This window comes from Buteo buteo, chromosome 7 (genome assembly GCF_964188355.1).
Source record: "Buteo buteo chromosome 7, bButBut1.hap1.1, whole genome shotgun sequence".
In the NCBI taxonomy this organism is placed as follows: Eukaryota; Metazoa; Chordata; class Aves; order Accipitriformes; family Accipitridae; genus Buteo; species Buteo buteo.
In genome coordinates, this window is record NC_134177.1 from 12,055,433 (window position 1) to 12,183,441 (window position 128,009).

General features: G+C 45.1%; 3 protein-coding genes and 3 non-coding genes across 7 annotated transcripts; 4 read left to right on the forward strand and 2 right to left on the reverse strand.

Moving 5' to 3' along the window:
- Nucleotides 1-11,252: 11,252 nt before the first annotated feature.
- Nucleotides 11,253-19,242, forward strand: NCL (nucleolin). Its single transcript, XM_075031564.1, has 15 exons — nt 11,253-11,486; nt 12,211-12,318; nt 12,929-13,229; nt 13,565-13,714; nt 14,162-14,347; nt 14,571-14,654; nt 14,910-15,045; nt 15,422-15,558; nt 16,028-16,154; nt 16,378-16,511; nt 16,871-17,006; nt 17,111-17,262; nt 17,774-17,900; nt 18,343-18,560; nt 18,764-19,242. The coding sequence occupies exons 1-15, from the start codon at nt 11,469-11,471 to the stop codon at nt 18,841-18,843; spliced, it is 2,094 nt and encodes a 697-aa protein (XP_074887665.1). The 5' UTR covers nt 11,253-11,468; the 3' UTR covers nt 18,844-19,242.
- Nucleotides 14,763-14,832, forward strand: LOC142033439 (small nucleolar RNA SNORD82). The gene has a single exon (XR_012651156.1). It is a non-coding gene; the product is annotated as a small nucleolar RNA SNORD82 (small nucleolar RNA).
- Nucleotides 17,400-17,476, forward strand: LOC142033440 (small nucleolar RNA SNORD20). Its single transcript, XR_012651157.1, has one exon. It is a non-coding gene; the product is annotated as a small nucleolar RNA SNORD20 (small nucleolar RNA).
- LOC142033436 (small nucleolar RNA SNORA75) lies at nt 18,078-18,216 on the forward strand. The gene has a single exon (XR_012651153.1). It is a non-coding gene; the product is annotated as a small nucleolar RNA SNORA75 (small nucleolar RNA).
- A 2,415-nt stretch (nt 19,243-21,657) lies between the features above and the next one.
- Nucleotides 21,658-29,730, reverse strand: B3GNT7 (UDP-GlcNAc:betaGal beta-1,3-N-acetylglucosaminyltransferase 7). The gene is made up of 2 exons (XM_075033224.1): nt 29,633-29,730; nt 21,658-25,217 (listed from the first exon to the last, which is right to left on the reverse strand). The coding sequence occupies exons 1-2, from the start codon at nt 29,641-29,643 to the stop codon at nt 24,014-24,016; spliced, it is 1,215 nt and encodes a 404-aa protein (XP_074889325.1). The 5' UTR covers nt 29,644-29,730; the 3' UTR covers nt 21,658-24,013.
- A 17,328-nt stretch (nt 29,731-47,058) lies between these two features.
- Nucleotides 47,059-121,039, reverse strand: ARMC9 (armadillo repeat containing 9). Of its 2 annotated transcripts, none has more exons than XM_075031565.1 (26): nt 120,932-121,039; nt 120,428-120,523; nt 118,599-118,724; nt 117,770-117,940; nt 116,623-116,778; nt 113,865-113,957; nt 112,427-112,451; nt 106,482-106,639; nt 104,523-104,621; nt 96,789-96,824; nt 89,357-89,391; nt 88,061-88,172; nt 87,051-87,143; nt 85,677-85,767; nt 84,656-84,779; nt 82,584-82,723; nt 81,704-81,780; nt 79,517-79,591; nt 78,332-78,422; nt 76,947-77,005; nt 70,040-70,144; nt 69,191-69,306; nt 64,868-64,992; nt 61,260-61,392; nt 56,453-56,625; nt 47,059-53,050 (listed from the first exon to the last, which is right to left on the reverse strand). In XM_075031565.1, the coding sequence occupies exons 2-26, from the start codon at nt 120,476-120,478 to the stop codon at nt 53,028-53,030; spliced, it is 2,487 nt and encodes an 828-aa protein (XP_074887666.1). In that variant the 5' UTR covers nt 120,479-120,523; nt 120,932-121,039; the 3' UTR covers nt 47,059-53,027. The 2 variants fall into 2 exon arrangements, with proteins under 2 accessions (XP_074887666.1, XP_074887667.1); XM_075031566.1 differs by lacking the exon at nt 120,932-121,039 and adding an exon at nt 120,671-120,787.
- Between the last annotated feature and the right edge of the window lie 6,970 nt (nt 121,040-128,009).

A 128,009-nucleotide genomic window follows, 5' to 3' on the forward strand; every position in this document is an offset into this window, starting at 1 on the left:
AGCTGGGACCAATTCGCTGCTGCTGTCACTAGAAAGAAATCAAGTTAATGACAAGAAAGTCATTATAATTTAGGAGACCCATCAAGCCTTACTGCTGTATTAATGAGGAACAGGGGAGGGTAGTACTGCTGTCTGCCCTGCTCTTCTCTCCCACATCTACAGCTCCTAGCTGTCCCAGGGGCCTGTTAGCAATCCCAAACTCAAGATGCCTTTTTCCAGGTACTGCCTGATATTTGCAACATAGTCTGGGCCCCTCTGTTTAAGAGCTCTTTGCTCTTCCTGGTGTCTTCGAGTGATTTCTGCTACAGTTAAAGTAAGATCCACATCTCTCTCCAGCTCTTCACTTGTCCAAACTAATCCTGGCCCCAACTCCAAACCTCTCTGCTGGGGCTGATTTAAACAACCGCCTTGCACAGATGGAAAAGCAAATGGTTTGAGCTGGGTTTCATTTCTATTTTTCTGCGGCAATCCCAGCTCACAGGTGGTGAGTCCATCTGGCAGGAGCCCGAAACACAACAGCAGCAAGTGCCATGCAAAAGCATCATCTGCGTAAGCTGGGAGCCCCGCAAGATGAAGGCTGGGTGAGGATTTCTTCAGCCCCCTGCCATGGAGGAAGGGAGATAGATGAGAATGATTTCTACTGATTGTGTGGTGGGTAGTTGAATTAAATATATGACAGCAAAAAGCTAAAAGAAAGAAAACACAGTGAATGGTGATAATGGGACTGAAAAGCACCTGTTTGCACCCAGTCAGGATGGGTGAGTGTGGCAATTGAAGCGTTTAAAGGTTTTTCCTCCTGGAAAGAGGATTTGTGTGTCTCTGCTGATCGTCCCTGTGCAGATGTAACTGGGAGATGTAACAGAGTTTAACCCTGCTCCAGAAGCCATGGGTTGCAGTAGGAAACCACCCGTCCTTGGAGCTGAGATTGGTCTGATGGGTCATATCTGCAAGCATCTCCTCCCTTGCTGGGAGCACCAGCCTTCCAGAGGTCTCTGCGTCTGCCTGCTGTTCCTCTCAGCTCCTGGCCTGCTTCCTTGCCCCAAAAGTTTACCATCCCTCTGGCACAACAGCTCGAGGGCTCCCTTGGGCCTTTGGTCGACACTTGTGCAATTTTATTCTGCACGTGTGGGTTGGGAGAGGCTCGGGTCAGCAGTGAGACACCCTGTGATTCCTTCATGATTTTCCCCCAAAACCTACTAGAAACAGGTGTGGGGATCTGTAGCTCCATTCAGGAGGTTCCAATGCCCGGCTTTTCTGTGCTAGTGATAATTCTGGTCACAGAGTGTGACTGCGCTCGAGCCAGAAATTGGGAGAACAATTTAAAACGATAGGAAAGACCAGGCCAAGCAATGTGGTACCCTTTCAATTTAGCACCCGAAGGGAGCTGGAGCATCTCCAAGCACAAGCTGCAGGGAGACCTGGTCACACCGCAACCCTGCTCTGCCCAGGGTCTTGCTTCGGTCACGTCCCCTCCTTGCCACTGAGGATGGGTCCTCTCCTGTGCTGTGGCACCAGTGGGTGCAAATTCACAGGTCACCCCAGGGTAACTGTTTTTAGCAGCTGGGACGCTCATGGGTGTGATGTGGCCGACGGGCACTTGCCGGCACCTTCAGGATCTTCTGGTTTAATTTTCCCTCATCCAAGAGGTTGCTCTGTGCCTGGTGCCATTCCTGCAAAAACAGGCTCATCCCCCAAGAGAGGGATTTAATGTTTTTTGCAGAAAAGAGCTGGGCGCTTTGCCACGAGCCACCACGTTGCTGCTGTCCCCTCTGAACCCCCCCCAGTTCGCTGCCTTCACTCCAGCCTCAGCGGTAGCAGGAGGAGGATCTCCTTTCTGCAGGTGAGAGAAAGGCAGAAACAGAGGTAGAAAAACAGATTCTGATTTTGTGCAAATACCCCCTTGGGTCTGAGGCACTGGGGGAAAAGAGAGAGGACTGAATATGAGTGAGCAAAGTGGGACTCTCCCTGCTTGGTGCATTTTTGCACCCTCTGGTCCTTTCAGTGCTAAATGCACCTTTTAATACCTATAGGGTGAAGGTTTATGCTACTCAGCACTGCACAAATCCTGCACTAATGACAGTGTAAGTACACTCGGTGCTCTTTTAGACCCATTAAGGTTTGCCTTTAGCTAGTTTTCCAGCAAAGCCAGTGTCCAGGGCAGGGACCTGGGATGCGCTCGTGTCCCCTGCCTTTAACTGGGGTGGGAGCAGCTCTCAGTGCCCCATGCTTGGCCTACGATCTGCAGGATCATTTCATTAGCCCCAGGGAGGTTTTTGGCCAAGGCTTTGGCAGAAGCTGAATGGTGAGACCAGGCTCCGTGTTAACCCTTGCGCTGCCACTGCCCTGGTGTGCAGGAGGGCTCTGGCCAGTCCCATATGGAAACTGTCTGTCCCCTCTCTGTGCACAGGCAGCTTTCACCTGCAACGTGATGGAGCTGCTTGAAAACTGAAGGCCAAGGAAAACCCATTTAAATAAAGAAACCTAGCACTGCTGTGGCTGGAGACATTTGGGCTTTCCTTGAAATTCCTCCTTTCCCTTCTGGACCTTTCTCCCAGCACAATCTCCTTTCACAGCCAGGTTAGCCCCCTCCCAGGCTGTGGCTCCCCTGCCAGGGGTGTTTTATCACCTTCAAGGTCTGGGCGATGTTGGCCCCGCGGTGGGAAGTGCCTTGTGCGGAGGAGCTCATTTTCCCCAGGACTGATGCCCCGAGCCAGGGTGAGGATGCGGGCGCAGGGTGAGCCCCAGCAAGGCGGCAGGACTGGTTTGGGTGCTCCTCAGCCGAAAGGCGCAGGATGATGCTACCCACCTTGCAAGAGCCCCAACCAATTTCAGCAAGTTTAGGCACGAGGCTTTGAGGCTCACAGCCCAGAGGGTGCTGGGTTTGGCACCCATAGCAGTGATGATTCATTCTGCTCCGGAAAAAGTGTGCAGAGTGAGCACTGCTCCATGGCACAGACCCTGACCTCTGCCCATTGCTGCACAGGCACGTCCTGAAGCCTCAGAGCAAAGGGGTGCCGAGACCAAGCACAGCAACGTGCTTCCCTTACTGGCCCAGCCTCCTCAAGAAACACGTCTTGCTCCTGATATCCCCAAAACCTCTTAGCAAGGCTTTTATACACGCATACGTACCAACATTGGTATGTATTTAGCCTAACCTCAGTCTCAGAAAGACTTTTCTAGAGGAAATGCGGCAGCTCACCGAGTCAGGGCTGCCTTACCTGGTGAGGTGGCAGACTGGGAGCATCAGGTGTTCCTCCTCCCCTGACTCAGTGTCCCCCTTTGGCCATTCCCAAAGAGCTGGAGGCACCTTCTTCCTCCTCCTGGGACACTGTAGGAAAGCATCTTTCCTTCTCTTTCTTTCCAGCCTTTTTCTTTTTTTATTTTCTTTTTTTTTTTTTCAAGACTCTTTAAAGGAATACACTTAAAGAGGCTGGATTTCAAGCCATGAATCAAATCTTTGGAAGAAATGTAACTTTACGAAGCTAAATCAGGCAATAAACAGTGCTTGGAGGTTACTTATCCTGCTCAGAATAACTGTAAAAAAACCCCCTTTTTCCAAGCAACAGCGTACCTAAGGAGTCCATTCTTCCAGGCAAGGCAGAAAGTGCCAGCTACTTGTAAATTATATTAATGGACCTTTTATTGGACAGCTGCTACATTATTGGACTATGGCATGGGGCAGAGAAAGCAATGAAGGCAAATGGTGCAGAGCCACCAGAGAAACAAATAAAATAAGGGTTTGACAGCATGATCTGCACTTGTATTTGCTCAGAGAAAATTGCAAGTGCTTTTTGTCTTCATGCTGGAGGTCAGGAAGTGCTGTGCCGTCTCTCCTTATCCTTGGGCAAGGAGATGCTGACATGGATTTGAGAGCTTGGATGGAAATTGTGCCTCTGGTGGCTTTTGGGGCCATGTCTGCTCTGTCCCTCGAAGGGGTTGCAGGTGAGGTGCTGGGTTAATCCAGCATGTTGTGGCCAGAGGGGTGATGCTTCACTCATGGGGATGTGGGAAAAAACTCAGCAGAGGACGGTGTTGAGAAGGGTCCCCTCTTCATGCTGCTGTGGGTCTTTCCTTTCTTCCTCCACCTTCTGTAAATGGGGCTTATCCAGCCTGCCTGGCCATGGGACATGAGAGTCTTTCCACGTGCTGGGCTCTGAAAGTCCCTGCAGGTGGGATGCTGTGAAGCCACCACAGCAACCTCTATCCTTTGCTGGGTGAGACCCTTTGGGAGTGCACGGTACCTACCAGTACGTCATGCTCCAAGGGTCAACACCACCTTTCCCAGCGAGAAAATCACCCTCTCTGGCTTGGAGCAGTGCCCGCTCGGCCACGTTTTGATGTAGTTAATCCCAGGCAGTGTGCAGGCTCTGCCCTGTGCTCCACATAGTCTGCGTAATAAATATGCTAAAGCAACCAACTAATTATTGGAAATACAGAGCCTGGCAGGAGGTGGGCAGACCCTTCTCATGTTTGCGCCATGGCTTTTTATAAAAGGGTCGTGCTGCTCAGATTTATCTTCCTGATCCCATGGCTGACAACATCTCAGAGCTGTGCCAGGGGCAGCACTGGTGCTTGGAGCCCAGACCCCCATCCCCACTGCCCATCCATCACAGGGCTGGGGGGCCTTCCCTGGGGTAGGGGCTGCCTGCCCCCTCCATGGTCCTTCTAGCCCTTCCTTGGCCCCAAGCTCCCCAGGAGAAACTCTTGCTCCTGCAGGTCATCACAGCACTAATTCAGGTCCTAAGGATTTTCACTGCGAGCTCCCATTCTGCCTAACTACCATGTGCCTGGGGAGCAGCTCGTGCCCCTTCCTCACCATGATATAAGTGATTATTAATGCATTAGTGTTCGGCTGCTGAACTATAATGTCTTTATAGTCAATAGCATTAAGTATTTAATTACCCAGCGGGATGAATCGATGGGCTTCTTTCTTTGCTCTACAATTAAAACCAAGCAGGAGAGATGCAGTGTAATTTTCAGTCTGCTTTAAGCTTCCTCTGCTGTTTTGTGCACAGGGAGATGAGCTGACGGCTAGTAAGGAATGGGAAGGAGAGGACTTTTCCCCAAGAAACCATGTTCTTGCCTCCCTCCCAGGATGCAGACGTCATGATCGCACGCTCATCCAGCTTAATGAGACACCACTGGGTTGTTCAGGACCAGGTTTTGGGTCTAACACCACCAACAGTGGGAAAATTATTGTTCTGAGTCTTATTTTTAACTACAGCCATTGCAAGTTTGAAAGCAGTGGTTTTAACTCACACCCTGCCAGTGGGAATTTCCACTGCAAGAGCTGGTAAGTGAAACAGCCCGACGTGCTGCTGGGATGAGGCACAAACAGCTTGAGAGCGGTCCGGGCTGGGGAAGTACTTCCAGCCCTTATTTTTAACCTCCTTTTGATGGAGCTTGTTGCAGAGACCATGGCAGGCGGAGGGTGAAAGCTGGGTGGCCTCAGCATCCCTTGTGCTGGGTTGGTGAATCCCAAGCTCTGACCTTCCCCGGGCTTTTGGGGTGGTCTGCACAGCTCAATGCCAGCCTGGGTCGCTTGAGGTCTGCACGTTCAGTCAAGTGCAAAGCGATCTTTTGCAAAAAGCTCAGCTCGTGGCTGGACCTCCCGATGCAACCAGGAAAGCCCTTGGGGTGGCCGGTCCCTCATGCTGGCAAGTTGGGGCAGGAGCTTTGCAAACCTCATGGATGGGGCTCAGCAGGCAACTTTTGCTGGGACAACACAGCACGGCAGCTCCAGGGGAAACATCAGACCATTTCCCACTAAGATAAAGAGGCCACTGGAGCCAATTCCTGTTTCCAAGGGCAGTTTTGACTTGGCTCTGATAGCAGGGACCTGCCAGCTCCCCTAGCAGAGGCTGGGACACGTTATGTTGGGGACACGTGTGTGTGTGTCCCTGGGGGCTGCAAGGGGGGGCCTGAGATCAGCGGCATACTGTGGGTCTGTTCTCCCCAGTTGCATTTAGCTATGTCCTGGTTTTAGAGGTAAGGCCACAGGGAAGCCCTGGGTCTGCTGTGCCACGCTGCTCACTGTCTTTGCTGAGCGGTGGGTGCACGCAGCTCCCAAGGCAGGGCTGAGCTCACCCCCTTGCTCGGATACAAACACAAAAATAGGGGGAGTGGAGGCAGACTCCTGCTTTTCCAGTTTGGACTCAACAAAGATTCAGTTTTTTGTTTGAGAAGGTAAAACAAAAAATTTAAAAAAATCCCCTGGTTTGGGTTTGTTCCAGGCAGAGCGTCTGCCTTCTGCTGGCCCCATGCCCAGGAGCTGCTGTGAAATGGAAATAGCCCAACACAAGGCTGTGAGCAGAGGGAGCTTCCAGCAGGTAAAATGTGAGTGAGCGGAGGCAAATCCCCGGGTCACTGCACCGTGGGCTTGTGCCAAGGGGCAGATGTGCTGAGCCACAAGCAGTTTGCAGATGTTTTACTTGAATCTCTCAACAGTCATCCCCAGGGACGTGGCGCTTGTCCGGATCCTGTTCACTATTGCTCCGTCTCTGGGAGATGAATAGGATGCACAGAAACGCCTTGTGCAAAGAGGAGCTTCCTACTCTGGGCTGTCTCCACAGATGTCCTGCAAAACCTTCCCAAGTGCTGCAGAGCAGCGTGGGGAGATGTGCAATTGTGTGGGGTAGTGACGTGCACTGGCTGCTGGCCTGGAATCGCTGAACTGGGATCACCTGTAACTTCTCCCCAAGTTGGCCTCCCCGTGGGTTATAAAGGCATTTGCATGTATTGCTTCGAAATGCCTCCCTGTTCCTATCTCACCAACTTTCTCTGTCCTGATGGAGGAGAAGAGGGTGCTCCCAAGCTCCCCTCTCACCACCCAAATTGCTCCACATATCCCTAGCCTGCTTTCTCTTCTTTATCTCACACCTAATGCAAGTCCTCTTTGTTTCGGTCCCACTTCTCTCCCTCTTGCATCATTTTTTCCGGGGCTGCATTTGTTCCTCCTGCTAAGCAGAGCTGGAGGGGAGTCCTGCCTGGCCCAGAGGCTCTGGGCGGCTGCATGGTCTTTCTGGGGGCTCACAGGCAGGCTGCAAGGTCCTGCTGCCCACTCCAGTCAAGGGGTGTTAGGGAGAGGAATGGGGCTGGCAGAAGGGACATCTCAGGGGAATCAGCTTCTTCTGGAAATAGAAAAGCCCTTTTTCTCTGCAGGGTACCAGGAATGATCGCTTTGAGGGATCCTCAGAGGTCACAGAGACACTAAATGCTGCATATATGAAACTCCCCATGTGAGTCACCAGGACATTTCCTTGTCACAAACCTCAGCAAATGGCACAGCCTCATCCTGGAGGGATGCGCTGGGTTATCACCCACCATCAGCTGGAGGGGCAGAAGGCGTGTCTGGCTCCAGGGGCCCATGCCAAGCCCTGTAGCATCCCACCTCCAGAAAGGGTGCTCCCCAGAGAAGAAATCCCATACTCTGCCAGGCACCATTGACTTTCATCCTTGCAGCCCACCCACCAGGTCCCGAGCTGCCCATTTCAAGCCGCAGGACATGGGCTGGCATGCGGCTGCTCAGATTAAATGCCATTTCTCATGGCAAACCTTGTGCCTACTTCACACTCATCATCCTTGAGGGCTCTCCCATTGGCACAGCCAGGTGGGTAATGAAGAAAAGGCTTAATTAGTGTACAACACAGACCTCTCTCATTTGATGCCCTGCATTAATCAGAGCAAGGGGAGAGTTTTCTCTACCCACCAGGTATTTAGGTGAGGTGTGTGGTTGGGAAGTGAGATGATGGGTCTTGTGTGCCTGGTCCTGCTGTGTTACCATCCATCAGCTGCTCTGTAGGACCTACTGGGGCGGCTCTGGCTGGCAGCAGGTGATGGGCAGGGGAGCAGCGTGATGGGTTGAGGCAGGCACTAGTGGCAGGTGAAGGGGCTTTGCCGGTGGGACATTGGGATGCTCAAGAGTTTTTAAGCAGTGCCTAGACCCGAGATGAGTAAATTTGCCTTTTTTTTTTTTTTTTTTTTTGCTGTCACTGTTGCCATTCCATGCCCATGCCAGGCCACTGCTCAGACCACATAGCAGCTGAGCCATGACGCCAGGGAAACTAGGCTGGGGCTGGGCAACTCAGGGCCACATTTGATGGCTTTTCTAGCCTGTTTCCCCCCTCTCTGGGCACCTGCAGGGTGTTTGGTTGGAGGTCCCTGATGGTTTTCTGGCACCAGATGCCTGCACAAGCCACAGGTAAAATTTTTCCTCTCCCAGCTGTGCTCGGCTGCTGCTTTTATCTGATGGGTACCAAATGCAAGGCTTGTCTCAGACCCTCCTCCGCGTTCCGACACCTCCTGGGAGACATGCAGCAGGCAGGGCAGGATGTCCTGCTCAGCTGCACCCACGGAGGGGTGTTTCGGGGAGCCAGGGTAACCCCGCGGGCTCCCACTCGGGACAGGCACTGCGGCCTTTTGTCACCATCTAGTGGAAACGCGCAGCTGCGACCGGGCACAGGCTGAACAGGACGTCTGGGGACACTCACTCCCCTCACCTAGGGTCCCTATGGGGCTGTCACTCCCTCCCCGGGCTGGTCACCCGTCTTGCCTGGTTTTGGGGAGCTGCCTTTGCCTCGCAGCCCAGCTCCCTCCCAGCCCTGGGCAGCACCAGCCGGGCAAGGCGTCCCCAGCGCTGCTAGGCTTGGGGGGAAGCACGGGGGATGAGTCTCTGCTGTGCGAGAAACTGTGAATCCTTGGCATATCCCTCCTGGGGTCTCCATTAAACCAGCTAAATTCCCTTTAATTGTGGAATTAGATCAACCCTCCCAAGCTGCAGACATGCTACAACAAGAGACAGCCATAAAAGTACCTAAAATACATTTATTCTACAAATGGAACTGTTAAACCCGCTCTTTTGGCCAAATTACTCCTCACTGATGCTGCTCTGCAGGCCTCCCTTGGCCCTGAAATTTCTGGTGGTGCCTGCAGAGGAGCAGGGCTGTGCCGTGCTGCTGGGACAGCCTTGCAATGTGGTGTGTCCACAGAAAAAGGCTGGTCTTGCTGCTGCTTCAGCAGCCTCCTGCCCGCTGCTAGGGCTGCCAGGAGGTCCTGACCGCAGGTGGGATACAGGGAACAGCCTAGCCTAAATGCCGGCATCTGCCATGCCCGAGCTACCTTCCTCCCTGTGGCATCCCTGGCCCTTGACAGCCACAGCAGCGGCTGGTAGGGTCAGGCCATATCTGGACCTGTTCAACGGTGTATGGATTAACACAGTGCGTGGATTAATGCAGTGCCGCAGGCAGCGTTGGTTCTCACTCCTCTGCACATGGGTGCTGCGCTCCTCCGCCCAAACGCTGGGTCCTGCTGCAGCCTTAGACGTGCCAGCGCCAAGGACAACCTGCCAGCTGAGCACGCTGCTGGGAGAAGAGATGGAGCACAGGCCACACCAAGATGTCCTCTGCCAGGGTACCGAGGCTGGCCAGCTGCCAGCCCAGCCCTTTGCTGATCCTACCACTGGGACCATGTTATTAGACACATGCAGTGTCCTGGCTGCCAAAACTGCCCCTGGCTGAAGCAACAGTTGTCCCTTTCCCATGGCAAACCAGTCCTCCCGCTGCATGGAGAGGAACCAAGGCCAGCCCCAGCACTGGCAGCACAGCTGTATGAGCAATGATAATGCAGGATTTTGTTGCACCATGTGCAGGCACGGTAAGGAGCGTACAATCAGCTCTTGCTTCAGACAGTTAAAAATTCCTGCCAGGCCTCTACTTCCTCCATCTCCATCACCCTGCATCCCCATGGGCCACCCTGAGTCTGTGTCGCTGCGTCACCTGGGGATGGCTCCTGCAGCACACAGTGGGACATGAGCCAGATGCTGCAGTTTCAAATGCAGAGTCCAGCTGCCCTGTACAAGGGGTTTCTCCATCTGCCTGTGTGTGTGGCCAGGGCTGGGACATGGGCAGTGTCCCCCTCTGATCCCATCACCTCTCTGCGAGCGGGTGCCCTCAGCTGTGGCTCTGCCTGCTTAGAAGGTGCCTCTCCTCACCCAGCAGAGGAGAAAGAGGCACCAGGACACTCAGGTATGTTGCCTCACTCACTGTGTGTCCCTTGCTTTCAGGTGGCACTGAGCAACCCAGGGGTGTCCCCTCAAGGCCATCAGGGCTCTGCAGGACTACATTCACTGAAAGTCTGGGGATTTGTTTTTTTTTCTTTAGGGCTCCCTAGGATCATGTTCCCCAAGTTAAGGGCTTCTCTCAAGCAAACTGCTACAGTCACACATGTGTGAGTCAGGAGCCCGAGGAGCTGGCTGGACACCCAGTTTGAAGTGGGAGGGGATGTAGGGCAGTGGGGAAGCCCCATCAACAGACATCACCCAGGTCCTTGAGGAACAGCGTGTCAGGCAGGGGCGAGACAGCCCCCAGCCCTGCCAGCAGACTGGCACGTTAAACAGGGGTGCTGTACACTGCCCTGGGGTCGTTCCTACCCCGACTTTACAGCCACTGGGGTAAAACTCCGCAGGGAGAAAGCTGGTGTCTTCTTTCAACGAATGAAGTCAAAAGCATTCACCAGGCAAGCACAGGTTTATTTTTTCCCCCAGCGTCGGGCCTTTTCTCCCCACCGGGAGCTAGAGGAGCGTGGCAGCTGCAAGGCACTCCGGTGCCAAATGCAACCCCAGCAGCTGCACGCCGACCAGCTCCTGGGGATGCTGCTTCAAGCTGTCCGAGGGGGCTTAGTGCCTCCGGAGGGTCGGGAGGGGATGCCGGGGGGCGGTGCGGAGGGGAGTGGCAGAAGCAGCGCTGGGGGGGGGTCCCAGCGCCGGTCCCTTTGCCAAGGCCAAAGGAAAAGGCAGAAGCGTGCTCAGGCCGAGCTCCATCCCCGGAGCCCAGCTGCTGCAGGGCAGGCCTGGGAATCCGGCCCCGGCACCTCGCTCCCGACCCCGGGACCGCCGGGACCCCCGGACCCCCCTCCCGGCCCCGGCCCGGCTCCACCACGTGGCCCGCCGATCGCCACGTGCTCTCCCGCCGTCCCGGCCACGCCCACCCTCCGTTAAGCCCCGCCGCCCAATCAGGGCGCAGGCGCCGAGCTGCCGCCCTCTCATTGGCTAACGCCGATTCCTCCGGGACGGGCAGCGCGTCCCCCCGGCTCTCGCCCCCCCACCTCACAGACTCTCTCTCGCCGGCGGCTGTAACGCGCTTTCCCGTTGGCTGATCGCAAGGCGCCGGAGATTGGCGGAAGGGCTCGAGGGGCGGGGGCGGCCATTGGCCGGGCGGCGCGGCGCGCGCGGCGATTGGCTGAAGCGGGGGCGGAGGGGGCGTGGCGCGGCGGAGGGCTAGGCAAGCGAGCGGAAGGGGCCCGCGCTCGCTCTTTCGTTTCAGTCCCCGGTCCGGGTCGCCAGCGCCTCGCCGCCGCTCCCGCCGACCGCCCGGGGCCCGCTCCGCTCCTCGCCTCCGCCCCGCCGGACGTGCCCACCCCTCTCCCGAGACAGCTCGGCCGCCGCCCCTGCGCCGCCAGGCACCGCCGCCATCATGGTGAAGATCGCCAAGGTGAGGGCGCCGGGCGGGGCTGCGCTCAGCCGCCAGGCGGGAAGCGAGCGGCCGCCGCCATGGCGGGGCGGACGGATGGCGATGGCGGGGGGTGGGGGGCTGGGCAGCGGGGGCGGAGAGCCGGGCCGCCTTCCCGCTGCCGTCTCCGCAGGCCGTGCGATCGTTTCCAGGCCTCCGCTCTCTCACCGTGAAGATGGCGGCGAGGGGAGGGGCCGCGCGGTCGGTGGGAGCGGTTTCGGGGCCTCGTCCCGTCCCGTTCTCCTCCGTGTTGCCGTTCGCGGGGGCCCGGCCGCGGGAGTGGGAGCGGGGCGGGGGCGGGAGGTGTGAAATGGGGAGGGGGGGGGGGGAGGGAAGGGGGCGCACCTCGGCGCGCGCCGCGTGGGAGCGCGCGCAGCCCGGGGAGGGGCGGGGCTACGCCGCCGGCGCGGCCACGTGGTGCGCCGGGGAGAGCGAGCACGTGGGAGCGCGGGGAGCCCCCCGCCCGTCCCGGGAACGTCCCGCCGAGGCGGGGGGAGGGGGGGGGAGAAGTACCCCCGGGTCCGTCCGTCCGTCCGTGCCCCCTACCGCAGCAGGGCTGCCCCGGCCCGGCGGGAGCCGCCACGTGGTGGGGCCGATTGTCCGCCGGTGCGAGCGGTCGCAGGTGTGCGGGGTGTCTCGGTTAAGCGGGCTGCTCGCTGCCCAGCAGGGAAAGGAAGGTCGTCTCACAGGTCGCTGTCTCTTTCAGACTCCCAAGAATCAGATCAAACAGAAAAAAATGGCTCCTCCCCCCAAAAAGGTCGAGGAAAGCGAGGAAGAAGAGTCCTCTGACCTAGAGGAAAGCAGCGGAGAAGAGGTGATCGGTCTAAAAATGAAGTCAAAAGCATGCACGTGTTTACTGAAGTGTCATGAGGGTTGGGGGGTAACATAATACGTGACAGAGAATCAGCATTAATAAAACAATGGGTGTCTGTCAGTTAACTGTGGCTGAAGAATAAACTGGATTTCCTAAGAGAAAAGCAGCGTGGGGAAAACTAGCTTAGCTGCTGAGTCTGTACTTCCAGGCTTTGGAAGGACTGCTGGGATCTTAAGGCTGTCCTAGTACCGATGAGCAAGTGGGTGATTAATTACTCTAGTAGGGCATCAGCAATAAGTGATTTGTCACGCAAAAATACTATGCAAGACTGAAAATTTCAAGCTGCTGAATGCTACTAGAGAGATCACTTGCTTCAGGACAGGGGAGCTTGGAGATGCTTCAATGTTCCATAAGTAGTCTGTTAAAAGTATGAAAAAAACTGGCTCTGAGCTTCATTAATTCAACAGAATAGGCAATTAATGTCATTCAACATAAACTAAGCCTGTCAGAAGGATGCGCTGTAGATTGCAGTTGCTATATATTTGTCTGACATTGGAGTAATAGTAGTTAAAAGTCCATGATAAAAGTCTTACACTAATGTGTATTTCAGATGATCCCTCAGAAGAAACAACAAAAAGCAGCAGTGACACCAGCCAAGAAGGCAGCTACTCCTGCAAAGAAGGCCGCTCTTCCTGCAAAAAAGGCAGTTACACCTGCTAAGAAGACTGTGGCTACTCCAGCTAAAAAGGCTGTTGCTCCATCACCTAAAAAGGCTGCTGTCCTAACCAAAGGAGCGAAAAATGGAAAGAATGCCAAGAAGGAAGAGAGTGAGGAGGAGGATGAAGATGACGAGGAAGATGAGGAGGAGGAAGATGAGGATGAGGAGGAGGAAGAAGAGGAAGAAGATTCTGGTAAGTTAATTTTGAAATACGTGTTCATCCTTGTATAAGTTGACTAAAGCTGTTCCAATCAAGTCACTGAATTTGAGTACCTTTGGAATTGAAAGTTTAGTATGATTTAATACTTGCGAGAGGGGGGTTCATTGATTAAAAGGTGGTGGGGAATTGGTGAAGTTTGGAGGAGAACTTGGGCTGCAGCTGCATTACATGCAGCATGTGAAGCATCTGCTAGTTTCGTGAACGTTCTTTCTTGAACTTTGCCAAAATCTTGTGAAACAAAAGTACTTTACTAGTAAAGTTTGAAGGCTGAGTGGTGTGGGTAAACACTTGCTGTACTGTTGGTGCAGATGAGGAAGAGGAACCAGCAATGCCTGTAAAGCCTGCAGCCAAAAAACCTGCAGCAGTACCAGCCAAAAAGCCTGCAGTTGTGCCAGCAAAGCAAGAATCTGAAGAGGAGGATGATGATGATGAGGAGGATGATGAGGAAGAAGATGATGGTATGTGGGATTTAGGAAAACTTTGTCTGATGCTTCTTTTTTTTTTAATTAGATGTTAAACCAATAAACACAGGGAGCTAGAGGCGGGGTGACTTAATGGATTAGTCAAGTGATGCAGAGTGTGTGTCTGTCTCCATTTAGTGCCCACCTGATTTAAGCTGGCTACTATTGTCCATCAGATGTGGCTGACTGGGTGATTATTTCCCTATTGCTAGTAAAACTTCTTACTCTTGGGGAACAGGTATTGTTTTTTAATGCAGTAAAACTTGAGGGAGAGCCAGCTTTTATAAACACTATAAATACATATATTAAATGCCTTTCCTAAGAACATAAAAACTTAAGGAGGCATGAAAAACACTATTTTTCTTCATAAGATTTTCTTTTCTTAAGTCTCAAAAGGGGCTTAATCTTGAACATGTCTGAAATCTTGTGCTCAACTTGTTTCAGAATCTGAAGATGAAGCCATGGACACGACCCCTGTTCAGGTGAAGAAACCTACTCCAGCAAAGGCCGCACCAGTGAAAGCCAAGGCAGACTCTGAAGATGAGGAAGATGAGGAGGATGATGATGAGGAGGATGACGATGAAGAGGAGGAGGATGAAGAGGATGCCGAAGAGGAAAGTGAGGATGAAAGTGAGTTTAAATGTTTTTGAGACCATAACTCTATAATCAGGAAAGATGCCTGAGTGAAATTTTTGTCCTGTCATGGTCTTTTGGGCTGAGGAACAGTTGCTGTAGTGACAAGAGAAGGTCTTGCGTATGACTGGTGTAAAGATTAATGCTCCTGTATTGATCCAGTATAGAAAAAGTTGTTTTGTACTTGTATTTCAATCTTGTTGCTTTTTCTTTATCACAGAACCTGTCAAGGAAGCACCTGGAAAGAGGAAGAAAGAAATGGCAAACAAAAGTGCACCAGAGGCCAAAAAAAAGAAAACTGACGGTAGGTGGTGTGGGATCATCAGACAATGCTTGTTTGATGGACTGTTACTGGACTGTTGCACAAGGCATATAACTGTGAAGGGACGGGGTGCCGAGTGGGGTTTTTTCCAGCACAAATGATGATTATGAGGGACTTAATACTGAAGTATGATGTCACTTTTGAGCAGAAACTGATGTGCTAAATAAAGCTGTCTGGAGTCTGGCTTCCAGTTCTTTTAACTGCCTTTAAAAAACTTTATTACCTTTTAATTTAAAGGGCCCACTTCAGCATTCTCCCTCTTTGTGGGAAATTTGGTCCCCACCAAGGAGTATGAAGAACTGAAGACTGGCATCAAAGAATTCTTTGGGAAGAAGAATATTGAAGTTTTAGATGTCAGAATTGGTGCTTCCAAGTGAGTTCATCAGTAGAATTTTGCTGCTTATTTCTTTGAATTGGTAGTAACTTGTTTGGATAGGTATAACTGTGCTGATGCTGGTTCCCATCAGGATGCTGGGATGGTTGCTTGATAGCGTATGGAAACTGGAAGAGGCATGGTATTGATACGGGTATAACACTTGCCTGGCTTGCAGCTTTTTCAGACAGTATCTCCCTAAAGGGAGAGTTGGCACTTCAGTACAGAGCTGTTGTTCTCTACTGTTGTTTTGGTTATGTGGACCAGTTAGCATTCTAACTTGACCAGTGGGGACCTCTCTGGTTCTGGGTTTCTCTTTGTATTCTCTGCTACTAGAGATAGATCAGCTTAAATAGTAAGGTTACTCTTCTTTCAGGCGATTCGGCTATGTAGACTTTTCATCTGCTGAAGATCTGGATAAAGCTCTCCAACTGAATGGAAAGAAGCTAATGGGTTTGGAAATCAAACTGGAAAAAGCAAAGAGCAAGGAAACGATGAAAGAAAATAAGAAAGGTACGGCCCATAACTCTGAATACCTGTGCATGTCAAAGAAGTTGTCATAATTGGGCCATGGAGCAGGCTTGCAGTGTTACTGATGGCTGCTATTCTGCTCTTTTAAGGCAGATCTTCCTGGTTTGGGCTCTGTATCATAAACAGTTTCTCAAATGCTAATGGATATGCAATCCAGACTGGAATATCTGGAGATGTGATCCCAAGAAATAGTGCGTGCTGGGGTGGCTGAGGAGGAAGTGGCTCTTCTGAAGCTTTAGGACCTGTTTTTTGAACTTGGTGCCCTTAAAAGAAGTACAGTGGCAGCCTAATTAACTTTCATAATATTTGCTTTTTTCAGCTTCTGAAAATGTGAATGCTTATTGTCGTTTATTTTCTGCTGGATCAACTCACTGATTCTCACTGAACTGGCAGTGTAGATGAGAAGGGATTTTTAGCTGGCAATGTGAAAGTAACTGTTCTCTCTTTGCAGAGAGAGATGCTAGAACACTGTTTGTGAAGAATCTGCCCTACCGCTTAACTGAAGATGAAATGAGAGAGGTGTTTGAAAATGCACTAGAAATCCGAATAGTAATGAACAAGGAGGGGAACAGCAAAGGGTATGTAGCTGAGAGGACTGTTCGATGTTTGCTGTTCCTCAAACTCTTGGCATATTTTGATAAGCTCGTGTGTCCTTTAGCTACCTCAATGAACCTGCTGCATTAGGTGTACTGAAAATGCTAATTTTTAAAGCATTTTCCTTCCACTTCCTTTCCCCCACCATTCATGAACTTAGTCGTTTCTGGAAGGAGGCATTTACTTATGTGCTTTTCTGTGCTGTAGGATGGCCTACATTGAATTTAAAACAGAAGCTGAGGCAAACAAAGCTCTGGAGGAGAAGCAGGGCACAGAGATTGATGGTCGTGCCATGGTCATTGACTTCACTGGTGAGAAGAGCCATCAAGAACATCAGAAAGGTACTTTTCTAGATAATAACATCCATACAATTGACATTTAGGATTTAATTCCACTTGTTTCAGAAGGTTGCTAGGGTTAGAGCAACTTGAAGCACTGCAGGAAAACTAAGTTAGCAGGAAGGGACCTATTGCCTAACTTGTCCTCTGCATCCTGTGCATTTCATGTCTCTACTGCATGTTTTGGATGAGGGGGAACAACTAGTCTAGGTGGCCAAAACAGTGTCACACTTAGCTTTGTGCCTCACCTTGAGGTGGGGAGGGGGCAACAACTACTCTCACCCTAAAGAAGGTCCTGTGACTAGAGGAAGAGAGCTTTCCTTCTCCAAACTTGCACTTACAGCACTGAGTTTTCTCCATAGGAGGTGGAGAGAGGGAGTCAAAGACCCTAATTGTCAACAACCTCTCATACGCTGCTTCAGAAGAGACTCTCCAAGAACTGTTCAAGAAAGCTTCTTCCATCAAGATGCCACAGACCAACCAGGGCAGGCCTAAAGGGTATGTTAGGCCTTTCTTCCGACTCCTGAGTTGGCATTGCAAATGACTTACCTCCACAGATCGCTTGTGCTCCCAGGCTGACCGAAGTCTTCCTCTCCAAATAGGTATGCGTTTGTAGAATTTCCCACAACTGAGGATGCCAAAGAGGCATTGAATTCCTGTAACAACACAGAGATTGAAGGCAGAGCAATCAGATTGGAATTCAGTTCACCGGCATGGCAGAAAGGGAACATGAATGCAAGAGGAGGATTTAATCGTAAGTGTTCCATATTTGACCACTTGATCTTGAGACAGCTGTGGCAAGAGTGTACCATTCATGCAAACTTAGGGCTACTTCTTAAAAAAAAAAAACATGCTTGTGGAGTGAAAGACTCGCATCATAAGCGAGCATGCTGGATATGATGACTGATTATCTGAAATGCTGATGAAACTATTGCCGAAGTCCTCTAGATAGTCAAGTGCTGATCCAGCAGTGTCTGTCCAGTTAGCATCCCTATTGATAAGATGCAAGCATCTATTTAAAAAAAAATTACTTTGACAGTGTACCAGGTTGGCTGATGGAGATACTTTGATGTCAGGTTGTAACTGCAGTCTGGAAAAAGTTTTCAAGGACTTCTTCAGGTGCCTGAGCTGTTACTTCAAAACAAACCCCTTAGCCCTCTGAGCTGTTCTAGAAGCCAGTAGTGCAAGCTGGGTGTGATGTTAAGAAACTGACAGTTGCCTTGCTCTCAGACACGGTGATCTCTGAATGTATTCTCTTCCCATAGAACAAAGCAAAACGTTGTTTGTCAGAGGCCTTTCTGAGGACACCACAGAGGAGACGCTAAGAGAATCATTTGAAGGCTCCATAAGTGCTAGAATAGTCACAGACAGAGACACTGGATCATCTAAAGGGTATGTTAAACTTCAACTGGGATTAGTTCAGTTGCTACAAAAAGTCTCGCTTTAACTGATTTATGCAGTGCAGGGTGTTTCTAATGCTCATGCGGGTGATTCTTTGAAGCTAGTAAACTGCACAGAATCGGAACAAGCTTACAGCTTTGGGTCTGTTTGTAGAGGGCAGCGCATGCTCACTTCTCAATGAGCTCCTTCCTGCCGACAAATCCGTGGCAGCCTATGGATTCGCACGAGAAGAATATTAACTGTTCAGTACTGGCAAACTCACAATGGGGCTCCATCGATTGTGATTAGCCACTGCTGTTCTACAAGTAGCATGGTCCTGATCCCTGTGTGGTTGCAGAAGTGCAGGTGTTTGTTTCTGAAGGGACTGGGATCGAGTACCTGTAGGTGGTGCTACAGCTTGTGGAGTTTGACTGTCTTTTAACCCATTTCCTAGGTTTGGGTTTGTGGACTTCAGCTCCCCAGAAGATGCCAAAGCAGCTAAAGAAGCCATGGAGGATGGAGAGATAGATGGAAACAAAGTGATCCTTGATTTTGCCAAGCCAAAGGGTGAATTTCAACGTGGCGGTGGATTTGGTGGTCGTGGCGGCAGAGGAGGAGGCCGAGGAGGAAGAGGTGGATTTGGTGGCAGAGGTGGTGGCAGAGGATTTGGAGGTAAGAGGAGGCAAACGCTGGTGTTCTAAGGGGGCATGCTCAATAATTAACCCAAAGCTGTTCTTGGGATTATTGTGTGGTGCCACCACAGAGTACTTGATGTGAATTTATTTTCTGTCCTGTGGCAGGATGGGTTTGGAAGGGCAGTGGTATCTGTGCAGGGATACCTGTAACTCTGCTTTTTGTAATAATTTTCTTTCTAGGTAGAGGAGGTGGCTTCCGAGGAGGCAGAGGAGGAGGTGGAGATCACAAGCCACAAGGGAAGAAGATAAAGTTTGAATAAACTTCCCCTTTCCTTTCCCTTCTCCTGCTCTCTGAGACTATCTGAAAGGACTCCGGGGGTTTTTATTCTCCTTTGATCTTGGCGGAGCCTTCGGAGGACATTCCAAGATGCAAAGCAGTACTGTGAGCCACTTGGAAGATACAATTTTCATTTCAAGGAAGAGAGAGCAAGCCATTTTGACTGCTTGCCTATTCAAATGAACTTTTTAAAAAACGAGCGATAGATGTGGGAATTTACCCCTTGTCTGTGAGTTGTCTTGAATTTATAATGTTTTACCCATGTACAAAAATATTTTTTTTTCCTATAAACTTCTGTAGCATTTTTGCTGTAAAAATGCAGAATGTTTTATCATTTGTGCTTCAGCACCCTGTCTTGGACAGATTAAAGGACCTAAACTGGTTCGTGTTACTTCTGTGCTGCTAAGTGAAGCAGGGCTGTGAGAAATTGTCTTGAGTCTTCTCTTAAGGTCATTAACGTCAGGCAGCAGCTAGCATCCTCCTTTGCTTGAGCCTACAATGTACGTGTGCTATGCTTAGAGTGTTTGCTTGTAGGAAGGAGTAGGGGAGAGGAATACCATGGCTGAGGTAACATGCTTTTAACTGAAGATGTATGTAATGTTATATAGTAGCCAAATGCTTTTTTTACTTTCATTTGTTTAAAAAGAGTAAGTTGGATCTTGCACCAAGGCCCTGCAGCTTGATAACGCTCTTGTACAGCTATTGCCTCTTGTGCTTCATTCCAAATTTTCTCCTCTTGAGTCGTCCTGAACTGTGAAGCAAATATATTGAAACATGGGGTTAGGGAAAGTAACTGCTTACTGCCTTGACCAAACACAGGCTTGGCAAGGGTGATTGCCTCTACCAGAGTGGGGATGAAGGCGCTTGGTCCTGGCCCAGTCCCATAGCAGTAGTTACTGGTCTCTTTTTCCAGCCATGCACTTGGCTGGTGGCCTGCAGTGGCAGCTATTAGGGGACAAGGCTCCTTTTGAGTGACTGCAGCATGTGGGTACAGAAAGCGGGGGAGTAGCTGCTGTTTTGGTTTAACTCGGGCAGTATTGGCTGCAGGGCTGCGTAGCTGTCAGTTCAAGCCTCCCCTGGGCACAGGTACCCGCAGGCTCAAATGTCAAGTGCCTGTGTCCTCCTGGATGGTGCCTCTGCCAGCCAGGGGCTTATCTTCCTAGCTAGTGGGCAATGACCTCCAGCCTCAGCGCTGGCTGTGGTTGCAGACAGCTCCACCTTTCTTGTATGTTGTAGCAATGCTGGGACTCTTCTTTTCTTTCTTTTTTTTTTTTTTTTTTTTTAAATCCTTGTGGCCACTTGTGTGCTGATGCAGTTATCTCTTTACAACATACAGCCCCTGGAGGGGGAAAAAGGGGTTTCTATGCAGCTAAAATATTTTATATTAAACCCGTGGGGGAGCGGTTGCTTTTGGCTTGAGGGTCCTGCTTCTGCTGGAGACCTGAGGACGGGTCTGCGGGTCATTTCCCCTCGTCCCTTGAGCAAGGGTTCCTCCTCTCCAGCCCTTTGGGCATCAGCCATTTTGGAGCCGCCACCCGAGCCCCGCCGGCAAATGGTCGGGAGGGCGGCGGCGGCGGCGGCCGCCAGGGGGCAGTACAGGCCCGCGCTCGGGCGGCGAGGCCGGCTCCGGCGGGCTAAGGGGTCCGCTCCCGCCGCCAGCCCCGCGGGGCGAGGAGCCGAGGCGGGCCCGGCGGGACGGTCACCCCCCTGGGGAGGGGGCGGGGGATTTCCCGCGAAGAGCTCGGAGACCCCGGCCGCTTACGTGTGAAACAGGATGAACAAAGGGGTTTGGGGACTGCGGCGTCCGTAACTCGCCTCCTCATCCTGCGGTCGACCTCAGACCTGCCCCGTGGGACCCAGACCCACTTTCACATCGGAACGAGGGACACTGGATCCCTGGCTGGAGCATTTGCTCGCACCCTGGTACCCTGCGGAGGAGTCCCACGGACGGAGGAGACAGCCCTGGGTCACACGGGGGAGAAAGAGCAAGCACATCCACGAGTGCATCTGCTTGGCATTTGCCTTTTGTCCTCACCTGTGAAATTTTTGAAATTTTTGGCCCAGCCTGCCAAGTCCAGCATATCCTGGTCCCCTTTGCTGGCCTCTCTGCTCCCCAGCGGTATGTCAAGCAGCCAAGCTGGGTGCCAGCCCCGGAAACCCCCAGTACCCAAACGCCTGGCTTTCCTCTTCTTCACTCCAGCCATGTTCAAACCTGATGCAGGTGTGTCCCTGCAGACACGGCTCACTCTGCTCTGGGGTTGCTGCTGGCCCTGTGGCCTGTGTATCCCATTGCGGTATGGCCAGGGGATGTGTCACCCTGGGGTGGTGCTTTGGTTGGGGGGAAAAAAGGCAGTGGGCAGGGTCCTGCCATGGAGAGGGTGACAGGGACAGCGAGGTGGTGACCTCCTTCAGCACGAGGAGAGGGTGTTCGACAAAACAGGTGAGTTTGCAAACCTGCCAAAGCGTCTCTTCCCACAGAGGGCGAGGCGAAGAGCTCCTTGCTGCAGGGTGCCAGAACAATCTGAAGTTTAGCTGGGTTTGAAATGCAGCTGGAGGAGTGCATGGAAGAGAGAAAATATCCACCGGCCCTTGTTAAACATCATGCCAGGCTCTGCGAGGAAGCCATGCCAAGCCAGAGCAGGGCAGCCACAGCCCCCAAATACCAACTCCAAGCAGCAGTTTTGCCACTGTAGCCCATTACCAGATTTCATTCCCAAACAGCCAGACTGTCTTGGCCAGCAGAAATCCTCTAGCAATGACACAAAGTGAGGGTTTGGGTTTTTTTTTAATTCTCCTTCTTCTTTTAACCTTTATTTAGAAACTAGAATATTCACCAAATCTACAAGGTTTCTCTGTACAGGTCCCACCAGGTGAAGAGCAACACTGAGAGATTTCTGCACGCAGCCCTGGCTCGCCATGTGCATTGCTATGGAGAGCGAGAGCTGTCCCTGCATATAGGATAAATATACAGCCTAATGTACTGTACCTGACATAAATTACAGAGGTGTCAATTTGGAAAGTATTTCTGAACTCGCTCCCGTTGGAAGGAGGGAGGGGACGGGAAAATGAAGGAGTGTTCTGTACTGCCTAAGCCCAGCAGGCACCAAAAATGCCTGTGGGGCTCTGCCCTGTGCTGCCAGCACTTGCCCCAGGGACACAGTGCCGCTGGGTGCTTCATAAATCAAAGTTCACAGTGTCGCTGCCAGCCCTGGTACCAAGAGCTGAGCCCTAGGCAGCAATGGGCTTTCTCTTCCTCCTCTTCAAATCTGCGTCTTGTCTGAGCAGACAAGGGACATTTGCCGAGAAGCGGCATGGCTTGGCACGAGGGTGCCTATTTTGGCTGGTTTATGCCCTTTTTTGTTTGTTTTCTAACCTGGGGAACATACAGACTTGGAGTACATGAAATGGGCCCGTTTCCAAAACACATTAAGAAAAAGAAAGAAAAAAAAAGGCACTGCACAGGGGGACCTTTGAGGTAGTCGAAATTTTTTCCTTTCAACGTCTGGCACCAGAGAGGGAGAGAGAGTGAGAGCGTATGTGCCTGTGTTTCACTGTGCGTGGTCAGGGCCATGGATGTGGCTGCGTGCGTCCACCCGCACGCAGGGACAACTGGCCATGCAAGCCCTGCGCACGGGGACATCTGCGCGTGCAGAGCCTGTGCCCGCGAGCTGGCACGCCAGTGCCCGTGCACGCGTGTGGCTTTGTACATGCCTTTGGCTTTCCTCACGCCTGCAGTCGGTGGCTGGAGAGCAGCCGTGGCCCCTGCGTGGCCGCATGTCTCTGTGTTGGGGGGGGGGGTTCCATTATGGCAGCTGGCTCGAGGCTCCCCTCGACAGCTCCAGTAGCCCTTTCAGCCCAAAGAAAAAGGGCCATGTCTCGTGATACCGCTCCCTGTCATGCTCCTGGGCTTCACCCTGTAGAATAAACACTGCAACAACCCCGAGAGGAGCAGACGTGGTGTGAAACACCAGCCCTCCTTCACCTTGTCCCCTCGTCCCCTGCTCTGCGTGCCAGGGGGGGACCGATGCTCTCCAACCTGCCCTGGAGCATTGCGCTCGCTGCAAAACTGGGGCTGAGCCTGAAGTGGCCATACATGGGGTCTTTGGAGTCTGTCGTTCCCCTCTGAGGCAACCCCAACCAGGGCAGCCCTGCTGCAAGGAGAGGGTCTCCCTGCAGCAAGCCCCTGGGATGCCTGCACCCAAGCTGGGGTCCCAGATGTGATAAGCCCCTGGGCGGCTCCAGCTGGGGCCAACCATGTTTCTCTGCTGCTTCCTTGGCCGTGGGCAAGGGCAGCCCGCCTCCTCCCTTCCCTTTTCTGCCAGGAGGAACAAATCCCTGAGGAATTTCGCCTGGGTGCATTCCTCTCAGTGCACGCACAGCGAGACTGGCAGAGGGGCTGGGGAGCCAAGCACAGCCCGGGCTGGTGCTGGGAGCCACCATCGTCTGGGACCCTCTAGCAGGGACAAAGACTCCAATCCCCCAACTGCCTCGCTGAAACCCTAATGGGGGCTTGGGGCTGGCGAGGTCCAGCCTCGGAGGAGACCTCCTTTCCCCAGCTGCCTAGTGGGGACACAGAGAGGACTTTGGCAGGGAGTTGAACCAAACGCACAGGGGGTCAATGTCACTAAAACCTTGCATGGAGGAGAAATTCAAAATGACAAGTAAAATCCCCTTGACTTTTGAGTCATGGGGGGCTCACGCACTTGTAAACCGCTCAACTCCCTTGAAGCAGCTTCCCTGGATAGCCAGCCCCTGAACATCTTCCAAAAATGCCTGTGCCACAGCCCTCCCTGCCTCCCCCCACCCTGCCATTCATCATGCTCCGGTGGAGGTGGTACCTAAAGCAGAGCACAAACCCCTCTGCCTTCTCTCTCTCCCTCTCCCTTTTGTGCTAGATTTGTTGTGGTTTGTTTTTTTTTTTCTCTCTTCTTTTTCAGCAACCCCCAACCCAGCTGGAGATAAGCGAACCACATTACAGTACAAGAACAAACATTATCGCAAACCCTGCCCGCGAGCGTAGTGTCTCTGCCCTCCTTGCCCCGGAGGGAGATGCCCCCAAAGGACTTGTGTGCCACCAGCAGAAGCTCACCCCATCCCGGAGCAGGAATCAGTTGTCCTGGCCCCTCCAGTCCCAGCTCTCCAGAGAGACTGAGCTAAAGGATGTTGAGTTTTCTCGAGCACGTCAAGTTACTATGGACCAAGTCCCACATTTGGAGCAGCTCTGGAGGCAGCAGTTTATGAACCACCAACATACTCCGGAAAAAACATGGCTCCTTGTTCATCTTGCTGTTCTTGTTCTTCACAATGCCAAAAGTTTTGAAGCCCTCGTGCCCAACAGGTGATACTTTAAGGACCTCCAAGCACATCCCTAGGAAGACATCGTCGATGGGGTACAGCTCCAGTGTCTCTGAGGTCTTGTGCAGCCTCTTGGCCAGGGGTCCATCCATGATGAAGCCCCCACCCCCTGCATAGGGTGGGTAGTTGCTTTTGTTGTAGAGGGCGCTGGGGATGTAGTACTTGTTCTCCTTCTTCCGGATCGGCTTGGCCTTGTAGAGGACATCCCCCACAAAGAGGTCCTCTCCCTCCTTCTTGTCCTCCAGGAACTCCAGGATGTTGTTGGGACTCACAAACACGTCATCGTCACCTTTGAAAATGAAGCGGACATTGTCGCAGTAGATGTTCAGCCACTTCAGGAAATGGACCTCTTTGAGGGTGAGGTTGAAGAAGCTGTCCAGGAAATCCCACTGCAAGATGTCCCCATAGATGTGGTTCTCGTAATCCAGCAGTTTCTGGTAGTTGGCTCTTTCCTCCTCCTTGGAGGCGGTGCCCAGCAAGAACAGGGTCTTGATCCTCTTACCCTCCACCTCCTTCTCCTGGCCCCAGGTCCTCCGGATGGCCTCGCGGCGGTCGTGCTGCGTGATGATAGACTTGACCACAATGAGCAGGTAGACGTCCCCGCTGCATTTCTCGGGGTGGTTGATCAGCATGGGGAAGTAGCGGCAGTGTCGGTAGAGCAGGAACTGCTGGAAATTGGGCTCCAGCCCTTTGAACCAGTCCACCTTGCTGAAGTTCTGGTTGGCTGAGCAGTTGGTAGTGGTGACATCCCAGGATTTTGCTTGCTTTGCCATCATGCTCTCCTCCTCCTTCACAGGAGCTTTCTCCTTCTTGCTCTTCCAGAAAGTGCTGGTGATGGAGAAGGCGTTGTCTCTCTTCTGTGTTTTCAGAGGCTCCGGAAGGGGCAGCTCTTTCTGCTGCTGGCCCTGCATGAACTGGCTGGGGGCCATTCCCCGTTGCAGCACCGTCACCGTGATCACCAGCAAGAAGGAGAGGCAAACCGTTTTGTAGATGGTCTTCTTCCTAAAGGGACAAGACAGGGCGGTTAAGGAGAGGAAACAGCAGGCTGCAAGACACTTGTCTGTAAAACCATCTGCTGGAGAGGTCATGGGAAGCTCATAATCTGTGTCCCATCACCTTTTGACGGGCAGCAGCCTTGTGGGAAGATCTGTGGGACAACTCCACCCACACTCTACCCACCTGCATCCCGTTTGTGGGGCGGATCTGGGGCCACACTTAGTGGCAGGGACAGGCACAAGGCACGTGGCAGGTGGCTGTGGTGTCACCTGGTAACCCCATATCTGCACAAAGAGCTGGAAAGGGTTCATGGGAGAGAAGAAAATGGGTCGAGCGAGAGAGATGAAGTCAGGATGAGAGCTTCAGCATAGCAGCTGTTTTGGAGGAAAGTCCCACGGGAAACCCCTGTTTCAGCCATCTGAAAATTGCAGTTTAGGACAAGAGCAGAAGGAAGTTATCTTTTCCATGGAAGTGTTAGCTCTAAAACACAGACGTACTGCTCACGGCCCTAGATTGGCATCACAGGTTACACAACACTGAGAAGCTGGAGCCAGGAAGACCACGGGAGTCGACGTGAAACAGGCATTGCCTTTTCATTTTGAAATGGCAGAGCAGGACAAAAAAATTGCAATTTGAGACGAACTTCAAGGTTCAGTGGGGAAAAGAGACTCCTAACCCTGCAACGACCTCTGGAAACAGCATTTCTGGGAGCACTGCTGGGCGTTTTGGCCAGCTCTTGGGACCCATCAGTTCTCGAGACCCATCGCTTCGCTTTGTGGTGACAAGGATAAGGACAGTGGATGCACCACTGGGGATTTGCACCACTGCAAAGCTTAGGTTTGGGAGCAGATTTTCCCAGCCTCCAGCAAATCCGATATTGGCATGTCCAGGGTGCACAGGGGACTGGGGGTGGTAGATCAAATGCAGCCTCTTGCGGGGCCATCCTGCTGCTCTCCCCCTCTGCAGACCCATCACCTGGGCTCCACGTGCCCACCAAGGTCCTGACAGCTTCCCCAGGGCAGCCCCGACTCCGGCTGCTCCCACGCAGGAGGGGACACGTGAGATGCTCGGTGGCCCCTGGAGCCCCTTTCCCTGCCGGCGGCCGAAAGGGACCTCCTCTGGGAAGCCGAAGGAGACGGATGTGGCATGGGATTCAGGGCTCCCCTGTGCCCGTCCTCTTGGTGACAGAAAGCACGTCCCAGCCTGGGTGCCACCCATCGGGGACAGCCTTCAGCCTCCCGCTCTCCATTAGATCCAAGATCATCTCTACCAGGCAGATGGCACCTTCACTTTGGGATAGTCCAGAGAAGGAGCTTGGGGCTGAAATCTGAAACATTTAACCCAAGTAATTTCCAGATGATAGCCAAAAACCAAAAAGAAGCCTTGAAACTCTCCTGGCCCTGGGGGCCAGATTGTGATCAGCACTGCCGGGAAGCTACTGGGGTTTAGGGGCACAGGCTGCACCACAGCACCTGCTTGGTGGGACACCCCAATGCCCCTCGGGCTCCCCAGAGCAGGGGGCAGCATTGCTTGAGGAGACTCCGGCCACCCTGAAACGCAGGAGCCCCAAATGGGAACTGGAGGAACCAGGAGATTTCAGGAGCTCCTTTCTCTGGCTTTGCCCTCAAGCACAAAGAACTTTTCAGCCCGACATTTACGTGGGAAAACTCTGATCGCTAGCGTGGACTGTGAGAGCGAGCGTGGAAATAAGTAATTACGGGTAAATGGGTAGATATTCCCCATCCGGTTTTATATGTGGCCACTCATCTGAGACTGATGAGGGAGCAGTTCTGATTAGATCTCACCATTCCCTTAACCCTCTCCAGCCCCAGCCACACAGCTCTGAGCTTATTCTTAGAAACCCTTCATCCCAATACAACTTTAACCCCTGCACAGCCAAGCAATGGGTTTAAAATCTCTCATTTCTGGCACTATAGCAGAAATAACCCCAGTCACCCCTGTATAGTAACCCCAGTTGCACCAATCCCATCCTGACACCCCAGCCTTGCTCCCACCCCATCCCACCCTTGCAATCCCCACCACCCCAAGGGCAACACGTGACAAAATACCCAGCCTGAAGCATGGCCAGAACTTCCCCAGAAGCCATGGGCAGGGAATTACTGATATAATTTTAAAAAAAATTGCATAGATAGGACTGTCACTAACTAGCACGGATGAGTCCCACCCTTGGCGGGCTCTGCCCACCATAGATGGGAGCCACACGCAGCTGCTCACCCCTGTTACCCTCCTTGGGTCACTGCTTTTTATTTCAGCGCAGGCAGAAGACACAGCCATGGGGCTGAGGGCAGAGCTCTGTCTTTTAGTAAGAGGCGGACGGTTGGGTAGCCCAGCTACATCTAGGTGTATCAGCGAGGTGTTGCACAAGAGCACAGAAACTTATTCGTCCTTCCTTCAGCAGATAGCATTTCCCAACTCTCACTGGCAACGTGCTATTTTTGCTTTATTACAAAAATCTCTTTGAGATTTTTCCTATAGGTCTGACTTTTTGCAAATCATGGATGGGGGCACCACCTGGTCCAGCAGGAGCCAAGAGACCCACGGCTGGCTTCTGCCCCACAGAAATCCTGTCCCTGCACTGGCAGGAAAGCAATGGGGACTGGGGGGACCCTGACCCTCATCCGCAGGAGATTCCCACATCAAACCAAGGATTTTGGGGGCAAAAGCGTGGCAATCATGCACTTTTCTGATCTTGAGTCTTTCTGCTCTGTGGTCTCCTCAGCAGGGAAGTACTTTAGGGGGGAGAAACCAGGTCCTGCTCTCTGGAGACCCCAAGAACCTCCTGCTTTGCAGGAGGCAAGGGTGAGGGAGGTGCTTCGGGTTCACTGCCATCACAGAGAAATCACCCTGCTGAGCCCCAGCACCCTGCTCTGGGGCACAACCCTCAGCCTGTCCCTGGCAGCATCCCCAAGAGCCTGGGGCACCCGGTGCTACAGGGCCCAAGAACGGCAGCAACCCGTGCCCATCCCGGCTGGGCTCCCACTGGCGCCAGCCAGGACCGGCTGCCCCAACCACCGGTGTCGGTGCCACCGAGAGAGCTTTGAAAGGGTCCCAACCTGCTCCTCCTCTTCCCTTTTCTCCAGCAGGAAAAGCTGAAAAGCCTCCCTGTGAGACGGCCACACCATCACCGGCTCTGCCCCAGGTAGATAAATATAAATCCCCAAATTAGAGGTGGGCAGTTTTCCTTTCAGGTGGTGATGCTGTAGGGCAGGCGAGGCCCCAGGAGACTGGGGCTCTCCATCCCTGGTCCCCGGAGAGGCACACAGCCACTTTTGATCCGCATGAAAACCTCTTTGATCGGCCGGGGCTATCTATTTATTTGGATTTTTCTGGCCTCTCAATTAGACCCAGTCACTGAGCCGGCGGAGGCACCACCAGTATAGAGCCCTTTCTGTTGGCGGTGCCAAGGGCTTGGGAGAGGGGATCTTATCTAGGAGCAGATGCTGGGCAAAAAGCACCCAAATGTCTCCAAAAGCAGCCTGCGCTGGCTGGCTGCAAGCGCCAAGCGGGGCCCCAGCTCGCGACGGTCGTCCCCACTGCCGGGGTGTCCGGGGACACGTCCCCTTCTTATAAAAGACATCTGGTTTAAATACAAGGCGGTAAAACCACAGGGCTGGGGAAGAGGCAAGAGCCCAAACCCTGGATGGTTCCTCCCCACCACCCCACTCCCCCCGCCGTGGGCATCTGCCCCCGGGCTGGCACTGCCGTGGGACAGGGACCCCACGGGCAGGTCTGGCTGCCCTCCTGGCCGCGCTCTCCGCCACCCAGAGCAGCCCTTTTCCAGGGAAGGGCTGGGAAAGGCATCCCCAGGGAAGAGCGGAGGGGGGGACACGGACGACACTGACTGCCAGCCCCTGCCCGCTGCTCCTGTCCCGGCTCCCGCCGGGCCGGAGCTCCGGTGTCCCGGGATGGGGCGAGGTTTGCGCTGGGAGCGGACACCCCGGAGAACCTTCCCCGGGGTACCCCGGCCCGGGGGTGGTGGGAGAAGACCCCTCCTGGGAGCCCTCAGCAGAGCCGGGGAGTGGGGTGAGGGAGAGTCGCTCCTGGCCTGGGGACAGACGGACAGGGGACAGACGGACAGGGGACACGGCGTCTTCCTTTGTCCCTTCCCCACGCGCACCCTCCCCACCACAGCTGCCCCTTCCCCAGCCAGCCGCCCCCCGGGGCACCCCCTCGGGAGGGAGCCGGTGGGGACGGGACCGGGGAGCCCCCCAGGAGGGAGCCGGTGGGGAGGGAACCTCGCAGCCCCCCCCCCCCGCCCCAGGCCCCGGGTAGGGTTGCAGCGCCGGGACACGGCGGTGCCGAGCGGCGGGAGCGGAGGGCAGGGGGCAGGGGGAGTGGGACGGTGCTGGAGAGGGGCAGGAGCGGGGGTCGGGCTCCCCCGCTCCCCGGCGGTCACTCACCACTGGAACATGCTGGGAGAGGGACGGGGCGGCCGCTCCGCTGCTGGCCGGGGCTGCCCGCGGTCCGGGCGCTTCTCTCTGCCCTCCTCCTCTTCCTCCTCCTCTTCTTTTTTTTTTTTTTTTTTTTTTTCCCTACTTTTTCCCTTTTCCCTCCCCTCGATCTCCGAGGTGGAGCCAAGAGGGATGGCAGAGCAGGTAGGTTAACTCTTGCCCTGCCCCTCCGTCCCCCCCGGCCGCACCGGTAGACTGAGGCATCCCCAGTGCTGCCAGGGGAAGGGGTTTAAGGTTGACACCCCACGCTCCCCCCCTGGGGACCCTCCCTGCTGCTCATGGGACACCCACCAGGAGCTGGGAGCTCGGGGGCTTCCCACCCGGGGGGGGGTCCCACCCCACGGGGTCTTCTACACCCCAGGCACAGTTCCCTCTCTGGGGTGTGTCGGCCCTGCCCCATAGCTGTTAACTGTAAAGGATCCCAGTTATGGAAATGGGATTCCAGTGCTCACCAGGAGAGGTGCTTTTGGCAGCTAGGATTTGATCTCTGGTAAAGGAATGTGGGTCTTTTCTGCCGTCCTAACACAAGCAGGTCGCTTTGGGATGAATCCCAAAAGGGAGCTGGGGCCCAACACCAGTTTCTTATGGGGACACTGAGATCCCAGCTTCGCCTCTGTGCACAGCATGGTTTGGGATCCCTGGAGCAATGGAGCCACACCTCCCCTAGGACCCAGATCTTACCTAGGACCCCCACCTCTCTTTGGCTCCCCCCCCTCTCCTGGGACCCACACTTCTCCCAGGACCCACATCTCACTCAGGATCCACACCTTGTCGGGAACCAACACTCTGCCTGGGACTTCCACCTCACCAGGCACCCATGCTCTGTCCAGGACCCACACATCTCCTGGGACCCACACCTCACCTGGGGGTGCAGGGAGTTGAGAGGAAGGGTTGCTGCAGCAGGAAGGTGCCTGTTCAACATGCCAGGACCCGTCTTATGAGTCAAATTTCTACCAGCACCACAGGCAGTGAAGTATCCTTCCAAATTCTTCCTTCAGCCTTGGTTTGGAGCAGTGTTTCACCAGCATCCCTGCTGCAGCCATATCAGCATGGGACATCCCATTGCCCATTGAGAAGCAGATTTAAGACCTTCCTTTCCTCTTAACCATAGCATTTCAGTTGAGGGTCTTTTTCAGCAACAAAAATCAGTCCCCATCATTTCTGATGTCTCCCTTTTTGTCATCCTCCCATCCCCACCAGCCACTCGTGTCAACCACGAAGCCAGACTGGGAAGCCTGCAGGAAATCCTTTGGGATATTTCCTTTCCTGCCCAGCAGAGATATCCCAGTCCCTTTCCCGCAGCCCCTCTGCATTTTGCACGAGTTCTGAGAGTCAGCATCTCCCACAGCCCCCCCAGACACACTGCGCTTGTCATGGAAGAGGCTCTTCTGTTCCGAAGCTGGACACATGGTGGGACCCACACAAACTCTGCTACTCAAATAGCATTTGGTCCTGCTCCAAGAAAACCCAAAGTCCAGCTCAGTTTGGGGGGGAGGGAAGTTGCATTGCTTTCTCCAGACCCGCTCCTCTCTCTCCTTATCTCAGTTTATCGCTTTCCCAGATGCCCTGCAGCTCCATGTCCTGGGGGCTGTGAAAGCTCCCCAGGAAAGACTGCCCAAACAGGCTGCACCAGCTCTGCAGCACCCCACAACCTTATCGCCACCAAAGGTCCCCATGCACCTTCCCTGATTCCTTTTTAGTTTGTTCCCACTTCCCATAGGAAAGTCTATATCTGCTGAATTCATGGCCCCAAGAAAACCATGGTCGTGAGATACACAGAGAAGGGGTGTCAGAGGTACAATGAAGAGCCGCACTGAGTATCAGCTTGACCAGAGCGGGATGCGAGAAGGACTCACCTCATCCCTGTGGCACAGGAATGGTAGGTGCATGCCACACCATAGCTGGGAATTCACCCCACTCTGCAAAGAGGGGCTCACGGTGGAGGGGGACCCCACTGGAGAACCTCCCCTTCACAAAGAGGCACAAAGGGGTCTGAACAGCAAAGCCGCAAAAGCACGGCCACCATCTCCTCCTTCCAATGTGCCCTGGGACCATGATGGAGACAGGAACTGCAGCATCCCTGCTATGGGGAGCTGGAGTAAAACCCAAAACACAGCCCTGGAGCAGCTGCTGCAGCCACAGGGGATGCCCAGATGCCGTGGGTGTGCGACAGGCTCCTGGGGCACTCGATCCCCCGGTATCAGCACGTCCGCCCGGCAAAGCCCCTGGCTGGCTGCGGTGCAGCGTGCCTGAGGGCTGTGCTGCTCTAGCATGGAAGTGGCACTGCTGTGGGACGAGAAGGGCTCCTGGCAGCCTGCCGCAGGGAGCTCTGCCAGCCATGCGCCCAGGCTCCCACTTCTCCGACGGCCGCTTCTGTGCAGGAAAGCGGCAGGGCTGCGAGCACGCTGACTTGCCGGATGCTCCCGTGCTGCTGCGCAGGGTTTCAGCTCAAATAAGCCCCTCTGTGCAGGCAGACCCCACTCCCACCTCCCCCTGCGTGGGAGAGATGCATGTCCAGCTGCGTGAGAGCATTGCAGACCTGGGGCGTGATGGCTGTGCAGAGCTTTACTTCTGATATTCATTAAAGACTCAAACAGTGTCAGGTCCGGGACTACTAATGACAGAGATAAACACTGTCCTAGGCACTCCTGGCACTGCCAGCTCCTGTTTCAAAGCTGAATCTTAAGATGAAGCAGCATTTTTTTACATTTGTTTCATCATTACGTAGAAATATTTAGAACAAACCCAAGTTTTCACACTCTCCGGATTCACCCTGGAAAAGCAGAAAGGTGGCAGGAAGGCTAAAACCAAAATGAGAGCATTTTTTTTATAAAGAAGTTCTCCTCCACACACCTCCTCCTAGCCTCTTTCCAGTGCCTGGCAAAAACAGGTTTTACCCGAGCAGCCACAACCCCTCTGCTGAGAGCGAAACCTGAAAAAGAGAAATCTGAATTTTTTTGTTCGCCCGAAACCAGAGCTGGGGGCAGCATCACTTTGCCACGAGCAGACCCAGCCACCAGCAGATCCCTGCTATTCCTGCCCGGCCCTGCCTTCAGCAAAGCAGCTGGATCCATCGCCCTGCTCCTCCTTCGCTGCAGCACCCAGTACCCTTATTTCTTAGGTCATTAGACTGAAATTTGGAGGCACCAGGTGCCTTTTTGGCACCATTGACAGAGCTGCAGGTGTCTGGAGAAAGGCTCTTGCATGGCAGCTGCTGCTCAGGCATGGAAAAGCCAAGCTCTTTTGCCTTGCGCAATATCGGTGATATTTCGAGGTGCACCGAGCCACTGCAGTCCCATGAGAGCTGGCAGGGGACCTGCAAGAAATAACACTCAGGCACGTTATCATTGCATTGTATGGAGAATGCAGAAGGGGAGGTAATACACGGACCTTCCCAGGTGACATCCAAGTCACAGCTGGGGTGACATCAGCTCCTGGCAGCAGCAGCCACCTCTGCAGCCACTGGCTCCCAGGACCCATGTGGAGATGGCCGCTTCCAGTGTGTCGTGGTTTAACCCCAGCCAACAACTAAGCACCACGCAGCCGCTCACTCCCTCCCTCCCCCCAAGTGGGATGGGGGAGAAAAATCGGGAAAAGAAGTAAAACTCGTGGGTTGAGATAAGAATGGTTTAATAGAACAGATAAGAAGAAACTACTAATGATAATGATAACACTAATAAAATGACAACAGTAATGATAAAAGGATTGGAATGTACAAATGGTGCGCAGTGCAATTGCTCACCACCCGCCGATCGACACCCAGCTAGTCCCTGAGCGGCGATCCCCCCGCCCCCAGTCCCCCAGTTCCTATACTAGACATGACGTCCCGCGGTATGGAATACCCCGTTGGCCACTTTGGGTCAGCTGTCCTGGCTGTGTCCTGTGCCAACTTCTTGTGCCCCTCCAGCTTTCTCGCTGGCTGGGCATGAGAAGCTGAAAAATCCTTGACTTTAGACTAAACATTACTTAGCAACAACTGAAAACATCAGCGTTATCAACATTCTTCACATACTGAACTCAAAACACAGCACCGTACCAGCTACTAGGAAGACAATTAATTCTATCCCAGCTGAAACCAGGACACAGTGCGACACACTCGCCTCCCACCCAAGCACCCCTCCTGGAGACGGGGGCAAGTGACCTGTGTGGACACGAGGCTTTGGAGCTGGCATCTAACGGGGCTGCGGGGCATCGTTTGGGCAAAGGGAAAGGGCGAGGACTGGCGCAATGCCGAAGGGGCTCATTTAGATGTTCTCAAAGCAAACCACAATGCTTTTTTTGTTTCAAGAAGCCTCTTTTCATTTTGAAGTGGACCTGAATTAAAATGTTTTATAAAAAAATAAGTACAAAGAAAGAAGTGAGCTTTTTTTTATGAAGTTTATGCAATCCCAGAAGACTGGCTTGTGGCAGGTTGACCCAGCCAATGTTTTCCCACTGATGGTTTGGGTTTTGTTTCACTGGGAAAAGCTGCCCTGGTTTCTTTGATACAGGTTTTTTTGGGGTTGTTTTCTGATTTCTTTCTATTCCAGCAAATTACACATACACAAAAAAAAGTCTCATCTCTCCTCCCGGCGACTCTCATACCTCCCAGCCACTCGTGCCAGCGCCGCTGTCCCCGGGCTGCGTTTCCCACCCAAGCCAAGGTCCCATTGCCCCGCGACCTGCGGGGACACCCAAACCATCCCTCTCCTCCCCAAACCTCTGAGCGCCTGGAATGGGACCAAGGGCTCAGCTTGACCGGAGACCAGCCTGGGGTGGTCACACATTTAGATTTTTCGTCATTAAACCACTCACCTGTGACGTACCCTGGGGTGGGGAGGGAGGCCAACGCTGCTATTTGTTTAGCTGAGCCAGACTCACACTACGTCAGGACTTTGCACGCACTCGCAGGCAAACATCCTGAATGCGATAGGACAAGGAATGTCCCTTTCTCCTCGCAAATTTATTTTCTAAGCACCTTTTGTGATGCTGCTTGGGCTGTGCCAGCAGGTAGAGTAACCCTGGGAGGTTCACCGCTGCTCCCACGTGGGATGCTGGGGGCTATGGCCGGGGACTGGCACTGCCTCCCTCCCAGCCCTTGCTCAGAGAAAGCCCCCCGGGTAGTTAGGATTAATTATTATCCTGGTTTATTGCTAAGCGAACACCACCAGCTTGGAAGCTGGGGCAGATGTCATGTAACCACCGGGTCTGACGTGGGATGACAGGAAAGACAGCCACCCCCCCAGAAAGCTCCCTCCGCTTGCCCATCATTATCACAGCCATAAACCAGACCCCCAGTGTGGGGGTGGGTTATTTTACGCATTAACACCAGGGCCCCACGGCCATTTCCGTCCCAGTGCCTCTGCCAGGGCTGGTTGTGCTGGCTCCTGGGCAGAGGCAGGAGGAGGTTTTCTGCCTTTCAAAGCCAGGCTCTCCCTCCCGCTCCATCAGCCTCGGCAGCTCACGCCGAAACACCTCAAGCCACAGCCAAAAGCAATGCCTGCTGCCCTGCTTGGAATCAAACCCCCTGAGATTCGCATGATTTCTTCCCAAAATGGGGGCAGGAGGGGAAGTTGCTTTCCAGGGCAATCGCCAGGCCAGGTCCCCCTGCCACAATGTTGGGGAATACGAGGAATGTTGGGGTGAGACTCAAGTGCCATGGGCTCGGGGAAAGACAAGGGACAGGGTGGTGGCATGGTGTTGGTGAAGGCGATGCTGTTGCAGGTAGGACACGAGCTGGGGCTGGCAGGGAAGCGCTGCCCCAGCCTTTGTGCCAGGAGCCGCAGGAGCAGGGCAGGGGGAAGTGCTCAGCAAACCTGGGGGCCGGATCCACCCAAGTGTTTGCCTCCTTGGGCTGCCCCTTCCTCAGTTTCCCCAGCAAAAAGGCCCCCATCCAGCTTTGGGGCTGCTGCCCAGCAGGAATGCTGCCTTCTCTCCCAGGGGATCTGTGCCCCTGGGACGCCTGGGTCTCCTGGGGAGCCCGGTGTGGCCGTGCTGTTGCTTTAAATCAGCAGCTGGATCCAGCTGTGACTGCGAGTAACCCTCACCGCAGCCTTGCCCAGGCCTTTTATGCATTTTCCAGCGGTTCCAGAGGCGCTTGGCGGCAGCGCGCAGGGGAAACCGGACTCACGCTGGCGAGCAGGGAAGGGAGGGGAAAGGGAAAACATTTCCCTTCCCAAAGAAGCAGAGGGAGCCCAATGCTGCAGCTCTGGCAGCAGGCACAGGGGGAGCAGACAGCTTGTGGGGCTGCCTCTGTGGCATGATGCAAACAGCCTTGTGGCTGGACACAGCGAGCCAGAGGCCCTGGCTTGTCTCTCCGAGCCCAGCGTGCTCCGGTGAGAAGTGCTTACCCCAGCGTGCCTCAGTTTCCCCCTCTCTACTCACCTCAATCCAGCCTCACACAGAAAGCCCCAAGGTCTAGGTTTGTCCTGTGAATTCATGGCAGGATGGCATCCAGGCACTGAAGAAAACAAGTCCCATGAGGATGGAGGATAGAGAAAGCCTAGAGGGATGGGAATGCAGGGTTGAGAAGGGAGACACATTCATGCTGCCCAGATCCAGAAAGGAGGGAGGAGGATGTTGGTGTGCTTGGCTCCGGGAGGGGAAGGTCCCTGGGAGGGGGACTGCCACTGGAGGGGTCCGCTCGCATCCCAGACCCTCCTAAAGAGCAAAGGTGGAGGAGAGGGAACCAGGAGGGAGAAGTTCCCAGGTTGTAGGGTTGGGAAAGCAATGTCACACCAGCGCTGAAGCCAGCAGCCCTGCCCGTAGAGACACTCCTGCCCATCACAGGGACCATGGGCCTGTCCTGCTCAGCCTTGCTGCCCTGACTGTCCTGCAAAGCCGGCCACGGGCACAGGCTAACGGCGAAGCCCCGGTTGGGCATCAGCCCACAGAAACCGCTCTCCCAGCTCCAGCCTGGGAAGGGCTGGGCTCGGGGTGCCAGCATGCTGCGCTCGCAGCCCCGGGAAGCCCTGCTGCCCTCGGGGGCTGGCACCGACCCAGAAGCCACAAACTGCAAGGCGACGTGTTTTCCGTCGGGCAGGAGAGTGCTCGCGATGTCTCTCATGAGTCAGATGGAAAGGGCGGCTCAGGAGTCACCTGAGCCCGGCGGCTGCCTGCCCGCGGCCCCTCTCCAGCCCAAGTGGAAAAACATACGGCCCCGGCGCAGCGCATGCCTGCCGAGACCCCGAGCTCCGGCCGGGCCCCCTCCTGGGCCGACAGATACAGGAACGCTCACGTTAGCCTTTTTTGGCCAAATCGGTTTAGGAGGGAGGCAGAGGCGACTCAGACATCCCTGGCCCTGTGGCTCTGCTTGTCATTAATCATCGCTCCACTGCTGCTCATCGCCTGTGCCAAAACCTGGGCTCTGCTACAGCCACTGGTGGGTCTGTCTCCAGCAAAACACGGAGAGAGGGAGAAAGAGGGTATGCAGAGTACCAGTTTCCCCCTCTTTGGCTGGGGCTACTGGACTAAAGCCACGGCAAAGCTTCCCGCTTCTGCACGCACAAGAAGGGAGGGCAGCACCCATGGTACCACCTCCGGGCAGGCACCCGCCCAGCGCAGGGGATGACCCTTTCATGGGCACTGCTCCCCAGCCCAGCTCAGGGAGCTGGTAGGAGAGGTGGCAACAGCAATTTGCTAGCCTGGGAGTATTTTAGCCATGCAAGAGTCCTCCAGAGGGAAGAGGAGAGCCGGCACACCCAGCTGCATTCCTGAGGTTTGGTTTCCATGGTGGGATGTTCACCCGACGGTGAAGTCATGCTGTGGGCTGAGATGGCCAGTGAGTTAATGCATGGATCCAGCTCCTTCCCTGATTCACAGCAAGCGCAGCTACAGCCCCGTGCCATCCATTGGGCTGACGGTTCTGCCACGCTGCCGTGGCTCTGGTATTTCCAGCATCTTTGTCCGGGGAGGCTTCAGACACCGTTGCTGTGTTGATCCCTGCCTCACCATGGGAATCAGCTCCTGCCACAGGGTGGAGGGACAAACTGACAGCTCTCATGGGTCCTTCCAGCCCATTTGTATCATCACACTGTGCTCCCAATAATGTTTTACTTTCCTTCATCCTACTGCTGCCACTGGTGACAACAGGATAGAAAAGCACCACCCTAAGAGGTCATTCCTGTAGGGCCAAAGCCTTGAAGATCTGCCCAGTGTTAGAGTGAGGTGGGGAAGGATGGAGAGCTGGACAGCATGGAAAGAGGAGGATGGAAACCCATCGGTCCTCAGGGTGAGGTAGCAGGGACTCTTCCTGGCACCAGCAGCTCACAGTGCCAACACAGGGCACGTGGCCGTAGAGTTTGTTTGTGGGGCCCCATGGATCAACAAACCAGAGATCTGGTGGAGGAACTGGTCCTGGGATGGCAGCCAATAAACTGATAAGATTATTTCCAGCCTCTGGAGTGGTTTTCTGTAGGTCTGGAGGCACAGGAATGGGGCCAGGCTGTCCAGGACCGTCAGCCACCCTCCCCGTTTGCTCGGCTGGTGAGACACAGTGCTTTTGGGCTGTGGTTATTTGTGCTAGAAAGAAATGTCTTAATGGGATTTTTCAGTAAAGGTGGACTTTTTTGCAGTTCGGTCCACTAAAACCCCATAAAAAAGCAACCTGCTTAGGATGCATTTCCTGATCAACCACCACTGGAGTGCTTTCTGAGCACACCCTCTCCACATCGGTCCCAGCCTCCGGCTGTCCCCAGCAGCCGTAGGCCTGAGGAGGGGGCAAGCTGAAGCCCAAGGGACCCTTTCTGTCCTCTTGCACACATGCTGGTGTCTCACATGAGCACACGATGCCTCTGGAAGACAGTAGGACACGGCTAACCCTCAGACATGTTGGAGAGGACCTCTCTGAGTGCCGACACTCCTGTGAGCAGGGGTGTTTGCTTTTGAGATGGACCTAGACCTTCCCAAGCATGCTTGTGTTCAAGCTAAACCAGAAAACCCTCCTTACCTCTCATCTCACATGCAGCCAGACATGGAGGTCCTAGCTGGGATGTCACCAAGAAGCCAAGATCCCTTTAGGGGCCAGCACTAAGCCACCAGCAATGACCCTTGCTCCAGGAGGGGACAAGCCACCTTCTGGGCCTGCCACAGCAGGTGACATCCCTGGGGACCAGGGAGTTGATGTTGAGGATGTGTAAGGGCTGGCACAGCCCCGCAGCCGCCTGGGTGTGTATCGACCAGTCCGGGAAGCGTGCAGCCAAACTGAGCCTGAGCTACAGCCAAAGAAAACCGGCGGTTCCAGGGCTGTTTTGCACCAGCCAGGATGGAGCCCCAGCCTTGCAAGCTGGCGCTCAAGGCACCGAACGTGACAGAAGGCAGCTCCCTGTCTTGAGGGCCCCACGAAGCTTTCCTGGGCTCTCCCAGCTCTTCTCCAGGCTCCACTTCAGTTTGACACCCAGAACCACGTGAAAATTAAGTGACGTACCTGGAGGCCGACAGACCCAGCCGCTGCTGCCGCCTCCCCGTTCCCATCCCGACACCACACACACCCCCAGCTGCGACGCCAGGGTCCCTCAAACCCCTCTGCCCCTGGAAACGCTGCCTCCCAGCCTCTCTCTTTCCTCAGGCCCTTCTGCCTCCACTCCACACTAATGATATTCATTTTGCCGCCTTCTCCTGGGGCGCCGGCCCCTCCTGTAGCAGCTCTCCGCTGCTCTCCTCCACCGGCTCCCAGCTGCCCTCCAGCCTGGGTGACTCACGCTCAGCACACACTGAGCCCTTTCAGCAGCCCTCAGCCCCGAACACTGCCCCAGTCTTCCCAGTGCCGGTGTGCCGAGCCCCCCCTCCCCGCCAGAGCCCACTGCCGGCACAGGCTCCTGGCCAAGGGGAGACATCCGTGCCTTCGCTAAGAGAGCGGCTTTCACGGCCGAGAAGCCAAAGCCCTTCCCGGTGTGATCTGGGCCAGGATGAGGCGCAAGCAAGCGGTCGACCGGCTGGGATGGACTCGCAGCCTGGGTCCCTTTGAGCAACGGCCAGCAGTCTAAAAAAAATAAATAGATGTATTTGAAAAGAAGAAAAAGGATCACAAGCTCCTAACGGGACCGTTCTTGGCTCTGACAGACGAAACCTGCCAGGAGCCTTTTCCTCCCTTCTGCCTTCACCAAACTTCCTCTGACCAACAGCGGGGCTCTGTCTGCTGTGCGGGGACAGGGGCAGAGAAGGGGCTTCTCTGTTCCCCAGCCCCCAGCTGGCAGCAGGGTGGGCACTGCCGTACAAACCGCCCCTTTGCCTGGAAACATTGCAAAATCCTCCATCAGAGGAGCCACTGAAAAAAGCCGTTTGCAGGAGTTCCTCCGGGCCAGGGCTACACAGAGAGTGGGCCGGAGGCACACTGCCTGCAGGGCAGCACCATCCCCTGCACTGCACTGGGTCCTGCTTGTGCAAGGGGACTCGTTGCCCTCCTCGGGGACTTGTGTCTCATGGCCTGGGGTGAAGTGCTGGAGCCTGGGAAAATCCATGCATGGCATTGCAGGGGAGGATGGGGCTCGGGTGTACCTCAAAAAGAGCCTTACCCACCTGCCACAGCCTAACATCAGGGCTTTTCAGCTGTCACAGCCTCTCCAGCAAGGTGCGTGTACCCCCAAGGGACACAAAGAGAAGGGTGAATTTTTGTGACTATGGGTGACACAGTGGGGATGCACACAAACCCAGGGGAAACCTCCATGCGCGAGGCTGCACAAGTATCTCCTGCCTCTCTTTCCTTCCCACCTCTCACTGCCTTTTTTGCCTGTGCTTTTCTGTTCAGTTTGCCAAAATACCCAAACTACCTGAAAAAACACTCACAAACTCCTCTATGGCAGAGGCAGAAACGTGTGTGTGTGTGTCCATCCATCTGTCCGTCATCGTTATCACAGTTCTAAGTGCAGACCAGACGAAGGGGCTGACCCTCGCACCCTGGGCAGCATTGCAGGATCACCCACGTTGCTGAAGCTGTGCCGATTTACACTTGCAGAGCATGTGGACCTGCATCAAGCCGAGCTCTGGGCTAGGGAACAGGGCTAAGAAAAAGGGGAAAAACCTACAACTCTGTGAAAAACCACAAGAGGCAAGCAGCCAGGCTTGAAGGGAATCCCCGCCTGGGTTTGCTACCAGCTCTCTGATGAGCCTGCGCTCTCGCCCAGGGATCTCTCCTTGGAGGCGACAGCAGTAGGATGCTGCCCAGGGGCCAGGCTTGTTTGTTCTCTTCCAGAAGTAGGGCCAGAGACGTGAAATCTCAAAATCTTGGTGAGAGGAATGCAGTATCTGAAGTGCTGAGATGTGCATTGCAGCTGCCCTGCCCTCTGGGTGTTTGCCAGGTTTCGGTAGCGAAGTCCCTCTTCAGCTATCTCCAGTGAAACTGCTACAACTCAAATGAAGTTGAGTTTTATAAGCCCAGAGAGAGGTGTGAGGGTTTTGCAAGCTGTTCTTAACCCAGGAAAGGTCACCCAGAAGCCGTTCTCCTGCCCATGAGGTCAAGCCACCAGTGTGCAAACACAACTGCCAGCCACCAGCAGCCACAGAGAGTCCTGCGACCGGTGGCAATAGTCCCACAGCCCCAGTGCAGGGGAACGATGTGGCTCATCACCAGCCCCCTGCATGTTGCAGCATTAAGTGCAGCCCATGGGGCTGAGCTGCCTCGGAGCAGAGAGCAAGTGCTACTGCATCAGGCTGTGGCAGAGCCTGGCAAAACTTTTTTCTGCTCCCTCCCTCCCCAGTTGTCCTTCCACCATCACCTGGTTTTGTTAAGTTGCTGGGGGATGGATTCCAGGGAGCGTGTGGGGAGGACAAGACCCACCATTGGGGGGCAATGGCAACTGTGCCAGATGTTATGATGCCAAAGAGGGATGATGGCAGCCACAGGTGAACAGCTGATGGATAAGGCCTCAATATATACAGACCCCTGGGAGTCCTAGAACCCAGAGGGACCCCATTTCCCAGGCCCAGTGTTGCAGAAGTGGGGAAAGGGCTAGTGGACATCTCCCACACCCCAGCCCTACAGGGCACCGGGTGCTGGGGTGGGCAGGGAAGGAGGGGAACCCTGCCCCTGCATGCAGCTCCATCCCAGGCTGGTCCTGCATCCCAGGTGGCTCCCAGTCCACTGGAGCAACCTGGAGGCACCTGCCACCCGCTCACAGGGCTGAGGACAGTATCGCTGCTCCTCCCATCATCCTTGGGATCAGCCATCCAGTGGCAGAGCCTTGAGCCAAGCCGCAGTGCTGCCAACAAAATATTCTTCATTGCTTGCAAAGGGATAACCAATATGTTTCACACCCAGAAAATACAGAGATTCTTTTCTCAATAATCTGGAAAAACAACTGATATGTGTGTGGAGAAAGGGGAGAGGCATAAGAATGTACACTGTATTTATGGAGCTTTTATTTGTCACTGGTTCCTGCACGGCCAGGCCAGACAGCTCTAACCTGCTCTAACCCACTCCCTCCTTTGTGCTGGAATAAATTGTCTGAGTAATACTCAGCAAATGCACTGAAGCAACAGAAACCTGACCAGATGCCGCCTGCATAAAACTGCGGCAGGAAAAAGTAAAATTCAGGCCGCGAGCAAAAGGGCAGTGCATAAGACCATGCAAGGAAGAGACGTGTTGCACTATTACTTTGCACCCCGTTAACTGTGGGTGGTATAACAAAGCAAAATCTGGGCTGGGTTTATGCAGCCCCAGCCTTTGGCGTAGGTTGCACGTTCAGTGGGTGTGGAGGAAAAGCCAGATCACATGTAACAGCCTTAGCTGATGCAGGTACAGCATTGGCCAAGTTTATGCTGATGCAGGATCAAAAGTTTTGCAATTTCACTGTGAAACTAATAGGATGTAGGAGCTATCCCCCTCTGCCTCCCTCCTGAACCACACAAGTGGGGGAGACATGCGGTTGTCCTGACAAAATCTATTTCTAGCCCTCAGGGTCACAAACACTAGCTTCAAACTGCCTGGAAAAGAAAATAAGCATAAGCTGGTACTGATAATGTTAATATTTTAAGTTTCCAGGCAATCTCCAGCTGCAGCCCCCTAAGCACAACATTGCAGGTCTCCCAGTGCAGCAGCTCTGGTTACTCAGCTGCACCCTCCCTACGTGCAGAGCAACATTGGCACCTTCACCCCACACAAACCGTTTTACCCTGCTACAAGAGCACGTGACAACACTAAGGAACCACAAGAGTCACCCCTACCAACAAGATATGGGAACCTCAGATTAAATAATAAAGTAGAACTATCCCTAAAACTCACTCTACATTTTTGCAGAGCTCCTACCCAGAACTCTGCCCAGTCCCAGCTGCCCACATTCCAACGAGGCTCAGAGGCAGTCCTACAGCTCTCCTGCTCTGTCTCTTGCAATCTCCCTATCTACCCTGAGGCAGATGTGAAGTTCTCTCAGTCTGGAAGGAGTTAAAATAAGGAGACATTTTTAAGCTACTACATTTGCATTTGAGACAACCACCTAGCACTGGAGCTACAAAGGTATTTAACTTCTTTGTGATGTTCCAGGAGGTCTGAAAGTGGGTGTGGTGGTAAAGATTCCATTCCTGATTCTTACCTCATCAGGAACAACCTCAATTTCATACTGATTCAATCCTTACTGCACCTAGACTATCATACAACCTTCGCCATGGTTAAGAGCCTAGCAGAAACTAATCTGTCCATATATGCTTAAAGGTGTGCAGCTCAAACTCCAGATTTGAGCTGCTGTAAGAGAATCCATGCATAAAAACGGCACTGGGTAATAAGCAGCTTTCTTGCCAATCTGGTGTTACGTTAGGGTGCCAGCCCTACAACACCAGCCCCTGCTGCCATCCACCCAGTTCTGGTGGTGCACAGCTGGGCTCAAAAGAGCTACTGCCTCTCCCGAGTCATACTGTGCTTCTACTCGTAGCATGCTATGGCCAGTTCCATGCAAAGCACAACAAACAGTCATGTACCTTGTCCTGGCTGTGGCTAGGACAGAGTTAATTTTCTCCAAAGTAGCTGGTATGGTGCTATGTTTTGGATTTGGGACCAAAACAGTGCTGATAAGGCAGGGGTGTTTTAGCTATTGCTTACACAGCATGAAGGCTGTCTCTGTTTCTCACGCTGCCCTGCCAGCGAGCAGGCTAGGGGTGCACAATAAGCTGGGAGTGGATAGAGCAGGGACAGCTGACCCCAATTGACCAAAGGGATATCCCAGACCATGTGCCATCGTGTTCAGCAATAAAAACTGGGAGAAAGAAGGAGTTACAGTGTCTGTCTTCCCAAGTAACGGTTATGCATGATGTAGTAACTGTTCCTGCTTTCCTGGAAAAGGCTAAACACCTGCCTGCCTGTGGGAAGCAGTGAATGAATTCCTTATTTTGCTTTGCTGGCACACACAGCTTTTGCTTTACCTATTAAACTATCTTTATCTCAACCCATGAGTTTTCTCACTTATACCCTTCTGCCTGTCTCCCCATCCCACTGGGGAGGAGCAAGTGGCTGTGCAGGGCTGAGCGGCCCACCAGGGTTAACCCACAACACACTCCTAAGGTCGTGGTGATAACACCCCCTCCATCATCTCCAACACACCTAAGCAAGGACATATTTCCCCAGGAGCTGATTTTCTAGCAAGGACAGGGTATTCCCGGTACAAACCACACTTACAGCCCAGAGGAAGGTCATTCAAAGAAACACGTGGGCAACACCAGTAACCATGCCAAGCAGGAGGAGCAGTCAGCTTCACAGAAGGTAAGGCAGCTTGTGACTTACTGCTTTGCCCAGCGCAACTGCTGGTGTTGGGAGAAAGCAGCAACATACTCTGCCAGCTCATCTAGCAACCCACTGTCCCATTCCCACTGCCCAGGAATGGTTTGAGAGGCCTCTAAATGAAGCCCAGAGGTCTCACCGTTGGCATCATAACACTTCAGTGGCTGACTTGCCCAAAACTGTTCTCATTAGGAAATGGTTTTGCATAAAGTACTGGCTCAGAAGGTAAAGCTAATGAGAGATTTTAATCAGTCCCAGCACAAAAAGGAGGAGATTCCTGCATAATACCAGAGACCTAAAAGCTGTCCTTTGGGATCTGGTCTGCGCTGCAGGAAGAAGCTGTGGTACAGGTGAAAGGAAAGGGGCTACAGCCAGCATGCACCAAACATCCAGCCAGTTTTCAAAGCACTCCAGCCTGGGATGAGCACCTTTCAAAGCCTCCTTTGCCTCTGTAATGCATGAACACGATCCAGCCCTATGGAATAATTCCCATTGCAGGAAAAAATAAGGCAACCCCCCCCAAATGAAACAAAAAGTTAGAGCGAGGGAAGGAAGCAGAGACAGGAAACTACAAGGATGCTCTTCACAGAGGCCACTGCTGCAGGGCAAAGGGCCAGATTTTTATGCACATGCTGAGGTTCCTTCTGAAACTCATTTCAGTTACCTGAACAAAACTGTCAGCTTTCCACGAAGGCTCAAATTATCCCCTGCTGCCAGCAAGGAGAGAGTGCTTGTAGAAAACTAGCTGCCTCCTCACAGCTGCTTGGGGGAAGCTGGACTGGGTTGAAATACAGGATCTCACCAGCAACAAGTAATGAAAATAATGAGATGTACAGCAAGGATATTTCTCTTTCAGATTGGACTCTACAGACACAAATGTGTTACTGTCACCAGAAAGGTGTAAGATCGCCTGGGTTGGTTTTGGTTAACAAGCCTTGGTCTCTGCCCTGCACATGAACACAACCCAGGAGCCAAGACACCCTGCTGGGACTCGAGGTGGAATCAGTTCTCACTGCAGCCACGTCTGGGTGACTTGGGAAGCAACATACAATTGCTGACATTGGCTTCTGCTTTAGTTGCTGTAAATGTGGTTGCACAGAACCTCGGAAGCCCCAACAAGATTTGTGGAAGTTCACAGTTGCTTAGACCCACCTTCCTGCAATGTTCAACATGGCTTTGTGAAAACCTGCATCCTCACCACCTGCATCTTCAGAGTCATGAGGATAACAAGGATTAGAGAGAAACACAGTCTTATGATGCTCTCTCCTTGCCCCTGCCCAAAGCATGCTTAAGTTTTAAACTACGGTACAGGAAACAGCTGTTTAGCTACTCAATGTTTTTCATCTACGTGGAAAAAAAATCAAAAGTAGTAAATTATTTCTCTCCGATTCTGCACAAATGGGGAACCATGCGCTGCAATGGTCGGGTCCTGAATTTGAGCGAGAAGATGACACTAAACTTCAGGTCAGCTCCACATACATACAACTGAAAACTCAACCAGACCAACTTTTAAGTTTTGGGAAAAGCAAGCCAAATTCTTCTTGCTGTTACTGTGTATTGTGGTAGGGCCTAAAAGCCTTAGTTATGGGCCAAGCTGCTTGTGTCCTCGCATCACATAAGCACTGATGGGTTGACTATAAGCCATGGGACCAGTTGTGCTGGCTCATAATCTATGATTTGCCCCCAGCTGCAGTGTGGCTACACTGGCGCAGCCATTCCGGACAGTCCCAATCCCTGGATCTGGGCAGAAACAGGACAGCGACGGCTGCTGTAGAGTGACAGGACTCTTGAGAACTGCCATTGTAGTCTGCCTGTGGATCACTCCCTGAGGTGGTGGCTCATGACTAGGAGCTCCCTGGCACGGAGCTTTTGGTACAATTAATCAGGATGGAAATTTTGGCTGTTTCAAACAGCCCAGTTTCCACAGGACTTGAGGATGGAAGGGGCTTAATCGAAACAGAACTGTTTTCCTCAAGTCCCAGAGCTGCCTTGTTTCAGTTCCCAGCTGCTCACTTGGAAGAGGAGGAAAAAGAAAGGAGCCAGTTTCATGGAAAATCATGGTAGGCCACGATCTGCCGAGTTAACAGAAAAAAAAAAAAAATAAACAAGCCATCTGCTTAATAGGAGCCAGTCCATTAGGATACTGCAAATTCAATCTGGGGGAAAGCAGTTGGAGAAAAGGGTAAAAATTTCAGTGAGACATGCTGCTTGACAAAGAATTCATTTGGTGCTAATGGTCCTGCTTCTTGCTACCAACATGAACCACGCTCCCAAAAGGCAGTGCATGAGCAGACATGAACAATGAAGTGATTTGTTCTCAGGAAGCATTCAACCTCTGCCAACAGTCAACCGGATCCAGACAACGGCTAGGGCAGTCAGACCGGCACATGGCAGACCAAATGAGGAACTGTATCACTTGGCAGAGAACTGCTGTTTCCAGCACTTGCATCCCATCCTCACGTTAGCTCAACTTTTTCAGTCTTCAGAGGAGGAGGACTATGCATCTGTAATGAAATCTGGATCTACAAAGGCCAGAATTTTTCCTTGAGATCAGTATAGGGAGGTATCCTTGCCTTCTAAAATCCCTTAGTAGGTGGTCTGATTTTCAGATGGCCTCAGCATTCATAGCTGTCAGCTACAGCTTAATATATAAGGCACATTAAACATCTGCAGAATAAACCTTATTGTTTCCGGTATCCACTCATTTTTATTTGTCTTGTTTTTTCTTTTACTTAGTAGAATTAGTTCTCAGCATCATTAGAAGAAAAACAAGTAAAATGAAGTAACACTTTAAAGACTTTTAAGATGAAAACCAGCAAGGCATACTGGAAACCATTTTTTAAATTAAATACAGTGCTAAGTCACTCACACTCAGCGTAAATGAAATAACTGACACTCCCTAAATCTGTGGGCTTAAAATCATATCGGAACAGCATTTCCCATATTTGAAGAAGATAAGAACAAACCAAACATTTAAAGCTGTCACCTGGATTTCTTTGTGTGAAGCATTTTCACTTTCACCGCAATAAATTACTGCCCTAGTTTCTTGGAAACTTGGACCACATGCTGAGGACTGCTAAGACAACTTGTAATAAAAGGAGGACATGTTCCAGAAAGTTATTAGATGTCCTAGGGTGTGCCACTCAGCCTGTTGTTTGGAGAGCATCAGATTCTTAAAGAGCGGAAATTTGGATCATAATCCTGTAACTGAATACAATGCCCTTCCACTGCAGGGTACCAAGCAGCCTGGAGTTGGGAAGAAACTTGCTTTGAAACATCAGATCCCAACCACTGAAAAGATGCCAGGCTAGAAGAATTACTGGTCTGATAACATAGTAGGACAATGTTCTATGTTCTGCACCCAGAAGTTGGTTTCTTTTTAAAAATCTATTAGCAGCAGATTCCCATACAGCTTGGCCAGAACAGTCTGGTCTTAAAGTCTGTTTTGTTTGCCTTGAAACATCTTGCTATTTCTCACCCGTCAATAAATTCTCAAGAGTCCCACTCCTTTTACAATTCATATGAATAGCAGAGGTTAGGAAAGTGCAGCATAGCCTGGAGAAGCCCACATGGCTTAGTCACAGAGGTATTTTGGTACTTAGCTCCCACCAGGGTCAGTGGAGGTTTGCACGGCTACGTCTATATCCTCTTTCCTAGCCATGCCCACACACCTCCTCGAGCTCAGCGTGCCACACAGCACGGGCAGTTGTGTCCAAGGCGGCCTGCAGGGCTCACACACTGCTTGGTTAGATTACGCTCAGTGAGCAAGGTGCACCTCCCAGCTCTCCAACATTTCCTCTCCTGGGAAAGGGCTTGTTCCAATATTGAGCCAAACTGCAAGCATGAGGATGGTCCAAACTGCCAGGAAGTTCTGGCTCAAAGATGAATTCAAGCCCCAAGCTAAAAGGTAAGTCTGGATGGACTTAAATACCTGGGAGGAAGGTAGCCTGTTAGCTTTTCTGCTATCACTACTCAAAGATGTGCATGAATGCAACGCAGCACTTTTTATACCTCTACACTGTAACCTCTACCATGATTTATAAAGACTAGTAGAACCTTTTTTAAAGTAAACAACTCAAAGCCAAACCAAGCAACCACTGTTGCTCATCACAGCAATAATCTTCTTCCAGAGAACTTCCTTGCTTGTCTTCCCCTACACACTTAAATCCTCCAACAAATAACATTTCTGACACCAAACCAATGTCACCGGTGGCATCCCACATGCCTCAGCTCTCCTCATGAGAGATCACGAACAATGAGTGGTTCATGCCAGCTTTGCAACACTTCTGAGTAAACAATGCTACCTCTGCAGAGGCAGAGCTGAACAGAAGGGAGCTGTGTTTTCAAACTCAGGTAGAGATAAAACTGTTGGGGACAGGATTTGTCAATAATAGAACAGAGTGAAATATAAACAAATGCACACCCTAAAAGGTCATGAAACCCCAAACAAAGCTATCAAAAAAAGAAAGAAAGAAAAAAAAATCCCTTTAAAAGCATTTTTACCCAGTTACTGCCAGGTAATTTTAAAGCACTTGTACAGAATGAGCCCTTCATGCAAATTTAGACTTGTGCAGTTTATGCCTCATATAACACTGTCCATAAATAAAACTTACACCGAATATAGAGAAGTTATATCCAAAAGGCATGCTAGCACCACATAGCACTTTGGTCCCGGAAAAACTTCCTTGCAGATCTGTGTCATATGCAATAACCATATTTTCTTATGTGAGAGACTGAAAGAGATAATGTCTCAAACCTTGTGGTGGGGCAAGTTCTGCTTAACGACAAACTCTGCGTAAAAACGAACCCTGCGTAGCAAGGAGCCAGAGGTGAAAAGAAGCCAATCAGCACAGATCAGCACCAGGACAGGGAGGGCTTGCTATGTTCTGCTATGCTGAGCAGGGCCGCTCACCGGGCATGGCCAAAGAGCAAACAACGGTCATGCCTGCAGGGAAGGGGAAGTTACTCCCCAAAGGACCCCCAAGCCCACCGACGCATTACCCGAAGGCTCACAAACCGCTCATGACACCTAATTAGCCTAATAAGTTCGAGCGCCCACCTGAAGGAGGGGCAAGGATGATAAAAGGGCACAAACTGAAGCCCCAGGCACGCAAGCCCACTGGAACTGGACCCCTCGTCTGACTAGACCCAGGACCGGTGACATCTTCGTCTTTTCCTTTTTCTCTCCCTGTCTTGCTCTCTCTTTCTCTTTCCTTTTCCATAATCCCTACACTTTATCCCTTTAAGACATAAAACCGTTGACCACGTCTGGGACTAGGAGCAGATCCAGCCGTCCCTGGGCTCCTCTCTGAGGAGGAGCCTAGAAGTCAAGGGGGTCTGTTCTGAACCTCCAGACCCAATGGGAGGGATCTCCTTATTCGATTCCCTAAATTGATGTATATGGGTACCACGGGTTACACCGTTTACTGAGGTAGTTCCATGCCAATTCCTGTTGTGAGAAACCCCGCCACCTGCTGTTACGCCTCCCAAGTTCATGTTGCTTCTGCCATGAATAAAATGTTTAACTGATCGTTCGGTGTCGTTTCACCTTAATTTAGCCCAAGGGAATTCCGAATTCAACAGGACTCCCTGGTCTGTCCAGCCCGGGTCATGACAGCTTATTGTAAACAAAATCACAGCCACTTTTAAGTACAATCACACCCTCTCATTCAGGCAGGCAATTTCCACTGCTCTTGTTATGAATTTACCAGGGTGGTGTTGTATCTAGCAGCAGCCTCTACATGGCATATACAAAAAATCCCTAACAACTTTTAAGAGCAAGGTGCAGAATTTGCTATGTGTGTGTTACTGACCTCTATCCAGGGACCTTTCAACCCCAAATAGTGAACTCCTACTAACAAAGGCAGAATCAACATTTTTCATTAGCTTAAAAACCTTCAGACTGGTATCAGAGTGGCTTTTTGTCAACAAGACAGAGAAAAGGAGGACACATTACTTCATTAGCTTCTCAAATTACTGCTCAGCTGATAATTTATTTCTAAGCATACCCATAGCTTCTCTCAAGTATTTGAAAAATGAGGTTTCTCAAGCATTAATATAAAAAAATAGTCCCAGTTTTCAAACTATACTCACACTCCAAAACATCTAAGAGTTGAACATGGGAAAATGTACACATAGAGTTCTGCATTGCAATAGGCCTGAGTAAGAAACAAACACACAAGTACATAAACTTCATTTTGTTCCTTTCAGTCCAGTTCTGCAAGATGCATTTTGTTTTCCACAAATCTTGATCTGCTGGGGCAGTTGTAGCTGTACCTACCAACCACCTTCAGCTGACTTGTAAGGAGTGATACAGTTTTGACCTCAACTAATGGTAAAGCCAGTGAGGTTTTGGGGTTGTTGTCATCCCCCCCTAACCCCCCCCCCCAAAAAAAAAGAAAAAGTCTGCACTCAACACCTCAAAAGCTGCTCTGCATCTCAGACAATCAGATCTGCTCCAACATGAAACTCAGCACTGCTGTAAAAGAAATAAAACTCATACAACTCAACTCCTGGAGCATTCTTTGTTATCCCCATATGCAAATGAATGTGCTTAGCACTTCAGTGTTAACAACTTGGCCATTGATATTACATGCTGGAAAAAAGATAGCATTTCAGAGGAAAAAGAAAAGCTGCTTACCCTGGAAAACCACTAGGTGAGTTTTTATAGCTGTTTTCCATTCCTGCCCTTTTGTGAACCAGAGGACATTTTTCCATTAATTGTGTTGTGTTTATCAGCTCTGAGAGGAGGTGGATGAATCTAAGCATAAGTCAGAGATTTTCTGTGATTTCTTTGTCTAGCATGGAGGTCTATGCAACAGGGGCTATCAAGTGTCTATAATCACTTTATGTCCTATGTAGTTTGGGAGTTAAAGCAACACCCATACTCTGCGTGCTTTATGTTAGGCCTGTAAACACCCTGAAGTTACCGAGCAGTAAATTGTAACTTCCACATGAATATAACTAGATTTTAAACTGGGGGATGTCTTCTCTTACAAAGCATTCTGATTCCAATTTAAAGTCTCTTATCCAAAGGGGTTCCTGACCTTGTGTGTGGGAGCCCTTTCTGCAAACATCTGACACAGAGTCACTGATCTTGGTGGGTCTCATGGCAACTACATCACGCAAGAAAATGGCCTTGGCTCTTCAGTTGCTACCACATACCAAGAGGCACAATTCAAGGTCGCAGTAGAAGTGTAAAGCTTTTTTCTGGTCCTATGGAAATGATTGGTAGCTTTACAACTCCTTACTCTAGGGGAAGGTAGTGTTAACTACTGGAGTTGCTTTACCTTTTAGGCTGTGTTCCACTTGTTTGTTTCTCAAGGTGAAACTCCAAAATAAAAGCCTTACCTTCTCCCTTTTTGCACCTGTTAAAGCATTTGCTTTTGAAGTCTGCCTATGGCAGATACACTGCCTGCTTTTTGTGCATTTCTGCCTCAGCAGCAGCCAAGTTCCAAGGTAAACTGCATTTCTGGAAAAGTTGTTGCTGTTGTTCTAACAGCTGTGTCACATGAGGGGATGTTACTGAAAAGCCAACCTTCAGTAGAAGACTTTAGTGTGTCCTCATCACTGTTACTTTTGAGAGAAAGAGCAATAAACAGCACTAGCTTCGTAATTCACTGTCAGAACTAACTGCTTTTTTTTTTATTTAGTGGAGGGCTTCCTGATCTCTCTTGCCTAGTCAGCACTTCATATCCACTGAAGACCAGCACAAACCAGTCACGGCTCAGAAGTGAAGAACATAAAGCAACAAAGACCAAAGAAGATTGTCCACAGCCACACGTAAAAAGAAAGTAAGTTGCTTCTGATCTATTCACATTCTCACGATTTCTTCTACGAATGAAGAAACAAAGTTCTTCATTCCCGGGGAAAAAGTGGATTATTCATTCCACAAATGTTGAACAGTAGAATTAAGAAAAAAAGTGGAAAGAAGGAATAGGAGTAATTGCTGCAGATAAGGATGCTGATCAGATCCTCAGAGGTGAGCACAGATGCTGCCTTTGGCACTGGCACAGTGTTTTTCAACTGCCACAGGTCAATCAGAAGTTGATGAAATACTCTCCTTCCAGTCTCTGGTGGCCAAACACAGATCTCACTCCACACAAGACTGCTCCAGGCAGTAAGGCTCTGCACATATGGCATACATTTTCCCTCCTAGTGCAGATCCTTTGAACACAGATATCTCCCAACTCATTCACAAAGACATAATTTTAAAAAAGCAAGTGGCAGGCTAGTTCAGCAAGCAATATGTAAAAGGGACAGTTGCTTGGTCAGACTCCTTGCTGAGCCCTACATACCATCTCCAAAGGGTGTTTACTCTGACACAGAAGGCAGAGAGCAAGAGTTTCTTCTCAAGGTGGCAATGTCACTTTAGAGTAAACTATCGGAGACATTGGGACTATATCCATCTCCTATATCAGTCCTAGGCTGCTGCTGAGACCTTGAATTGTAATAACAAGGCCCTTGTCTTAGCCAGCTTTAGAGACGACACCAGACAACAGATGCATCCCATCAGATAATCCCTGAATCATCATGCAAAGTGTACACCGTGCAATGCCAACAGCCTCACTCTCTTCTCAGTAGGTCGCAAGTAAAGCTCATTACAGGAAGCTGGCTCTGTCCTTCAACAACGTGACAGGTGATTCTCGAGGAAAGGAACTGTTCTCACTTCCTGTAGGACTGGCTGCCTGCAGAAAAACAGCAAGAAAGGGTCTGTCAGCTGAAAGCAGGATTTATTATAAGACAGGAGCTGCCTGAGGGCAACACTTGTTCAACCTGTAAAGTGACACAAACACCACAAAGAACATGCACAAAGGCACCTTAACCACTGATGTTGCAACTTAAAAATGCAGAAAGTATTTATGGCAACCACTTGTCAGGGGACACTGAAAGAACTTGTGGAAGAGCGGGGAGTCACCAGGGCCCAGTCGCACTCCTGACAAAAATCATTCCTCATTCTTCTGGTAGAGATGTTTGTACTACTCTAGCTCCACTGTGCCCTAGACAGAACTTGGTACACTACAAACAGCTTGAGCATGCTCATGCAGAGTTGCTTGGAACAGAGGCACAGTAAGAAACAGGGTAGATTAAAACCATTCAACCATGTCCACGTGGAGCACATAAGCACAGTTGAAAAAGTCTAAATTTGGAGGTCCAGCCTATGTTCTAGCCCTGCTGCCAGTGTCATCCCTGTATCAGCTAGAAAGTGGAATCCACAGAAAATCCCAGCATGGCTGGTTTTATTTGGAGGAGCTTGGTTTTGCTTTAAGGTACAGCTTTAGAGCTCAGTTAACAGCAGTGGCTACATCTCAGGCAGGAATCTGGCCCCAGGCCTGTAGCTGCACTAAGTACCTGTGCTTCCTCTACATTCCTCAGGCATTCCACAAACTGCATGCTCCAAGAGGAGCAGTCCAGCTAGTTCAGCTAGGTTTATGCAAAAGCAATTTATTTCCAGAAAATACACCTATAATAAATATTAAAAACAAGCTAAAAACGTGCCTGTAAAATAAGTTAGCATATCAAGTAAGTACAATTAGAAATTAATCTTTTCCTCATCACGCCCATCAGCTACAAAAACTTGTATTTCTCCAGAAATACCAAGAAATCCCCAAACTAAAGACAGTTTTCCACTGTCTCTTGATATGTAAATCCTACATACCTATGCCGAAGGCAAATGGGAGGCAGCAACTCCTGAAATCTACTGATTGCTGATATCTGTACATCTGATACCATTTTTGACTTAAGAGATGAGTCAGCTAGGAAATTAAAGGAACAGTAGCACAGAGCTTTACTAGGGAAACATTAGGGGCTCACCTGCTTCAGATGCCTTCCCTGCACCTTTAATTAACAGCTGGGGATTACCTTTGAGAACCTCAAGTGTGGACATAGGTGCTTGAAGCCCTTTTTAGTCCTTTAAAAAAGTGGTCCTGATCCTCTCACTTTTCCCAACCTTAAACACCTGTGTGAAAGCCCCTGCAAGATGGACAATAACTAATAGGTGCTCTGTGACAGCAGACAGCAATGCAGAATTACATATACGCAGAGTGAATGGAAGAAGACTTTGCAAAGTAATTTCTTCGCTATTTTTAGCAGGAAGATAAGAGTTTAACATTCAATTACTGCCACCAAGTCATGGCACAGATGTGGACAGATAGGAAACAATTACCTGGAACACCAGCAGAAAACTCAGGAGAAAAGGTAAATGGACACATAGTAAGATGTGATGCCCGCTATACATTCAGCTTAGGATGCACAGACACAGCAAAGGTAAGAGGTATATTGTAAGATGAAGCCAATAGAAGTTAGAAGAGCCCAAGAGTCTGGACTTAAAAATTACATCTACTAAATCAACAGAAAAACCCAAGATGATGTAGAACTCTAATCACGCTCTGCTTTAATGCAATTTCAAAATAAAATACATTATACACTGCGCCCCTGGAAAAGGAACTTACTCCAGAGCCCTACAAGAGCAACATCTGTATGTTGCATCTTTCATAGAACACAGGCATCCAGGAGCGTAAAGCTGCCCTGGAGAAAGTAGAACACGCGGAAGAGTTTTTGTGTGCGTGCACGTGCTATGCTTTTCCCTTCTTCAGGAGACCTTCTCCTCTTCAATGGGCTAGTGCTTTTGTAAATGAACCGAGACAGGAACCAGGGACAGACTCTGGGGTGTTAACACCGTGTTCAGTCAGGGCAGAACAGTGCTCCTATCACAGGAAATGGGAAGTACTGATGTCAGAGGTGAAACACAGGGCATGCAGCAAAAGTAAAGCTGAAAGAGCTGGCAATATTACTTAAGCACAGGACTCTTCAAGCAAGTACTCTCTAGGTCAAAACCTCCCTTAACCACTGAGGACATTCGCTTCCGTTGCCGTTGCCTCACCTGTACTCCCTGAATGAAACCACCCCATCTCCCTGCATACGCAACTGTGTGGAATGACGACGAGTGAACAACGTTGAAGACTTAGGAAGTCTTAGTCAGCTCTGTTGCTGATTTACTAGGTTACTTCAATTCTCTGCCTTTCATTTTCTGTACCTGTAACGAGGAGCTAATGACATACACATACCTCAGATTTCTTGGGAAGGTTTGCAAAGCATTATGAGTTGCCATGTTTTTGTGAAATGTTTAAAGATAACAGTTACAGCTAAAGAATAGAGCTGATGTTATATTATGATCAAATAATCACCACTAAACTTCTTATAATATGTTTGGAGTAAGAATATACAGCATATAGCTTCTGCCATTGTCATTGATGATGCACCCAGAGGCGTATTTGAATCCAGCTAGTCCTATCCACACTCCAGGGAAAAAGCTTACTCATTACCAAAGAATGCATCTTTCTTCCACCCCTCGCCCCAAAACCCCCCAGCTTACACACTATACACGTGTTTACTGTTGTGTGAGCATCTGAGATGAACATTACCACTTTATCTGGCTTGTGTTGGCTGGCTTAAAGCAAGCATCCATCCTTTCCCTTCAACCTCAAGCCACAGCCTTCCTCTCTTCTGCGCCCACTGCAAACTAGTACTGCTTAAACTTCTTCAGGCAACAACACATCCATATGGTTCTTAAATAAAGTCTCCAGCAGGATGATGACTGCCACAATCAGCACACGTTTGGCTGTCTGCTTGCTAGGCTGCCCTAAGCCCATCTTCTGAACTGCCTGACATCTGATCTATGTTCAGTTGCAGTATAGACACACCCAGGGATCCAAATTCAAGAACATTAAACAAGTTACACAGCGGAGTGAACAAGTGTCTAAAGAAAAGGAAAAAGTCTAAGGACATCTAGAGAAAGTCTAATCTGAGACTAGAAGCTTCCCCCCAAACTTCTGAGAATTTGGGCCACTTTTCTCCACCCAAAGACAGGAAAAAGCACGTCTCAACTGCTCACGTGACAGCCTGGATATAGGAGCAGTGTTCAGCCGGATATAATTACATGGTTGTACATCCTGCAGATGACAAGTACAATGTCATATACTCCTGGCACATTTGTAAAATACAACTTCATTCCTGGAGAGCTACTACAGTGCTCCCTTCCTTTCCCACCCCAAGGACTGACAAACAGAATGATGACTTTTTCCACTTACTCTGTCTGCTCCTTGTGGATGATTCTGAGGAGCTGGGACGGCTTGTTTGTTGGGGTCCAGACTGAGAGAACTGAGGGGCAATGGCTGGGACCTTTCCCTTTCTAGGGCTGGCACTCTGCGCTTCAGGAGTGCGAGGGATCTTAGGTTTGCTGGTGAAGGCTGAGGGAAACTCGCTGTTGGAGGAGATGGAAAGGGTTAGCAATGTATGGAGAAATATGTATGCATAGTGAGTCTGCAACCAAGTGAAACCTGCAGTACGTGCTGTGACAGCATGACAGACTGTTCAAAATTCAGGGAGACTGCAAATGGAAAGGAACATAGCACCACAGGTGCTGCCCTGGGGCATGTACTCACTGCACAGCCTCTAAACCCGGCTCTGTTGACCTGTCTATCCTACTCAAACCTGGTTCTTTGGACAACAGGATTGAACAGGTTCAGTTAAGTCCCCTGCAAACAAGTAATAGATCTTTAGCCTGTTTTCCATTGTGTTTATCACACACAGACTCAATCTGAGGTGCAAAAACCATATAGATATGCTCCAACACAGGAATACATCCTTTTAGGTCACAGACACTAATATTTCTCCCAGGTATAGGTCACAATCTTGGCAGACACAGGCAGCCTCCCTGGCTCGCAGCTGCAGTAAGAGTTGTAGAACTCCCTGAAGGCTTTGTCAAAAGAGCAGAAAGCTGCGATGGCATCTATGAAATAAATTCCCTAAGCACACAGGTTCCTTGTTCACACTGAGAACATAAAACAGCTGCTGCTATTTCACAGTCTGCATGTGCTGCAAGAATACCATTCTTTAAAATTTAGTCCATGACTCTGTGAGGATACACTGTCCTTCCCTGCCCCCAGCACCAATATATTCCTTCCCAGGTACAAAAATGGAAGCTACCAGGAAATAGCAAGTCTCTAAAATAGTTCTGAATCTATATTCATGTTTGCTCTGGTGAGTCAATTTTCTCTTAAAAAGAGAAAAGGTTAAACTGAAATAACAGCTACGTGAAAAAGCTCATCATATTCAAAAAAGGAAGTAAAATCAGAGCCAGAGGCAGGAGATCGAAAAAGGTGCCATCTAAAGACAGGCGATTAAAATGGAAAGTCCCCGTGTTATTACCTCCATCAAAAGAACCCTTTGTGACCATCAGAAAGGGTGATTAGGAGGATTTTCAAGACATTTAATCTCTCCTCCTCCCCTGGCAATGCTGCGGAGTCAGTGCTGATTAGCCCTTCCATACCCCTGCTTCACCTTGCAGGGAGATTTGAGCAAGTGTTTCTTTTGTATTTTAAATAGCATTAATTTTCTGTATTTTGCATATGTATATGCTAACTATTAAGGACAGAGACGTGCCAACTGGTCTGCTAAGAGCCATCTCTGCAGCATTCTACCTACCTCTGAGTATTACAAGTATTATGCTTGTCTTATTTCAAAGGAGGAGGTGGCAGCAGAACCATACTAGCAAAACAAAACCAGAAAAGTAAGATTGGCTAGATAAAACCCCAAGCCATGGTCCACAGACATATTTAAAAATCTATCTCCATAAAATAGTCTCATTGTTACTGCTTTTTTGTAATTTTATTCACTTTAGTTCAAGAGCTGGGTTTTCAATTCACTAGTGCTCTTCGTGGTAATCTTATGTGTACTTTTGTATGCTAATGTAGATAAAAAAGGAAGATCCAACAGCCTCACAGCAGTTTTTGAGCCGTAAAGGAGCTTTTTTTTTTTTCCTTACTCAGCAATAGATAACAAAACCCTGGATCTGTATTCCCATACACTAAAAACTGTTTTTATAGCCATCAACAATCTTCAGAGAGTTTCACTGCAGTAACCTAGGCAGCCAGACTATAAGCACTTTGGAGACAAGGCAAAGTAATGCAACCAGAGTCACTATACTTTACCAAAGAGAGACATACACAGCAGTCACACAGGATGATTCACATCTTTGCAAACTCTTCAGGAAAGGATTATATGAAATAAGCTGGTAGAAAACACTGTAAAGTTAAAAAAGCCCTGCTGGGTGCAGGACACAGAGCAGGTCTCAGTCTCCATGTGCCCAGGTGGACACAGTACCACCTCATCTTTTACTACATCAATAAATAGGCCAAGATCAACAGAAAAGAATTAACCCTCAGAATAACACAGAAAACTGCTATTTGGCATCCTTTGGAACTTGATGAGATGAAGAAAGAAGCAGCAAAATTTACTGTGGGAAAATGTTCTGTAGTATTTGGTAAAGGAGTAATTTATGACAAGGTGCGGTAATTTGAGAGCAAGTGCTGGGAAAAAAAAACAAAACCAAAACAACCAAACAAAAAACCAAACCCACAACAAACTCACACAGAAACCTAGATTTGCACTGAGAAGAAAGAATACTGTTTACTTGCAAAAATGGAAATAATTGTTTATAAAAACGTGCACAACAGACTGACACTGGGATCTGAATAAACAACCAGGAGACATGACAGGACTGGAACATACAAAGATGAGTTAGACCATTTTCTCCATGAGAAATACACTTGGACTTTTGGCCATTTTTATCGGATTATCAGAAAAGCAAGACCATTAGAGACCTAAGAAGGCCCTGCAGAGCTTAAGCTCTTTATTATAATGATACTAGACATAGTCACAATAAAAAAATAAGGGCTTTTTCAGGCAGCCACAATTGTAAATTCAAGTCTGTTACAAATTTATCCTTGATTAGCTAAAAAGCACAATAGGTCTATATTCTTACATGATCAAAATGCAGCAGGGAACACCAATGCAGGGCCAGCTGCCAGTCTGACATGCATCAGCTAGAACAATCATTTGTTCCTGTGGAAATAAAACAACTGCAATAGGCTTATCACTACTAGGGCTTCATTCTTCTCTCAGACTAATTTAGCATAATTTCACTGATCTCTGTGCAGTTAAATTCCCAATTTATACTGCTAAGGAAGAGGGGAAATAGCAGCGACCGCTTCATCACCACAACTCAGCCCTCTTTCTCATACATGCCTCTTCTAGGAACGTCTTGGTATTTGCCTAGCTGGAAGGAGACATCTCTTACCTTACAATGGTCAAAACTATGACCAAAGCAGCAATTTATTTGCTCTGTTTGTTTTGCAAGCAAATTAAAGTATGCTTCTAAGAATGAGAGAATGAAAAGGCCAGGTCTAGCTGTTGCAACACCAACATATTAACAAAAGACCCTTGACACAGGAAACCCTGTATTTGCTTGGACTGTGAATGGCTACATTCCCATATCCGTAACTCGAGGCTGCATTTGTAAATACAAATTACTGTATGCATGCTAAGGAAGCACGCAATGAAAAGACATTATCTTCTTCTGCAGGATACTGCACCTGTGCCTTCAGTTACAGATCCACCTATTACTGAGATTTAGACATACATTTATGAAGAAAAAATAAAGATTACTGGGGACATGTCTTTTTAATAATAGTTTATGACTGTAGAGAAGCAAAGCCTCTCACCAAGCTAGGGGGACAAGATGCTGCCAATTCGGCTTGCTTCTTGCAAGCCAAAGCCTGAAAAATAATCTCTCTCTCCATCACAAAGCAAGCAATTTGGCCATAAAATTTGCATGGTCTATTTGTATTTGTAGTATGTGCTTAGCTACTGTTAGGACAGACAACAGAAATAAAACCAGTAATGCTGGGATAGGGGTATGACTACTAAGCACTTCAGCAGTTAACCAGTGATGATTTGTTGACAATATGTAATCTCTCAGATCTCACCACGGAAACAGTATAACTGGGGAAAAAAAAAACAAAACAAAACAAAACCCAACAAACCAAACCCACCCCACACCCCAAAACTGCACACAGGCATCTGTAGGCCAGAAGGAAACAAAGCTCTAAGCACAGAGTCCAGTTTTCAGAAGTACTAGAGCTTTAACTGACACAAATAACTAAGCACTTCTGAAAAATCAGGTCCGTAAAGAGTTGGTAAAACCTTTCCTTTAATACGTCTCCACCCATTCTGTGTTTTACTTCTGGAATGTACTTGCTTTTAAAATTTCTCTACACTCACTGTTTAAAACTTGGCCCAATCAAATTAGTTATAGGAAAAAGCTGTTAATGTCTGAAGGACACATGCGGGCCCTGAAAAACTTTGCTAAACCTTGGTCCAATTGCTAATGAATTCCTAGTTCTCATCCAAGATATAACATCACAGTCCTACATACGACAAAGGCTTCACAGAGGGCTCAAGGTACGAACAGGAGGAGAGCAAGATCTTTCATCTTCTTTTAACAGAAATTATTTCAAGGAAGAGTTGAAACCCATTGCTGGGAAAACTCAATATTGCCTCCTTTGCTATACCCATCTAGTGGATAAATCAGGGACTCTTGTCAGCAGTGCTAGCAACTCAGCATGTTTAAACACTCTGAATCTACTTAAATGCTTAATTTTTCTTCCTTCTGCAAGTAAATTCCTGCCCCATTCCCACAGTCCTACCTATTTCTTTACTAATAAATGATTTTTCACGGGTTAGAGTCAAGTCATCTAAGGAAGCAATGAGCAAGTTTTATTTGCAGAAGACTGTGTTGTGAGTACATGTGAAGTTCATTAATAATGTCTTGCTTGAGATTTCTCCCATTCTGGACCAGATGCTTAGAAATTGAACTGCTGCCTCTGGCACAGCTAAGGGTATTTTGTTTGGCAAGCACCACCACAGCTGTCTCAGACCAGACTACATCATACACCAAATGACTTCACAGATTGTCTTTACAGCAGCATGGAACTAGCTGGTAAGTCCCCTCAGACTCCTCTTGCACTTTTAGATACTCCTCTGGATAAATCATACCTATGCAATTGCCCATTTACTTTGTCCTGGGTGAAGTCAGTAGATCGGGAAACCAAGATATTGTCACCAGCTGGCATGCTTCGGTCCATTCTATGGCCTGACGAGAATACTTTAGATGACTTCATTTCAACAGCTATTTGAAAAAGAAACACAGTTCCGTGAGGAGTTGTCTCTCTACAATTTTACTAGAAACATAATCAGGTCACATTTCCTGCTGGACGAAGGAGACCTTGAGATAATGGCAGGCTACTGAGTTAGCATGGCAGAGTGCATTACAGCTCATCAGCTGAGCCAAGCCAACTCCAAGTGTGCATACTTACAGCCCTTTGCAATTGGAAAGTAAAACATGCTTGGATCATTTTCAAAGCAGCTACACTCTGCATTTGTAATGGCCTAGGAGCATCCAGACCGTCAGTTAACATATATCAGCTAATGACCAATATCTCAAAGCCAATGAATGCAAACACTTGCAGTTGTCTGTACATATTCATAGTGACAGGCAGTCACTGTAGACAAAAAACCCAGTGTTTTACACTTCTGTCACACTTCAGGTCTGTTACATTAGTTCAATATACCTCACTTTCTCCCTTGCACTAATGGAGAAGGGAAGGACAGTGAGTTTGCTGAGAGACACAAGGCTACCAAGATGTGCAAGATCAATAAGAGTTTAGGGAAAATCCCTAGCTCCATTCCTCCCATGCTCAGGACAGGCTGCCATCCTAATTTGCTCTCACATGCTGATATGGATGCAGATCAGGTCACTTTCAGACAAGCATTTGGCTGCCCAGCACATGTTCTGTCTGACATTCAGCATAATAAGTGTAGTAAGATGACCAGGGTTCATCTTTAGTCCACAAGGTTTCTGCTCGCAGGAGACAAAAAAGAAAAGAGAGCCAGAATTATCAATTCTTTACCAAAGTGATAAAAAGGGAGGGTGGACCCAGACAAAACCAGACTGACTCAAGAACAGCTGAATATATCCAGGCACGAAGGACATTAAGAACTGCTCTCATTTTTAGAAAACAAAAGAGGATCAAGGTTTCCTGAGGTTAAACTTAGTTTCCATGATATATGACCTGGACAATACTAACTGTTCACATGAAGCTTTTATTCTAACTGTTTTCTCACTCTTGGTCGCTTACTGTTCCTTTCATGACTTGACTGCATGAAACTCTGAATCCCAAAGTATTCATGCAATGCTGGAAAACATATTCTGAAATGAGCAGGTTCCTGGTACTGCATAATGACCATCAGACCCAGATCAGAAAATAAACTGCGTATTTATTTCACAGCAAAGATGTTTGGCAGGGCATGATGAGAGTCTCTAGAAGCAGTACAATTATTTTTACACCTTTCTGTTACGTACTGTTCTCTGCCGTATCTTAGAAGGCACTAGAAGAGAAGGCGCTTATTTTCCATTGTCTTAAATTAAAGCCTTTCCAATTTAAAAATTACAAATCCCACTGCCTTTTGGAAAACAGGGGATATCCAAAGACACGATCGAATTATTATACGTGATGAAAGTCCTGTCACTGACATGAACAACCAGGGGATCTAGCAGTGCAGTCTCTCTTTCCTCTTCTCTTCTTCTCCTCCTCATTTCTAAATCCCAAAAGGTAAGAAAGAGAAGCATGTATTTCACTGGCTACTTGCAAAAACCTGAAACAAACCTCTGGCAATCCTTCAAGTAGCTCAGTGTTGTTTTATAGCCTAGATTAGTGCTAGGAAGAATTGTCTCTGCCACACACAAAAATTGTATGTCTTTTTACATATATAATGCTTATAAACTTGAAATATGCTGTATGTTCTGACCTTCAAGATTTTTCTACAAGAAAAGAGTATAAACCAGTAGTCTTATTAGTATCCACCTGCATATAATTTTGACTGAAAACAGCTAATGAACTGTTTTAGACAGAGGCTACAAGCAAAGTTCTGACAATCTGAAACATTAAAGTTGGCAGAAATTTCTTCAGCATGAAGGCTTTAAATCAATATTTTCCATAAAAAATGAACATTTACTTTGCTGACTTACTCAGGCTCCTTGTTTAAACCTCCCCACAAATCTCTACAAGCAAACTGTCAGACAGCATCAGCAGCACAGAAAAACTGAGAGGTGAGTGAAAGCATTTGACTGGCAAGATATTATCAAAATGTGGTTCAGAAAGCCTGCTGGGCTCCTGGTGGCTGCATAATGCCTTAGAAATTGCATCCAATTACACTTTGAAACAGCAAATAGGAATACCTTTGATACCTGCTTGGCTTTGTTTCCTTTGCGAAGCATGAGTATGTAAAACTCCATTTTTTTATTTCTATATAGGAAAACTGTCAAGTCAGTATGCCTTTGATTAGTTTACAGCCTCTGTTGTTCTGAGTTGCTGCCTCTGGCCAGCTAACGTCCCTGTGGAAAGGGCTCAGCTATACTGAAGGTGCTACTGCGCAAAGCGAGGCTTGAGGACAGCAGTTCTCATTCCTACACAACAGCAAGAACCCAAGTGCCCATCTTGAACAGGAGCTTCATCTGCTTCTGTCATACGGCTTTCATTCAGCATGTTATATTTATCAGCTCTAGGCATTACGCAAGCAAATTCCTGTCTGCAAGACCTTGGTTACTTTTCTCAGAATCCTTTTCATTTCCTCTAGGAAATTTAAAAAAATAGAAGAGAGAGTAAAAAGTATGCTATTCCTTTACTGCTTCAAAGCATATTTTTCAGCAAAGTAAAGGCACGCTTTGTCTGAACTTATTAATAATTCTGTACCGGATATGCTGCAAGATCCTTTATCTAAGACTGCAGAACATTTTGCCTTAAATCCCTAATTGGAAATGTTAATGAATCCCTGCAAGAAGGTTGAAACTCCCGCATCTGAAGTTCCATGATCCTGTGGATATCAGAAGTTCAGAAAGAAAATATTTCAGAAGCCTATAACCTTTTAAATTCCATCACATGTTTCTGAGCTCTCAGGTCCAGCTGAGTTTGCATTCATTTCAGTTTAAGTTGCAAGGACAGAATCTTTAGCAGCATTACCCACAATGTAGCTATACAGCACAGGGTTTCCCATCCTCCACAACATTTTATGGTTTGAATGTAGTTGCAAATCTAAGCAGATAACTGCAGCTGCCTTCAACTTTAATAGAGAGGTCTAGCCAACAGAGCCTGCAGGTGCCAGCAGACAGTGATTCATTTAGATCCAAACAAGGGTATATTTGATCAAGTAAGGGGCTTTGCCTGTTGGGAAGTGCACTGTCTCTGGGCTGCAGCTCCTTCCCTAGGCAGAGGACATCGCGGAGTGAAATAACAGTACACATTGGAAACCCTGGGTATGATCCTTGGCGCTTCCACAGGAAGCAAGATGGAGTGAGGCAAGTGAGACCATTGGCCTCTGCTGACCGCACATTACCTTCTGGAGCCATTCATTTGGCTTGAGCCAAAATCCAACTGTGTGCCCCAAGGTCTTGCAGCCTGCCCCAGGGTCTGCAAAACAGAGGGCCAGTTCCAAGGCTGCATTTAAAAAAAATAAACAATCTACAACACACAAGCTAGGCCTCCAACACCTGCCCCAGTCAAGAAATACAGCAACAGTTAACAACAGCATTCACAGAATATGCTTACATGAAGGGGAAATGCAGAGGTCAGAAATGCTGGACCTGCTCCCACCACAAATGGGAGGATGACCACTTGGAAGAGACTGCAGCTTCTCATCCCTATCATGACAAGAGCTGGTATCGTTTTCTGGCCTGGAGGAGAAAGGAGAATACGGAACGATGAATTCTTGCAGTAGAAAAAGTTGCATGAGAGTAAATTATAGTTTCTTCTAATTGCCTGCAATGACATAGAAGATACTGAAATTATTTTGTATTTAGTGCTAAGGACATAATTTAACTGCATGACTGTAGCTCCTCTAAACCAGCTGATGTTAGATATAGTTGAAATTTAACATTTTTTTTTCCTACTGCAATAAAAGAGCTGAGGAAAGGAAACCGTAACTCCTTGCAGTCTGAAGATCCAAAATACCAGCAGGACACTTAAAGAAAAAGACTGTAGCAGTGGGCCTGAGAGGTCTTCAATACTTAGCTTTTTCAAGGATTTAAGATTTGCTCCTGAATATTACAAGGATTTCACTTTGCAGAGCAATATGCAATACAGACTTAAAACAAAGTAGATAAGAAGTACAACTGTTGATTTCCCAGTGAGGTGGATCAATGAGAAACTGAAGTAGCCGAAGGACAGAACAGGGACAAGATTGCTTAGTAATAAGCAATAAAACACAGCAGAAGCAAGAGAGGTGTGAAAAGTGTGTGAAAAGAAGTTGGCAGACACAGAAAGTTTCCCTGCCCAATATCAGGTTAAGGTAACTAGACTATATTTGTAGTTAGAAAGGATGCATTCCAAGGAGGCAGTTAATGATTTCACAGCTAAATCAGTTTCTAAGGAAACAGCTAGCAGAATATTAAGTAGCTCAGTCCCCCTTGAGCGATCTCAGCCAGTGAGTCTTTAAAGAGGAAGGGGCGGGGGGAGGGAAAAGGCAGCTTCCAGTATTTCCTGGCTCCCTCAGCTCCAAACAGCAAGAGCTTGTCCATATAGGATCCCATGACAATTCCTCTAAAGTAACTAGAGCCTTGTCTGCACTGGGAAGTCATAGAAAAATTAGCATGGAATAGCTGCTACATGCGCAGTGGCTATTCTGCATTAATGTTCTGTGTGAATACTTCTATTCAGCACTAGAAATATGTCCGCCCCCCACTTTTGGAGGTATGAACCAACAACTCACAGAGATACCTTACAGTGTCTCCATCATGCTTCTTCTTTCACAATGTTTTAAAATGGAATATGTTACATCAAGTCTCACGTGAACTTCAAACAAGATATATTCACTTCAACTCTGAATGCAAGAATTTACACAAATGTTTAATGTAGTTTAACTACTCTGCTGAATCCAAAACTTAAGATAATTCAGATCAACTGTCCTGGACTGTTGGTGAGTAGACAAGCTGCATATGAGGCTAAAAGTCTGACATTTTTCATGGCATTTCATCTGATACAAACACAAGCCACTTAAATTATTATTTAAAATATGAAATTCATCCAGTTCAGCTATTGCTTTCAAATTAAGGCAGCTAAGATTTGGTCACTTTTATTGACTTCTTCTTGCAAGGCTTCCTGAGAGCGTATTTCCTCAATTTAGTAAATTAATTCATACTAAAATCAGAATAGCATAAAAGCCATCAAAGCTTGTCCTTTTCTGTTGTAAAATCTGGTTCAAGAATGTCTTCATCTATTTACAGTTTTCTTGCACACAAATTAGTTAGATATAAAGTACAAACTTGTCATTCAGGGTGGTATCTCATTCTTCCTGCTTAAAACATGGGAGCACCAAACACTCATATTATTTCTACCATTTGGCCAGAGCAGGAGGGAAATTAGTTTTCACATATTTTCACCATATTAGATTTCTGCTGTTTACATTTTTCCTCCCTAGTTTGCACAGTGAGGCAATCTGTAAAGACTGCTTCACACCATCAAACTAACACTTCTCTTAGACCCAAAGCTACCAGAACCAGTATGGTAGAAAGGTGTTTTTAATTTGTATCCAGCAGTGACCTGAAGCCGTCTTGTGCAGGCATGAGCTGCACAGCTACTCATAAGGAGATTCAAGTTTTGAAAATATAGGACTAGCGTCACCCCGGTATCCTGGGATACAGTTAAGTAAACATACTGCCTGGGTAAATGGTGGTAAAGAAGAGGCACGCAATCACTTAGAGATTATTTCTGATGCATAAAAAGCAGCGGACTACATGGCACCAGGAAATAAAAGCCACTCCCCTGGGTTTGCCACTGTTTTTCTGACTTCCCATAGGAAAGTCACTTCGTTTTCACAAGTTTGTTCTTCTCTCCACTTATAAAGCAGGAATGTAATGCTTAGACACTCCAGTGGTAACTAAGATTTATTCCTGAAAAATACTTTCTAAATAGGCTGTGAGGCTACCCTAACAGCCAATTCCACAGAATCAGTCCAGGTCTCCCAGCCCACCATGGGCAAAATACTGTGCAGGGAAAGTGGGGCCTTGAACTTGGTAACACTGACCCCACAGTAAAGTGGCACTGTATGTTTGGTCATGTATTAGCCAGTTTAGATTTTTAAGGCCTGCAGTTCTTTTGAAGGACTGCAGGAAAATGATTAGATAATTAACTATGCTACTAATATGAGCTTATATTAATTAGTTGTTGTTTTCTTCTTACATACACACGTTTAATATATAGGGAGAGGGCTTGCAAAAGCTGTGGACACTTAGGATGGTGAAGAAGTTGACCACTGTGAGAAAGGACACAAAGTAAAAAATCCAAATCTGCATTCAGGCTACAGCAGGCAGAAGAAGTAGGTGCCATGCTCAAACAGATGCCATTCTTCCCAGGCTAGTACTCAGAAGAAAAATCAAGACTGTACAAGACAAATGCTGCCCTGGGATAGCCAAAGGTTCTTTTTCTGCTTTGGAAGTGTGTGTTTCATTCATCTTGCTTTTTAAAAAAAAAAAAAAAAAAGAAATGTCTTCCAGGGCTTTTTCCATGCCCAGATTTGGTATGTTAGACTTGTCCATTCTAAGGCCCTGGTAACATAATCAATATAATCCCATATGAATGGCACAGCTGACAAAAAGATATATTTCGATGACTCAGGAGGGCTCCCAGTCAGATCACCTGCTTGTATGAGTGCTAATACCAGCACAAGATAGTGGGGGGGAATAAACATGGGCAGGATAAAGCTGCAACCACTCCCTATGTAAAACAGCAGGCTTCGATCAGATTCAACTACACCTGTGTAACTACAGCCTAAATCAATCCCCACTGTCTTGTATGGATCTTCCACACTAAAATGGGGAAGAATTGTATTTTAAGAAATAGAAAATATGAACATGAAAGCAAAGAGTGGCAGCGGGGATGACACAGGACAGTCTTCAGACTTCAGGACTGATACATTCTCCTAAGAACCACCTTTACATTCTAACTTCATTACACTGTTGTATTTCAGGTTACCTATTCATTTTAATGTACTTAACTATACCAGTAGTGTGACTTTTGAGTACTATTATCTATACTTTGTTAGAGTGACTTGTAGGGTCTCAGCTTAAGTTTCTACAGAAATGAAAACATTAAATCTTCATAATAAACTGCTGCCTGTATCACAGCTACCTGGATTTGATCAAATCCAAAACTGTATGCAGCTAAAAGTAAACAACCATTTAAATTTGAGATCTCATTGGTATTTTACTTCCTCAGTCAGGACAGTGAAAAGGAGAAGTATCATCTCAGAAATTAAAAGATTAAGATATACTTGTTTTAACAGAAAGCAGAGCATATTCAAGGAGCTCTATACTGTAAGATTTCTTTATTCCATTTACAATGAAGCCTTCTACCTCTGACACCAATCACACCAAAAGCAAGGTATCACAGACCCTCCCGCTGGAAAACACATTTCTTCCAAAGCAGGAAATACAACATAACAAGATTTTTCTTTCCCCTTTTCTTTTTAATCTGTCCTCTTATGGGTGTGTAGCAAATCTCCCCAGAGCAATGTACTTTCTTGCTTATAAAGTGGAAGATCCCAGGCATTTTAGACACTCCATGCAACTTACCAATAGAATATGAGAAGATGAAAGGACCATGAACACGCAGGATATAATGCAAATTTAAATCAAACTGATCAGTAAAGTTTTACTCAATTATTCCAAGTATGTGACCTCAACCAATGGACATTTCTCTGCCTACAATATTCCTCTCCTTTCTTTTTTTGAAACGATCTTTAAGAAATTACAGTGGCAATGCCCTTTTAGGTAGGGAAGGTTTATTTATCAGGCATTGTTGGGTTTTTTGTTCTTGTTGCTTTGTTTTTTAAAGGAGCTTAAAAAATCCAACTTGGTCTCATTTGTTTGGACTTACATTAGGTAGACAGTTCTGTGATAACCTGGCGTCACAGGTCTCTGGAGGGGCTCATCTATACTCTGATGGACACCAGGAAACAGCTTCTTCTTGGTTTTTGGAGTATGAGTCATTATCTGATACACAGGAAATAAAGAAATGAAAAAAAAAAATGCAGTGGAAAGATAGGTAACCGCAGCCTTAGAGAAAGTTCTATAGAAACATTGCATCAGAAACTAAGTTGCATTCTAGTGTCACTAGATAAAATTCCCAGGAATCACTGTGGGCTGTTCCATGACATCTTATCTCAGGTCACATTTCCATCATCACCAGTAGACATATAGACTCCAGGATCCAGAATGTATACAGTCACATTTATCTCAAATTAGTCACAGCACACTAAATGGTGTTTATGCAAATTTTATGTTTTTCCTTAATGGGGTTTTGCTGCTTGAGGTAAGACACACAATACTTGATCTGGTGTAATGCCTGCAGGACCAGTTAACTTTTTAACTATTTTTTCAGAAGAATTTCAGACCAGCAGAGTGTTCCAGTATTAACTTGCGCAGCACTTGGCTTTGTGTGCCCACAGAGTCACTGATGTAGCACTAGAACCCTAAAGCTGCCTTTAGCTTATTATTAAGCCACAGCCTGACCACCTCCTGTGAGAGGGTAGCTACCTTTCTCAAACTTACTCTACTTCTTCTGAACAGCAGCTAAGAGACTGTGAAAGATTTGGACTGCTATGGAGGTAGAACCCAGCTTTTCAAGCAACAAATTGAAGAAAAGATTTTACAAAGTGATGAAACTACTGAAATTAAACAACCCAGCAAATTAATATATTCCAAGATCCTAATGAGTGGTACTCACTCCCAAGTACTCAGTTGTTAGCAGCTTCTCTCCTGCAAGCTCTCCCAGCTGAGGCTGCAAAACCTCATCTTTGTCCAGATCAGCCTCCATGATGTTATGGTCCTCCTGCAACAGGAACACACATGTTATTTGAGCCCAGGTTCCAAGAATTTTTCATTTCAAATTTAGTTCTCACTTCGGTAGTCACTGGGATGATATGTACTGTCCAGATACATGACTGTTAGCACTGCACATGTACGTGGTAACGTACAAGCATTTTCCACCCAAAAAGCAGACACTTAAAGACAAACTCACCTAAACTTTTGATATAACCAGAAACTATAGAATCCTGAGAGAAGAAAAGAACCACCCCTTTTTCCACAAATGCTACGCCAAAAAGTACAGCATGTATTTCAAAAGTTCTTCTCCTTCAAATTTCCAACCCCAAATAATTATTCCTTGCTTGTCCTAATAAAGACTCAGGAAAGATCTCGGTCATTAGTATGTTTATAGAACTAGTCTGCATGCTAGTCTGAAGAGATGCAATGCTCCATCCTTAACAAGCAGCTGGTATGAAGTTCGGAGTTTTAGTTTTTGCAGATCTGCCCAAGTCAATCTAGTCATACAGTACAGACTGAAAAAAACAATCTGATGGCATTTCTCAGCCACATTAGAGGCTGAGAAAAGGCTACCCTTGTTTCAAAAAAAAGTCAAACCAAAACATAAGGTAAGTCAATCTTAAAAAAAAAAGGCACAAGAAAGTTATCATTCAAGCAAAGAGGATGGTAGGAAACTTGATATGGATCTTGTTATGTATCAGTATAATCTGGCAGTAATAAAAGCATAAATTTAAGCTAGACTATAACAGTTTAGCAGTAAAAATAAAGTAAGCGCACCTTAATACAATTCATAGTGTTTCCTGAACATAATGCTAGCATTCCATGAGATCAAAACACCCATATGCGTATTCAGCACTTTGGGGTACGTCCCTCTACCTTGACAAAAACACTGAAGTAATTTATTGCTGTTTATTCCCCAAGAAGGTGGGGGAGGGGGAGGGGAAGACCAAACATTTTATCACTAATTTTCAAGAAACAGAGGCATAATTTTTAATCGCTCAAGAAAAAGAAAATCCTTATTGCTGGGCATTCAAAACCCCTCCTCAAGCAGTGGTTCCTGAAAGGTGAGACTATAGGGGTCTGACAGCAGCCGTTTTTAGAGCAATGTGAAGCAGCAGCAGCAGCTACTCAGGTTTGCATGGAAGCTTTAAAGCTGATAATATGGGACTGGTACAAAATTCTTGGAATCTGTACTTTAGGATACAAATATCATACAAGAAGGCAACAATGCTCTGTTGACTTTATTCCACAAAACCCAAATATAATCAACTTCTCAAGTGAAAAGTACCAAGAATTCACTCTCCTGTGCCTATTTCTAATATAACTATGGGTGATTCATCTTTCATGGAAGTTCTGCAGCTTCTACAGATCTACAAGCCAAGAAATTTTAAAGTTTGAGGGACTCCTCCAGCAAACCGAAAGTAGTATTACAAGAACAAGATAGTATTTTTGCTTGTGTTTTGCCACTGAAAAGAATTCTCTCCTGTGGTGCACAAGATACCCTAAATAAGACCCACCCCAGATGAAGAAAATGTGCTTTGATTTTGAAACAGGTTGTGGCAGTAAATGTAAATGACTGCCAGAAAAAGTAAATGAATAATTCTAAAAAGGTATATTATAATAGTAATGTAGAGAGCTTGGCACAAACTCCATTAAAAACCAATGGCCACTGACCTTTGATGAGCCCCAGAGCACAAAGAAAATGAAAAGCAGTTTCGCTTTAGTGAGATTTAGACTCAAATAGTTTTAAATAGCCGAATTAAGAAATATCCTCTGCCACAAAGATTAGCCAAGAATATGGACGCTTGGACAGTGCTCTACAAAAACAGCATGAGGAAAAAACGACTGAAGTGTGTACAGGGAAGGTATTTCCTACAATGGAAATGGCTGCCTGATTCCAGTCTTTGGTGCAAAATAATGAGACTACTATCACTCAGACCAAGTAGGTGTTGGCTTCTCCAGAGCTCTACAGGCTTGCCTTTTTTCAAGTTCAATGACCTCTGTACCAAATGGCTTAAAAAACATAATTTTTGTTTTGATTTAGTTATTGTCATTGCTCATCACCTCCTCATTCACAGGCATCAAGCAGAGATAAAAAGTATAGACAGAAAGGGCTCAATTCACTAGCCCACAGCACCATCCAGTCCTACTTTGAAATATCCTGCCTGGTCTTCCACTGCGGCTCTGAAAGGGCACAAGCCTTCCCACAGGTCCCAAGTCATATCCGACAGCCTTGTGCAGGTGCTTCTGATGCTGTTGTTAAGAGACATTAGATACCTGAGTGTGAGCAGCTGAAGCAGTTACAGAAATACTGCCAATAATCCACACAGTGTTCTAAGGTTTAGTAAAATTTTTCCATAATGTATTTGTTCGTGTGTGGATTTAATAAAAAAACCTCATTCTTCCGTAAGGGCTTTGAAGATACCAGATTGTTAATCCCCTTCATTCCCCTAAAGATGCATTCTCTAGACACTAAGCCATAAAAGATAAGGCTGTATAGGACCTCAGGAAGATGTTCAATCTGCCTTTCTCTCCACGGTGAGGTAAATTGCAATTAGGTCCTAATTACCTGGGAAGCTGGGTAGATGTAAAAAATAACCCAGATAATGGAAAAACACAGATAAAAACTTGTAGACAACAATCATCTGTATCAAGCACAACAAAAAAAACCCACACTCCAAGCTCCACAACATCCTATACTTTGAAAAAAAAAAAAAAAGTTGCAAAAATGAGCTTTACAAATAGTCTGCTGGAATTCTTTTTATATGGTATGTTAATGCAGCATCAAGAGCTAACGGTTTTCTTCAAGGATGCTTTACAGAAGACTGCCTACACTGGGTAGAGTGTTATACATTACAGTCAGAACGTCACCCTGCTCTTTCATCCAGCTCTCTACATGCTTGATGTATTTAACTTCTCCTCACAGATTGCCTTGGCTTCCCAAGGTTCCACCTCTTCCAATATTGAGTGACACATTTTGTCAGACAGAGAACGCCAGTTTCTGGTTTCTGGGAAGCACCTCTCCCTGCCAACCTTGCTCCCTGACTTTATTTAATATACCAGGTAACTGAACCTGAACGTGGCCCTCCTCTGCCTCCTCGTACAGAAAGAGAGCTTTGACAGATATGCCATCATTCCACTGCTGAAATAATACAATTGGTGCCCTGTTCACCATTGCTCACAGGCTGCAGGAGACATTGGCAGCAAAGTCCTTTAATGTAATGGCTTGAAGTCCTGTGATCAGGTCTGCAATTAAGCTCTTTCTTTTGATGTACTCTCTAGCTGAAGTGTATTTTCACACTGCAGTTTACTGATTTTATTGCCAGGTGCTGAGTGACAGGCAATCAGAGGGTGCCTGATAAATTGTCACTGTACAGTTATCTAATGTAGCTCAAGTTCAGTTACAAACTTTTGAGTTAGAGCTACAATATCACATACTCACTTTTACAAGCAGCTTTTAAAGATGGTCCAGGTCAAATAAAAAGCAAATGTAAAGATCAAATACCGAAGACAAATTAAGTTAGTATTTAACAGAACAGTTGAGAGAATATTAAGTGCCAGAAAATATGCACTGTGACTGTGTGTGTCAACACACCCCAGATGGCTAACATAATGAAGGTGAGTACGTACTCCAGAAGCCAGCATCCTGAGCTCTACACTAGTTAATTTAAAGCTCAGCAGACAAATCTGAAAGCCAATTTATTTCTGAATAACAGTATACGCATAGACTTTTTTTAAATTCAGTTTAAATGCTCCAATGTCACCATTACAGAATCTTAAATTTCTGAGTGTATGATGCCCTTAGAAATCCCAGAATTATCCTCCAACAGGCTGAACTGCATCTTGGTACCAGTGTTTAGGAAAAAGTAGTCACTACCACAATATCTGCTCAAAGCCAAGAGAGAATTCAACAACTCTAAATTAGACACAGATAAAAGCAAAAAACCATGAAAGGTAATAGTAACAGCATGGGGAACCTTCACATGCTCTTCGAAATGATCAAAGCTGGGGCAAAACCTGCAAACTAAGTCTGCATAGGAGTGTCCTTCTGTTGTTTCTTAAGTTGTGAAGGTATAAATACTGGTATTGAGTGAATCAGCAACAAATTATAATATCAGTAAGCAGTCTGAACGCATGTCACTAAATTGGCAATATATGGACATATTCTGAAATACACTCAGTCTGTAGTAGTTTAAAAGTTACGTAAAGGCAAGACTTGTGATAAAGTTTTCCAAAACTTTCTGTTGCCAGATCACAACATCAGATGTTATCATAGAACCCCATCAAAGAACAATAACCCACTGCATTTCCAAAATACAAAAGGGCTCCAAGCACTGAGGCAGTGAATCAACAAACCTTTGCTTATTTAACGAAGTAACAACATTATGCATTTTGTGTAGCATTTTGCTGCCACGCTGTTTATAAACTGTTTTCTAAACTGAGGGACTAAGAAACCAGGCGCCCTTGCAGCAGAACAGAATTGTAGTTCCCAGCAGCAATAAGGATTTAGAACATGCCACAATTAATGTTACACTAGAAAAAGTTTTAAAATTGGCTTAATGAGACTTTTTCTTTTTAATATAATGGCAAAACTAATGAAAAACTGGAATCAGACACTTCTTTGTTTCAAAAGCCTACTGTTATTTTTGAGTCAAATAATAAGAAGTGACAGAAGTCTGTTTTAATCACATGATGGTTTAGTGGTAAAAATGCATTTCAAAATGCAGCCTCAGCTGGGATCATGAGCAGCAGCAGCTTGTCTAAGGGGCATGACTGAATACGAGAATTCACCTTCCTTTCATTCCCAAGAACAGGTAAAGTAATGAAAGTGTTCAACACTATCATGCAATTCAATGCCACACCTTTCATGAAGGAGTTCCTTATCTCTGTGCTTGCCCAACAGAACCCAGTATCCTTCAAAAAAGTATGCTAGAGTTCAAGCAAAAATATCACCACCTTGGATTCTCACAATACACCTAAGACACTCAAAGCCTTGGAACATCCGTTAAAGGGTGTTAAGCAGCATATTAAACAAAGGGAAGTTATAATGATTAATCCCCAGAAAGCTCATCTTGCACATCAAGCATTGATTTTGGGTGGGAAGAGTGTAAAGATTACTGAAAACTCTTTTCAAGACTGCAGGAGGTGAAACAATTACAATAATCTAATCCTATTAGAAAAAAAAAAAAATTACTGTACCCCCTTAGGACAAAAGGGGGAGAGCCGATTGTTAAATAAAACTTCCTTGTAGCTCTAAAGTTAGGATTTCCACATAGCTCTGAATTTAGGCAAAGTCACAAGGGTAATTAGTTCACGTGTTCACCACCTATTGTGCCACAACACAGAAACTAGCTAAATAACACAACCAGTGCAAAACTTCCCTGGACACTGCCAGGCAAAGGTTGGATCCTGCAAGGTGTTGCACCCCATGGCAGCTGAGAGCACACCACACCTGTTAAAATTGGGATATTTACATTTTTCCTTCCTTTCAAAACATAAAAGGCTCAACGTGCACTTGAAAATGCACTCAGTCACTCCGCAGTAACAGGGCAAGTTTTAGACTGTAGCATGGTTGTCACTGTTCTCTAGTATTTGTGTTAATGTGCAACAAGTTAGAATGTGGATGCAACTGTCTTGGTAAGTTTTATGTGTCTTATTCTTTGTTGGTTCAGGAAAAAAACCTTGCATTTTGTCTAAAAACTTGGTTTTCAGTAAATACGTTCTCTGGTAATATTTCTAAGACAAGAACATTTTGCAAAGATCATTAACTCTCAATGTCACTATCTTCTTCAGGGCAAATACATTATTATAAATGTACATGCACATATACACTCACCTAAGTATGTTCAGACACTGTTCCAAGAACATCTACTATAGCTGTTCTTTTAAACTTCTCATGCAAGACTTTTCAATAAAAGAAAAAGTCTATGCGGTAGACTTCTTTCGGATAAAACTGCCACGTAACTGCCTACACAGTGTATTTTCACGCACCCCCCGCCCCCCATGCACTTACTGCAACATAGCAATGGCAACATCACCAGTGAAGACTGGGTTTAACACTTCCCTCACATCATTTACACCTTGCTTTGCTTGTTAATTTAGATGATTGCATACACTGTGTTACCTACACCTGGGATCCCATTGCTCTATGAAGACAGCTTCTTAAAAAATGCTGAAGTATTGGTATAAAATGCATTTATTAGTAGAGCTGGAAATACACAGCTTTATATTTACTACAGTTTATATTTACTATGTTATAGTTTCTCATGCTTACTTTCTCATTTCTTTTTCTTTTCTCTTCTTATGGGACTTATTTCTTAATTTGTAATTACTGTTTTCCTTCATTACATACAGACAATTTATTAAATCTATTTCAAAGTTTCTAAATAGCAAAAGAAGAAGTCACGCCCTGAATAGATAACAATACCTTAAGAAAAAGTGACAACCTGTTCATAAACTATTCTGGTAATAAACTGGTTCATTTGCTTCCTTTATTTTTATTGCCAAAATGGGTCTGCTTGAAAGCAAGATTTCTACTGCTACAGTATCTCATCTCTTCACTCATTTCAAGCTATAATCCTTTAGTTATCACAGAGGTGGTGACTCGCCAAAATAAAAGAGTAGGACTCAAATGAAGAAAAGGTAGTGGAAACAGATCCAATATTCTTGTTAATGCAAGAATAATTAAAGTAAAAAAACAAAACCAAAAGCCACCAAAAAAAAAAAAAGCATGGTTTATTGACACAAATATTTTCTGTCTAGCAGGTTAAGGATTTTTCTAAAAGGTGCCAGAAGGCCTTTATACTTACTTCCTCATCCTCCTCTTCCTCTTCATCATCAGACACAAAACTATCATTTAACGGCTCTTCTAGAAAGAAGCAAACCAAAATGGTGTAAGAGTACATTTACCACTTAAAAGAATCTCTAGTCATTGCCCCTCTTTTACAAGAGTAATATTTAGCTTGCATCTCATATAGACATCCCATTCTTTTCAAGATAACTATTAGAATTATTTGCTCCTATAAAGCATTCTACACATCACTGAAATCAATTCATATCTGAGAAAGTGGCAGAAACAGAAACACTCTGGAACAGTTCTTTTCTCATAAATCCCACTATGATGTCTCAGTGTATTTATCAACAAGACTTAAATGAAAGTGTGTGCACTTGCAAGTTTGTCTATTTTTCAACTAATTGTTAATAAAAGACTCTACTTCTCCCTACAAACACTTCACTATTATACTGCTTTTATATGTAAAAAGATAGCAGTCATGTAGAATACTTATTGCAACTTTTGGACAAACTAATTTCCCTAGGAAAAAAGCAGCCAGGCTTATGCTGGAAATCTGTACACTCAACTTTTACTCACCAATCAGACAAAACCTTTCAAAAATACCATTCACAAGTAGAAGAGGAGTGATTCTGTAACCCTGATGAACAAATATTGCGTAGTGGCAACACAATGCTTAAATACTTTATTTGTTCTTTTACAAGCTAGAACCATAAGACATGCTGTCTTCTGCTTTTTCCAAAAGCCAAAGAAAGCAGTCAAACTTGTTCTATTTTTACTGTACAGAAAGATTTAATCAGAATTCACCTCCTTTTCATTATTTGCTTTCTCTTTCTTCAGCCTTCCTTTCAGCCACAGGGAACATAAAATAAAATAAATATTCTACCTCCTCATACTTGTCTGTATTAACAAAGCATCTACAACTCCTCAGACCCATCAACATACTCTCCAAAAAGGATGGTCTCTGCCCCCTGTTCAGGATAAGCCATTTCAGATTAACAAAGCTATATTTCTTAACAGAGCAAGAGGTGAGCAGAGACAGATCTAGTCCCTAAATCCTGCTTTACAAATTGTATCACCTGTTTATTTCTGCAGTTGAGAGCAGTCTCTCATGCTAGTGGCCTCACAGTAATGACAGAAGACAGTCAAGGTCATTCTATTTACAGTCCCAAAACTTTGGAATTGACACCTACTTAGCCTTTTATTTCTTCTTTCTAATTGTAACACAAAAGGAAATTTGAAAATACATCTGATATTCAAATCTGGACATTCACTATTCACCCTCTCTCAGACCATCACACTACTGTTATTCTTTGAGAGTTTCAACGCCAAGTAAAAACATGAGCTTTCTTATGGCTTTTGTGAAAGATTTACAGCTCAGATAGCTGCATCTGTTCTTCTGACCTGAATTGAGCTGCTCGATAATAAATTCAATCTGTCGGATCATCTCTGCATTTCCTTCCTTGATAAAGCAGCGCAGAATTTCTTCCATTCCCTGGAAGTAGTGGAAAACATTGCTAGATCAGTATTTCATGTGACCACAGTGACAGAGTTTTATTAGCTAAAAAGCCATTGTTTTGTCAGGAAAAACAAAGGTAGTGTGGAACAAACCACCGTGTCCAGCTCTAAGCACTCCATTTTGTCCATACACTTCCCAAAACCAAAATAAATACGCTGTCTAGATTGCTTCTAGGTTTAAATACGAAGTATCCAAGATGAACAGCAAATTTTTACAATAGATCTGTTGCTTCTGCCTTCCGAACTCAGTACACAGTAGTCAACAGAAAAGGGCAAATTTGCATTCACAGATACAACAGTGCAAGGTTCAGAGAAGGGAAGTAAAAAGCAGGACCAACTTTGACCTCTTAAACCCAGCTTCTCTCTTTGTGGCCCCTTATAGGTTTGATGTTGTGTCTTTAATCATTTAAGATGACTTCCAATCCTCTGTGCTTTGTGAGGTAAAATGCAGACATAATTGTTGTCAGATGTAACTCTCTAGGTTAATCCTTGAGATATAAAGATACACTGCTATCCCAGGAACAGCTTCCTCAAATCCAGAAGTCAAAACACATTCATTACCATTAGACTAACTTTCACAGGAGATCAATTCCTAGTTCTGCTAAAACCTTCCTCCTGCTGCCTTCCCCAGCTAACCATGTCTAAGGCAGAAACAAAAGCAGCAAGAGGAACTCATCCTCTTAGTGGCTATTCACTGGTGCAGAATGAGTTAAATAAGAGGAAGAAGTAGCAAGTCAGCTGAAAGCATCTCCTGGGCCACATCCAGTCTATGAAATTCTAGATGGACAACACTATTCTAAAATAACACCTTTAATTTATAATTTAGATAGAATCCTTCACACTGCTGGGGCTCCACTTCTGGGAAAAGACCAGCAAGTATGGCAAAAGTGTTTGAGACATACGGTCACACCTGCCTGAATACCAAGGGTGGAGGGCCTCTTGTGGATTCCCTTCTGAAATGCCACGTCTCCTACCTCACAGCCCTGCTGCGCACTGCTCAACAGGTACCTGTGTGCATGCCGTATGTGGCATATGCCTTGATCTTTGTGCTATGCAAATAGCACTTCTTACCATTGCTCTGGCTTCTTCTCGGACAGAAGGGATGGTAAGAATGCTATACAGCGCTCCATTCACATATGGTTGTATCTAAGAGGAAGAAATAGTCATACCACTTAGAAAAACTCTTACATTCACCCCAGTTGACTATAAGCAAAATTTAAGAGTGAAGGTGCAGAACAGCTATGTTCAGAGAGTTTAAATCAGGCTAGCCTGCACTTGCAAAAATTCTCACTTGGGAAGCAGTGAACTTTTAGGATGCAAATTTATTGTGATATGATTGATCTAAATCAGTACTGCTGCACGCCAATTCCCCCTGCTTCTGAAAATGTATTCTTGCAAATTGACATAGCCCTAAAAAAAAAAAAAGAAAAGAAAAAAGAGAAAGAGAGAGAGAGAGGGAAAAAAAGAAAAAAAGAAGGAAAAAGGAAGGAGGATGGAGGAAAAAAGAAAAAGAGGAAAAAATAACAAAAATGAATAAAAAGGTTAGTTTCTGACAAACACTAGTGGCAGTACAAAAAATAGGACAAAGAACAGGGACAAGACTGTGTCCTGTGTCAGCATGAGCTCAAGACAGGCTTCAAGCATTGTAGCCTTAGGCAGGATGATAAAAGCTGTAGCAGTTTTCAAACACTCTCACTTCACTGCCTGTTACTGTCCCTCAGCAGAGGAAAAAAAAACCAGCTAGTATGAAAGCTCTGTATTATTATGGTTAGTGAAAGCCACCAGATCTATCAAACTAATTTAATCAGCACTTATGTGACCCTTTGTATTGGCCAGTTACTGTTGGAGCACAAAGATTTCCAGTCATTCTCTGTCTATACCTTTGGAAAAATGAACAATGAGCTAGGCTGGGAGCACGGGAAGCAAGATAAGGGATTGGGATTTACACAAGGATTCCACAGCTTCTCAGAAAACTCTCCTGTCACCCAAGATCATTGCCTTCTACTTTTGACTTTGATAACAAAACTTCTATCAGCTGTGCTGGTGCAAACTAGGTTGTAAGAATGCACTCTCAGAAATTTTAAGGCCATTCTAAGGCACAGACTTCAACAGTACACTAGCATTTTCTAAATACTTCAGTCTAGGGACTGGGATGTTATTTTGTATTAGTATGTATTGTATTAACTCTCATGATTCATAAAAAAAAAGCCAGTGAAACAGTACAATAAAGGTATGCCAAGTTTCATCCTAATCAAAACAGTGCTAGTAAAGAACTGATCTACATCTTCTAATAAATTCATAAAATGTGGAGTAAACACTTCCTCCAAATTTATTCTCTATTTTCAGTTTAAGTGATAAACAAAAAACCTGATGATATAATCATTGGGTATAAACATGAGACACCAGAGTTTATATTTCATTGCACCTTGCACGATCATCAAGGAATCAATCTAGAATGGCCTGGTAAAAATGCTGCCTCCCTATGATTTCAACTTCATAAAATATTTGCCTGCATTTTCTCCTGCCTTCAATTTTACTCCACAGTTAAAGAAGTGACCCTCTGCAGAGACAGCTAAAGCAATGCTTTATACAGCAGACAGCAGATATCAGAGTGATGTGTTGAAAAGCATTGGGTAGAAATAACTAATAATTTTTAGCTTTTTCCTCTGAGGTAGTTTAATTTAGCATCTAAGATGCAAGCATGTCTAGAGTCAGAAAAGAAACTTGAACCACAAAAGGGTTACATGGCAGGTTAAATGAACTGGTAGATAAAAAGATATTAGGGCTTGAATGACACAGGTATACTGCTTTCTTATAATATTCCTTAAAACTACTAGCAAATTTGCTTCTTTGCACCTGATGGTTTTGCATAATGGCTTGCACCACACATTTTTCATCTAATGAACTAGTTAAGCTTGAGATGATTTCGTGCGAGATGACATTTAAACAGCATCAGAAACTGCAATCAAGAAGGCACATGGACTGCATGATAACTATGCATCTGAAATACTTTGCTTCTTAGCTGCCAACATTTGTTAAAGGAAGACATAATTATGTCTAGAAAGACCAGTGCCCAACAAAAAAAGAAAAATTACAGAATTGTGAATTTTAGGAAAATTTCATGCAACTTAATTACATGAGGGTCTAACAAGAAAAACAAAACCAATTTACTTTTTTCCATTTCTTCCTTTCTTGCTTTTTTTATCTTTAATTTTTCTTTCCACCTTTTCCTTAACCCAAAGTTTGCTGTACAAATACCTCATGATTCTCGTGGCCAAGAAGATCAGAGAGGACTTTGAGCACATGGTTTGCGATCCTTGCACACATTTTCTTCCCTGCAAAGGGAGAAAACATAAATATGCTTAAAAAAAATGTAACAGATCAGAGCGAGCTGCTTACTTCTTAAAATTAGTACGAAATATAATTTACACAGAGCAATACCTGTTCCTTGTCCCTGCCAAATGCTGCTCAACATAACCGAGGTGAAATCAGTGGAGTTACTCTGGATTTATACAGTTGTAATCTTGGACAGGATGCAACACAAAGGCATTTTTAAAACTTTAACAAAGACATTATTTTGCTTCTGGCAAGCAGTCAATTTTTCACCCTTACCTTACTTTCCTTTTTAAAAGGAAACTTACTTTAAGCTTCTTTTAAGTCTCTTGGGACATTGACAGGACCTTATTTTCTGGTGGGGGGAAGCTCTGTGTTGCAGAAGCAAAGCATGCAAGTATTTCACTCCACAAGGTGAAGGTTAAGCTCCCTTGCCATTACTGATCAACTCAGTTCTGACTTCCTTTTATGCACACAAATCTCCCACACAAGTAATGGGCCCGGAACATAGGAATGGCAGTCCTCACATATGGATATGAAAAAATAACCAAATCTTAGAGGGTTCCATTGATTAACTGTTTTCTTAATTCTTTAGATTTTGGTCAAGCTAACCTCCATAGTTTGGGACTCTTGGGAAAGAGATCTGTTCAAAAGCATTGGTTAGAACACTCAAATATCTCTGGTTATGCGAGTACCTGCTACTAATTATAGTCACTTGAAAGAATCCAGGTATATCAGAGAAAAGGATTCACAGTTTTCCCTATCTGTTTTTTGGAATAAGGTTGTAATTCAAGATGTAAGACACCTGCACTCCGCAGACAAAGATTCATGAGCAAGGCAACAGAATACTCCAGCGTGTAATCAGACAGGCAATCTGTATCTGTTAGAACATCAACCAGCCAGAAAATGAGCCCATCTTTGATCATTGCCGACTGCAGTGCACGCCTAGGATTAAAAAACAAAAAGCCCACAAAAATCAGACCACATCATAAATAGCTTTCAAATATAGCTAATATAAGCACATTAAAACCCTGTTTCATCTACCTGCTATACACCAGCCTGCCAACAAAAAAAACCCAAAACTACCCATTTTGGCAGAATCAATTAAACTGAGGAGTTAAAGCCTGAAGAAATTGAAGATGCAGATTCCCATAGGTCTAGAGGGCTAAAATGTTGTTGAGTGGGTTGGGTTTCTTTGTGGTTTGTTTCGTTTTTTTAAACCCGCAAACTGCTGAGGTAAGTTTCTTTACTCTTTTCTAAGGCTTCTAACTCCACCTAAAATTGCATTTTCAATTGTCTTACAATTGGTAAAAAAAGCCAGCTACATACAACAGATCCATAAAACAAATTAATTGCTTCTTCTGCCCTAGGTAGCCATAGCACTATAGCACTTTTTTACTGTTGATATGACAAATGAGATTTTTTGCTTAAATTTATTTGCTCTTTTCTCTAGAGATTCTTAAATCACATATTCTTTTAACGCAGTCTGTAGCTGCCCTCAAAGAGTATACAGAATAAAGTGCCAGGTGGTCAATTGTGATCTCCTACAACAGAAATTCCTTGCTTTACAATACAAAAAAGAAGTATATACATGTAGAAAGGTCTTACTGAAGAACACCATTTTTAATCACATTATTTCCAATGGGCAGTAAATCTAAAGTACAAAGATCAAAGCAGATATTTTCCTGGTCTTAGTACTTGGGATTTGGATTACTCCCGAAAGCTCATACACTTACTCAGTCCTGGATCTTGCAGTAGGTCTGTGGTATGAACTGAAGAAAACAAGGGAGCATCTGACCACACATTAAAAAAACCAGTCTCTCATGTCCAGTGTCTGGAATTAACCTACTGTAATATTAACCGTTATCTTCCAGAGAGTAAAAAACTTTCAGATTTTCAGTAGCTTAGTGCCTAGGCCCCAAAATTCAAGCTAACTTGTACTATCAACAAGTGCTTTAATAGAAAAATCATTTTCTCTAAGATGGGTTTAGGATTTCAAGCAGTAAGGTATGAAGATTTATTCTCTTTCATCTCAAATATGTATAAGGTATCATGTCAGGAAGCAGTCCAGATTTTTACCCAAAGCACATTTACTTGTGTTTCATCCAAACAAGTTCTAAATAAGCCAAGTCCAAAAGCAGCCCTAATTCTTCAACATGCCCAAACAAACAAATAAAATAACCCCCAACACTTGCAGTCTTAATTTCGAAGAAACATGAATGGAAATAACAAGACCTAAACACATCCATCTACCTCCTTACATTTAGTTAACTATTCAGGGCTGAATATTCCTCCTGAGCACTGTGAAAACAGAGTTCCTAGATCATATTTATTTGTTAAATGGGAGCAACATCATGGCCTTTACTGCTTCTGCATGGTATTTCTTTTGTGGTGGGCATCTGAGTCAGACTGCTAATGCAAAAGTAAGGAACAAGACAGGCCATGCATAGTCAGCTCCAGGAAAGAGGATCAACAGGATAAGGATGAAATCCCTGAAAAATATTTGCAGAAAGGATGATGAAAACCTTATGCTTTGGAATGTAATGCAGCAGCTCTTTTTATTTTTTTCTATGTAGGATTTTCAGAACTTTCTACATTAAGATTTTCACTCTGTTCAATTAAGGAATATGTATAAAGCACACAAGGCTATGGCAGATGTACATTTACTTGAGTCTTGACAGCTGGTAGGAAGTCAGGTTAATTCAGTCAGCAAAACCGAGTTCCCCTCCATAATAAATGACACTGTTTTCATCAGTCATCAGAGGTTCTGATGATTGTTATGGGAAAACCAAGTGCTCTTCTTTCTTCCCTGAACAGAGCCTAACTAGCCTGCATTTCCTCTCCTGCTGTCACCACTGCGTGCTGTGCTTTCATCACCTGAGGCTGAATTTCTGCAGAGCCCCCAGAACATTCTCCCATGTAAGGGAATCCTTGTCTTCAGCTTTCAGTCTCTCCTCCAGCATTCGCAGCAATGTTGGGTTCTGAGAAAGGTAGACACGACCTGGTGCAAAAAGCGATGAAAGAACAGATGCTGAGATACCAGCTTATGACAGAAAAGCGCCCTCTCCTTGAAAAAGTAAGCAGGATTGACCTCAGTTCCTTCTTGACAAGCCACAATCTTGTGCCAAGACCCAAACAAACCTGCACAAATGAGTTGTCTAGCAGACCAGTTGCATTCAATCCAGCCACTTGGGGCATTAGAGGCCCCCACTTGCCAAGTTAGTACCACACAGAATCCACTATTCCTCTTTCAGTACATGCTTTCTGATCTATCACAGTTTTGTATACTCTAGGAAAAGAGCAGATACGTCCAAAGAGCTCAGGAAAGTCAGGTGTCCTACTGCTATTGACTTCAAATGGGATTTCAGGTCCTAGCAATAGTTGTTAGCTCCTTAAGTAGCACCAAACCAAGGGCTAATTTGGGACAGGCAGAGATACAAAGCTGCATATATATGCAACCAAACAGCAGTAATGCACAAAGATTTATTCAGGTGAGGACCAGGAAGATGCAAGAACAGCTGTACTAACTACTGTTGCACAGCCTGGTAGCAGGTCTGCCTACAGGACCTTTAATTAATGGGGATTTTTCTTCTTTTTTTTTTTTTTTAACCCTCATGAAGAGACTGAAGGCTATATTAAAGGTAGCACCTGGATAAGTTCCCACATGGACCACAAACCATCAAAAGAAATTAGAAATGCTGAATCTACAGTGTCAAAATGAAAGCTTTCCAGGTACTGAAAAACTGTTTTGAATGCATGTAACAAAAGACAGTGAATCCCTAGAAAAAGAGTGCAAATAAAGCTCTAAATTCCCACATGCAGTGACATGCATTTGTGAAGTACCCATAAACCAGCCTTATATGAAAATGCTGTCTTCTTTTTGCAGCAGATCTCTTACCTTCTGCCAGTGAAGCAAAAGCATTGATGAGCCTTGCCATATACTGTCTGACTACCTCACTCTTAGAATGCAATAATTTGAGGACACTCCTCTGAAGAAGAAAACAAACATTAATAAAAACTCACCGAAGCAGGAAAAAAAACAAAGTTAGTCTTCTACAATGTTTTAAAAGCTTCATTAAATTTTCACAGCAAACCACCTTTGAATGCGTATCGATATCTTAAACAATGTCAATATGATTTAAAATTTCCTAGTTTCCTTTTTTATTGGCAGGAGGCTAAGGGAGAGATGGAAAATTAAAAAAAATAAGCAAATTAGAGCTCTTCAGCTCAGTCTGTTATAACACCATTAAGCTCCATGGTGTAGGGTGAGAATTACAATAAACCAACACAGTTATTAGTTAAAACTGATACCTAAAATTAATTCAGTGACAAAAAAAATAATCTGTTAATTTTGTTGATGAACTGAAATGCAGTAATGTTACCTGAATAGAAATGCTTTTGTTTGACAACTAAGAGTGTGGGAAAACAACTCAGTAACTTACCAAGAACACCACATTGCAAACTATTTTTAATCTGTTTTACTTCAGGCATTACTTACACATAACTTTCCTCTTACAGAAATTTACAGGGAGAAAACCAGATCATTGATTTAATAATCCTTTAACTTTTCTAGTGAAGTTACTGTTGCAATAACAATGGGAGCCACAACATAACAAGTAGGCCCACTGCTTCAAACAACTGGGTAACTCAACTATGTACAAAATTCACTACTACAAATGAAAAAATGTTGTGCTTTTGTTAGCAATAGTATTGGGTTATCAGTGACTGAAGCAACCTTTCAAAATCAACATACCAGCAATTACCCTTTCTAAAGAAAGGTAACAATCTATTCCAAATTCACAGAAATACTGTTGAACATGTTATTACAAGTGCATAATCAGATATTCCATAGAGGTACTGAGACTGAAGTCCTAACTTAGTTCTTATCCTAGATCAGTGAAATGGATTGAAAGTATTATCTAACAATACATAATCACTCAAAAAGAGACATAGCATCTGATACGCAAGACCTAACTCCTAAGTAAGGGGCTCAGTAGCCTTCTGCTAAACTCATGGACATCAAGCACCAGGAGACGTGACAAACTTCCACTTGTAGACAAGAACTGAATATACACTGACAGCTCTTACAATGCAAAGCTTTGTCCATCACATTTAAAGACTGGGATGCAGAAGTTAAATGTGTCACGTGATTTTGGCACTACTACTTCTTTTTTTTCCCCTCCAGAGTCTGATAAATTTTTCTGAGCAGCACTTTATAGAAACAAATGAGCAATATCACATAGAAGTTGGAGGAAAACTCTTTCCAGCTGACCTGACAGCCGCTGTGGCAGTCTAGGAGGTCATTACTGATGTAGGCTTGCAGGACAGTGTCTCTCTGTTCCCCAGGATATGATGTTGTCAAGCGCTAAAATAAACAACAGCATAAATAAACCAGTCAAATAAATAAATGGTAATGTGAATTGATGACCATTGAAGATCTTAAAGGTGCTGATACCCCATAGCTGAGAAACCTCTTTTCATGGGAAGGAGGAATTCAAGCTCAGTGATCTAAGGGAAAGAGATGAAATGAACTGTTACTTGGGAGCTGTCATCACTGTCCATACAGGAAGGATACAGCATTACTTCCCATAAAGTTAAAAAGCCCTCTAATAGCTACAGATGTGGTGCTTTTCTAAAACATCTGAGACAGAGTACTGGGCTAGAAGAACCACTGGTCAGACCCAACGGATGTTTTTTTAATGTGTAAATGGACACTGAAGCTTGATCAGAATTCCACTATTATCATCTTTCACTTCTGTCACTTTGAACACATCAGCTTCCTTTTCAGCAGGAAAATGTAACTTCCTGTTGTCACCTTTAATTTTTCCGAAATATCATTACATGATCCGAGTCAACCAAAAGGTAGGCTCTTGTAGAATACCTTGATTATAAAGGAAAACTGGTGATTAGAGCCAGGTATTTCTTGGATACAGCAATATTTATATAAATCTAAAACAGGGCAATACATGGAAAAAGGAACTGCCTAAAACAACAACAATAATTTCTTTGAAAACACATCAGAAATTACTTCCACTGAAGATCCCAGTAATTCCTATCTGGCTTTCTTCAGATGAGGAGGACACCACTACAAACAGATACCTACTGCCTGGGCTTTCTTCATCATCTCAAGAGTCTTGGCAAGCTTCATTGACAAAGAGAGAAGTTGCCTATAATGCTGAACTGATCACCAGAACATTCATCTTCCTTGCAAAATGGATTTTAGTTCTGGATCCCTCCAGAAGGGACCTATTTCTTTATTTCTACAGAGGCCCTCTCCCTTACCCAGCGCAGAGCCTGCAGTAAGAAGGCCTTGAGACGATCATTCCCTGTAATCAAATCTTTCTTCAGCTTCTCATAATCCAAAGAGGGCAACAATGGCACATCCTGCATCTTCCTACAATGGAAATGGGAAAGACAATCATCAAAACTCTCTCTCCTTATTCAGTCCAGCTGATGTTACTGAGATTAGAAGAGCTAAAAAAGGAAGTCTGCTTCAGAAAAAGAGCTTCCACGTTTTTACACCTTTGTTACTTTTATTACCATATCAGAACAACAGACTTTTTAAACTTGGATTTATTTTTTCACCATGCATGCAGCTCATTTACCATCATGACTTGCAGACACCAAATGCTGACAACTAGCCAATTGATGATCTGAGCTTTTTAGTGGCACAGAAGAGTACAGTACCTTCCTTTTTTGCCCTGTGTGGGCCACAAGAGCATGGGGGCAGCAACTTGTGGCTCTTAGCATATGGTTATAAACAGACACAATAACAAGCTGCAGCTTCAGCTTTACCTCTAAGCCCTCACGCACACAAAAGTGTCTTCTCCAAGGCAAAGGAGGCAGGCTGAATGGATTTTTTACAGGCTGGACTACGCTAGTTTAACATAAGACTTAATACAGGATCACTTCCCATGTACCAGTACTATCCTGCTTCTTTGAGTTTTAACACTGCAATAGAAGTTTCCCTTAACAAAATTATTCCTGTCAATGCTTTAATTTTAATATTTAAATATATTAAACTAAGAAATTTTTACTCCTATCTTCCTATCCTATCAAAACAAATTTTATATATAATTGTCCCTTTAATTTTCTTGTAAACAACAGAAGGATCAAAACAGTGTCTCAAAAATGTAATAAAACCTTCACCTCAGATATACCATCTCTGTTCGATCTTATAAGCCAAAACTTAAGTCAGTCACAAAAAAATTAAACTTGAAGCACCCAAAAATCCACGTTACCAATTCCCCTCCTTTTCCTGGTTTTGTGAGAAGCAAACCAATTACAACAACAGGACTGTAATGTGCGGAAACAGTAAAGAAAATACAGCAACAACTCGCAGGTGTGCAGTGACAGATTTACTGGATTAGCAACATCCTGCTGAAATAAGGATGTTACTGAACCTGCTCAACAGAAGAATACAGATCACACAATATTTGCATACAGCATTCACTGAGATCAGAGGAAGCACACAGAGGATGAGTGATTCCTATTTGCAGACAACTGGCAGTGCACTTCAGTTTACAAACCCCTCTTCTTCTCTACAGATACAAATGAAGCTCAGCAATAAATACTTACACAGGGGCTAAAGATGCTCTTAACATTGTGGAAGCCTGCATCAGAAAAATAAAGAAAAAAAAAAGAAATCACAACGGATTAGTCCAAATTTCACACCAACAGTGTTACTTATGAGGACCACAGTGTATTCTTTCACTGAGGTTCTGCAGTTCTTTTCCTATAGCACCCATGTTGAAAAATAGAAGCACAGCTAAAGGAGAGGACTTCAGAGTTTATCTTTCTTTTCCCTTGAAGTGTTTCACAGGTAAAAACCTCCTTTGTTATGATCTGGCTATGTTATCTTCACTGCCATACATTACCTACACTTATTACACAAAAAATTACCTACACTTGAAGCATTTTTTTAAAAAAATATATATAAAGAGAAAAAAGTGAGTAGAAACTACCATCCGAAGCCCACTGAGGAAGACGAAAAACTTGCTAAACACATTTATTGACTTCAAAAATTTTTGTACCTTAAAGTTGCAGTAATATTTCACTGGAGACCTAGCATGTATTACTGCATTCAAATTTGCTGGAATTCTTTGTTTTGACACTAATGTTAACAGAGTGCCTGTTGCTACTAATGTATATCCCTATATATAACTACTAATATGTGAAGAAAAGACTAGGTATTCTAGTATGGATAAAACCCAATATGGAACAGCATGCCATTTCTCAGTGGTTCTGCCTAGGATAAGTTGAATTTAAGCCTGAATATTTCCTCTCTGATGCAGTGCGACACAGAGCGTATGAAGGCACCACTGCTGAACAAGTCAAAACTTAAAAATATCAACATCATATAAAAGTTCCATATAAAAGTTGTCTGCTTCAGTAAATATTTTGTGCTAGAGCTACTTGTAGGTGAGCCAAGCAGCAGCAATTCTGGCATAAGAGTGCTTCATATCATGCATTCTGATGTCAACTACATGCCATATTCGCAGAATATTCAGTGTCGTCTCTTTGTGTTGATCTCCCTATTCACTTTCTAAAAAATCTCTCATTACCACTTATGCCTTTAAAACTGGTCTTTTCTTCTAACCTAGCCTCTTTCAGTGGGAGCTATATAATCAATGTCTATTGTCAGATTTAAAACTGAGGGATTGAGGAGACAAAAAGCATGAAATACCATAGAGAATATTGAATTACACCAGCTGAAATATTCTTCAACACACTACCTCATGGGTATCCTTTGTGATACAAGGAACTGCTCTCTTCGATGTGAAATAAGCTTATACGCACATTGGAAAGCATTTTATATTATGTTTAAGTCAATGAATGACTTGTACACAATAGACAATTAACAGGTCATACACTTCAAAATTAACCTGTCTTGACAGCAGTTCTCAAATCATGGTTTATTTTACACAATACAAAAAGTCTTCCAAAGTATCATATCTTCCTGTTTTCCCCACGTTTATTTGTATTAATTTTCCTTAACATTTTTGATAAATATCAAAAGCTAACTTCTGTTTAAACAAAACTATTTTCCCAGTAAAAAGCTATCATCTTGTACCCGAGTGCGCAATGAAATCACAGATCATTTTCACTGCCTTCCTCAGCACCCTTCTCCATTAAAGGAAATGGGGAAGAAAGTGACTATAGTATGTTAAAGCAAAAGAAATGAGAGAGCCCTTGATGATGAGAAGAACAGTATTGAGAAAAGTAATAGAGCAGGTCACTTAGAGTAAATAGATCTATATTAAAGCTCTCTGCTTCTCAGCAGAGTCCTTTTTACCCACCACTTCTTTGCTGCCTTAGAAAGAAAAACATGTGCTCCAACCAAAATCTAACTAAAGGATATGTAATTGGTAAAGATACATGCATCACCCGTCCATACAAATAAAACTTTTTTGGCAAGTGTAAGATTTTTGCAAGCCTTTATAAATTTCAAACTACAGAAACTTCAACTGGAAAAAAGTTCAGATTTTTAAAATTCAGTCAGATCAAGCAGGACAAAGTCCTATTAATTCCCAAATTACTTTTTAAGCTGGCAGATGGAGCACAGCAAAGCATTTAGTACGATTTGGCTCTGCAGTCTTCCTGCACCAAAAAGGCACCACACAGCGAGGCAGACCCTATACTGGAGCTCTGCGGGCTGGGTGACCAAGATGGAGAGCCTTCTTGTCCAGTGCTCACATTTCTGATCAGACCCAAGTTTATCAGTCTAGAACCTGCACAGGAGGAAGGAAGCGCTCTCAGGCTTCTGGTGTTTCTGGGAAAGCAATTAGGATACAGTTCATAATACGTCAGGTTCAATGAGGCAAAACAGAAACAGGAAAAGTTTTCCAGGGTTAGTTTGCCCTTCACTGCACCTTCATTTCTGAATCTGACTGACTATGGTCAGCAACACTGATAAGCAGAAAGAATGCCACCATGTTACAGGCAGAGATTTCCTTTCTTCATCTACATGATTGCAAATAGTCATAAGTAAGCTAATCTGTACCCTCCAGTATGGCACACTGAGTAAGACACTGGCTTGGGTCTCAGGAGATATGCTTCTAGCCCCGATTCAGCTACCAACTGCAGACAGAATTTAAATATGTAATTTCACATCTCCGGGCCTTGATTTTTCTCATCTGGAAAGCAGATACAGGCATCAATCTCTTGAATAAGCTGGTTTTTGAGATCTACCAATGAATGGCAGTGTGCAAGAGCTAAAAATTATTTTGCAATTAAACAATCAAATGCTCATCACACAACTACTACAAACAGAAAACCAGCAGATTTAGTGTTTAATTATGACAGAATAATTCTGCAAAATAAGTTAATAACAGCTGATACAGTACAGTAACAACTCTGGTACTAGTATTTTCCTGTTTTGGAATTTATTTAGGTCTCTATTTCATAATGTAATTTATGAGAACAAGGACTGCTAGAGAATTATATTTCTGGGCATTTTTTGGCAGTCACGCAACGCAGCAGCTCTCCTGTGGCTCACAGGGCTACGATTTCAGGGTCTGCACTACTTTGGGTCAGACAGTTGAGTCACCCTGTGAAGCACACAGCCACACAGCATGCTGAGGGACAGCATCGCACACTCTCCATCTATTGCTAAATGGGTCTGAAGAGAATTTCAGTCAGTTTAGTTTTCCAACAAGTGATCCAAATGCAGTACCACCAAGTGCTGATCATTCAATTTAACATCCAGGCTACCTCTTGCCATAGATTCTCAACTTTTCATCTTTTTATCCTCGTTTTTAAAGAGGAAAGACATGCAGTACCCCAGACCCTCAGAACCCCGCTACCCTGCCAGCCTTTCTCCTCCTCATGCCATGGCCTCTTCAGCTCTCACTCCCAGACTACTGCCAGCTTGGCCGGCACCACCTCTGCACCCATTCCTTGGCTGCTTTCGCTACCTCCTGCAGCAGCATCAAGGGGTGCCTGTCCCAGCACTCTGTATAAGCTCGAGCTGATACCCCCAACGAGCCGTAAAGGGTTTGTACCAAGCTCCATGCCTCATTTCAACGCTGGCAGATTTGACCAGTTGGAAGCAGCGCTCTTGGCAATAGGAAGCACTGGGTTATGGACTCGGGTGGAAAATAAGCCTGGGGAATATGACCCGAACTCTGCTGAAAATTTCATGGCTTCCTTCACATAAACATTTCTAATTAAGAGGGCGAAATACAGACCCATCCTAACATTTCATTTTAACTTGGTTTAATATTCTTAACTCCTTAAGCAGAGTGCTCTTTTCCACCTTACAAAGTGCCCTGCCCCACACAAGCAGGGAAGGGTAAATGCACATTAGGAATTCCCTAGCAGGCAGCCCACCAAAGCAAATACAGTTCCACCTCAGCAACTCCTTTTGCATTTCACTAGGTAGTATTTGTTTGTTTCCATTTCTCCTCTTTGGTACAGAATCCGAGATGTCCCAATCTCAGGATATTTACCAAGTTAAATATCTTTACATAACCTAGCCCCAAAAAGCTGTCTTAAGCTCTAGTTCTTGACTTGCGCATTAGCCTTAACAAAAGGAAAACCACACCTTAAATAGAGCTGCATCCTACAAATCAGCTCTTGGGCTTACTTACGTCAGCACACTTACTTCATTTAAGACATATAATCTAGCTGGTGGAAAAAGGTCATTGCCTTCACCATTATCTCTGTACACAGCAGATCCAAAGCCAAGCTTCCACATGCATTACTTCTGGTGGGAGTGCCAGCGAAACCAGCCTCCACCCCCTCAACACGTCAGTACCAAGGAAAGCAAAAGCAATAGATTCTTGGGAACAAAAACCTGCCCTACCACCAAATTAATAACAAAACTTTTAAGTTCTTTGGAAAACTGTAGCTATATGCTTTTAAAAACGGACTTCTGTGTTGCAGATACATGTAAAAGCATGAAGCCCTTTAAAATGATTCTTAGGAACAAAGGGATATATTTAACTGAAGAAAAGGTTAATACTGAAGCCTGGAAGTGGGCAGAACAGAGCCCACCAGCCTTTTGGGTTTTTGATCCTCACAGATCCGTTCTTCTCTTTCCTGGTGTTCATTCTCAAATCTAAACAGCTGAACTCTGATATCTTGTTGTTTCTGTGGCAATAGTGCAAAAACTCCAACTGTATTGTGGTTTTGAGAGAGAGTACTTGGATGCTGGAAAGCTGGGACTTCTTTATAACAGCTGCTTTTAAATAACTGGACAAGAGAAAGTAAAATCATCAGCACTGTGCATTCATAGCCCTCAAAGCACTCTCTACAGAAAGTAAATTCTTAATATTCTTATAAGGTTAGTAGAAACCTTACGATCTTCATCTCCAGGTGATGAATCCAAGGCCACAGACGGAAAGGCAGAGTTAAAGGCACTGCTGACAGGTAACTTCCTCATTACACATCCATCATGTCAACCACCAGATGATGCCTCAATCAGCCAAGTTTACATAGCTCCTCTTTACTACCAGTTTTCTTAGGTTAAAAAGCATTTATTTCCTCAGCATTTTCTCCCAAGCCCTTTCCCCAGTCTTACCTTTCCTGGAACAGGTTAAATACTAATTCAACCTTTTGAGTAACAGTATTCCTCAAATTGCCAGTGAATGACAGAAAGTGAAGAACATGGGGCATACATGACTCATCTGTAATACATGACTCCCAACATTCACAGACTTAATCTTGAAGAAAATAATTTTCATGCAAAACCTATCTTGAGACAGAATCATATGTCATAATTGAAACACATGCAGAAACTAGGTGTCTTAAGGAAAGGAAAAGAAAAAGACACAAGAAAACAACAGCCCAAGCACAGCTTATTCTGGTAGGATCATGGGGTATGACTTATGTTTGTGTTGGTTCTTGCCAAAGCCAAACCAGGTGCCATATTAAGACAAGTAATTCTGTCACGATGCAGACTAGCCACAGATGGCAGCCCTTCATTTTTGAACAAAGCAAGGCATGAATACGAACAGCATGGAATAAAACAAAGAAGTTCAAAGGGGAAAAAAAATAAAAAAAATACCAATATTTATAAAAGAAAACAGATGCATTTCATGTGCAAGCCAAAACCACAATTGATTTTATCAAATACTGTAGCCCTGTATTCAAACCAACTCCACTTTGCTATTTGATGTATATATTCACAATATGCTGAAGGCTAAAGCTGAAAGCCAGATTCTGTCCTCCGTTACCACTCTGAAAATGTGCTGTAAGAACTCGGTGTAAATTCAATACAGATTCAGAATTAATAATCAAAGATACGTGATGAATATGTGAAGAGTAAAACCAAAGTTTGAGCAAATTTGTACATATCATTAGAACTCAAAAATTTATGTTGAGCTCATTTGTTATAAGTTAATGACAACAAGCCTGCTACGTGCAGCCTATGACAGATTAGACTTCAAGCTTGCGTAACCTGGCAGATCTACTGGGGCTATGCAAATTTACTTTGTAAGAAGATCTGCAAGTGTTTTTAATTTTTTTTTTCTTACTTATACTAGAGATATCCTGTTGTGAAAACTTCCCACTTACCATATAAAACAGATTCTCTAAGACATCTTAAGTGTACATAAAGTCACACTGTAATAATATGTGATAATGCAATGACAAGACAAAATGTCAGAAAACAGTATAAGATTCTATATATAAACAGTGAAGGGAGGCTGAAAGCTATCTATGAATTCAAGAAATAGCTCAGAATTAGATAGCTTTACAAAAATCTTATAAACAACTCTGCATTGTATGTTATTACATTCTACATCGTATAAAGTTACTTTTAACTAAAACTACCTATATAAGGGCAAAACTTCTCTTAGCAAAGATCATTGAATTCATAACTGCTCATTTATAATCAACTTTTACTCAATCTCAAAACAGACCATTATGAGAGGGAACAAAATACTAAGCATCAAGCAAAAGGTGTCCATTATGACCATTCACATCATCAACAGGAACAGGTTGATTGATACAGGTGATCTTTTAACACAGGTGAATGTGGATAGTAATCTCTACATCAAGATAAAAAGAAGCATGAAAGAAATAGTCCCTTGCATTCAATAATTCTATGACTATTTCTCAAAACAAAATGTTGTTTTAGGCAGGAAGTTGAGTGCCCACAGGGGTTACTGTAATTCCAGGTGATGAATACATTTGAAAAAAAAAAAAAAGAGTTAGTTTTTCTTGAAAGATGAAATCTTGTTTTACACAAAGTGATAAAAACATAAATATGTATTATTTTAAAGTAGAATACTGACCAACATTTTTCAGAATTGGTGTCAATAACTTTTATGAATTGATCACATACAGAGTTACATAGAAATAGACTCATTTCCTCTCTTTACAAAGAATGCACTGACTATGGGCAAAATTAGATACTTATGGTGTACTTGTAATAATGCCAGAATACAAACTTCCATCTGGGTTACAGAAGTCACAGGCAGTACACAGAACACTGTTTTGCTTTTTCAGTTTTCAGTGAGAGGATCCATTTTAATTGTATGCAAGAATTTTATAGTCTTTACTACAGAATTGAAGTCTCACTTTAGAAATTAAAAATACAAATATGTAAAATATGACACACCTCTGAGGAGCACAATTCATTTTGCTGTATTATCTTAAGCAATAATATTTATTTGCTTTGTCAAAGGTGGTGTGGCATCAGCTAGTGTTGGCACACTTCAGAGACATTGTATGATATATACACTGATGTTCATGTGGAAGAAACAATTGCTTTCTGCATGCTGTAAGAAGCTGTGTTTAATGTAAAATTTGTGGACAAAGCTGCTCTTTTGTTGACATGCTGTGTTATGCATATTATGAAGCCATAAGGTTACTCAGAACTTCTGTTCTCCATGCAGAAATTCCAGGCCTTGCACATTTTTTGGCTCTTCATAAACCATACGAGTTAATGTCATGACAAGTTAAAATGCACAGAAAATTGTTATACATTGTGAAATGAAGAGAAATATAGACTGTGACAGACTGAGCAGGCAATGTGAAAGGATATAAAGATATAGACACTTACATATCCGTCATCACAAGGGCTCATAGAGTAATATCCCTTTATAGGCAAACAGGCACACATTAAAATAAAGAAGATTAAAAAAAATAAGTTAACAGAAATAAATCACAGAGAAATGCACAGTTCTAAAAAAAACAACAAATCAAAATTAGCTAAAAATTAACAGACTATTAGCTTTGAAAAGAAATGTTTAAGTACCTTCTGTCAATCCACATACAAGTATTTTTTAGGACTGAAATCAATGTGTCTCTCTTGTGATATATTTACAAGTTCCCTTTTCAACACCTAGCAAACATATCTAGTCTGCACATTATTCCATTATAACTGTCAGTTAGAATAGCTACATACCAAGCACTGACACATTTATGTGAATATATGACTTCTATAGTTCACTACACTGAAGCAGCTAAGAGAGATATACCAATGAACATGATATCGATCAGAAGACCTCAGCTTCTGAGACAGCAGCTAGAAGTATTCTCCATACTTGCTTTGATTGGAGTTTCTCACCAGCACATAATGAAAGTTGAGAGAGACAATTTAAGGTGTTTGAGCAATGTTATCAATTCCTCATCCCAAAAGGCTCCAAGGATAAATTAAGAAAAAGTCTCTGGAAGGAAACCTAAGATTTAGTTACTAAAATAAAAAATGGTGATAATTAATGGTTTGAGTAGTTTAGTACAAAATATGCCATGTTCTCTTTAATTGGACTAAAATATTTAACTTAGAACAGCTTTGTATCTAAAAAGAAGAGTCTTAATTCAAAATAAAAGTACACAGTTCAACACAATGAAATAAGACCAACATTAATTATTCTGCTTCTAGTATTTTTGTGCAAACCTGCCAATATTTACTTTAGAGGACATATTTGTGCAGATGAATAAGCACATAAACACTGTATTTAGCAGGTTCCTGTTTAACAGATATATACAGCCTTATACAGAAGGTATAAGAAACTTGCCACTCTTCACTGTGAGCAGAAAATAAAGTTCTTTCTATTCTTTAACCAATTTTAAAAATCTGACATTATTCTTTTTATTACCATTACACTCTGAATTCCCTTATGTGAACAAGTATTTTAACTTTCACAGTGCTATACACACATATAGACAGTTTGTGGCGAAGACATTTTAAAATTAAATTCAAGACAAAGGACAACATCAATAGAGACCAGTAAGTGAGCAAAAGAAACCAGGAGATAACCTGTATCATGACGAGAAGACATTTCAACACACACATGACCTGAGCCAGTGAAAATGTACATAGGCATCAAGACAAGGATGACGTTAAAGGAAAGTTTTAATGTTAAAGGAAACCACAAAAGGTTGGACCAGGCAACCTTTCAAGGTCCCTTCCAACCTGGTCTATTCTGTGATTTGAGGACAATAACAGGAAAAGTTTCTGCAAACCCCTACTGATGGCAACACCTTACCTTTAGAGATGAGGAATTTATGCAAACAAAAAAACCTGCCCAAGCTGCTGCAGGTAGTTGTATCACCTGCAGCAACTTGTGAAAAAGGCATCATATACCGTATCAGCAGAAAAAAACCACCTCTTTGCTTACATAAAGAGGTAGGTTTGTTTCTTCCTTACCATATATGACTGGTAACATACAAGAATCATCCCATGGACAGGGATGGAGAAGACTGATACATTTCATCCTAAGAAAAGCTTGCTTAGGGTAGATGCCGTTTGCTGTAACGTGCGTATTATTTTTAAATGAAAGAGCATATATCAACGTAATGCTTGGTGAATCCACTCTGAATGGTTCAGAGTAATTAAAAAAAAAACAAAACAAAAAGCTTCTGCTAGACTGTCTCCTAGGTTTTATGTGATCTCTTGGTGCAGAAAACTGTTTCACAAGTAAGAAACAGAATACCTGCCACCAACTACTGCAGCTTGATGGCATGTTTGCATTTGCAGTAAAAAAGCGTGTTTGAGGAAAAAAGCACAGAGCACAAGAAAAAAATTAGCCTACGCTAGTCTTTACAGCTATCCCAGAAAACGAAAAAAAATTCCTCAGTTACAGTTTGTAAATGACAGCTTAACTTTACAGAAAAGCTGGTGCTTTTGCCCAGTGACAGAACTAAAAATATAATAATTTTTCCACAGCTTCAAGAGTTGTGCCAAAAGAAACCTAAAACTTGCAAGGGACATTAATTCACCTAATTGTAGCTACAGGTAAATGTAACCAGACTGAATAGCAGTAAAAACATAATGGGCATTTATTCTATTCCATGACACAGGAGCAACACGTGCAAACAACTATACAGCTTTCTAGTCACAGAAAGATTCTCCAGTGGTTAATACACATCTTGACTATTGACAGAAACTATGCATCTGAAGAAGCAGTTCCTGTTTTCCCTTTAATCCAAAGGTTACAGCATCTTACTACATTATCCCTAATCCAAGAAATTCCAGGAAGGTGTACATCTTACTTGAATCTGAAAGTCTATTTGTTTAAGACTTGACCCTACGCCAACTTTCGATGGGGAGTGAATGTACAATGCTTCAGCAATAAACAGCCAGAATCCTCTTGGCTTCATGATTTTTCAAACAGAAAATTGCAGGCATCAAAAAACTACAATCCATGCTTCTTACCCATCAGATAAATCACTAATAGTAAGAAAAAAAAAAGTTAAAAAAAAAAGTAAAACTGAAGTAAACTCAAGAGTATTAAAGATATAATGGACTATGATAGATCACTGTATTTAAAACTATTCTTTTCAAATTTACCATTACCCACATCAGTTCCCTGTCCAAACGAACATTAGAAAGTCAGGAATTTGATTAAATCTTCAAATTAATGTTTCCTCAGCTTGTCAGAGCTGGTGCTCTGACCTCCTATTCTTAGATCCGGACCTTTTGCTCTGACAATTCTCTCAGGTTTCTTATCTCCCAATTCAGGACCACACATGTCAAATTACATGATGGAAGATGGCGATAACATTCAACTGCAGCTAGAAAAAAAGCCTTATGGTAGAACAGGGCTTTAGAGAAGCCTTGGAAACATCTCCCAACTGTAACACAGTAGTGTGGCCTCTCTCCCACTACATGCAGCAGATGCATCCTGTTAATGGATTGTAGATCAGGCTCACAAGCTGACCCAAGAGGTCACAGAGCTGGCAAGAGGCATGAAGTTGCTCCGCAAAAGAATGAGATCCAAGCCAGCTTACTGGAGAGCACAAAGCAACAGCCAACACTAGAAGCCATTGCTAAGTAAGATTTCACGGGTATGATTACACTGCGAAAGTCTTTTGGTTAAGAGATGTCATTGCCTCGGGTCTTAAAGCCAGTTCAGTAAGAAAGACTTGTTCTGGGATTTGTCCTCCCAATGTGAATTTCTTCCAGTATAAAAAGACAGGCCTTCAGCCATGGCGCGGGGGGCAAACCAGGAAGCTGATGTTTGTACAATAACAGCACACATTAGTAAGTGATACATGCTACCTTTATCGTAAATTCAAAGCCTGAGACCTCAAGGCTTTATATTACACAATACTACTTTCCTGACATTAAAAATTGAGCTCAGAGCACAATGCACTGGGAACAAAATCAAGTTTGCATACAAATAATGCCACCAAGGGTATAATCCAAGGCATGCGCTTTAATTAGCTTGGGCAATACTTCATTTTGGTTACAACACTGGTGCAGTTCTCCTTCCCAGTATAACTTAAAACTACTAGCATAGTGTAGCTGATTTACCAAAATATACTGTAGAGCTCAAGTAAACATCTCAGAGAATGATGCAGCTTTAGCATTTTCTGCTCTTGTAACCCACTCCCAAACCTGGACTGTCCCCTGACTTGTGACAGTATAGATGACTGAACTCAAGCACCGCCTTCTTCCAAACTATGTAATGTACATCCACTCATCCCCCATGTAAAAGTGGTAGAAATTTAAGGCTGCATGTCAGTAAAACAAAAAAGTAATTTCCTTGCTAATGATTTTCTTTTCTGCTCGTCTATTTAGAGATATTGATCTGCCAAAACTAATTTATTTAAGGGTCTGGTCCTGACATTGGTGATGTCAGTGAGACAGGGTCAAATCCTGAATATTCAAGGTGAAGTGGGGAAAAAAATAGAACAAACCAACCACCATATTTAATGCCTGCCAAAACTCTTTAGACATTGACTTTTTTTTTTTTAAACCTCTCGCCTATCTTGCCTACACAGTGCCGTAATGGTACGGATGAGCAAAGGAGCTGCCCCTCTGCTAGTCTCTTCCCTTTGCAATTATACAGGTGACTGTTCCTTACAGCAGCAGGAGTTTTGTGAAATGGAATAGCTGGAAAGACCACACTCTAGTGTCTCTAATTGGTTATGAGCAAAAAGTGAAGGAATCTTCCAACACAAATCCAGCACAGATGCCACAAGCTCATGCTACTAGTTAGTCTGGGTCATGATGCCTCCAGCTTTATTCCAAAACTTATGTGAAAACCTGAAACCACTTAAGAATAGAACAATAACATCTAAGTGTATTACAATGAGGTATTTTGAATCCTTGAAGGAAAAGTAATGGGATGCCTTAGTAGCCTAGTGGCAAACGGAGAATTTGGTTTTTTGGCCATCTCATCTGGCTTCCTGGATCAACAGAGTCAGGGAGTGTTTAGAAGTATTTTGGGATGATGAAGAACAAGTTTCATTTTTCTTCTCGAAGATGGGCTATATATTATTTTTTTCTTCTTACACTTATTTGTGTTTCTACATGTTTGCTATTCATGTATAAAACCAGAACTCTCTACATGGGAAACAAACAAGAAAACATGATCAATCAAGTGTGGACAAAAGGGTAACATAAGGAAACCTGGTTATGATGCAGTGAAGGTCTACAAGCGAAGACTGTGATTAGCCCTCCAAAGCTTGGCTAATGCCTCAGACAGCCTGAGTGTGTGGGTCTGCTTGTATAAACAACCTTAGATTTCAACCACAGTAGCTACTACAAACTCACTGTCAAGGAGTGACCTAAACCAGCTGAGAAACCCTTAATCTAAACAGTCTCAGTGCTATAGCTATCCTGGTCCTCCACTAGAGAACTTAGCTGGCACAGCAACTACCTCAATAGTGTGGATAAAGGAGCAATAAAGTCACACAGAAATAGTTACACTAGTAAAGCCTAGTATAAAAATAAATACAACTGTGCCAGAAGAACACCGCCTTACTCAGCTTAACCTGGCTGATTTGGGACAGAAGGGAGGCAAAAATTACTTCCAGGAGGGAAAAAAATCTACCACCACCAAATCCTCTTTCTCTGACCTATCTACATAGCTGGAGACTGTGCTAAAGTGGCCATAGTGGCATAAGTATAATGGCAAAGGCACTTCCAGAGCAGAAATGCTTTCAGAGACACTTTTAGAGAAGCAGGAATAAATAAACATGATGCATAAGATCAACAATCATTTCATAGTTGAGCATCTTTTAGTAGAAGGAAACAGAGGAAGTATGGCTGCAAGAGATTTTGAGCGGTCACCTAATCTGTCCTGGAGGAGCAGCCAAGCATCAAACATTCCTGGTGAATGGTAACCATTTGTCTACCTTGTTCTTAAAAACCTTTAGTGACAGAGATTCTGGCTGAAATACTGTGCTTATACACTGCTGCTTACACACTTCTTCAAAGATCACTTATTGTTCTTAAAATTCTTAAGTCTTTTTTTCATAGAGAAGGAAACAGATGCCTATACCTAAAGGCTAAACCATACAAGGACAGATGTTTATGCTAAACTAGCATGTGATAAGGGTGCAGAAAGACATACGCAGTCTAGCAATAATCCACCCAGATTTTATCAGTGAAGACACAGCTTCAGCCACTTCTGCACTCTCTGCAGAGTGGATAAAGAAACAAGTCAGCATCTTGCATAAGGATGACACTCTTCCCTCTGCCCCCTTCCCAAAAGGGTTCAAGAGATCAGAGGATCAACTTGAGATAGAAAGAAAAGAAACAGTAAGAGTGAAACCCTGGGCAGATGGAGCACCTTGAAAGCACAGGAGAAAAAGAGAAGCCTTGATGCAAGTAGAGGGCAGGAACAAATAGAAGAGGGCATGTGGCCGTACAGAATGGATGATCTCAGTACAGGGAAGGGGACCTGGGAGACACACACAACCCCAACGTCATATGGCAAAAATGCAGAAGACTACTGGGGTACATAAAGCATCATCTTGGAAAGCCACTGGCAGGGAAACAGGGAAGACCCCTGAAAATTGTTGGTTAGAAGAAAGATGCAGGGGGAGGTGGGTACATTATGGAGTGGGACATGGCATAATCATGCACCATGGACAAGGTGTAAATCTGAGGAGAGAGGAGTTACAGACAGCCCCTAATGTTGAGGTAGCAGACAAACAGAGATCCTGGTTCCTTCCTGAAACCCTGGGATATGCAGCCTCCAAAAGCTGCTAAGAGTGCACCTCCTAAATACACAGCAAGTCAGAGAAAGGATTTCTGACCACTGACAGGGAAGTTAGGGCATTTAAAACTGCTTGAAGAGCAATGAGGAATACTATTTATCTCTGAAAATATTAGCACACAGAAAAGAAAAGGGAACATTTTATTATCTCCTCATCTTTCTGTAACAGATTTTCAAGAGGAACAAAATGTACCAATAGCGTCATTGTTATTAAAAGCCTTGGCTAGAAAAAGGAGCAAGAATCTTATTTTCTTCTGCTTTTCCTTTGACACTTCACAAAGCTCTCCTACTACAAAGTTAAGTATGCATGAATGTCTGCCACAGCAAAAACAATAAGCACAGTTCACAACTTTGGCTTGTCTTTGTAAAGCAGTAGCACGCAATATTTTAATATTAAAATGTTTTAATGCAACTTTAATGTTAATACTTATTTGAAAAATTTGAACAAGCTAGGTATTAAAAAAGACTGTACCACTGAACAGCTCTTACACTATCATTAAGTAATTTAAAATTTCACACCCCCAGGCACAGTTTCACAGATACTAAAAACTATCCTAAGCTGATTCTGCTGCTGGGGTTAAAAAAAAGCTCCATCTCCATTTAGGCAGAAGAGATTGAGCGGAACATTAATGGGTACAAGCAGCTAGGTATAATGCAGGCATCTGAAAATGAACAAGAGGTTGGTGAAGTGGGAAGTTAAAAAACATAGGGATCCTGAGCTGCTTATCAGTAAGATCAAAGATCCTTAGATATAGGGTTAAAGCCCATCATGTAAATTAACAAGGTGGCTTAGGTGTATCATCTAACTACCCATCTATCAACTAGCTCTTACAAAAAAGGGAAGTCCTCCCTTTCTCCTCTTTTCCCCATTTGTTCTCATGATCCTGTCTGATGCTTCTCCTTTAGATGGCTAAGCCAATAGACTCTAGGGTTATAGGAGCATCATTGACAGCACAAAGGAACAGAGCATGTGTCCAGAGCTGAGCAACACCACCACCCCTTTCTAGCTAAATTAAATTGGCTAAGATGTGGCATCAAACCAGAGTTTTAGGGGTTTGTTTTTTTCTTTTTTTTTAAACATTCAGTTAGCATTTTAACAGATACACAGCTTACTGTTATGATAACAGAATTAACCATACTTACACAGCTATAACTGCATAACCGTGTCATTCACCAGCATTTGAGATCAACAAAACCTTATGTATTACCATATTCTTATACAAGCTTGGACACGTTATGCTTTGTCTTTACTATCTCACATTCATTGTTCAATATACAGCTTAACTGGTATTGTCTTTTGAGATAGTTGCTGTAAAAAAACCCCAAACATTAATACTTACAGTTCCAGGCCTTGTGAAGTCAATACTATGTGCTACACTTTGTCTCATCTGATTGCTAAACAAGCGAACACAAACACTTTGAAGATACTCTGGTGTGATCTAAAAATTAGGAAACATAAAGAGAACAGGATTATATAAAACTTACACTTTCTACCAGACAAGTGTTTCTATACTAAAGGTTATTTTGTTTTCTAAGACGGCAAGAAATCACACACCTGAGACTCATCAATGTAAGCACAAGGTATATACTGCAACTGCAGTTCTGTTTAGAAATAAAGAAAACTGTAAACTCTCTTCATCTGGGAATAGTTATGCTATTCACAAGACTAATGCTAAACACTTTCAGAAAGTCTAGAAGAAAAACAGAATTTGTCACATGTAGGTTTGCATACAGATTTTCCTCAATCAAAAGGTAAGTTGTCCAACAGTAAGTATGAAGCAGTTTTGTGCTTTAGACTTAGACAATGATATGCTGATGTGTTGTCTAGCTAAAGAGCAGAACTTACACGACGCTCTTGTGCAGCAGAGAGAATAAATATGAATTACACAGTACGACACTTTGTGTTTCAATGCAAAACATCTCAGGACATTTAGGATTTTTTGTTTTGGGAAATCTACACCACAATAGAACTGCTTAATTTCAGAACAGTTATTAGCTTCCCCAGAATAGAATGGCAAGAGGACTAAGATTATAGAAACGCAAATGGGGACACTTCTGATATTCTCAGACCTACAGCGAGACAACAAAACCCTTCAAATTCAGAATGCTGTAACTTCAACATGATTTTATTCAGTACCCAACTCCACCTTGGATTCAGAAATGACAGAAACCAAGATTCATAATGAAAGAGCACCCTCAGCTGGACACACTTGGGAAGGATCAAATGACTGCCCAGCCCAACGCTTACAAAGGAAATTAAACGAGCATCCATAACAAAAGATAACCAGTGCCTGATTCCTCCATCACAAAAGGTAAGAGCGTATCACCTTGCAGAGCACGGAAGTGTGAAGTGTGAGGCAGCAAATGACTGACTGTGTGTTTCTTATTGTTATCGAAGTTCATGTGAGCAGATACCTTTCCTAATCTGCTGTAAACTAAAATCCACACCTAAAGGTAAATTCTTCCCCGCAGTAATGATGTGAGCAAACAGTGATCGCAGATGCAGAGTAACAAACTACAAGATGTTCACGCTGATGACAGGAGGAAGGTACATACTGACTTCTCAGCAGGCAGCGCAGGAACTTCTAGGTCATTCTCCCTGCTAACAATTCACAGCTCCTTTAAAAGCATCTAGAGGCCACTAACATCTGACATAAGAACAATCTTCAGATTATACAGAAATTATAGCAGAGAAGCATGCTCACAGATAAGATGGCACAAAAAATAAAGCATAAAATCATCTTTGTATAAAAAAATACTCGTAAGAAAGTTGTACCTTCTCCAGTCACATACATGTGACCCATTTCACACAGTGAATAACTCATTCACTCCTACCCCGGTTCCCTTTACCAATTAAATTAACAAGTTCAGCTTAGCAGAACAGAGAGCAAAGTTTTTCCTCAACAAAATTTTGGATAAGAAGATTGTTTCCACCACAGCATAACTTAAAACAGACCTGGCAGCAGTTTTAAATGTACAACAACCTCTGATGGGCTGGGTTGCAGTTAGTAATCATAGAAATGCCTCTCACAAGAGATCTGAGATGTCTTGTGAGATGGTGATAGTTTCTTCAAGATTTCTGAGCCAGCACAATTCAACCCATCTTCTGCACTACCTTTATCCTAGTACACAGGGGCAACAGAAGAACACTCCATCCAAAGTGCTGTGTTTCATTAGTAAAAAGACACAGTACTTACAGAAATGCCCATCACTACAAAGCTTAATTCACATTTTAGTGGCATTGTCTCTCCATTTTCTGGGGGGTGGGGAAGCAAGCACACATTTGAGTCATCCCTTACCATCTTGCCACTGACTGTGGCCTCCAAGGAATCCACCAGCTCTGCAGTGACTCCAATGAGATTATGGTAGTCCACCTGCATTTTGTTAAATCGTTTCAGGTAGGTCATGGTCCTGTTCTCAGATTCCACTAACTGTTGATGAAGATGTTGCAACATTTCTGTCAAGAGAGTAACAAAAAAGAAATAACATCACCTTTTTAACCAAAAGGACAAAAGAACCCACAAGCATTTTTACTGTTCTTAAGGGACAACTTCAACTGCTGCTGTGGAATTACTTTTATCCAAGGGGTGGAATTTCACTGCAAGGATGATTCCATGCTACTAGTGTGAATTTACTTCATCGCAACAGCTACAAGTATTTATTTTACCTTAATTGCCCAAAGAAACAATTGCTTCACAGTTACAGCAGCAATACAACTATTAGACAGTAAACATCACTGAATACATTTGTAAAGAGGATACTGTTTTAAAGGTGTGTTAATACAAGAAGTTCCATGCTATCAGAGACAAACCAAGTCTGTGGGCATAGAATCAGAAAAATATATGACAAAATGCAGCTCAGACTTGGTTAACTGAACTTGCTATCTGCAGATGAGATTCATGCACTATCTTCTACACTCACTAAAGTAACAGTGGGTAAAAACTATTATCACACCGAGCAACTGGAAAGGTCAGGCAGCCACTTCAAAGATAAAACAACAAAACAGGAGAACGACAGTACCTAGAGATTCATGACAGTGTTTGTCAGATTACACTGTGAGGCTGGGTGTTTTCTCCAGTTAATTTATAGAAATAGACCACTGATATTTAGGTTATGTAGTGCTTTGCTTATTTTAAAGTAAATACTAAGTATGCTATCTTTCAAGGAAAATGGTATAACTCAGAAAAAAAACCCAAACAACATTCAAGTTATCCAGTTCCTCATCTGCTATTGAAATATTCATTGAATTCTTTGAAGTTGCAGGGAATTCTCTAATTCTACACAAAATTTTTCAGGTGATTCCATCATTTACTGGTTGATAGTAAGCTATGAGTTACTTTTAGTACCTTCAGTTCCTGAAAATAACTCCAGTTTTTCTTTTATTTGTCTAAATTAAAAATAATAAAAAAACCCAGTTACTTTCCTGATACATTTTGTTCCTTTGGGTTCAATTAGAGACAAAAGAAGCAAACTAAGCACCAAAATCTGTATCCTCCAGCCCAGTCTCAGAGCTAGCCAAATTAGCATTCTACATGGAAGTCAGGCATAGAATCTAGAGCTGTGTACTGCAGTGCACATCTTCATGACTGGACAAAAATATGAAGTAAGGCACAATAATTCTATTGTCACTGCTGATGTTTATGTATTTTGCTAGAACATTATGTTTTAAATTAGTTTGGTGAGAAGCCAGTATTTCTCTAGTGTTGTGAAAATGGCATTGCGCCCATCTGCAGACAGACTGAGTATCTACCATAGGACTTTCTGTTAAATAATGGGCAGGAATCAGCTTGACTACAGAGTTTAAAAAATTTTGGGGTTAGAGTAAAGCATTCCAAACAGCCCAATATGACACAGTTTAGGTCCAAATAGACCCAAAAGGAAGAAAAACAAAGTAAGTAGCTAAGATGCAAAATTGGAAACTAGAAAAACTAGTTCCTACTCCTGGCTATGAACTGACTTTGCCCATGATCTTTGAGGAAACTATTATCCTCTTTCATGATTCACTACCTCTTTCCATAAAGACGTAGATCACATGTTACTGTAACACAGAAGCATGCAGCTATGATAAACAAGCTCTGGAGAATTTAGGTGTAGTTATTAAAAAACTGTCCCTTGCCATTTGCTCCCCTGCTCTCTGAGCTCAGGCTTGAACCTCTGCTGCCCCACAACAGCTGGCATAGGGGTGGTAATCTTCAGCAGAGGGAAAAATGGGGAGTGGAAGTGCTGTATTAGCACCATGGCTTATCTGGTAGACCTTCACAATTCATCTTTTACAATGGCCATCTAGTTATATTGCAGGTAGCAATGTACTAATCATGGACAAGTATCTGCCAAAAAACATCCAACAAAATGCTTCAAAAAGCAATAAACACATGGATGTAAGAGATGTAAAACTGCCAGGAAAATACTATTCAAACAGAAGTGTTTGTAAAGCTTTCATTACAAATTAAAAAGATCAAAGTCATTAGATAGCTCTATGAATTCAGATGTTGGAAATTGCTTTAAAAACTTGTCACATCTTATGGATTTTAGGGTTTCTGAAATAGGCTGCTTTTATCCCATTTATATTAAAAGCAGTAGATGGGAGAACAACTTATTTTTACTTTCAGGAAGTTTAGCAAAATGATCTTTTTAATGGGACCTTTTAGGGAAAATGCGCATGAATAGACTTTAGCTGTAAACTTTAACTATAAATTGACAGTCTTAAAATAAAGCATGGAATACAGAGAAGGTACATTTTCTCACTTCTAATCTGTATTTTTTCAAAATCTATGACTTAAGAAAAAAAAAAGACAGTTATTTTACTCTCTCAGTCTCCTCCCCTCTAAGAATGGCTGCTTTCTGAGAACCATTCATGAATCACAGCATTCTGCACCTGCAGGATTTGTGACTGACACCTGATATCAAACTGCAAATCAAGCCACCCTAATGATATTTTTCTTATACTTTCTAGGAGGGAGCCAAAACTGGTGTGAAATAACAATAGAAGCTGTGACAAGCCACAGATCCTGTTCACACCCAGCAAAACCCACCTGAAAAAAAAAAACCAACAAAAAAAACCCCCAACAAAACACTAGAACAGCTCCCAGTAACATTAAGTAATCTTGCTGAGAGCACCAAACTTTTTACAATTCTTTAAGCTGTTAAAACCATCTCAACTGCAATCAATATTCATCAACTTAAAAATCAGAACAGTTAAGACAGCTTCCAAAGACAACCCAAATTATTCTTCCTTCATAATAATCATTCAACTTTGAATTTATTTTTATTCCACAGCCATCACTGCTAAACAGCTACCACAGCTTTAATATGATACAGCTCCAAAACAAGAATATTTTTCTAAACTAGTAAAGATTCTGAGAGCAACCATTGCACAAAACTAGCCACTTTTTCAGCACTTTATTCCTTTGCTTAGATAAGCAAACTGGAATACATTTTTATTTAACTGTGATACAACACATTTGATTCAGAAATTTCCAGTGGATGTATCTAGAGCATGACTTTCACCCAGAGGAAAGTTGGAAGCACCAAGTCATGAAACATAAACCTACTCATAATTTGCTTGCTTTTCATAGCCCAGTGGGGAAAATTTCCAGCGATGAAAATCCATCTTCCAACTACAGTCAGCAGCAAAAACTACATAACCAAAACTCAATGCAGCTCATGAACACTATTGACAATTAAGAAACAGGGTCCAATTTACCCTTGCCTGTTAAATCCAGGGATTATCAATTATAAACACTGCTTTTTACTGAGAAAAGAGAGTCAAAGAGAGGAATCACAAAGTCTTGACATATCTTGCATTTTTTATATCACTATCTTCTCACACATAAGTAATTTCGCTGAAAAAGGAAAATTATTTCATGAAAGTTTCTCTTACTGAAAGAGAAGGAAACTTTCATCATTGACATGCAGCTGACCCAAGTACAGACAGCTGTTGGAAGAGCTAGTCCTGTGCTGCCCCATTTCCCCCTTGCATTCCTGCCATATCCCCATTACCAGTAACAGCATTCATGCAGACAGATCAGAGAACTACCAGTCCAGATAAAAATTAATATTTAGTTGCTTGTTTAAAATGTTAAATCATTGTCATCTGAGTCAGGATTGGGCAAAAGGAAAGAGTGCCTTTCAGCAGCAGTTCACATTTATGTCACCTTGCAGCGGTGATCAAACTGCACCCGTATAACAGGAATCGGAGTAACACAACACATTTGGCTTCTGTTTCCCTCTCCCAGATACACCTCCCAGCACTGACAAATGCTTTCTACATATGATAAGCTTATAGAGGGGGGGAAAAAAAAGCTCTGGACCCAATACCTACCAGACCCATTATTCATATCTAGAGGAAAAGAGGGGAAAATAAAGGACAGAGGACTAACCTCCTGGTTTAGGAAGATACAGTGTACAGTAAAGCTTGTGACTTTGCCAAATGAAGATGCTGGCATTAGGGATCATCTGAACTACTGCATATTTCTACCAGTATTCTTGCCTCCTCTCTCATGTATGTAACTGTCAAGCCTTTTTAATGTTTTGACTCCAGTTCCTAAGAGCAGCCAAGGAGTTACACATATGCACATAAGCTTTTCTCTCTAAGTGAGAGATTGGTTGTTAACCTTTACAACTTACCTACACCTCAAACATGCTTCCTAAACTTGTGCTTGCTCTGTCTCTCTCTCATCTCAGCCCACCCTCACCTACTTTGCTAGAAGTACTGACTCCAGCCAGGCTGAGTTCCTGCATACAATGCAGCAGAGCTCTCAGCAGAGGAGTTGCAGTCCCAAGAACTGCTATCAGACACCAAGGCTCCTTAGGTGACACCAAAATCTTGCTCTTAGGAGACACAGTAGTCACCTTGTCTCCTTCTTGCTTACCTCATTTCCATAAAAATTACTATCAGTATTCTAAACTGACATCTTTTCACGTTAATAGTCATTCAGACTATAGCAGATCTTGACAGACAGGTAGGTCACACTTCACCTTCTCTCGTGCAGCAGCCTGTCACACTTCCCCCGCTCTCCCCTTCCCCAAAACAGTGGAAGAGTGGCTGTGAATTCATCCACAGATTTGTAATGAGACAGTGAAGGGGAAAGTAGCTGAACACACTTCCACATACTTCATTCCCACCACTCCTGTTAGCACAGAGGACACACAGAAGGTCTGAAGCTTTCTGTGCAAGATGCCAACCATTCTGCAATTCTTCCCTTTCCAGCCAAACTGAAAACACATGGGAGAGCTGTAAGTTAAGTACAACTGCCACACAGATAGTTTTGAAAGTCACACAGGTATTAAAGTTTTTTAGCAAATGGGTAAAAAGCCAGACTGTAGCAGGTTTATCAGGCAAGGTAAACCCACTAAACTCTCCAGGACACCTCCAAGAGCATATGCACCTCACCACCCAAACCTGAAGTGCTTCAGTATGTCAGACTAATGACTGGCAACTATTTACAAAAGGCTGTTTTCAGGACTCTGCCATACTGCTCTTCATTCGTGTGTTGCCTATTAATTTTCTTTGCGTTTCTCCTTCACTGATAAAGTAAACATTCTCCAACAGTGAGTATGTAGTGTAGATCCCATGTGATCTGAGCAGCATACTGCAAAAATAACCTCTCAGATCCAAAACTTTCATACAAGACAGGCCTCAAGTAACCTTTATGAAAAATCCAAACCTCCAAGGCAACTCAGCCTCTAAGGCACATAACAGATCTACAAATCAAGACTGACCTGCATGGATTCAGTACCATGACAGTCCCTGTACTTGTACAAAGCCCAGAACCCGCCCAAACAAATGATAATCAGGCCCAAAATAATTCAGGCCCAATCATGTAGTTATTTCTTTTTAATCAGAGTATGGAATTATTGCCTTCAGGAAAGTCCACCACAAGGAGAACATAAAAAAGAAAGAAGGAAAGAAATCTGAGGAAACTTACTTTCATCATAACTAAAAATGGAGAGCTGGTATGCACTTTGTACAGAGTTCTCCACTTGTTTTTACCATATTACCATAAGAATAGACTTAAAACACAAATCCTACTACTAGGCCCTTTCCCATTTCTAGTACACGCGTGTGCTCAACCCTACTGAGCTCAAGCAGTCTAGCAATAACTATCACCAAGACAGGGGTCTGGATTTCAAAGGACTTTTTGCCATGCATCACTAGTTTCCCCGTCATTGCAGGTGTACTTTCCAGTACTATTACAGCCCCTAATAATCTTAAAGAATATCCTTACCACATCTCAGCATTTACCTTTGTTGCACTGTCCATTCTCCTTCTGTTGTACAAGGAGGAGCAGTTCAGGAAAACATGCATCCTTTCAGTATGTGTTTGCTCCTGAGACACAGAATGAGAAATTCAACCAACTGGCAAACCCAACCAAGCCAAATATTCCTACTGTCCCAGCCAACAGCCAATGCCTGATGCTTCACAGGAGAGCAAGAATAAATGAATCAATAATAAACACATAAAAATCTCATAAGTGCACATTGTACAATGTTGCATGGAGATTTGAGACTTTTTGCTGACCTTTAAAGATACCAGATCCAACCCTGAAGTATAAGATACGGTAACTCCAGTCTAAATGTATTAACACCAAAATCAAAAAGTCAAACCGCTGATTTTACATAAAATCAACATACAAATATGCAAATGTTTTAGGGCAAGTGATGTTTTATACCTTCAGGGCTCAATTAAGATCCAGTCCATTACTCCATAAAGAGGAATAAGCAGAGACAAAATTTTCTTCAACTGTTCTGTGCCAGACTCCCACACAAACATCTATAACATGGGAGTGAAATGATCACTGCCCCCCATCCTGGCAAATGGGCAGGTATGGAACAGAAGGAATATAATTTCCAGCTCATCATTCAACACCACCATGGCAACATGCTGCTTTAGAATAAAGTAAGATATAGCAGGAAAAGGACTTTCAACTTCTCCTGTTAAAAGAGGAAGCGGGGGGAAAAAGAGAGGAAGCGGGGGGAAAAAGAGAGGAAGCGGGGGGAAAAAGAGAGGAAGCGGGGGGAAAAAGAGAGGAAGCGGGGGGAAAAAGAGAGGAAGCGGGGGGAAAAAGAGAGGAAGCGGGGGGAAAAAGAGAGGAAGCCAGAAACAAAAACTCCAATTCAGTTCTCTCTACCTCGCCTTTAACTATACTGACCAAAAAGGGAGAAGAAAATTTGTCAAACAGCTAGTTAGTTTGCAAATCAGGCCTGACAACACAGCTTTAACAATACTGAAGCTTTAACTTTACAATACTTTAACAATACTGCCATCTGAAGCACAAGCCATTTAGTAAAACAATAATTTCTGGAACCCTTAAAAGCCATGGAAAACTTTCAGCTAGTCCCTGAAATGACTAACTGAAAAGACCAACAGCTTTACAAATCCTCAGAAAGCAGTCAGTTCAGGTTGGTACCTTTGGGTATCCTGTACTTTATACATGGAAGCAAAGAATGGTCATATGATAAATATGCAGGTTCATATGCATCTATACAGTGTCTTCACATAACTTTTTCAAAAGTTTTTTTTTTTAATGTGGCATATAAACAATGTTTCCTATCACAAAAACACTGAACTGCAACATTACTAAAATTCTGCAATAAATCTTAGCAGGACACACTTCAAATAAATTATACTGCCTCTTTATAGTAATTCTAATTATCTTCAAAGTATTTTCTCAAAAGGATACAAATAATGTGAGAAGCCGAGGAGTCAGTCTGGCTTTGACAGTCAGAGACAGAAACTTTTCCAATCTTGTCCTTAAATCCAATGTCCAAGAATCCTTGAAAAGAAAAACAAATTATGACAGTTGTTCACCAAATATGTACACTCTGCTGAAAGTACTGTTTGGATCACAGCAACCTTCCACTAGTAAACAAGGCAGCCAGCATTGTATTGAAAATATTTTCCCTTCACTGTTACTGAAGTGAATGCATTTGCTAGCTACCCATAAAAGGGTACAGAAGTCAGAAGAGTTTAGTATTATTCCTAGACAAGAGTTCTAAGAGCACGATGTAGCTTTATTTCAAGTGTAAAACTATCGTATAGTGTTGGTGCCTTGTATGCACATGCAACAACTGCCTCTAAATTAGAAGTAGCTTTAAAATACAAGCAACTTGAGAAAAAGATGAAAAGATTAATGTGAATTGTAAATTTATTAAATAGAGTACAAAATGAATAATTTTCCATCGCTCAGTTTTCAAAAAGTAATCATTGTAGTCATTTTTCACTCCTAACAAGATCTGGGAATTGTAAATTTTGTCAATAATTATTGCAAACCTCATGATATAAGTGATCAGCGTACAACATTTCTAAAATAAGGATTTGGAGAAAAACAACTCACATAATGAAAAATAGACCAACATATCAGTTGCTAACTGGAATGCTGTCTTCTGCTTGACATAGTGTCTCATAAGCACAAGAAAATAATAGTTAAGGAATAAAGCCAAACTACACCTAAGAATTCACTGAATACTCATTTCTTCTATTTCAAACCTTCAGTTAAGCTAGTTTCTGCTTGGTGAGAAGCTAGCCAACAGATGAAAAAGCAGTATCTTCCAACAAGTAGCAGGAGCTTCCTAATTTACTGCTGTATATGTGTTTGTTGCAAGCTGTTCTCGCAGCTCGGATTTGCCCTCATTTCACCATGCTGGAGAGCATACAGAATTTACTCGCTGTTTTTATGAATTCAGTATCCAGACAGTGGTGCACCACAGTATGCTGCATATTACCAAAGGAACTATGTCTCCTGCAGAGAGGAGTGTTTATTATGTTTCAAAATGTATTACACAAATAGACAGGAACTCCAGCTATATAAAGCATCAGATGCCCAAGAAAAAAAAAAGCCATAAGAACACTGCTTAGTAGACTTGTGACTCACTGCTGTTCTTTCTCAAATGTAAAACAATCTGTGTTTCAACATTAACATGGAATGAGCTGTACAATTCCCACAAGAAAACATGAGTGATGGTGGACTAAGAGTTTGGACACTGGGTTACTATGAATAAACCTGAGAATCTCATCTTAGATAAGGCATTAAAAAAAAAAAAAAAAAAAAGCTGCTAAGTATAATTAAAAAAGAGTAGTCATATCCCATCTCTGAGATCAGCCAGTACATCTCATTATTTATAGCTAGTCCCAAAGGAAAATGGCAGTATATGCCTTTTTTTGGTGTAAAACTGGAGCTCCTTATCAGCTGGTACATCCGAAGTCAGCCCTAGGGCAAGTACCACTTAAGCTTTGATTTGATATCAAAAAGCGTGTGGCAGCAGTGCAGGCTGAAGACGCCTCCTCCCACCACAGTAACTGCCCACAGCTACTTAGATAAGCCAGCACAACTGTCCGTGTGGTAGGATGGTTAAGCATTTCAAGCATATAACCCTGCAAAACATTATACATATTTTACAAACAAATTTGCATATGTGCGTGCGTGTGCATGTACATGGGAGGTGTATACACACACATTCACAGGCAGCAAAGCAGATCAGTTCCTTGATCCAGTCCAAATGCAACCGCATAACCAGACGCTTCCAGCAAAATCAAGAAGGCGTAGTTTTGCACCACAGGTGAAACAGTGGCTGTACCTTCCCCACAGGTATTGCCACCAATACTTCAGAATATCAAACCACAGCTCTGGACATCATCTCCTAACCATCTACCTGCATGGTGCCCAGAAAGCAGTCAATGTAAGGGTGTTTTATTACCTCTTCATCAATAGAATAACTGTAGATCATCATCACATTGAAAACGCACCTGCAAATGAGATCTATTTTGAAGTTCAAGCACACTAACTTTTACACTCTCTTCTCACCTTGCACGTACAAGCCTAAGAACTGAACTCCGAAATAGCCATTCAAAGGCAAAGGCTAAAACGTATTTAAGAAAAAAATTAACCAGGAAAAATGCCTGTGGCAAGAGTCACCAAACCACTAAGCACATCTATGCTCTTCCAGCATTTTTGGGGGGGGAGGGGGCGGGTAGGGGAGAAAAGTCTCAGAACACAGACAACACTGGCTCATTTTCTGTTACAGGAGGATTACTTATAAACTTGACTTTCTTTTCCACATGAAACGAAACTGCTTCAGTCTCCTTATGCCTAGCTATCAGGTTTTAAATCCAGCCACATATACACAGATAGTGGGGTCCCAGAAGCATGCATATTTCAGGGTTGTGTGGAAAGGAAGGAGAGGCAGCAATTCTTATTTATGGACACAGAGCTGGCATATGATTCAGGACTCAAGCAAACATGAAATATATATTTAAGATGGTACTCTCTTATTGATAGCACTCTCACAACCCTTCCTTCATCAAATATATCTTCTTTTATTATTGTACAGTTTCTGTTAAAGGAAACAATAAAAGCAATTACCAAACTAAACATAATTCCATATCTATCATCCCATGAGAAAAATCATGATAAATACCATCTCTGCAAAATAGATACTGACCTGGAAAAGTTCTTTAAATGAAGGATGTACCATGGGGTTTGGAACAAAAGGCAAAGCATAGAAAGGAAGAAACTCTGTAGTCTGGCTCAGTGCAGCTCCTTTTGTTTCCAGGTATGTCTTAAAATGAGAAATCCTTTCCTCAAGTTCAGCTTTGTCCTAGGAAATAAAGCAGCATATTTAGAAAACTACCACTCTGAATGCACTGTAAAGCTGGCAAATACAAGCAAGAGAACTAAATACATTAATATCAAGTTTGAAATCCCAGAGTATTTGTTATCTAAAAAGCAACATTTGTTTAACTAGAGAGTATTGTATCTTGTTTTCACCACTCAAAAAAGAAAATTTAAACCAGTGGTGTTGTTTCTGTCATCCAGGTCCAACAAAAGAAGAGAGGGACATTTGCTTTTTGAATGTAAATTATTCCTGCCCACTTCAGGCTAGATTTCTAGAGCAGAGTGCCATTTCCACACTCAGATCCAAGAGGAAACACCTACTTTAAACATGCTTTATTTCAGTGGTAAGTGCAGAACTGTAAAATCCACTCACACAGCACCAGGAAGGGGAGCTGGCACACAGAACAGACCAAAAGCCACCCTGAAGGCATCCAATGCTCCTGTAGCAGCTGACAAGTGTAAGGCAGGAGCTCTTAAGCCCTGGCTGACCTGGCTGACTCCAGGCTACTTAAATGTCTCTTCATCATAAAAGTCCCATGTAACAGAGTTTTTATTTTATGACAGCTTGGAATTATAGTTTTCAATATGATATACTGAGCTGGTCAACATTCAGCTTTCCCATTTCATCAGAAATGTTTATACTTCAACACACAGCTTCAGTCCAAACTGGGAGCAAAGTGTTTTAAGAATCTCCTATGGACTACAATTAGAGGTGTGAAATTATCAGCATACTGGTATTTTCCAAGTTAAAATACTTCAGGAACTCCAAGATAAGGACATCAGCAACTTCCATCTCTGTACTTCACAATACAAGGGGTCTGGTTCAACTAAAATGCAGACTGTGGCTCAAAAACTAGATACATACTCTGGGAATTCTTCTTACTAAATATCCCATTCTCATCCACACTAAATACAAATAAATGAAGTAAAACAAACAAAAACAATTTGAAGTTTGAACTGTGAACTGAACTTACAGGCTTTCCCATAGAGTGTTTTAAGAGGTAGGTTGCAAAGTGTATGTGAAGATAGAACTCCAGCTTCTGAGCAACTGGTTCATTGTCCCGGACTGAAGATGAAATATGCTCCTCCCAGAGTTGGAAGAAAACTTTCTGCTCACCATTTTCAAATGCTGTAAGCAGATCTTTCTGCAAAGGGGAAAAGCATTCAGTGAAAAAACAAACACAAAACAGCTACATTTTTTCAACAGTAGATTAGTGAATGAAGAATTCAAGTGCCATCTGAACACTTTAAGTTTTAGCTTAATTAAATTTTAGCTTAATTAGCTTTAAATTAAAGTTTTAGCCAAAATCTCTCACCATTTGATGACCACCTAAATATTTTTTCTCCACCTATCTTTAATATCTCTGAGAGCCTGAATCAACCATCAGTACAAGTAGTAAAGCTCAGATTTTCAAGCATGTCAATCTGGGGACCCACCTTTACCATAAGTGAAAAATAAATGTCTACAGCGTGTGAAAATCAGTCTTACCAAAGCATGGCAAGCTAAAAACCTAAAATAGCATGAACCAAACCTACTGTTCCAGGTTCAAAAGGACTAGAGTTCTGAAAAACAAAACAAAACAAAAAAACACAAAAAAACCACCCCAGAAAACCACAACCAACAACAAACCACCAACTTGACAGTTCCTGCACTGGAAGAAGACTTGCTAGCAGACTTCTTCAAATAATCAAGAATCTGTTCAGACAGTTCAGATAATCTCACTGCTGTAATAATTCACATGGTGGCTAGTGGTCTTAAACTGTTTTTAGTATTACTTAAAGTAAGCATAAATGATGCATTACCTGAACAGGCAAAGCTTTTGAATCTCTTGAGGAAACATCTGCTGGTTTAGGTAGTGGCTTCCCTTTTATTTTACATTCCTTTGTAAATACTTTCACTGTTTCTTCAAATTCAGCAAAATCCAAATACTACAAGACAAAAACATACAGGAAGAATATTTTTTTAGATTATTAATGCTTCAGTGAGTGACCCATGAATTGCCAAAGTCCTATAAAGTTTCTCTGTAGCAGGGTCCATAAATGCCAAAGACTGAACAGCAACAAACCAAGAACTGGTACCTCATGGCAGGAAAATACTCTCTCTCAACTAAATTTCCTCCTGCATCCTAGAGAATAGTGCTGACAACTGAGCACATCCTCCCTGAAAGAATTATGCCCCTCGATTTAGTAATTTCATTCAACCAAAGAAGAAAAAGAACTAAAATCCATTAATGTTATACCTTGGTTGAAGAAACAAGTAAATAACTTCCTTGCAAATAATGTTCTCAGGGGGCAGAATACTTAAGTGTGACTCTCATCTCCACAGCAGCAGTTGGACAGCTTAAATTCTAAGCCAGGTCACTGAAGCTGTGCAAGCCAAATTAATGAACAACTAATTAAGTACTATTCTTCTGAGAAAGAGATAAACAGCCCTGCCTCTTCCTCCCACAATGTACAGTCACTATATTACATGCAACTTTCCCTTCCTCCCCCCACCTCAGGAGTCTTAGTTATTGGTTGCTGAGGCAAGACATTACATTTCATTTTGCAAATTTGATTTGGGTTCCCAACCTTGCCACAGAGAACAGGAATAATTTATTTTCCCCACTGTTAACACAAACGGTAGTATAGTAATGATTAAGTACTTAAACCTCTATTTAGATTTGTTTTCCAAGATCCACAAATAGATTTAAGTTGTGTATGATTTTGCCATTTGCTAGACTCTTTAGGCAGGCAGCAACTGTCCAGGCTTTCAACAGACAGCCTGGTGAAAGCTGGGCACAGTGACAGCTGACTGCCACTCTTGATCACCCCTCCATAGCACCAGCATCTGTGGAACCCTGCAATAGGTTGCGCCACACAAGGCAGGGGGATTAGGTTGTTGGTTTGGTGTTCACTTAGGGCTCTAAACCAGGCTACCAACACAGTGTTGACCAAAGGAATGAGACACTAACAAGCAGCAGAGATCACAGTTTGTGCTCTTATTCCAAATCATAACTATCCCATTTTAGTCAATTTATCCAGAAGACTGAAGCGCAGACTACCATAGAGGCACCTGCCCTTTAAAGTTTGCCTCTCACTGCCTTTTTCACACTTTCTAATATATTCTGATTACCTCTTATGGGCAATATGGGTAGAGGAGTGTGTAGCTGGAAAATCCTGCTTAGGCATTAAACCATGGAGATAAGTAGTCTCAGGACTTCAGCCTGGGCTTTGTCAGCTCTAGGGTTTTTATATGCCTCCGTGATTTTGTACAAATATGGAATGAGATGGCAGCTAAGCAATAGTTTAAAGATCTCACCATTATCACAAGGTGGACCTGAGTCCCAAAGCTGTCTGTTGTTTTAATCAACTTAACTGCTCCTTTAATGAAAGCCTCATTTGCAATGAACAATGGATAATTCTAGATTGATATGATGTTTGACTGCTAGCATTTAATGGACATTGAGCTCTTTGAATCTACAGAGCATGACAGGAGTCAATATGATTTCAGGGTGTAGCAAACACTTGGCCAGATAAACCACAGTTACAACAGCTGGCTCTGAATACAAGCATTATAAAATTTTGCCTTGCTCATTTCAACCAAAAAAAAGAAGAAAAAAAAAAAGAAAAAAAAAAGAGAGAAAACCAACCTCTCTCACTAGTCCGAGTAACTCAGCTTCACAAGCTAGAACGTCACCCATCGCTAAGCATTACTGCTACATCTCATCGTTGATAAACCTCGAAAACTGTAAAGAAGGGGGGTGTTAGCAGACAGCACAGCGTTTCCTTCGCACAGCCCCACCGCAGCCCAGCCGCGCACAGCCCGTTAGCCACCTCATCTCCAAACAAACCGCATGAGAAGGACATCCCCCCACCACCACCCCGTAAGGCACCTCCAAAGAAGTTCCGAAGCCGGTCTTCTCCGACCCGAACCGCCGTTCTCGCCAGGCCGCGGGGCGGTCACACCGCCTCCTCACACAGCCGCCTCCAGGTGCGGCCCGCCGCCGCCGTCACCCATCCCCCAAACCGGGCCGGGGCGCTGCGGCCGCCCCCTCAGGGCCGAGAGCATGCGACCCAGCAGCTCCTGAGGCAACCGGCGGGGAGGGAAGCGAGGGAACCCCGGGTGCCACCCGCACCACCGCGCCGCGGCCTACCTGCCCTGCACTGCCCTGCGCCGCCGCCTGTCGCCTTGGCAACCGCGACCACTCTCCACGCCACACCGCGCCCCCTCCCGCCACACATGATCCCTCTCAGCCAATCCCAGACCGGGAATGGCCCGTCACGTGACGAGGGTGGGTCTCCACGGCGCCGGCGGGCAGCGTCCCCTGGAGCGCGTGGAGCGGTCGCTTCCCGCTGGTTGGGAAGAATCGCTTTTTGCCGGTTTCCACTCTCTGACGTAACTTGAAGGGAGTTTGGGGTCAAGTTCATTTTTTAAAATTATCTACTCTCTTAACATATGGGTTTGTACCCCCTTGCCATCCTGGGCAAGCCAGAAGTCTTCTAAAAGCGCACCACGCTTTGTGCTGGTCCGTAGGCCCATAGCTTTCAGTTGCACAATTACATGCTTTCTTAATTACAATCATTACAGCCATCTGACAGTATTTGCCCCTGCCACCGAGCACTGCACTCTCTGAGGGGATGCAAACGCAGGGAGTAATTCCGCTCTGGCTAAAACAGCCTGTGGCCAAGGCCACCCACTCCACTTACCTCACAGCTTGGAAGGTTCGTCTGAAAAAGATGTCGGGCAAAGAAGGCAGAGCCTTGCCAAGACTGAGCACTGTACCATGAGCCTGAATCGCAGCCCCAACACAGCCAGGGTTAGGGACACCAAGACCAGCCCCATGGGTCGTGCACGCACGGCTGCGGCAGGCGTGCGTCCGACACGTCGTTATTTCATGGAATCCTGACCAAAGCAAACAGGGAAGATTGGCTGAGCCCCTTATCGAGGCTTTGTCCCATTTTTAATGAACGGTGGTGTTAATGAACCTCTTGCCATTAACACCAAGGAAGCATTTGCTAGACACAGCAAAATGACATTGTATCACCATTGATGTCCTGCCTGGGATTTTGGTCTCACCCTTTGCAGCCTTGTTTTCCACCACGAACACTTAAGACAACCTGTGTCCTCCACATGTCCCACAGCCAGACACAGCACGGTACCGTCCTTCTTCCTTTACAAGGCTCCTAAAGCAGGCAGCAGAAACTGAATGCAGAGATTTGCATCTGCCCCCCCCCCCCCCGAATTTGATTCTTAATAACCTCACAAAACCCAAAAGCTAATCTCACCAGCCAGCTCAGAGGCACTGCTCTCCACCAAGACCATTTCCCAGACAAACCTTAACTTTGCAACACCAACATGGGTGGATGGGATGCAGTTCAGGGTACAGCCTTCCCTTGGCTCATGATCTAAGGGTATTCTTCTCCTTATGCAATTTAAAAAAAATAATTAAGGAACAGGAAAAAAAAATCACCTTTGAACATTCTTGCCAGATCTAAAATTATCAGCTTGATAGACGAAATGTTTGGGAAGACCAAGGTGATGTGAGGAAGAGTTATGACAGATGGTGAGCAGGCACTAGCACTCCATCCATAACCCGTGGGAGTTATTTTACCACTGCTCCATGGCCAGCCAGCAACAGGTTGGTGTTTGTGAATAAAATACTGAAGCAGACTGCCACTCTTTGGGAAAAGAAAGGGAGACGTTAAATATCTTATGAAGGGCCTTGACAAATCTATGCTCCCTCCCATGCCTTGCTTCTTCAACTTAGGGTTGTCCCAGTAAGGGACAGAGCAATGATTTGAGCCAGGGTTGTGCCAAACTGCCCAGTTTTTACTTGCATTTCATGTGATGGATGAAAAGGTGCCAGGAACAGGTCAATTCATCCATCACCTCTGTCTGTGCCAGAGAGCCTTGAAAACATCTCATTCCCCAACTCAGTATGCTTGGGAGACGTTCTCAGTTAAGGAAAGCCTGCTAGGGAAGGAGCTTCTCTAGGAAATTGGGATAAACCGCAGTAGTTTTCTTCAGGCTCCCTCCTTCCCCAGCACTCCCAGCAAGCACATCACAACAGACAAGAGCAAAGGGACAGAAGGGCAGATTCCTGAAATCCTGGTGAGGACTCCACTCTGCAGTCCATGGAAAGCACTTGGATATCTCTAGAAATGGCTCTGTCATTCCTAGAAAGCACCTGAAAATTTCTGAAAAGCACAGGGAAAGGCCTAGAAAGTGCTGGAAAAAAAGTGTGTGAAAGCTGGCTGGAATTGCTAGGAAGCACATCAAACTGTTCAGAAAGCACCCTGGAATTCCAGTCTGTAATCCCTACAAAGCTCTCTGCAATTCCTAGAAAGAACAAGGATTTTCCTGGAAAGCACAAAGAAATTCCCAGAAAGTAAGGGAAAATTCCTAGACTTCAGTCTGAATTCCTAGAAAGTTGTGGGAAATTCCTAGAAAGCCCATTGAAAATCCACAGAAAGCCCACTGAAATTTATAGAAAGCACATGAACTTTTTTAGAGCGTACCGGGGAATTCCTAGGAAGCAACAGGAAATTTCTATTCTAATGGTTAGTTTGTGTTCTCATTGCTCACCCTGTGACAATGAGCATTCAAATTGGCTTTGTAGTTACTGCATGTGCTGGTTAAGTCATCAGGTATGTACATGATTGAGCTGGTAATTGGAATTTCTGGGTTTGGTGATTTGTATACTAAATACCAAAGTTTTATGTATATAAACATAACATTTATATACATGAAACTTCTATACTTAATAACACAAATAGTAGGCATACTCTGCATATATAGAGAGTATGTCTACAGCCAGAGGTTTCTTCTTTCTGTTGCATATACTTCTATGGAGATCTCATAATAGCAAACTTTAAATATTTATGTTAAGTTTTACCGTGCTAGAGCCAGTCAGGCATTTAGTTGGTCTCCAGCGGGAGGAAGGACTGGGTCCCTTGGCCATTTATACCCCACTCACCGCTGCTGTGTGTGCAGCCTACAGGGCTTCTTCTTGCTCCAGCTGAAGGAAGGTGATGGGACTGTAAAATCCTTCTCCTGTTTGTCACCTGTCCCTCTAACTTTTTAGAGGAGTAAAATACTTCCTTAGAGAGTGGTCCCAAGGTTTTAGAGCAGACCAGTTGCAGCTGTCCTCCTTCTTTGTAAAGGCAGCTGCACTGTCCTCTGTGTTCCCTCTCACCTGCTTTGCTTTGGTGATGATCAGGCACTGCCCATGGGGAGAGAGAGAGATTTATGCCGATTTTCTCCTTTTCCCATCTTCAGGATGATGTGCATCCAGCTGGCTTTCTCCTCTGAGCAGCCAAACAGGACTGACATCATGTTCTGGGCAGGATGGTGGGAAGGGCTGTGTGGGATCTGGGCTTTGCTTGATCATATTTTTTCTCATTTCTCTCCTCCCATTCTTGCAGAAGTCCCCTTCCAGCAGGCAGGCAAGGCTGCTGTGCACACACTGCCTTGCACAGGCTTTGTCATGCTCCTAGGGTGCTTGGTCAGAAACACCTTTTCGGAGAGTTGCTGCCCAGGGGTAAACACCCACCCACTGGCCAGCACCTGGGGTAAGGTCAGGAAGATGCAAAGCTTGTGCCTCAAACCTGAAAAGCAGGACTCCACTGCCCTGTGTGTCCAAGGGAAGACAGTCATCATCACCTGGGGTATCACCCCAGCTCCATAGTTTAGGTTTTTCTTGGGGCAGGTGTCACTGCCACCTCTGCCGGGGGCTGAGCATTCCTGTGGCTGGGCCACCAACTCTGCCAGCTGCATCTCCCAAACTGGATCGTAACCTGTTGCTTGATTAAAAAACAGAAGGCTATTCTTTGTGCCCAAGTGGAAGATTTTGCAGGAAATGTCTTCTTGCAGTAGCCTTTCCAAGTGGTTGCATTAAAAATAAAAGCAAGCAAGCAAGAGAGGAACTTTTTTCAAAGCTTAAACATCCTGTTATTTTCTGAGTGAAACTTCAGCTTTTAGTTGCCAAAAAAGATTTTGGTTTGGATTTCAATAAATACTTTGAAGGAGCATTTAGGCAATAAATAAGAAGTCACTCAAGTTTTTAGTTGATGACACATTATTGTTGGTTGGGTTGGAGCATGGACTGGCTCTTACTGGGACTGGCTGGGGGGCAGAAGGATTTGCTTGGACCAAAATCCTGTGCTCAGGAAGGGCACTTGCCCAGCGGTTCAGATGCTGCTTACATACCGAATTACACAGCAATGCTTCCCCAGGGCCCTCTGCAAGGAAAACCAAGGCAATGAAATTGCAAAACCTCTCTTCTCTCCCCAGCAGCAGGCTATCATAAAGCTGCTCTGTCTCCCTTGGATGGGGCTTGTTTAGCTGCTGCCGAGCCTCAAGTTTCACCTCTCCCCAGAAGGACGCAGTCAGCCTGTGCCAGGCTATTTATATGCGGACCTTTCTTCAGTAGTTTCCTGTAACCAAAGACCCTGAGCAGGAGAGGCACAACAGAGACTTTGATTTTGTGCCATGGGATGCATGAAGGAGGTCACAGGGTGAACTCAGCTCTCCTTGAGATCCAGAAGCCTCTTGGCCTGCTCAGCGCAGAGCAGGGAGGGAGGAGAGACTGGCTGGTAGCCCCCAAAAAAGCTCCTTTCAGCTCCATTGCAAAATGGTGAAGGAGGCTCTCAGGCACCTTGCAGCCTAGCATCGAAGGAGCCAGAGATTTCTTCTCCCAGCAGGACTTTACAGATGAGGCCAGGAGCAACCAGGGCTTAATTTATTGCCCTGCAATGTCAGGGCCCCACACCCCTCAAGTGCCCACCTGGAGAGGAGATGCAGCTTTCTCCAATCTCTGCAAAACCTTCTAGCCACTGCCACCACCTTGGTGGGGGTTGGCCAAAGCCAAGCCCAGCCCAGGCTGGAGGAAGGAGGGAGTCCTCCAGCACTTTCTCTGCTCCTCCATCCCGATAGATCAACCCATGGTACTTTCCAGCTGTGGCAGAGATCACCCTTCAGAGATCCCTACAGGGACAGAGCTGACAACCAGGAGAGACTGACTGCCGTTGTGGGGCAGGGTGTTCCTCCATGGGGGATGACAGCAGCTCAGTGGCCTGGGCCCAAAGGGGGCCCTAGCTGGGCTTTCTGGCATGTGCTCATCTAAGATGGGTCATTAAGCCCCCAAACAAGGTGAACACCCATGCATGAGAAGTCTTGGCTTGCAATAACAGCTAGGCTTTCCAGCAAAAAATGACAGGGGGCTGGGAGGAGGGAAGAGCTAGAGATGCTCCATTAAAAAAAAAAAATTATGGAGAAAATAGTCTGGGAAACTGGGTGCACAGAAACAGCAGGACAGAGCTTCATCATCAGGAGAAACATCCCCACTCCGAGCAACAGCCCCAGGGAGCCTCACTGCCTTCATTTCATGGGCACAGCTTTGATGCTTGCCACCAACACAGACCGATGGCCATCTGTCCCATGCCACTGACACAGACCAATGGCCACCTGCCCACTCACTCAGAGACAAATTGCAAAACCTCTGGGCCTGCAAGAGGAGCAAGCAGCAGGTTTCATCTATGAATGAACCCATGAACTCTGCTGTCCAATGCAGATGTTTCCAGCAAATTATTTTCAGCTGTTTCTTGTTCGTCCCTGAACCCCAGATTTCATGCTTAAACTAAAAATAAAAAAGATCTCTGTGTGAAGTTAAAGTAAACAGAGAACTTGCCCAGCCCTACAGGAGCTATCTCAGCTTCTCTTCTGGGAGGACATGGTGGGGAAACAAAAAGCTAATCCATCTTGGGTCTCATTGACATGGAATGGAGAAAAACAATTAAATAGGAGAGCCAGCCTAAAGCTGAGAACAAAGACACTGCACCAATATTTCAGGTCTTTTTCCTTCACTCTGAAGGGGAAAAAATTGCTCCATACTTCATCCCTTGCAGGTTATCTTTGGAGGAACAATGTCTCCATAATTTCTGCTGACAATTAACCTTGCCTGTGCAGCAATTCTTCCTTGGGTCACAAGAGCAGCTATTTATACCCTTGGCCAGGGATGCTGTTGCCACCAAATGACTGCCCTTCCCCTTGACCAGCCCTGCACCAAGGTGGCAGACAGCAAGCCCCAGGGTGTCCCCCCATGCGCCCTGCCCTGCTTGCCAGGACCCAGTTCACCTGGATCCTGACAATATAGACCCTCCAGCGTCCATTTTCTGCACTTGCTACAGGAGTCAGGCAGCAGGGTCCATCAGACCAAGTGCACAGAGCTGGGACGTCTAGGGTTGTGGTCTCCACGACCCCTGATTAGCTGGTCTCCAAAGGACTTGGGCGGAAACAAGATTTGCCTTGACTCACCTCTCTGCAACATGTGGGTAACGCCAATTCTCCCATGCACTGGAAGAGACACCGATGGCTCACTCAAGTACCTACGCAGTACTTCTGAGCAAAAAAACAGAGCTTTAGTTGTGCAGCCAGTGCCAAGAACTGGCGTACAGACCTCAAAACAAAACTCTGGACCTGGGCTGCTGCCAGCTGGACTATTTGCCCACACAGAGCAGGATTTCAGAGGCCAAGTCAAGCCAGTCCTGACCTGGAGCCCAGCAGCAGGGGCTGGGGCAGCTTCTCCTCCCAAGGCACAGAGCGTTGGCCAGCCCAATCCCACCAGTGCTGGAGAAACACATTGAAACAGGTCTGCCCAAACCAGTTATCTTCACTGAGGGAGCAGAGACCCTTGCTCCCACATGAAGCCACCCTGGGGGAAGATCAGCACCCTTGGGTGAAGGCCTTCAGTCCCACTGGTCCCATCAGAGGTCGCAAGCAAACACCACAAGCCTTGCACAGTCCCACAATGTCCATGCTCCCCATCTCCTCCATCCTGCTGCTGCTGCAAGGTTAAGATGGGCCCAGAGCTGGGCTGAAAATAACCCGTCACCAATGCCGAAAGCAGCAGGCAGGGGAAGAGCCCAGGGCAGGCTGGTGTCTGGCAGCGGCGAGGGTGGGTGGACGCTTCACCCTCCAGGATGCAGGGAGATAAATGGCCAACATCGTCATCGTTATCAGCAGCGCCCGACCTTCATATTGAATGGCGAGGAGGAAGAGCTTCGCATGGCCCTGGAAGGAAGGGGAGAGATAGGGAGGGCGGCACTGCTGTGATGGGGAGAGAAGGGAGGACAAGACTTACTCAGTGCCCACCAGGGCCCTGGAGCAATGCCAGGGGGCTGTCGGCCCCCTCCTCTAAGACCCCTTGCCCTGGGAGCTTTACCTCCAACATC

Bases quoted from the DNA above. Each gene is read 5' to 3' on its own strand.
- NCL (XM_075031564.1), top strand. The intron at 14,348-14,570 runs GTGAGTTTAAAT...TCTTTATCACAG, and splicing joins AGAGGAAAGTGAGGATGAAA to AACCTGTCAAGGAAGCACCT. The intron at 16,155-16,377 runs GTATGTAGCTGA...TCTGTGCTGTAG, and splicing joins AAGGAGGGGAACAGCAAAGG to GATGGCCTACATTGAATTTA.
- ARMC9 (XM_075031565.1), bottom strand. From the start codon at position 120,478: ATGGGTGACGTTCTAGCTTGTGAAGCTGAGTTACTCGGACTAGTGAGA. The intron at 89,392-96,788 runs GTAAGTGTCTAT...TTTCTGATGCAG, and splicing joins GCCCTTGTGATGACGGATAT to GCTTCCACAATGTTAAGAGC. The intron at 61,393-64,867 runs GTAAGCATATTC...TTTTTCAAATAG, and splicing joins CCTCTGCATTTCCCCTTCAT to CTGTTGAAATGAAGTCATCT.